The sequence below is a fragment of the Narcine bancroftii genome, chromosome 3 (assembly GCF_036971445.1).
Source record: "Narcine bancroftii isolate sNarBan1 chromosome 3, sNarBan1.hap1, whole genome shotgun sequence".
Lineage (NCBI taxonomy): Eukaryota > Metazoa > Chordata > Chondrichthyes > Torpediniformes > Narcinidae > Narcine > Narcine bancroftii.
Genome location: NC_091471.1, coordinates 46,897,359 through 47,040,049, shown reverse-complemented (window position 1 = coordinate 47,040,049; position 142,691 = coordinate 46,897,359). Strand labels below are relative to the sequence as shown.

At 39.4% G+C, this 142,691-nt stretch overlaps 2 protein-coding genes and 1 long non-coding RNA gene across 31 annotated transcripts; 1 reads left to right on the top strand and 2 right to left on the bottom strand.

The window, feature by feature from the left end:
• Window positions 1-38,587: 38,587 nt before the first annotated feature.
• onecut2 (one cut homeobox 2) lies at window positions 38,588-56,354 on the bottom strand. The gene is made up of 2 exons (XM_069923951.1): window positions 54,752-56,354; window positions 38,588-40,554 (listed from the first exon to the last, which is right to left on the bottom strand). The coding sequence occupies exons 1-2, from the start codon at window positions 55,860-55,862 to the stop codon at window positions 40,262-40,264; spliced, it is 1,404 nt and encodes a 467-aa protein (XP_069780052.1). The 5' UTR covers window positions 55,863-56,354; the 3' UTR covers window positions 38,588-40,261.
• LOC138757135 (uncharacterized) lies at window positions 55,497-103,644 on the top strand. 6 transcript variants are annotated; one of them, XR_011353359.1, is made up of 5 exons: window positions 55,497-56,495; window positions 59,667-59,721; window positions 60,080-60,146; window positions 71,559-71,644; window positions 95,844-98,290. It is a non-coding gene; the product is annotated as an uncharacterized lncRNA (long non-coding RNA). The 6 variants fall into 6 exon arrangements; XR_011353362.1 differs by lacking the exon at window positions 60,080-60,146 and having other exon boundaries at window positions 55,499-56,495; window positions 95,844-98,289; XR_011353358.1 differs by lacking the exon at window positions 55,497-56,495 and having other exon boundaries at window positions 56,508-59,721; window positions 95,844-98,289.
• On the bottom strand, window positions 66,699-118,420 carry st8sia3 (ST8 alpha-N-acetyl-neuraminide alpha-2,8-sialyltransferase 3). Of its 24 annotated transcripts, XM_069923953.1 has the most exons (12): window positions 118,365-118,420; window positions 102,800-102,838; window positions 102,409-102,467; window positions 97,509-97,587; window positions 87,130-87,222; window positions 81,739-81,822; window positions 75,752-75,846; window positions 74,879-75,059; window positions 74,412-74,642; window positions 71,145-71,267; window positions 69,934-70,491; window positions 66,699-68,343 (listed from the first exon to the last, which is right to left on the bottom strand). In XM_069923953.1, exons 9-12 carry the CDS (start codon window positions 74,588-74,590, stop codon window positions 68,058-68,060), a joined length of 1,146 nt encoding a protein of 381 aa, XP_069780054.1. In that variant the 5' UTR covers window positions 74,591-74,642; window positions 74,879-75,059; window positions 75,752-75,846; window positions 81,739-81,822; window positions 87,130-87,222; window positions 97,509-97,587; window positions 102,409-102,467; window positions 102,800-102,838; window positions 118,365-118,420; the 3' UTR covers window positions 66,699-68,057. The 24 variants fall into 24 exon arrangements, with proteins under 24 accessions (XP_069780054.1, XP_069780059.1, XP_069780056.1 ...); XM_069923958.1 differs by lacking the exon at window positions 74,879-75,059; XM_069923955.1 differs by lacking the exons at window positions 74,879-75,059; window positions 75,752-75,846 and adding an exon at window positions 111,991-112,144 and having other exon boundaries at window positions 118,365-118,398.
• Between the last annotated feature and the right edge of the window lie 24,271 nt (window positions 118,421-142,691).

The following is a 142,691-nucleotide window of genomic DNA, read 5'->3' as shown; positions in this document are numbered from 1 at the left end:
AAATTTTAACAAACAAACTTGTAAATATTTCAAAGATTGTTCCATTTCTGTCAAATATACCAGCACATCATCTGCAAACAAATTAATCATATTCATCATCCACAATTTTCATTCCTTTAATCTTATCGTTCTGTCATATTGTCTGAGCTAATGGTTCAATAGCCAATGCAAATAAGGCTGGTGACAATGGACAACCTTGTCGAGTCGATTGCATTAATTTAAATGGTAAAGAAATTTGGCCATTTGTCACCACCCTAGCAATTGGGTTTGTATATAAAGCCTTAACCCAACCAATAAAATAAGGGCCAAAATTAAAGTTCTCTAACACCTTAAATAAAAAATTCCACTCAATCCTATCAAAGGCTTTTTCCGCATCCAGTGGTTGGGTTGCTGTCTAAATGCATTGACCAATGTTATCAATCTGAGGATATTATCAGACACATTTCTATTTTTATTAAAACCTGTTTGATCTAAATGTATCAACTGAGGTAAATATTTGACAAGTTTATTCGCTAACACCTTCGCTATAATTTTATAATCTACATTTAATAAAGAAATAGGCCTATACGAAAACATTTTCAATGGGTCCCTATCTTTCTTAGGAATCACAGTAATTATAGCACTCAAACAAGATTCTGGTAACAACTGCTCCTCAGTTACTTGCTGTAATAGATCTCCAAATACAGAAAATAAATCTTCATAAAATACTTTATAGAATTCAACTGAGAATCCATCACCTCTTGGCGACTTTCCATTTGACATCTCCTGTATATCTCAAAATCTGTGAATGGAGCTTCCAATTCCTTAACCTTCTCCTCCCCTAAAACAGGTAAATTTAATTTAGATAAATAAGATTCAATAGAACCAGCATTCTGCTTTCCCTCAGAATTATATAATTTCTGGTAAAATGAATAAAACTGGTCATTGATTTCCTGAGGTTTATAGGTAACTGTTGAGTTCTTTTTCACAGCTTTAATAGTTCAGGATGTCTGTTCTGTTTTTAACTGTCATGCTAGTACCTTATGAGCTCTCTCACCCAATTCATATTAACGATGTTTAGATTGATAAATCAAACGCTCATACTGATAAGTTTGTAATGTATTATAACATAATTTCAACTTCGTTAAAGCAGTTTTTTTATCTTCTATAACATCTTTCTGAAATTCCTTTTCCAACTCAGTCATTTGTTTCTCCAATGTTAAACTTTACGCCGCATATTGCTTTTTAACTTTCGTAGTATAGCTAATAATTTGCCCTCATAAATATGCTTTCAAAGCATCCCACAGTATAAAATTACTATGTATTGAATTGACATTCTCAGCCAAAAACTAAGTAATCTGCTCCTTAATAAAAGTAATAAACTCTGGTTTCTTCAGTAACATTGTATTGAACCTCCATCTGTAAGACGATTGCACCACTTCTGGACTTACACAAAAGAAAAATAACATGGAATGGTCTGATATAACCTGACTTTTATATTCAGCCTGTAGTGTTCTACCCTGTAAATGCGCCAAAACCAAGAAAAAGTATATCCTGGAAAATGAATCATGTCTAGATGAATGAAAAGTCTTTCTCTGCCGGGTTTACTCTCCTCCAAACATCAACCAAATTCAGATCTTTCATCAAAGCTCCTATTTGTATTGCCGTCTTTGATTTCCTTATACTTTTCGGAGATCTATCCAATAAAGGATCCAAAACACAGTTAAAATCTCCCCAAATCAAAATATTTTCATTGGCCTGATTTAACAGTAAAAAAGCCTCCGACATGAACCGTTCATCATCTATATTAGGTGCATAAATATTTAACAAAGTCCATGATTTGGCAAAAATTTTGCAGTTAATCATCAAAACCCTCCCAGCATTTCCCTCAAACGATTCCAATTCAAATGGTAATTTCTTATGAATTAAAATCGCAACACCCCTTGCCTTAGAACTAAAAGAAGAAGTGAACACATGACCAACCCAATCTCTCTTCAATTTCAAATGCTCTTTTTCGGTCAAGTGTGTTTCTTGCAAAAAAGCAATATCAACCTTCATTTTTCTTATATAAACCAAAACTCGTTTGCGCTTAATTGGGTTATTCAAACCCTGGACATTAAAAGTTGCAAAATTCAAATTAGACATTTTTTTAATCTAATAATATATTCCACTACTATAAAATAATGCTCCCCTTCTAATTCCCTTAATATTCTAATTCCCCCGATATAAAAACTCCAAAAAATACCAATCCCAAAACAAACTACTAAAAAGTGTAATCCCCTAAAAATCTGGGTGTGGTAAAACCCACTAGTTGCAGGTAACTAAAGGTCTGTGTCATCCACCACCCCCCCCCCCCCCCCCCAACCACCCAGTCAGACTTTCACAAAGTATTTAAACAAAAACAGTCAACCCAGTGATTCCAGTTCAAGTGATTGTTCAGGGTCGTCAATATCGAGAAGACTTTGAGTCAATTCAACTTCCCATTCTTTCTGTGTTTTCCATTCTTCCCATTTCCATTGCCATTTACCCTCCTCTAAGGTGACAATGGTGGCGATCGTCCATTTCCTCGTAAATCTGGCAATGAATTAGCAAAGATTAATGCATCATGGTCATTTTCAAAGAATTGAGATTGAAAGTTCCCATAAAAAACTTTCAATACTGCCGGATAACGAAAGGCAAATTTATATCCCTTTTGGCACAGTACTTCTTTAGCTGAGTTAAATTCTCGGTGCCTTCTAATAATTTCTTGACTCAAATCTGCATAAAAAAACACCATGTTATTTTGAACCATCATTGGAGCCTGGTTTTGCCGTGCCTTCTGCACCACCATTTGCAATATAATTTCTCTATCCTGATATTTCAAACAGTGAATCAGAACTACTCGTGGTGATTGGCCTGGAAACAGTTTCTTCCTTAATCTTCTGTGTGCCCAATCTCCAGACCATCCGGAAAGAATTTCTTGCCCAACACCTCAGGAATCCATTTCTTAAAAAACTTTACCAGATCAGAACCTTCTATATCTTATGGAAGACCTACTATTTTTTACATTATTTCTTCAACTTTGATTTTCTAATGAATCAATCTTCTTCAATAATTCCTTCTTCTGAATCCCCCAATCCATGAAAGAATCCTCCACTTTTTCCATTTTTTCTCTATTACACTCCACTTGATTCTTACATTCAGAAAAAGCTTCTTTCATCTTTTTAAAATTATCTTGTACAGTATCCACTGATTTTATACATCTACTAACATCACTTTTAACTACTGTAAATCTTGCTTCATAAAAGTCATTTCTTCACACATAGTATTCATTTTGGTTTTCACATCCATAAATCCTTGAGTCATCTGAGTAGACATCTGCATTGACATTTTTTTGAGCAATCCCTTCCAAGATTGTAAACACAGAATCCAAACCCCATTATATCATAATCAGCTTATTCCTTTTTCAATGTTCAATAACCATTTAAAGAGATGGAATTCTCAGGGTATTAAGATAGTTCAGGACTGTTTTGAAGAAGGCCAATTTCTTTCCTTTAACCGACTGAGGGAGAAATTTGATACATCTGTAAACTCCTTATTTGTGTATTATCAACTTAGAGCTTTAATAAAAGATAATTATGGTAAAGAGATGAATTTACCCATGTTGACGAAATTTGAGTCTTTGATTTCTTCTGTACCTAAGAAAGGTTATATTTCGGATATGTACCAATTGTTACAAGATGTGATGGAAAAACCGGATTGGGAGAAATCTAGACTTAAATGGGAAAGTGATTTAACCTATATTTTTCCTGAAGTTAACTGGGACACTATGTAAAGAGACAAATGTACGATATGGAATGGTTAATTATAATTTTTTGCATCAGTTATATTTGACTCCAGAGAAATTGAAAAAAAATATGGGTTTAGTAATTCGGTTCTTGTTTAAGATGTGGATTATGTATTGGAACTCAGCTAAAAAAGTATTGTGGTGAAAGGGATATAAATGTGCCTTTCATTATCCAGCTGTCTGGTCTTGTGTTAAAGTACAACCATTTTGGGAAGGAATTAGATTGGTTTTGGAAAAATTATTTAAGATTAAATTGCCATTAGACCCATCGATTTTTTTTTTTTTTTGTTGGGATATATGATTTCTTTGAAAGGACTAGGGTTGGATAAATTTCAGATTGCATTTGTACATCTAGTGCGGTCTGTAGCACGAAAATGTGTAGCTAGTACTTTGAAAGATAATGTGGAGATTAACATAACACGTTGACATAATGAATTGAGAACGTATTATTATGGAAAAAATTACATGTAATTTGCATGATAATTTGTTTTTTGTTAAAATGTGGTCTTATTTGGAGTATATGAATTTGGAAATACTTTGAAATATTCTTTATATTAACTGTATTGTTTTTATATTTGGCTCCCCTTAAGGCAGCTGGCTGAAGGGGAGGGAGGGTGGGTGGGGTTTTTTAAATAAAAATTTGTTCTTCACTTTTCTTTATGTTTAACTGTATTTTGATTACAGTCTTTAAATAAAGTTTTCAAAAAAAAAGGATTCAACTTGACAAAACAGCATTATCCAGACTTAAGTGCAAAACATACAACCAGACCTACTTGATCCATCTCTTGCAAAACTCCCCCTTTTGTTTATCTCCATCTCGGGACACAAACTCTCAATTGACATCTTCTACAAACCCACCAACTCCCACAGCTACACCTCTAAGGATTCCATTCCATTCTGTCAATCCCTCTATCAGTATCACATCTGCACCCAGGATGAATGCTTCCATGCCATATCATCTCAGATGTCCTCCTTTTTCAAACAATGTGGCTTTCCCTCTACCACCATCAACTTGACCATCACACACACATCCTCCATTACCCTTACATCTACCCTGGTCCTCTCCGCCCTTATGTATAACAGGGACAGGACTCCTCTTGTACCATCCCACCAGCCTCCACATTCAACACTTCCTCCACCATTTCCGTCACCACTATGTGATCCCACCACCAGACACCCTTTCCACCTTCTGTGGGAACCATTCCCTCTGTGACTCCTTTGTCCATGCCTCTCTCCTCACCAATCATCCCCTTGGTACCTACATCAGTGACCGCAGGAGGTGCTCCACTATGTCCACACCTCTTCCCTCACCACCATTTGGGGCCTGAAATAGTCCTTTCAAGTGAAGCACCATTTTGCTTGTGAATCTGCAGGGCCTGATTCCGGTGCTTCCAGTGCTCCTGTTGTGGTCTCCTCAACATCAGAGAGACTGAGCACAGACTGGGAGATCACTTTGATGAGCACCTCAGCTCTGTTGGCAGGAATAGCCTGTGGCCTCCCATTTCAATTCCCCATCCCATTCCCCGCTGACATGTCTATCCATGGTCTCGTGCACTGCCAGACTGAGGCCATCTGCAAATTGAAGGTATCACACCTCATCTTCTGACTGGACCCCCTCCAACCAGGTGACATTAATATCAATTTCTCTGGCTTTCATTTAACCACCCCCCCCCACCCACCTCACTTCTTTCCCTGTCACCTTCCTTCAGCTCAGTCTCCCTTTTCCCTGTGTTCTTTTGCACAGACATAAGTAATTCTCACCTCCTCTAATATCATGTTCAATTAGTTAGTCTGGACTCCTCCCCCAGCCAGCACTCTGTATTCTGAGATTTCCTGTCTTTGCTCATTCTGCTTATTCCTTGAAGAAAGCTCAGGCCCTAAACTTCGGCAATACTGAATATCTTTGTCTCCTATGGACGCTGAAAGACCAGCTGAATTCCTCCCGCATTTCAGTGGAGGAACTCAGAGTCTACAGACTTTCGTGTTTCACTTAGACCTAGTGCACATACAGATAAACAAGACATATGGAGGACAAGTATTCCTATATACAAATAAATACTGTAAGTAAATATTGTTTTGTGTATATAAATGTCAGATAGTTAGTATGAGCAGTTCCTTTGGTCGTTCGGCATTCTCACTGCCCATGGAAAGAAACTGTTTGTCAGCCTGGTGGTTCTGGCTCTAATACTCCTGTATCTCTTTTCTGATGGAGCAGCTGAAAAATGCTGTGTGCAGAGTAGCAGCGGTCCTCAAATGATTTTGCACGCCCTCTTCAGGCAACAATCCCAGTGGATCACGTCAATGGGGGGATGGAGACTCCAGTGATCCTCTCTGCCACTCTTACGGCCTTGTGGAGTAACCTCCAATCCATTTCTCTGCAGCAATTGTACCACACTGTGATCTAGCTGGTATTGACACTCTCGATAGAACTACTGTAGAAGGTTTTTTTTAAAAAACTTTATTTATTTGTTCAAAAAACAAATAATATATGACATATACAACAATTAACCATAAATATGAATGTTATTTTTTATATATATAAAAAAAGAGAAAAGAAAAGAACCCCCCCCTTCAGCCAACTCTCCTAAGCAGAGCCATAAAGAAAGAAAAAAAATATTAAAGAAAAATTAAATATACATTTAAGATCTAATCAATGTAAATTGAAATGTAAAGGAACTCTATTTTTTTTGGAATTACTGTAATTAAAGCACTAGAACAAGACTCGGGTAAATCATAATATTCTCCAACTTGACGTAATACATCGCCAAACAGATGAGGTGTGATACCTTCAATTTGCAGATGGTCTCAGTCTGGCAGTGCACGAGACCATGGATAGACATGTCAGCGGGGAATGGGATGGGGAATTGAAATGGGATAAATCATCATAAAAAATTTTATAAAATTCAACCAAAAATCCATCATCACCAGGCGATTTACCATTCTGCATTTCCAGCATAGCCTTTTTAATTTCCGAATCAGTAAATGGTTCTTCTAACTCCTGTATATCTGCATCCTCTAATATCGGTAAATTCAACTGTGATTAAAAAAAAAGATCAATCGATCCAGTTTCTTGTTTTCCTTTAGATGTATATAACTTTTTATAAAATGAGTAAAATTCATCATTAATCTCACGAGGTTTATAAGTAATAAGGGAATTCAATCTAACAGCATTAATAGTCCTCGAAATCTGTTCTTTCTTTAATTGCCACACTAGTACCTTATGTGCTTTCTCTCCCCATTCATAATACCTTTGCTTAGTCCTATTAATCACACATTCAAATTGATAAGATTGAAAAGTATTATATTCCAATTTCAACCTAGATAATTCTATTTTCTGATCTTCTGTAGCATCTTTCTGAAATTCCTTTTCTAACTCATCAATCTGTTTCTCTAATTCAAAACTCTGATTTAATCGATTTTTCTTTATTTTAGGTACAACTAATTATTTGTCCTCTCAAATAGGCTTTCATAGCATCCCATGATACAAACTTACTTTGAACAGAATTAGAATTTTCTTTCAAAAAAAATTAATTTGTTTTTTCAAAAAATCAATAAATTCCATATTTTTTAACAACATTGTATTAAACCTCCAACGATAGGCCACTTGGATTTTCTCAGAAGTTGCATATGTAAAATGTAACAAAGAATGATCTGAAATCACCCTGCTTTTATATTCTGCTTGTTGTATTTTCCCTTGCAAATGTGCCGATACTAAAAAGAAGTCAATCCTTGAAAATGATTAATGTCTAGATGAATAAAAAGAGAAATCTTTCTCTGTCAGCTTAAGACGTCTCCAAATATCTACTAAATTAAGATCTTTCATCAACGCTTGAACCTGAACTGCCATCTTGGATTTCTTAACTTTCTTCGGAGATTTATCTAATAAAGGTTCCAAAACACAATTGAAATCACCACCAACTAAAATATTATCATTTGCCTGACCCAAACATAAAAATGCATCTGAAATAAATATTTCATCATCTGTATTTGGGGCATAAATATTAAGTAAAGTCCAAAATTCACTAAAAATCTTACAATTCAATTTAAGAATACATCCTGCCTTTTCCTCCATTGATTGTAATTCAAAGATAATTTTTTATGTATCAAATTTGCTACACCTTTAGCTCTAGAATTAAATGAGGAAGAATATACATGCCCAACCCAGTCCCTCTTTAATTTCATACTTTCCTTCACATTAAAATGTGTTTCTTGTAAAAAAAGCAACATCAATTTTCATTTTCTTAATATATGCCAAAACTCACTTACGTTTAATTTAACTATTTAATCCTCGAACATTAAAAGTAGCAAACCTCAACTTTGACATATCTACTATTGTTACTAAACACCAATAATATCTTTATATGAAAACTCAAATCAATGTATATAGGCCCTCCAATAGGAGAAAAAAAATAACAAATTTAAAATTAACGAAAATGAAAATAAAAAAATAATAAAGAAAAAAAAAAGAAAATTCCCCCTGCCCCAAAAAAAACTACCAAAAGGTAGTAATCCCCTAAGCAAAAATTGGGTGTGGGTCACCCACCAGTGGCTGATGACTAGTAAAGAACTTTGAGCAAATCTCTCATTCCCCAGCCAAACAATCAATAACATCAAAATATCATAATAACAAAAAAATAGAGTAAAAAAAAAAATTCTTCTTTTCATCCAAGAGATTCCAATCTCGAAAATCCCATTTCAGAAGAAGTTGGACTCTTTCCATTCCCGTTTTTCCCATTTCTGCCATTTCTTCAGTTTCCAGAACAACCAGATTTTTCTTTAGGAGATAATGGTGGACTACATCTTTATCCTCTTATATCTGGCAATGAATCAGCAAAAATCATTGCTTCACGATCATTTTCAAAAAACTGAAATTGATAGTCTCCCTAAAACACCTTCAACTCTGCAGGGTAGTGAAAAGTAGACTTATAACGCCACAAAGCTTCTTTAACTGGATTAAATCGATGTCGACGTTGAATGACCTCTTGACTCAAATCAGGGTAAAAGAAAACTCTGCTATTCTGAATCAATAATGGAGATAGTCGTTGTCTCGCATTCTGCACTGCTAGTTGAGGTATTGCTTCTCTGTCCAAATAATTCAAACATCGAATTATTACCGGTCTCGGTGGTTGACCAGTGAGGGTGTTCTTCTTAGAGCTCTATGGGCTCCTTCTAGTACCAATCCCCCAGAAAAAAAATCTTGCCCTAATACTTGCAGGATCCAGTCTTTAAAGAAATGAAGAGGATCTTGTCCTTCTATACCTTATGACAAACCAACAATTTTCACATTATTCCTTCTGCTTTGAATCTCCAAGTAGTCTATTTTCCTCTCTAGCTCCTTCTCGCGTTCTCCTAATACTATGACTGATTTTTCATCCTTAAGCACTTTTTCCTGTGTTAGAAGTCACTTGTTGTTTACAGTCCAAAAAAGCAGTCTGAATTTTTTTAAATTCTTCATAAGATGCACCCACATGTATCTTAACCATATTTAATTCTGAACTTATACCAGCATTCATTTGAGCCATTTCATTCATTTGAGATGTCAAAGGTTTAATAACAGCTTGAACAATATCATTTAATTGCATACACTGTTAGGTCAGAAAAGCTCAGCCCTGCTCTCTCTGATGTAGTGACAGAACAAGGTAACTGCAGCTCCTGCTGCAACTCAACAGAAGGCATTTTAAAATTTTTACTGCAGGTCTGGACTCCCAGTGATGGCATTCCGACTTCCTCAGGGAGTCGCCGCTGGTCTCTCCCCACATCTCGTTGTTTTTTTCATAAAATCACGAAGAAAAGCAATTTTTTCAGATTGAAGTGCTTCCTGATGCATTTCCAACAATGGAGTCGTCTTCCTGTGTGCTCCCTCTGTTAAAATTGAAAGGTACTGTAGAAGGTTGACATGGTGGCCAGTAGCCTTGCCCATTTTAGTCTTCTCATGACACAGTATGTGAACCAATCAACTAGTGGAGAGAGCATACTGGATCTTGTACTGAGTAATGAACCTGGTCAGGTAACAGTTGTGATTGTGACCACAACTCCCTAAGCTTTAACATAAGTATGGGCAAGGATAAAAGCAGACCCTTCAATACAACATGGATGAAAGAAAAATAGAGAGATATGAAGTAGGAACATTTTAGTTTTTTTTTGCAAAGTATATATTGGTTAGCACAAATATCAGATTTATTGTCAGAGTACATACATGGTATCACATACATCCCTGAGATTCTTTTTCCTGCAGGCCAGACCGTGTAACCACTAATTGGGCATGCAAAAAAAAAAAACTGGGCTGAAGGCTTGCACTGTGCTGTAATGGTCTATATCTATATTAGAGTTCTCTAGGTTGAACAGTCTTCTACTGGTTTTGAAGACTAGCCCTACTCATGGGAGGATTGATGGAAATGAAAAAGATTGTAATAAGAAAGATTGATAAGGGGTCCGAGTAATAACACAAACTTATGGTATTGGTCTTCACTGAGATTGACTTGTACACGTCTATTTTTTTATGACCTTGGCTTGTACAGGAATTAGGGGATATGGGGAGAAGGCAGGTAGGTGGAGTTAGGTAATAAATTAGATCAGCCATGATTGTATTGAACGGCGAAGCAGGCTCGATGGGCCATTTTTGGCCTACTCCTGTTCCTACTTCCTATGTTCCTATGTTCCAACCTGCCATGAAGCAAATTGAAAATGGGTTAATTTCCAAGGGCAAATTTGAATTGTTCTACAGTTTCTCCCAATTGAAGTCAAACCCTTCGCGTGGTTGAAAAAGTCAATTGAAATAGTTGGTTCCATTAACATAACATAAAAAAAACATAACAATTACAGCACGGAAACAGGCCATTAGGCCCTTCTAGTCCGCACCGAACCAAACACCCCTTTCTAATCCCACCTCCCTGCACAATGCCCATAACCCTCCATCTTCCTCTCATCCATATACCTGTCCAACCTTTTCTTAAATAATACAATTGACTCCGCCGCCACTATTTCTCCCGGAAGATCATTCCACACAGCTACCACTCTCTGAGTAAAGAAGTTCTCCCTCATGTTACCTCTAAACCTCTGCCCCTTAATTCTTAACTCATGTCCTCTTGTTTTAATCTTTCCTCCTCTTAACGGAAATAGTCTATCCACATCCACTCTGTCTATCCCTTTCATAATCTTAAATACTTCTATCAAATCCCCTCTCAACCTTCTACGCTCCAAAGAATAAAGACCCAATCTGTCCAATCTCTCCCCATACTCCAGATGCTTAAACCCAGGCAACATTCTGGTAAACCTTCTCTGCACTCTCTCCACTCTGTTTATATCCTTCCTATAATTAGGCGACCAGAACTGCACACAGAACTCCAAATTAGGCCGCACCAACGTCTTATACAATCTCAACATCACCTCCCAACTCCTATATTCCATGCAATGATTGATAAAGGCCAGCATACTAAAAGCCTTCTTCACCACCCTATTCACGTGAGTTTCTACCTTCAGGGAACGATGTACCGTCACTCCTAAATCTTTCTGCTCTTCTGTATTCCTCAATGCTCTTCCATTTACCACATATGTCCTATTCTGATTCTTCTTACCAAAATGAAGCACCTCACACTTATCAGCATTAAATTCCATCTGCCATTGTTCAGCCCACTTTTCTAAGCAGCCCAAATCCCTCTGCAATCCTAGAAAACCTTCTTCATTATCCACTATTCCACCTATCTTAGTATCGTCTGCATATTTACTAATCCAATTCACCACCCCATCATCTAGATCATTAATGTATATAACGAACAACAATGGGCCCAATACAGATCCTTGAGGCACACCACTGGTCACCGGCCTCCAACCTGACAGACAATTATCCACTACTACTCTCTGGCCTCTCCCTTTCAGCCAATGTTCAATCCATTTGACTATCTCAAAATTTATACCTAAAGACTGCACCTTCCTAACTAACCTTCCATGTGGTACCTTATCGAAGGCCTTACTGAAGTCCATATAGACAACATCCACTGCGCTACCCTCATCCACATTCCTAGTCACCTCTTCAAAAAATTCAATCAGATTGGTCAAACATGACCTTCCTCCCACAAATCCATGTTGAGTGCTCCTGATCAGACCCTGTCTATCCAGATGTTTATAAGTACTATCTCTAAGAATTTTCTCCATTAATTTACCTACCACAGACGTCAAACTTACAGGCCGATAGTTGCCAGGCTTCCTCCTTGAACCCTTTTTAAATAACGGAACCACATGCGCAATGCGCCAATCCTCCGGCACTATCCCCATATCTAATGACATTCGAAAAATTACCGCCAGAGCCTCTGCTATTTCCTCCTTCACTTCTCTCAATGTCCTGGGGAAGATCCCGTCTGGTCCTGGAGACTTATCCACCTTTATATTCTTCAAAAGCCTTAAAACTACACCTTTTGTAATCTCTATATTCCCCATATTTACCCAATTTGCTTTTTTTATCCCACATCTCCCAATATCCTTTTCCTTAGTGAATACCGAAGAAAAGAAACTGTTCAATATCTCCCCCATTTCTCTAGGTTCCACACACAGTTTTCCACTCTGATTTTCTAAGGGACCAATTTTGTCTCTAGCTTTCCTCTTACCATTAACATATTTGTAGAACTCTTTTGGATTAGTTTTCACCCTGCTTGCCATAGTTTTCTTGTACCTTCTTTTAGCTTTCCTAATTCCTCTCTTAAGATTCCTCTTACATTCAATGTATCTATCAAACATCTCCTTAACTCCATGCTTCTTATATCTAATGTACGCCTCCCTTTTTCTTCGAACCAAGTTTCCAATATTCCTTGAAAACCACGGCTCTCTCAAACCTTTTGCCCCTCCTTTTAACCTAACAGGAACATAAAGCTTTTGCACTCTCAAAATCTGATCTTTAAAAGACTTCCATCTCTCTACTATATCCTGCCCATAAAACAAATTGTCCCAATGCACACCCTGCAAGTCCTTTCGCATCTCCTCAAATCTAGCTTTTCCCCAATCAAAAACCTCAATCCTTGGCCCTGATTTCTCTCTTTCCATAATGACATTGAAGCTGATGGCATTATGATCACTGGACCCGAAGTGCTCGCCAACACTAACCTCCGTCACTTGACCCATCTGTTAGGTCTGCTTTGTTCATGAATGAGTGAGACAAACACCAGGCTGAGTCGAAATCAGGGTTCTTTGTTCTTTATTACCGGATTGTAACACTTGCGACCAACCATGTTAGTCGGAGAATGCATTCTGCCGTTATCAGCAAAATGGTGATTTTTTATACCCTTGGATATGTGCTTAGAACATCATCATATCATTACTTGTCCAATGACTAAAACTGTTGCTATCCTTTCCCTGCTAGCTTCCTGCCTCTCAATCCATCAATGTCTCTCTTATCTTGTAAGTACAAGGATGCATTTACATCTTGTTACAGCCCTGTACAGGGCAGGGTAACTCCTTACACATTCCCATCTCATGATGTTTTACCTTACACATCCCATTTGCCAACAGTAGATCTAACACTGCTCCTTCTCTGGTCGGCACCTCTACATATTGTTGTAAAAAACTATCTTGCACACATTTCACAAACTCTAACCCATCCATTCCTTTCACAGAATGTGTTTCCCAATCTATATGTGGAAAATTAAAATCTCCCATAATTACAACCCTGTGCTTATCACAAATATCTACTATCTCCCTACAGATTTGCTCCTCTAGGTCTCGGTCCCCTCCGGGTGGTCTATAATACACCCCTACAAGTGTAACCTCTCCTTTCCTACTCCTCAGTTCCACCCAAATAGCCTCCGTGGATGTGCCCTCTAATCTATCCTTCCTAGGCACCGCTGTAATATTTTCCCTGACAAGCAATGCAACCCCACCTCCTCTTGCCCCTCCGACTCTATCACACCTAAAACAACGAAACCCAGGGATATTCAGTTGCCAATCACATCCCTCCTGCAACCATGTCTCACTAATCGCTACCACATCATACTTCCAAGTATCAATCCACACCTTCAGCTCATCCACCTTTTTTACAATACTCCTGGCATTAAAATATATGAATTTCAGGGATTTCCGATTTTTTAATCCCTGTTTTCCCTCATCTTTAAGAACAACATTATTTACTTTTCCTGACAATTGCCCTTCATCTTCTTCCAGAGCATTTCCCTTCTCTATCACCTGCCCATCCATATTCAAATACTTACTACAAACTTTCATTGTTTTCATTCTAACCTTCTCCTTACTGCTCTGTACTATTTTTTTCCCTCCCCCCAACCATTCTAGTTTAAAGGATCCTGAGTAGCCCTAGCAAATACCTCTGCCAGGATTCTGGTCCCCCTGGGATTTAAGTGTAACCCGTCCTTACTGTACAGGTCACATCTCCCCCAAAAAAGGTCCCAGTTATCCAGAAACTTAAAACCCTGCCCCTTACTCCACCCCTTCAGCCACGTGTTAATCCTCCACCTCATCCTATTTCTATTCACACTGTCACGTGCCACAGGGAGTAATCCAGAGATTACCCCCTTTGCGGTCCTTCTTTTTAACTCCCTACCTAACTGCCTGTACTCACTTTTTAGGACCTCTTCTCTAATTCTCCCTATGTCATTGGTAAATTTAAATTAATCAAAAAAGATTCAATCTGATCAGTATCTTGAGTCCCCCCCAGATGTATATAAATCCTGATAAAATGTACGAAGTTCATCGTTAATTTCCTGGGGTTTATATTGTTATTGTTGAGTTTCTCCTAACTGCATTAATCATCCTAGATACTTGTTCAGTCTTCAGCTACCAGGCTAGAACCTTATGGGCCCTCTTACCTAACTCATAATAATGTTGTTTTGATCATTGAATCATTTTCTCATAATTATAAGTTTGCAAAGTATTATAACGTATTTTCAATTTAGATCATTGTACCTTGTTATCCTCTGAACTCTTCTGAAATTTCTTCTCTAACACTGTTATCTCTTTCTCTAAATTTTGACTTTCTGCCAAATACTGTTTCTTCACTCTCGCTATACAATTAATAATCTGACCCCTTACATACACCTTTAAAGCATTCCATAAAATTAATTTACTCTGTACTGAACCTTCATTTGTTTGCAAGAAAAAGTTGATCTGATCTCTAACATATTCAATAAATTCAGGTTTCTTTAACAATGTTTCATTAAATCTCCAATGGTAAGCAGTTTCTGCCACCTCAGAGCCAGTACATGAAATTAATAATAACGAATGATCAGACAGAATCCTACTCTTATATTTAGCATGAGTAATTCTATCTTGCAATTATGCCAATACCAAAAATAAGTCAATTCTAGAAAACAAATCATGATGGACAGAATAGAATGAAAAATCTTTTTCAGTCAGATTTAACCATCTCCATATGTCCACTAAATTTAAATCTTTCATCAACTTGGCTATTCTTTTAGCCATTTTAATTTTTTTTCACAGTTTTTGGAGATTTATCCAGTAATGGATCCAAACAACAGTTTAAATCCCCTCCTACCAAAATATTCTCATTCGATTGATTCAAATTCAAAAATGTATCTGTAACAAATTCTACATCATTTTCATTTAGTGCATACACATTCATCAGGGTACAAGCTTCTGATATAAATACAATGTACAGATACACCAAAATCCTTCCTTCCTACAGCCAAACAGGTTTGTCAGACAATCTGGTCCAAGTGACGTATGGAGAAACACTGCTCCCAACAATATTGGAAATTATCATTCACAATTTCACATGTCTTGGCAGCAGAAGTCACTGAATTGAGATTCAAAACAGGAAATCTGGATTTTAAACCCTCTCATTGAAGCCAATTGATATCTGAAGGGCTGACATTATTAACTCGTTACTAACCACTGAACCAATGCTGTGGTCATCTCCTCATCCTCACTGAAGATACTGAAAACAACTCAGATACTCTGAAGAAATATTCTGAGTCGCAATACAAGGCATCAATTTTACTTTGTTTTCTTTATGCACATTTCTTTTTATTATTTTATGGCCCCATTTTTATATCCTACACTTGTAATTGCTGTCCTTTTGATGCCTTATTTTAGATGCTTACGATTAAAAAAAAAGGGAAACAGCAATAATCCAGGAAATCAGACAGGCTCATCTCACACCAGTGAAAGGGAAGCAATAGGAGAGGATAGTTAGGGATACAATTTATGCATATTTGGGAAGGCATAGTTCAATTAAGGACCATCAACATGGCTTTGGGTTGTGTAGGTCATGTCTCACAAACTTAGTTGAGTTTGGAGGAAGTGATGAAAATGTTTGAGCAACGAGAAGTGGATGTTAATAACACTTTATCGTACGGATGATTTTGATTGTCGTTCACATTTTAAAATTTAAAAAAAGTATAGTGCCAGCCACTGGGACTGGGATTCAAAACCAGTGCTGTCTGTAAGAAGTTTGTATGTTCACCCTGTCTGGATTCCTCCCATTGTTCAAAACATACTGGGGATTGTAGGTCAGTTGGGCAGCATGGGCTTGTGTGCCAAAAGGGCCTGTTTGCATTCTGTATGTCTAAATCTAAAATCCATTTTAACAGCTTTAGATGTTTCTGAATGAGATGAATCACATTCCATCTGGTGGTCTTGTTGTTGTTCAGATCTTGTCCCAGAGTTCTGGACATTACTGTCGAGAATGATCGTCTCGCTACATTTAGATTAGACCAGTTCATGTGCGCGGCAGTGATTGGACAGTAGGCCCATTCCAACAGGATCCAGCTATTGATGTGAGCATGAAATGGAATTCCTCCACTGGTTAGGTTAAAAGCCTACAACTGCGCCATTATGGCCACAATCTCAAAGACGTAAAACTCATGCCTTAAGTAAACTCACACTAATGTGTCCACATCTTAAGGAATTAAAGTGAATTCTGAACAAAAGTGCTTCATTATTGTCTTTTGTATTTCCACCTCTCTCTGTAATGTCAAAAATCTCCATGATGATGATAAATTGTCGCTTGCCCACCTTTACTCTTGAATAACTACTAGTACTATCCAGAGGACTGCAACAAAACCCACAATCTCTTAAAATGTCATAATCAGTTAAATATTTTGATATGACAGTTTGTGTTCAGGAATACATTAGACAGTTATTTTCTGCATCTGTAATTTCATTAAGAAGAAAAAAGTCTGATTATGTATTTGCATAGTGCCTTTCAAATCCTCAGGCAGTTCCAATAGGCTTTAGAGCAAATAAAGTACTTTTGAACTATAGTCAGCGTGGTACTGCAAGAAATACTGCAGCTCCTTCAAGTGACAAAGTAGCAATGTTCAGAGGTTCTACTTTGAGTTTCAGATAAATGATATGCATTGGCTGGGACCGCAAAAACCTCTCGCTAATGTTTCTGCAAAGTAAAGCCATAGGTTAATTTACTTCCACTAACTCAGGCAGGAAGTCTTCAGTTTAATGTTTCATCTGAAAGACAGCAGACTTGTATCTACTTGTATTTCTAGTAATCAAAGACTTGTCAATAAGTTGATTGAAACATTTCATTAAATCAACAACTACTGACCTGAGTTGCATGAAAGTCACCAGGTGATGTGGAAGCCTTTGCTACATTTGTGAATGAACCACCACACAGATATTTTCTGTTTACCAAGGCACTAGAGAAAACTCGTAGTATTTCAACCCAGAAGCAGTTATAAAAGTCTGAAAGATTAATTTCTTTGTGGCATGAAGTTGATGATAACAAAACCAAATACCTTCCATGAATGTATGAAGTCTAGATGGTCACTGTCTCAATAATATACTAATCTCCACAGAGAACATTACTGGAAAGTGAATCACAGAAATGTACAGCACCAAAGATGGCTATACATTCCAGCACATTGAATTTGGACACAAAAGAACAATTCAGCATAATCCTATTGAACTGCAAAATTTGACATTTGCCAAAAATCTGAAATAAAATTCTGATAAAAAGGGTCATCAACCCAAAATGTCAACTTTGTTTGCCTATTCACAGATACTGCCTGGCTTGCTGAGCATCTTGGACTAACCCCTTATTGGTCATTAGCTCTGTACGTAAAAACGTACCGTACGCATAATTAAATACTTTTAAATATGCTGGAGATCTATCCCTCCACCATCATCTTACACTCTCTGGGTAAATCAAAACTCAATTAAAACCTTCCAATAATTCTACTACATTTGGGTCCTCTGGCTCTTGGCCTCTATTTTTAAGGAAACATCCTTCCTATGCACTCTTTGTGGAACCCTCATAATCGTCTGCCTTCCAATCAAATCTCTCCTCAGAAAACAATTCCTATCCACTCTAATTTTGCAGCTAAAATTCTTCTCTCCAGGCAACATCCTTGTCAATCTTTAAACTATTCATGTCTTTCTTGAAATGTGAATCTTATTGTACACAAGGGGGAAAACACAAAAAACTACAGATGCTGGAATCTAAGCAAAGAAGAAGCTGCTCAAGGGACTCAGTGGGTTAGGCGGCATCCCTGGGTGGAAATGCTCAGTCAATGTTTTGTACCCTTTATTGAGACTAAAGCAGTTGTTCAGTGCTGAGAGTCAAAGGTTATGGAGAGTGGGCAAGAGAGTGGAAGTGAGGTCAAGTTCAGATAAGCCATGTTCTTAATGGAAAACAGGCTTGAGGATCTAGAAGATCTTGCTCCTGAATCATATGTGTTGTTTGCAATACTTTTATACCAGAGTTACCAACCCAATCTTGTATTCAGCATGTCAGCTAATCAAAATGAAAGTGTCCCATATGGCTTCTTAACCATCTTATTTTCCTTCATTTCCACTTGCGCAAACTGTGGTAATGCATAGAACCATAGAAAATGATAGCACAGAAACAGGCCTTCATCTCATCCAGTCTATGCCAAACTATTCTTCTGCTTAGTTCCAATGCAATCCAAGGGTTTTTTTTTTAAACACAGTAAAATAAGATATAGAAGCAGAAACAGGCTATTCAGCTCATTGGGTCTGCCCTGCCATTTAATCATGAGCTGATCCATTTTCCCACTTGGCCCACTTCTCCCCAAAACCTTTGATGCCCTGCCTAATCATGAACCTATCAATCTCTGCCTTAAATACATTCAATGATCTGGCCTCCACAAACACCTGTGACTATAAATTCCACAGATTTACCTCCCTCTGGCTAAAGTAATGCCTCCACATCTCTGGACTAAGTGGGTGCCTTTCATTCCTGAAGTTATGCTCTCCAGTCCGAGAGTCTCCCACTATGGGAAACAACTTTTTTTATATCTTTTCCTCTGGCTCCAACCACTTATTGAAATCCACAACCTTGCACTTTTAATGCTGGATGGTTAAAAAAATTCCTTACCTGGAGAATTTCTTTCTTTCTTGCATCTTCTGTAGACTTCCTACTGGAACATTTCCAGAAAGAATTTCTACTTCCAATATGATCTGGATTATTCAAGTCAAGTCTTGCCAATTGTGAAGATGAGCAGGCATCTCTGATACCAGGTAATTAATCCCGAGACTAACTCTAACCCCAACGTTATTGAACATGGACGGGTATCTTCAACAAAGGATATTGGAATAGATCAGATATGAGTACACTCTGATTGTTTGCTTATCAGTCCAGAATTACAATTTCTTCATTTTTTTCCATCCTATGAGATTGTAATATATTCCAGATTTCTTCCATAATTTCTCACCCCACTCCTCCCCACCATCAATATTTGCACTTAGCTTATCTAGATGCAGAAGTCTATCCCACTGGACCTTACATCCTGGAGTCTAGCAGTGTTGACTTGGCTGGTCCTCCAGAAGTAGAATGAGGAGCTCACATTCATAGAATGCCTTCAAATGCTATCAAAGCTAGATAGGGATCTTCTCAAATGTAAAATTGATCTAAATCTTTTTGGAATGCCCCTGATCATGCAGATGTATTAACTATTATATAAATAAAGGTAACAACACATAAAGGGTCATTTTAACCATATAACCATATAACCACTTACAGCACAGAACAGGCCAGTTCGGCCCTACTAGTCCATGCCGTAGCAAATCCCCACCCTCCTAGTCCCACTGACCAGCACCCGGTCCATACCCCTCTAGTCCCCTCCTATCCATGTAACGATCCAATCTTTCCTTAAATGTAACCAATGATCCCGCCTCGACCACGTCTGCCGGAAGCTCATTCCACATCCCCACCACCCTCTGCGTAAAGAAATTTCCCCTCATGTTCCCCTTATAATTTTCCCCCTTCATTCTTAAACCATGTCCTCTAGTTTGAATTTCCCCCTTTCTTAATTAGGTATATTTTAGTGGATAAGACGACTTTCAGATAAGACATGACCCCAATTTCAGCTTGAATTTCATGTAAGGCGACCCGCTAATTTTCTGGTTGATAATCAGAGCGGCTGCAAGGAAACTGGAGTCCAGGCCTACCAACAACAACCCAAACTTTGTTACAACACCCCAATCACCAAGTAACAAATTTGTAAATTAAGCAAGTGATTACAATAACAGTTAAAAAAAAACAAACAAAATCTTTGCTTCTGGCCGGGAAGATGCCAAACAGCTGGATCCAAGTCTTCAGCATTGGCTTCAGGTGGAGTGGTGATGGTGACTCCATTCTCAAAATCTGCATCGAAGAAGTTGCCTTGGGCTCCCAGGCAGGACCGGGGACCTTAGGCTCCACGATTATTTTTTTGTTCACAATTATGAAATGTCTGGATGGGTTACGGTGGGGAGGTGGTCACAGACCGGAGGTGGCGAGACCGGTCTGCTTTTTCAGCGAGAATTTTGAGGTCACCTTTTTTGTATCTGGCTTATAAGATGAAACCCCTTTTTTGAGGGTGTTTCTTAGATGTTTCAAGAGTCAGTTTACTTCTGAAATATACGGTAATTGAAAATAACAAAGTTAAATTATTTAAAAAAGCAATTTACCCACCCCTTTCTGTCTTAATCTTATGCCCTGAAATCGCTGTTGAAACTAACAGGGTTTCTGATTGTTATGAATGACGCTAGTGGCAGATTAACCATTAGGCTGAGTTGGCTTAAGCCTAGGGGGCCGGAAGGCAGGTTGCCCAGCAGGAATGGGGATGTCAGGCTCCCAGCAGGAGCATTTGGAGATCCTTAATATAAGCTATTTAACGTAACAACATCACTTTATTCTATTCACTGAAAGGTGGGGCAGAGTGGGGGGCAAAGTCAGGGGGAGCCTTACTAAAGCTCAACCTAGAGGTGGTTAATTAACCACTGCATGACTCAGGATTCAAGTAATGATTCCAGCATAATGTGGGGTTATCACATCATCTGTGCTTTGACTCTTGATTCCATGTGAAGTCAAGCTGACCAGCTCTGTGCTCTGAAATTGGATCAGATGATGAATGCATGAAAATTTGGGTCATGCTGAGTTTTTGATACTTGAAATAGGCACTTTATCTGAATGCCCGCAGTATTATAAATAAGGTTAGTGAACTTGAGGCGCAAATCAGTGCCCATGCCTATGATTTGGTATCCATCACGGAAACATGGCTACAAGGTGACCCTAAATGGGAATTAAACTTTCAAGGGTATCAGGTGGTGCGAAGAGATAGACAGGATGGTAAGGGAGGTGGAGTTGCACTCTTAATCAAAGATGAGCTCCAGGCAGTAGTGAGGGATGATATAAGATCTAAAGAGCATAATGTTGAGTCCATTTGGGTAGAGATAAAGAATAACAAAGGGAAAAAATTATTGGTGGATGTTATCTATCACCCACCAAATAACAATAGTTTAGTGGCACAGGAAATAAATAGAGAGATAAGTGAGGCATGTAATAATGATACAGCAGTAGTCATGGAGGACTTTAACTTCCACATAGATTGGGAAAATCAAGTTGGTCGTGGGAGTCTGGAAGAGGACTTCATAGAATGCATCCGCGATAGCTTTCTTGAGCAGCATGTTAAGGAACCCACAAGAGAAAATGCTCTCCTGGATCTCGTGTTGTGCAATGAGATAGGTAGAGTAAATGATGTAATAGTCAGAGACTATCTGGGAAATAGCGATCATAGTATGATTGAATTTCTCATTCAGATGGAAGGGGAAATAGTTAGATCTAAAACTAATATATTATGCTTAAACAGGGGTGACTACCATAGGATGAGGGAGGAATTGGGCAGAGTGGACTGGGAGCACAGGCTAATTGATGAAACAGTTGAGGACAGTGGAAGATTTTCAAAGAAATATTTTGTAATGCTCAACAAAAATATATTCCGGTCAGGAAAAAGGGCAGCAAGAGAGGGAAAAATCAACCGTGGTTAACAAAGGAAATAAAGGAGAGTATAAAATTGAAGGCGCATGTGTACAAAGCTGCAAAGAGCAGTGGGAAACTGGAAGATTGGGAAAACTTTAAGAGACAACAAGGGGTTACAAAATGGGTAATAAGAAATGGGAAAAAGGATTATGAAAGTAAATTGGCACAAAATATAAAAACAGAAAGTAAAAAATTTTATAAATATATAAAACGGAAGAGGGTGGCCAGAGTTAACATAGGACCCTTGGAGGATGAGAAAGGAAAACTGGTAGCAAAAATGAGGAAATGGCCGAGGCATTAAACAAATATTTTGTGTCAGTCTTCACGGTGGAAGACACGTCCAGCATGCCCAAGTGCAGAGTTAAGGATGCGAATGTTGGGGAGGGCCTTGATAAAATAGTTGTTACAAAGGAAGTAGTGATGGAGAAACTAATGGGACTAAAGCCAGACAAATCACCTGGTCCTGATGATATGCATCCAAAGGTTCTGAAGGAAATGGCAGAAGTTATAGTTGATGCATTGGTGGTCATATTCCAAAATTCCTTGGATTCTGGGCAGATCCCGGCAGACTGGAAGACAGCAAATGTCACGCCACTTTTTAAGAAGGGATGTAGACAGAAGACTGGAAATTATCGGCCAATTAGCTTGACGTCTGTAGTTGGAAAAATGCTTGAAGCCGTCATTAAAGATGAAATAGTGAAACATTTGGAACATAAGTGTTCAATCAGGCAGATGCAGCATGGTTTTAGAAAGGGAAGATCTTGTTTGACCAACTTGTTAGGATTCTTTGAGGATATAATGGGTGCGGTGGATAGAGGAGAACAGGTTGATGTTGTATATTTGGATTTCCAAAAAGCGTTTGATAAGGTGCCGCACAAGAGACTTATCAGTAAGTTACAGGAAAGTGGAGTCCGGGGAAGTATATTGGCTTGGATTGAAAATTGTTGTCTGACAGGAGGCAGAGAGTCGGGATAAGTGGGAGTTTTTCAGGTTGGCAGAAAGTGGTAAGTGGGGTGCCGCAGGGGTCAGTGTTAGGCCCACAACTGTTTATCATTTACATTGATGACTTGGAGGAGGGGAAAAAATGTGGTGTAGCCAAGTTTGCGAATGACACCAAATTGAGTGGAAGAGCAAATTGTAATGAGGATGTGGAGAGTCTGCAGAGGGATATAGTTAAGCTGGATGAGTGGGCAAAGGTCTGGCAGATGGAGTACAATGTTAGTAAGTGTGAGGTTATCCACTTTGGCAAGAAAAATAAAAGAGCTGAATATTATTTAAAGTGTGAAAAACTACAGCATGCTTGGGACTTGGGAGTGCTTGTACATGAATCGCAAAAAGTTAGGTTGCAGGTGCAGCAGGTTATTAAGAAGGCAAATGGAATGTTGGCCTTCATCGCTAGAGGAATTGAATTCAGGAGTAGGGAGGTAATGCTGCAACTGTATAAGGTACTGGTGAGTCCGCACCTGGAGTACTGTGTTCAGTTCTTGTCTCCATATTTGAGGAAGGATATACTGGCTTTGGAGACGGTCCAGAGGAGGTTTACTAGGTTGATCCCTGGGATGAAGGGGTTGACTTATGATGAAAGATTAAATCGTCTAGGATTGAATTCGCTCGAGTTCAGAAGAATGAGAGGAGATCTTATAGAAACATATAGGATTATGAAGGGTATGGATAGGATAGATGTAGGAAGGTTTTTTGAGCTGGCCAGGGAAACTAAAATGAGAGGACACAGTCTCAAGATTCGGGGGAGTAGATTTAGGACAGAGATGAGGAAAAATAGTTTTTCCCAGAGAGTAGTGAATGTTTGGAATTCTCTAACCAGGGAAGTGGTTGAGGCTGCCTCATTAAACATATTTAAAATTTGGTTAGATAAATTTCTACATGATAGAGGAATTAGGGGATATGGGGAGAAGGCAGGTAGGTGGAGTTAGGTCATAAATGAGATCAGCCATGATCGTATTGAATGGTGGAGCAGGGTCGATGGGCCATTTTTAGCTTAGTCCTGTTCCTACTTCCTATGTCCCTATGAAATCTTATGTTTTTAAATGCAAATACAGACAATAGCCAGCAAGGTATAGCCCAGAGTTTCAACCTGGGAATAGTTCAATAGCATAAAAGTGCAATAAAAGTCTTTTTTGACCAAGATGTTTAGTACATCAGATGCATTTTTCTTTTGCCCTTATATTTATATTCAGTCCTTCCTTACAAAGCAAATGTAACTTAAACTTCTCAACAAGCAATATTATTGCTGCTAGAACCATTAAAAGCCAGGAAACGAACTGCAGGAACAAAGTACTCCAAATTCAATCTGGAATGAATAAAAGCAGTTTATTGGACAATAATTGCAGAATTTACAGTCCTATCATTTGATGATAGTGAAAATTTTAAAACTAATTAAAAAAACATATTCCAGCATGATGCAGACAACACTTATGCGCCTGATGGAGGGCATATGTTCAAACAGCAAGAAAACAGTATACAAACAAGCAACCGAAACTAAAGATTTGGGAACCTATTAAAGGTTTTTAAAGTGCCCAGATACATCAACAACAATAAAAGCTTAAACTATGCAATAGTTGAAACACGTAACACTGATAGAGCAGGTTGTAACTCGCGTTTTACATAGCTACGGATATTGCACAGCGTCAGGCGCAAACATTAAGCTTAATAAATAATAAAAACAGGAGAAGAACCCAACCAACAATGAGCATTGTGTATTTTAACAATTAAAAGAGAATGTGAGTTTACGCAAAAAATTGTATTCCTAATCAAACTACGAATCTATATTTTTGATCTATTCATCCATTATTTGCGAACTCTAGCAGGCAGAGTTCTGCACAATTTTACAATTGACTTTTATTTTTAAAACCCTTTGCATAGTCTTTAAAAGCACAGTTTAAAATGCTGTGTGTGATCCCTTGTGCTAGAACACCCACATATAAAGTATGAAATTTAGTTTCAACTTATTTAAATATTGAAAGGTGAACAAAGTTAATAAGAACTGAGGAGGTCCATTAAGGGGTTTGCCCTTGTGATAATTATATATTGATGGTCATGTTATGCAGCAGAAAGCAGTTTAACACTTTTTTTTATAATTATTAAACTGAAGTAGAGTCTAGTTTCTGCATGGAAACATTCCAAATAAATTTATTTTAAATAAATTAAACTGATTTATCTTCTGTACCATTGGTGCTAACTCACTGGGATTAATGGACTGATTACGGAGATTCTGCTAAACCAGCCAATTGTTGTTTCTGATTCATGCTCATGGTAGACAATTTTAGTGGGAAATAATACACTGGACACTCCTGGTATGCGAGAGGACAAATGGGCATGGTAACCTGGAACCCAGGTTGCAAGAGACTAAAATTTAGAGCAGGTTGATTATATTAATACAGGTTCCCAATCTAATTTGAGAGTATGGAAATAGGTCAGCCATGTAATGAAACTCAAGATTCCAGCCCTTTTGAGCCATAGCACACATTTTGTGTGGAAGCTTCCCTTGCATTTATCACCTATCTTAGGGCAATCTGGGTTTCCATGGCTTCAGATACTCCTATCCAACATTTCAGGGAATAAACATTCATCATTTCCAATTAATAAATGCCTGCCACTATAAGACCATAAGACATAGGAGCAGAAATAGCCTATTCAACACATCGAATCTTCCCCACCATTTTCTTTCTCAGCCCTATTTGCCTGGTTCTCCCCATCACCTTTGATGCCCTGGCTAATCAAGAATCTATCAATCTCAATCTTAAATACACCCAATGACCTGGCTCTCAACAACCCCTGTGGCAACAAATTCCAGATTTACCACCCTCTGGCTGAAGAAATTCTTCCACATCTCTGTTCTAATTAGATGCCCTTCAATCCTGATATTCACAGTCAAGCAACAGCCAGAGCAATATTACTCAACATCCCACTCAATACTATGTCCCGCTCTGCAGTGCATGGAAACTTTGCTGAAAAACTCCATTACCAGTGTCATTATAAACTCTGGGAATGGATTGATAGTTTCTTGTCCACTTCATTAGCATTTAACAAAGGTAATAGTTTAAAGGTTTATTATAATTCAATTACATTGAAATAAAACAACAGATTTTTAATGTACTTCATCTGATGGCAACCTAAAATCATGCAGATGACCTCATATGGTCCCCTCAATGTGAATTATTCTATTATCACTGCAGTAAAGGAATGGATGCATTCATTCAGCCAGTGATAACATGGAATCCCTCCAAAGTAGTAGTATTGAGTAAAACAAAATGTAAATGAACGTTGATAACAAAATAAAACAGTGGAATAGCAATGAAAATAAACTAAAGGTATCAATAGAATATTCCAGGCTCTGCAGTTTTATCCTAGATGTTTCAATGCTGAATTCTTGTTTTTTTTTTAAATTAATTTCAAGGATAAATATTTATGTTACAAAAGTATTTCAAAGTTTCTATGAGCTTGCAAGATTTTCCACATTTTCCTTTTATTCTCAGTTTAATTGTATGTTGGGAACCCAAATATTACCTTAAAGGTACAGGATGACATTTAAAATCCTTCATCCTATTCCCTACTTCCCAGTTACAGGCAGATATATACACATCCAGTGGCAAGTCTCCAATAGTGTCAATTAACTAATTGCTGTGTGCTTTGGAATTAAAACCTTTCTTCCTTGCAGATCTACTATCTTATTCTAGAAGACTTCGTGGTTGAATCAGAAGGCATATTTCTTGTTAACGCATACTCACACCCTATCCTCAGCACAGTTAATAGCACATAAACAAGGAAGATCCCACCATAATTATACCATAAAAACTGATCGCATAGGAATGTACCTTAAAATATGGGGCAGTTTTCTGAGATAACAATAGCTACTGTCATTGACATGGTTTGAAAAACAAAATTATTATCCATCTCCAAGCAAAATAATTAGAAATAACATTTATTTGGGTAGCAGGGTGACATCAAATACTATTTAAGACTTTAAATCCAATTTAAATTTTCTTGCAAACAGGTACACCAAGCAGTAGAGAGTAGTTACAATTGAAAAAGCTGTTTATTTTTATTTTTGGAGTGGTCAGACTTCAGTAATTGAATTAAAATAGTCCAGCTTTGGATTACAAAGTGTTCAAAGTATTCACACTAATTAATTACATAACTGTATTTCTTAAATATTAATGTTAATACTATTTAACATAATATGAGCAATGGGGGCTTGAAGCAAATGGGATTCAGTCCTGAAGATAAAACCAAGATGTTGTTGCAGGTTATAATCGGAACTTACAGTTCTTCACCCGAAGCAAAAATGTCCATGACCAGAAATGTGACAAACTCTGACTTAATTGGATGTCCCCTAAAAAGCAGCCAAACTTTTTATTGTTAACTTTTAACATAACCTCCTATTTCTTCAGATTTACTTGTTTGGAGGATTCATTTCTAGCTCCAGATCTTATGGACAATGAAAATAAGAATATCAATGAGTCTCTGAATGCTGAGGTCCACACTGATCTGTGGCAGCCTAGTTTCATATTTGTAAAACCTGTCCAGCTTATTTGCACATTTATAATGACAGTATTATAAGAATATAAATATGTTATTGCTTGTAAGCTATATTGACGTTAAATATATTCATAAAAGAGAAGTCTTTGCAATGTTAAGAATAAAAACCTTTGCTACCGTTTCAGAGATGGTAAACTAGAAGTGAGTAAGCTTCAGTTTTGGGGTGAACTAAAAAAGAGGTGAGAAAATAGAGAGTTGTTGTTCTGGTGTCCTGAGACTTCCAAGGGTATTGCAGGGTTGTCAGGAGGGGCACTGTTTCCCTATAATCATTAAACATCTAAAAATGAGTTCATGGGTGTAGTTTTGTGATACACATGTGCCTCCAAATTCCTTCAAACCACCATGCTACAATGCTACTATAACTAGGGAGCCCACAAACATTCCATATTTATCAGCTTTAACATCTTTAAAAATATACTTCACAACTTGTGAAGTATATTGGTTGAACCTGTCCAATGACCATGGGTGATTTTGGTAGAAACTGACAGCCAACTTGAGTCTGCTGTAAAATGGAGACAAGACACTAAAGATGTTGTAATCTTGAGCAAAATAAAGTAGAATTGCCGGAGGAACTCAGCAGGTCAGGCAACATATGTGGAATCAAAGGGATGGATGACTCATTGGGTCTTTCGTCAGGACTGAGGGGTCTCAATCCAAAGTTGAGGTCAACAGATGCCACCTGACTTGCTGAGTTCCTCTAGTTCTTGCTGGACTTCTCCTTCATTGTATTTGGTCACACAGAAAAAAGGTCTTGCATTTTCCTTCTTCCTTCCTATTTCCATACTGATGAATAGGTTTCACTTCTAATTCTAACCTTACAAATAATTAAGCTGCTGTATATTTCCAGCATGTTTATTCAAAGTTCCAGAATAGTGCCTCAATCTTTACACAAATGTCTTTAAACATCAATTAAGTAATTTTGAATAATCTGATAGATGCAAAAATGCATTCACATACAAATATAAAATGCACACATTTTTATCATAATAATATGCAAAAACGTTCCTTGATTTTACTCATCTTATTTTAGAAATGGACAATTAAATTGCCCTGCAAATTCATCTCAGTTTGTTGGCCAAAATGGGTAGTTTTGAATCTGGTAACCTTTATACATGATGCCTCATCTTTGATTTCACTGATTGCAATGAAATTGAACATTAAGTGACTTATCCTTCCCTTTTTGAGCCACTGATCCAGACAAACATGTATTGCAAACATTTTATGAGGAGAAAAATATTCCTCAAACGAGTCACTGTTTGGTACATAAATTACTGTTCTGGGAGACTTGTTAAAATGAGGGCATGAGCATTTAATAGAATTAAGTCATGAGCATTTCTTATAATTTGAAAGTTTTGAGCAAATTTTCCTTGCATTTTGATCCAGACAACCCTGGTGAAAACCTGACTGCTGCTAGCCAATTGCAAAAATTGTCCACCTGACAGGTTTCAACTAAAAATTTTCTGGAGGCAGAATAAGAATACATTATATAAAGCAATCCCATTATAAACAGACCTGAGATCATTGAAGTTACCAGTTTCAATATCCAATGTATTTCTCTTCCATTGGCTGTAATCTTGGGTCATAATTATGAGTTTGCCATTCTTTTCCCATTGAGTTAAAGATGGTATTATTTTTAAGGTTTCCTGTTATACATGCTTTCATTGTGGTCAGTGCTCCATCAAAATGGCCTGCTATTTAGAATGTCTTAAATTACTTAAATAAGTTCTGAACATACATTATACAATTTGTCCATCGTGTGGAAAATGAAGGAGGCACATCAGCTGTGACACTTGATCATGTTCTGCACTCACTTCAAGCTTTAAGTTTTTCCTTAAATCAGTTTTGCTATACTAAATCTTGAGACTTAAAACTATTGAGTTTAGTGGGTCTACATCGTGTATCTCTGCAGTTTCCAGCAGAGATATTTACTGGCATAATGTGCAGGGCTGCTAATTTTACACAGAATATCTAAAAGAACATTTTTAACACGTTGAGTAGAAACAAAGATTCTCTCTTTTAACCTTCAATCACTTTCTTTTCCAATTCAAACCATGTATTCGCTCAATTTGCAATACCATCTTGCACTATTATCCTGATGCCCACTGCTCCTCATTTTCAACACTATATTGTTGAAGTAATTCAGACTAAATTATATTTTTACATTGAGTGTGACTTCTATCTCAATGGCTCTCCTTATTATACTTGGGCCAAACATATCAGCTTAACCAATTGCTTTTACTAAAATTTTAGTTATTCTAAGGATATGGATGTCTCCATCAAGGCTGACATTTCATGCTCCTTCCTAATTTCTCCAAGAAATGGGGTGGAGACCCACCTTCTGAATGACTACAATCCATCTGGTAATAATCCTTGTAATTGTCACTCGGCATGAGGTTTCAAGTTTTTGGATCAGTGACATAGAATAACAATACATTTGCAAGTCAGAATGATGTGTGACTTGGAGAGGTTTTGAGCTGATACTGTTACCATGTAACTGCTGTTTTGCCTTAGTGACAAAGGTTGCAAGTTTGGGAGGTGCAATATATAATATTGAGTTAACTAAAATTGGTGAGAAGAAGATGGAGCAATTTATTTTTAAATGGAATTCTAAATTGCTACTTACTTATAATTCACCTATTTTGATACATTTATTTGAATTATGGAGTATGATAAATGAGGGAATAGGTACACGGGGGAAAATTTCAGGTAAGATACACCCTTGTATCAGATTAAACTTTTTCATTTTACTTTTAATAATCAACTTTTGAAAATATGGGATTGGAAAAGAATTAAGACTCTACAAGATTGCTATGAAGCTGGTCATTTTATTTCTTTTCAAAGAATGAAAGAGAAATACAAAATTCCACAAAGTACCCTATTTTGTCATTATAAAGTTAGAGATTTATTATTGGATAATTTTGGACATGCTTTAAAGTTGAAAAGGCAGTCAGAATTTGAAATTCTACTTATGGAAGGCAGAAGGAAACATTTGTATCAAAAATGTATTCATTATTACAGAATAAAATGCCTAAGATAGATTTGCATAAGTCTCGAATAAAGTGGGAAAAAGATTTGGGAATAGTAATTGATCAGGAAGATTGGAGAAATTTATGTAAAGATAGTATGACTAAGATTATTCATGTAAGATATAGATTAGTTCATTATAATTTTATACATCAGTTATAATTAACTCCTGAAAAATTAAAGAGATATAATTTAATTTCTTCAGATTTATGTTTTAGGTGTCATAAAGAAGTAGGTTCTTTTTTACATTCTACTTGGTCATGTGATGCTATTAAACCTTTTTGGACATGACTTAAGGTGGGTTCAACCAACATTATTATTAGGTAATGTTAAAAGGTTGGGTTTGAAATTGAGATCAAATTGTATCAAATAGCATTTTTGAGATTAGCCTTGGCTGTACAGAGAAAATGTATAGCAATTACATGGAAAAATTAGATTGATTTAAGTTTGGGATGATGGCAAATGGAATTGAGATCATGTATTCCATTGGAAAGGTATCTTTGGGGTTGAGGTAGTAGGAAAGGGAAGGGATTGGAGGGAGGGGTATTGGGGTGGATGGGAGGGAGTGGGGATTTGGTACATACCACTATTTTTTTTTGTATATGAATATATTTGAATGTAATGTAGCTTAAAATTTTAAATAAAGTATTCAAAAAAAAGTTGCATGTTGTGTGATTTGCTCTAACTGTATCATTAATTGATAAAAAGACTTTTTATTAGAAATTGGTGCTTGTGTTTTTATTTGTGTAAAATTTCAGACAAATCAATCCCTCTGCCCCCTTAACCAAAGAGTCCCCGTTTGCCCATGGCTGCAGCTTCAAACATCTGCATTCTCTTGTGTCCATAACAAAATCTTGTTCACTTTCCTTACTCTTACTACACTGGCATTCCTGGTTTTTGTTAGTTCACCACAAGTAGTTCTGGTCCCCTCTACTGGACCACCCAGATTAATGCAGGATATAATGAGTTTCATTTCATCTTTCACTTTATTCCTCCTCTAGCATCTTATTAATACCTACAAGGTCTGCTGTGTGCCAGGTCAAACTTCAGATGCCCAAAGCCCTTTGCAATTTTTAAATTTAATCTTCCATTACTCAGTCTAGTTTCACAAAACTTACTAACTTTGCTTCATAGAGTTCACTTTCTGGGTAGATTTTCTGGATGATGTGTCCATTCAAAACCAAGTATTTTATGCATGATTCAGTACAGGGGAACATAGCTATTTGCAATTAACTGCTCATAACTAAGGATGCCATGTTTGAGAAGAGTGGGGAAAGTAAGCAGGATTTTAGGATATATAACCAGAATGAAAGAACAGTAATAACAATTGTGCAGAAAATTACTGACAAAATTAAACTGGGAACAATTCTATTCTACATTGAAAAGGATACATTGAGGCAATGCTACCTCTTAATGTAAGTGACAATAGTCACTTTTATTCATTTTTGTAATTAATGTTTTATTCATGTTTTTAATTTTTTTTTTCTACAAGCAATAAACAATGGAGATCATCACTTGTAAGTTAACAAGGATTTAGAGGGAAATTTTGGATGAGGCACAAGCCAATATTTGTCTTCAAGTTTTATCACCACCTTTTATTTTCCTCTTCCTTCCACTCTTGGAGCAGGAGTTCTAAAACACACACCTGCCCTTGAGCTTCACACATACTGGTTCTACATGTGCAAACCCAAGGATGCAATGATACATGGTTGTTTCAACGCTCTGGGGAAGAACTAGAGAAAAAAAAAACGGATTTTTCCTTCACTTGACATCTATACAAATGTGGTTTCCAATATGGACAACCAGCCTACCATTCAGAGTATGAATCTGCCTAAAATTATGCTCAATTTGTAACCCCAATTGCCACCTCATTAAAATTCAGCACTGATATCTTTTTCAGTGGTATCAATACCATGCCCAGCTTATCCACTGAGACACCAGGAGGACCCTAGGATATTTGATAATGCTCTTTTACAGAGATTGAAGACAGTTTAATATAGTACATTAATGCTAAATTACAACCGCAATTCAAAAGTAATTCATTCACATCATAAATTGGGCAACATACTTTATATAAAATTGTATATCCAGTGTAGAAACAATCATGCTCTCTATCCACATCATTGAAATAAATAGAACTCACTGAGAGTTCAGCTAACTATTATCTTATCCTCATTAATTTTCTCTCCTTAACCTTAAATGATCGGTGGCAATACTCTTACTAAAACTCAAAGGTAAAATTAGATTGTCATCATGTCCTTCAACGTTTTCTGGCGAGATAATCAAATCAATGGGAAGGATGTCAGAAAGTGAAGTAAAAAGTACAATAGAAGAATAGAAAGGGAGTAACACGGAAAAATGCAGCGTGGCGAAGAAAAGGAGCAAACTATCTTTAGTGCATCTGTACATACCAAAATAATTAATCTCAGCAAATTCATTTTTAAGTTCAAAAAAATGGCTTCCTCCCAGCCAGGTTAGATGGTTGGAGATACAGTCTGCCTCTCAACCTAGGCTCATTCATAATTAATGGCACCTGGCATCCTAATAGTGAATGGTACAACAGTGGAGGCCAATAGAGGAAATAAATAAATTAGGGAAATATTGCAGAAAATTATTTAAAGTGACATGCATAGAAAAATAAGCACACTTGTAATCAAGACACAGGAAACCACAAGAAGTAGGGACCCACTATGAATATCAGGTTGACAATCTTCTGCATTTAATGGAATACCTGCTTTCTATTCAATCGAAGATTACTCTCCATTGACCCACTGGAATGTAAAAATCAGGCTGCCTGTAAAACTAGTGTTGCAATTGATCCTGCTAACTTCTCAATGGCCAGGTAGGATTAAAAGTTGCCCCAAAAATATTTCCTGAAACGTTGAAGAATAAAGCAGCTCTGCAGCCATTGAATGTTCTGCAAACAGTGTGTTATGAGTAAGAAGGACAATGGTATTCTCAATAATGGTCACATCATGTTTGCTGAAGCTCTGTTGAATTGGATTTAAGCAAAGAGCAGAAAACAATTCTGGGCATACATTAGTCAATAGTAATTAAGTCCCATTTACTCTCATTGATTATTACACAAACAACTTTTGCATCAACTCACATCTCCTATTATGTTCGTCAAATCTTTAAAATTACAAGGAAAACATCCAAATCCTTTTGTCAAAGGATTTATTGAGATTTGAAACAGTAATTATACCCTAATTAAATTAGAAAAAAAAGGATCAAAAATGTTGTTTACACATGAAATCACTCTTTTGTCTTATGGAAGAACACTAGTAATTTTCTGGAAGAGTCAAAAAACACACACATATACAGTATATGAACAAACAACTGCTGACTGCCTCTTCACTGGTCTAAACGTATGTACTCCATCCTTGTCTTTGGCAAATAAATAATAAAACAAAATCACTTTTCTTGATCAAATTACCAAGAGTTCTAGTTATAAACATCCACACATCAGAAGTTTTACCTAATAACTGAATTAATTCTGTTTAGGTGTTACCTTAATCTGGAATTGCTTTCTCTCACCATAGTAACGTCATTCTTTGAAAGCCATTGTAAGTGACAAATTGCGTGATTTGGAGAACCCTATTAGTTGTGTGCAGGACTTGACTTTAGGTCAAGTGTTATTTTTGTTTATTTTTCAAATTGACACATTAAATCATCCCAATCACTGTGCACCAACTTTTCCAGTGTATTTAATTCAACTGTGTTTGCTTTCACAGTCCAATATATACACAACTGTTCCACAATGTCTAAACAAATAACAGGCTCTCATGCATAAATAAAGTCTATTTTTTAAAAATGAAAAAAGAAACTATTTCCTCAAAACAAAAAATATTACTCTCAATAATTACAATGCATCACCTTTGCTAATTTTTTTTACAGCCTCATGCATAAAATTATAGCACTGTTTGGCAGTTGCTATTTTTAACACTACACTTTCAACACATAACAATTATTCAATAAGTCTATGTAGGACAATGTGGAAATAAACGCATCTTAAATGCACATACACGCACACAAAGAAAACATAAACAGTGGATTGTTTCTTCAGAATATGAAAACTGTAAACTTTGGGCTAGTTCTGCAACTTCCCCAAATTCCGTGAAACATTACAATCCTTCCATAAGCGCACCTGTCAACTATTACAAAAATCACAACTTAAAACGTATAAAGCTTTTTTTTATATTATAGTCACAGTTACCAAAAACGAGTGAATAATTTATTACATATGCTATAATAACATCACTCTAGACACTATTATCTATGAGGTATATCTGAGAAAACTCGGCAAGGAATGCACGGTCTGCACTGCCAACCCACTCATATCAGTTTTTTTTTAATGCTTTGGTATCTTAAAGAGAAAGAGAGAGAGACTGAGATAGAGAGAAAACTTTGGTATCTTTGTTTAGTTCTTTGCATGGTTGCATTGCAAAGCACCACAGTATTGGGCTCACCAGCAGTAAAAAAAATGGTGGCCTTTTGAAGCTGAGGTATTCACAGGAATAAAAAATGCACAGAGGTTTTGAAGCTGGAAAGAAACACCGCTTTGGTTCAAGCAAGGCACTCGTCCCGTGGTTCATCACACTTTGCAACTAAAGCGTGCATCTAGATTTTAGAAAACAGGTATTTTGGTATTGGTGGGCACTCATTCAGTATGTGTTTTTGTTTATTTTTTTCTGTGCATTCATAAATGGGATTAATTTGGGCAAATTACTAATGCTACTGATAGCCAAAAACATTGAACAATCTAGGCACTGGATTGGTTGACATTATCTATATTCAAATTCATCTTCCCAGAAAAGATGGGTGCCATATACTTAAAATTCCAGTAAATAAAATCAAGACTTTTGAAGATTTCATATTTTTCTCCCTTAGGGCACAAAAATAAGTGAGAGTTTGTCAGGGTATATTTTAAACAAATAGATGAAAGGAATTTTTAATCTTTGCATAGTATAATAGGAAATCAACAAATTAGTTATTTCTAACCTTTTAGCTTTTGATGGCTTAATTTAGTACATGTACAAAATTGGTCAGCACATTTAGCGTAGCGGTTAGTACACGCTATTACAGAGTGAGCAATCGGAACCGGGGTTCAAATTCTGCACTGTCTGTAAGGAGTTTGTACGTTTTCCTCATGTCCGTGTGGATTTCCTCCAGTTTCCTCCCACCCTTCAAAACCTACTGGGGGTTGTAAGTGAATTGGGTGTAATTGGGCGGCACAGGCTTGTGGGCCTGTTACCATGCTGCATGTCTAAATTAAAATTAAAATTAAAAACCATAAGAATTAAATAGCAAGCGAAACACAATTGGTTTAAATAACAATTTACCAAAAGATTATAAGGAAATGATCAGGAGATTCATGCTATTGTCAGCAGGTTCAGTGAACAAGATTGGTTCAAATAGGAGTTCCATTCAGATAGATATTTCCTGTAGCAATTTAAATTTTATTCCCTGTCACCATTTTCTTGCGTTGTTTTTTTTTTAAAAGATGAGTTCTTCAAGCTGAAACCAGTTAAAAAGGATCTAAATAACAACCAATTAAATATTCACAGTTTGCTTTATTTTGGGAATTAAATTGACATTCCACTGATGAAAAGAAAATTAGACCTCGAATTAAAATGACATAGCTAACTCAAGATGGCATGTATTCTTCAGATCAGAATAGAGAAAAATATAAATGTATATGTGTTAGTGCTGAATCAAAGAGGATCCGAGGGACACACTGTCGCTGTGTCACCTTTTTTACTCACCTTGCTACTATACGAGAATAACAACCACCCTTAGATTAAATTAACTATTTATGTATTTTCTATATTCTTCCAAAAGATTTTGCTCATTTTAATTTAGAATGTACAGAATTCAATAAAAAGCATAATCACATGTTGTAAATAAATTATTTAAAATGAACTCCAATCAAAACTGTTGCATAATCTGCTTAATATTTCACATAATAAACACAATACAGCAAAATGCTGGTGACATTAGCTCTCTTGGACCATAAGTACAACAATGAAGGTTCTCTAACACATTTAGTATGTTTAATCTCTGTTGATGGATTCTATTAAGGACATTTTTAACAGCACAGAAAAAAACACACACATGTAGAATCAGTGCAGATGACCATTTAGTTCTTTGGGGTATCTGAGCTGCAGCTGTATTTAGGAGACAGTCTATTCACAAGTAGGAGCAAAAGGCAGACCGTGCAGAGAAAGAAATCTTTGGTATCTTTGGTATCGTCGACGCGATTAAAATTACAAATGGAAAAATTCAGTGAGGTAGCCTCTTTGGTTCTCACTAGAAGTAGAAAGAGCTTTTACATATAGTTCATACCTGGAAGCAGCGAGTTCAGGGTTTTTTTTTCTGTCTCTTTTCACTAATGCTAAAGACTTCTTCACAATTGAAAGAACTTATCTAAAGCCACTTGGACACAGGGCTAAACAATGGTGGAAACATCATTAAAGTATTTTATGTTGTGTATTCACTTTTCCATCAGTACATGCTATTGTTCCATACAAAATCATTGCTCATCCATGTAGTTACTAAGACTGAAGGGTTATCTTTCAGCGCTCATAGTGGAATAATTCTTTGGCATTGAAAATTGAGAATAAAAGATGCAGTGCTTAAAGGCCCCAAAATCCAAAAGCAGACAGCAATAATAAAAATATTGGCTCAGGTAGTTTCTACATAGAAAGCACCATGTTCAACTATTATTGGAAGCCTACCGATATAATTTGGAAAAAACCTACTGCATGTACAGGAAGCAGAACTGAAATTGTGTTAGTTGTAAATTTATGTGCTTCATTATTACTTCCAGTGATCATTTATATTCTTCTCATTAAAAAGCAAGAGCCATAGTTAAAAAAAACTTTCTTTGCTTCCTAAAATAAGCAAACAGTGTAAAAACTTGAGGCCATCTGAAACACTATATCTTCTATTTAAATGCATTTATATTTGATAAATAAGAAAAAAAAATCAGTTTAAATATATAGTTCACAATAAATACCCCAAATAATAATAAATAAAATAAAGCTAATATAGCTTTTTTAAAAAATTTCTAACCTACAGACAAAAGCACTTTAAAAATTACTATCTTGTTTAGAAATCAGTTTTTGTTAATTAAATCACTTACATGGCAGGTGGGCATTGTGACTTGCAATGCAAATATCACTATCACTGTATTTGTTGCCACAATATGGTATTTTTTTCACAGACAAGTTGGTAAAAAATGATAAGCCACACAGGGAAAAAAAAACTTGATTCTCTCTGCTGGTCCAATCAGTTTGGTTTCTTTGGATATAGCTTTGTTTAAGGATAAATGCTTCCACATTCCTGGATAAAGCCTTTGGAATACAGTATATACCAATACTGCAGTCTTCTTTTTGTAAAATTCTTGGAAATTTCCTGATATTCTTGAAAGTTGAACTCATCTTAGACGTGTGCATGGACTCCATGCAAAAGATGCTGAGCTAAAGGTCAATTGACACACAATGAAAAACACACTTTCTTAAGAGCACAAAAGATACATTAACCTTTATAGTCATTTACTAAATTCACCAATGAACACTAGCATTGGGATTGTGCTTAGAATGAAGAATGAACATTATTTTAAAAATCTATCATTCAATAGATCCTGAGCCTTCAAAATTAAATAATTATCATCTTAACATTGCAAAATAGAAAATTATAAAATTTAAACTAGATAATCAACAGTACAAGTAAATTAATTTAAAATATATTAATATTGAATGCACTGAATTAAATTACAATAGATTGAATCATCTACATCATATTTTACTTAAATTATCCAACTGGAAACTTGAGTAACAAATATTGGATCTATTGAATACTTTCTATATGACTAAAATCAAATACCACAGTAATTAACATAAAACAACATATGGTTGGCAAATCTCCCATACTTAGTTACCTTTACCGGGTTATGGGAAAACGTTGCTGTCTTTGGTAGAGACGTTAAATCTGCACCTTAACATCTTGTGTTTGGAGCCATTTGGAGCCATTTGTCGGAATCCTGTTCCACTGGAATTGCTAATTTAAGAGGAAATTGTAAAAATTGAGTAGGAATTCCCCTCTCTTAATAAGAGGGGGATTGAAGGACAGGTCAGAAATGCAAACAGCACTCAAATGTGATGCATAAAAAATACGAACAGATCCACGTCTCTGTGAAGCTGACTTTGGTCAAAGCGGAAGAGGTTTTCTATTGTACTGTACAATGTCTCTCAAAAACTGCATAGGCACACGTTAAAGACAATATTCAACTTTAAGAGGCGGGGAGTGTCGTCAAATGAAGCAGCGATGACCCTGGCATTGCTTCCTTCTTGTTGCTGTTTTGCTTTTCAACCCTTTCAAAACTCTGCTTCCCTAAACGACTAAGACATCCATTGAAACACAGTCCCTACGTTGTTTCCTGACGTGATTTTTTTTTACAAGTTCGTTGCAGAACAATTAGGTGCAGAAAAAGTTTCTTTGGTTTCGATTTAATAATAAATAGAAAAAAAAAGTATCAAGTGTCTTCAAGAGAGTTTTTAAAGCCTTTGGCTTGCCTTTGAACACATCAATCGTGTTCTAAAAGGGCCCGTTCAGTGGTGAATGTGCACATGTGGGAATAAAAAGACGCGTCGAAAGATCTCGTTTTAGGGAGGGGGGGGGGGAATAGAGCTACTTTATGCTTGTGCTTCTGCACTCACCATGGGAAGCCCCCTTCCCATGGTCTATTCAATGTGTTTGCAGTACTAAACTAACCTTGGTCATGAATCAAAAGTAAGTATAGAAATGCAGGACAAACAATAACCACTCTTCCAGTAGCTGCTGCTAGGGTTCAATGACCCTAATATTCTGGAGAGAGCAAACAGAGCCCCCCCCCCAAAAAAAAATCCATATGATTGGATATTATAGAATGTCACAGATGACTTGATTGAAAGGAATGTGCTTGAATGTGGTGTTTGCATCCTCGCCGTAATCAGCTCTACCCAAGGAGTGGATATGGTGCGAGCTCACGTTCAACAACAGTTACAAAAAATCAAATGATGTCACGCGAAGGTAGGCTTGAACATCTCCAGAATGCTTTTGATAATTTGTGCTTGCATACTCATCTCGAACGGCCCGTCAGTAAACAGTCCGATGAATGATGAGGTAGCATGACTCTACAAATGTCCTCAAGTAAGTCTCCTGCTTAAAAATTCAAAATGGGAATCACTTGTTCTCGGTATCCGTGCAAGCTTTCCCATATCCAAACTTCTAATGTTACCTGACAGCTGAACCAAATCACACATTAACATGATGTCTCCGTTGACACGTTCCACCCCCCCCCCACCCCCACACCCCCAACCTTCAGGCAAAGCACTGGACAGGTTATTGCTTGGCAACATCACTCATTGTGCCCTGCCTGGTTATATCCGAAAATCCACCAAACTGAGTCATAGGTTTGACAGAGCAGTCAAGTGATTTTAGGGTAATCCTATATGCCAGATGTGCCATCTCTCTTTTTTGTAAAATAAGGTGTGTTAATGAAGATTGTGCTTATGCACTCACCACTGAACAGCCTCTTCAAAAAGCAAAAGGGAAAAAAAAGTGTTGAGTTGTGCCCAGTTCAGGTGCACTGTCCTCAATCATGCTTTGGTACAAGTGCTTGAGGTGGATGATGAAGCGCCTGGGCTTGACATGGCTTCGTCCTGCCATTTGTCCAGGCTCCGTCTCCGGGCGTTCATAAAGAAATTACTGACCGTGCTTAACTCCAGGCCGAGCTGTTGCGAGATTGTGATCTGCATCTCCTTGGAAGGACGCTTATTTTCTTTGAAAATGGCGAAAAGAGTTCGGCGTTGAAGGTCAGTGAAAACTAGCCGTGGCTTCTTTGGTGTATTGCTCTTCTCTTTGTTCTGTTCTTGTTCTTTGCGTTTGCACGCTGCGAAAAGAAGAGATTATTTAAAAAAAAGTAAGGAACGTTTACAGAAACGGTCTGATTTTTAATCTGGTCAAAGTCATTATTTTTTTCCCTTTGAATATGCCCTTGAGTTGCTAACTGGGAAATCAGCAAAGTGTCCGATCCATTTCTGGTTCGTAAATAAAATTGAAGCAAAAGGACCGTACGATCATTTGTCATTGTGTAAACATTTTAAGTTATCTCATGATTTTGAAAAACCTATTTGAGTGCGCCGAGAACCCCCTGCGGTGCCGAACGATCATTGATGCTCATGAAAATGGTCTCCTCCAAATGGAGGTATGTAAAATTTACAAGGAGTACATGCGGCTACCCTTATTCCCCAGACCCCATTGCCTACCAATGGTGTTAAAAGGAGTTAGACTGTGGTCAACCATCGGTTTATGTTTTGAATCTCAGGGGTTTATGGATCGAATTCCCTCATTTCCCGAAACGTTGGAGCTGCAGATTTCTTTTAGCATTATTTGGATTAGAGCCTCACAGCTACAGACAAGTGGTTAATGTCGCAAGGACTCATAATGTTTCGCATCTGCTTTTCATCGTATTTCCTTCCCTTCCGTTGGATAGAAGGTACATGTTCTTGAGAACACAAGGACAGGTTCTTTCCGAATGTTATCAGGCCCTTGAATAGATCTCAGTCTTTTATAACTACTATGTTTTCTCTTCACTGCATTACAACTTTCTCCATACCCTCTACTCTTGACTGTTATTACAGTATTCCCCGCACCTATTTATTTTTATAGGCGTCGGATTGCTTGGATAGCATGCAAAACAAACCTTCTTGCTATAATTCCGAAGGGATAACAAATTCAAACACCAACCCTGTGAAGTGTCAAGTAAAAGTAGCTTAGCTGCTTGGAGAACCTGGCTCTACGCTCATGACTGGATCAAACACTTGCAGCCAAACACCGGTGCTAGACTGGATCAAGAGCTCGATCTGGACCAAAGAAGGGCTATCGCAGCTGGCTGGCATTGGACTTGAAATGGATGAAATTATTCGGCGCTCCTGTTCCAATGTCCTGTCTGGTGAGTTTGCGGCGAGCGAGCCTTTCCCTAGGACGTTATCCGCCGTGCGCACGGTGTTGGGTTTTTATCAAAGAGGGGAGCAAATTAGTCAACACTCAAGGAAGCATTTTGCGACATTATTTGCTGTCTTCAGTAAAGTTGGGGACTGTCAATTGTTTCACGGGACATAGAAGCAGCGCTAATCAAACACAAAGGAGACTTAATCCACAACAGGCTATCGCTACACAACTACTAAAAAACAGTTCTGCAAATAACACCTTGCTGTAAACAATGATTTTCCTGCTGACATGTCAAGCGCACCCAACAGATCCTCCTCCGCTATTTCTCACCACCAGACACATTTCCCTTCTCTTCCCGTCTCTGCCTTTTCAGGATTACTCCCTCAGTGACTCCCTGGTCCACTCCTCCCTTCCCACTATTTTCCCTCTTGGCATCTCCCCCTGTGACCACAGGAGGCGCTATACTTTCCCCCACACCACCTGCCCATCACCATCAGGGCCCCAAATAGTCCTTCCAAGTGAAGCAACATTTCATGAATCTGCAGGGGGCATCGCATCTACTGCTCTAGTTGAGGTCTTCTTTACATCACCCATTTAATTTAATTTCCCTATCCCATTCCCTTGCCAAACTTTCTGTCCACGATGTCATGCATTGCCAGCCTGACACCACCCGCAATTAGAGAAACAGCATCATTTGAGCACCCTCCAACTAGATGGACCTCCAGATTCTGTTAGCCCCTACCCCATCTATTCCTATGACTCCTCTCTGTCTCTCTTGACAGGCTCTGGCTCTGTATTGACAGAGCTAAACTCCCCCTCCCCCCAATCAATTCTCACGTTTCCTCTCTATTCTCCTCCTCTCCGTGCCTAATTAACACCTTTCGTCTGTTGGCCTGTGTTCTTTCCTCGTGTTTTTTTTTCTTTCCTTCTCCCCAGTCTTTTAATTCAGGTGTCTATCTGCTTTTTACTCATACCTTGAAGAAGGGCTCAGGCGCGAAAAGTCGGTTATATATCTATACCCCTATGGACGCTGCGAGACCTGCTGAGTTCCTCCAGCATTTCTGATTTTACTACAATCGCTGAAGTGTTCCGCTTTTTTCCTGGGAGAGGAGACTCTGTCCGAGGTGCTGAAGTTTCAGCTACGAATGGGTGTGATTTTTCGATTTCTTTAAAATGTTTTAACAGGATGTTAAAATATTAAATATAGTTCTATATTTACGAAATTTCCAGGAAACCTAATTATTATTGATTTTAATGTTGGAAAAGTAATATTTTATTAGTCCTGGGCCGGATCAGGTTCTCGGGCCAGACGGTGGCAGTATTGTACTCACATTATCTGTTGAGGTCCCGTGATGCCGCCTGACTTTAAAAAAAATTGGGCGTTATAGAATAACAAGGAAGCATTATTCTGCACTAATAATTGACATCCCAGTGAATAATCAACTCAAGTTCAAAGGGTCGCATCAGATTTTCCGATGTTTATTAATAAAGAACATAAATCAAACTGTGGACAAATTCAAGCTCCAATTTAGTTTCTCGCCAAAATTAGACTTGCAAAGCATGAAATCAAGATTATACTTGGTCATTGCCATTAATAATATTGGCAAATCGTAAATATGGTTGGCAATGAGTCGCATTTCATATTATTACCTGGCTCTAATTTCGACTGAACGGATCTTCAATAAAGAATACAAATTTATTTTATTGTATTAAATTGGGCAACCCTGTTATTAAGAATATAATTATCCTATTGAAACCTTGAATCAGGACCACGCATTCGGAACGTCTATAGCAGTTGTCTAATCCAGATAATTATCGGTTCTTAGTTATTGATCAACTCTACGAGTAAAGTTCGTTGATGGTGTAACTGGCTTGAGTCAATAAGTTATTCATAATGTGCCTCAATGGCATTCTGCAAATATTCTGCAGTGAGTAAGGGGCTCAAAAATCAGCTTCTGTCATGCTGATAAACTAAACTGGCCTGACAGGAATTAAACACGAGAGTTTGGGGTTATGTAAACTAATTGTCAGCTTTCATCAATGAAGCCACGTTATCAAATATACATCGCACTGTCCGTCTATCTTTAAGAATATACACGAACTAATAAAATGCTTCTTAATTTTATAATTGGAAGTTATGAATTTTTCCGCCATATCGGCATTTTTCTCTGCTCTCTTCCACAATTTTCTGAAGGTAATGTTTCCTAGCTTGTGTAAATTGATACCAGGCATTAATATCGCTTTCCCCCACCCCGCCCAACCCTGGATTTCAGCTTGCAGAGCCACTGCAGAACACCCCTGCCTTGATCCAACCTTCCTCTCTCAAGCACAGACCAGTGGAAGAAATGATGCAGAAACCAAGGCAGCTGAAGTCAGCAGAAGCATCCATGTTTCGGCCTGAGCTCGCTGAGTGGAGAAGGAATGAACATTGAGATAGCCCAGCCTCGATGTCTAAGGTACTTCCTCCCTCCACGACATTAAGTTCTGCCAATTATGTTTAACTTATTGTTAAGGCGATTTGGATATTTAACAAATTAAATTGAGAGTTCCAAAAAATACTCTCCAATGGAGAGATTGGAGATTGGAGAGAATTTTGAGAAAAGTTGGCAGCGATTTATGCACGTCCTAACTACGCAATTAATCCAAACTAACATCTTACAGAAACTCAAGCATTCGAGTAATTAACAGACCTACTCCGCTAATGAACGAAGAGTGAAAATCCACCCATTCAAGTTCAACATCTGTGTGGAATTGCAATATCCGACTATTCTTCACGTGTGCAGCAGGATGTTAGTTAATTCTGTCCAAATCTCATTAATTCTGTCCAAATTTCCTTGCGGCCATTATTGAGCAGCCTTAGAACCCATGTTTCATATAAATATTCTATGGTAAAGTTGGGGGCATTTTCTTTTTACATTTGAGGTCAGTAATTTAGTAGTTTGCCCAGGAAAGACCAGAGCTCAAACCAGATGTGTTGAGAGGCATCCCATCATTCCCTTCTCCATGATCTCAATACAAAACAATGGCCTAATGTACGTTGGTTTCCAGAACCTAAACCAATGACCGTAACACCAAATAACCTTAACAAGAGTGATAATAAAAGATAGCTCATGTTACCACACCATATTCATCAACCAGTCGATTAATTTCGGCCACTAGATATCAACACTTCACGTATCACGAGGAGAGTTATCAAGACATGTTTTGATTTTACTTGGACTTCGAGTGAACATTATTGAATGTTGCGGTGAAGTAGTTGTTGGTGCTTTATTTTTCAATTGAAACATCAGTCATATCAAGGACAGTCAGAAACTCAGGGCGGGCACTTTCCTCGCATGCATAAGCATTCAAAGTCAAATACTGACATCACGTAAGAGCGTCACTCATATTCGAAACAAAAACAGTAATTTTGCAATGTTTATAATCGAAGGCTATTTCCCCATCTCCACACCTAAAAGGTACAAGAGCTGTGACACATCCAATTACTGGAATATCATTTATTTAAATGACAATGGGAAAATAGATTTGAATATACTTTCTAATCACCTTGAACGAAAAACATAAATGTTTACTATTGCTGCTTCGATAAAGATGATGCTCCAATTACTGTTAAAATTATTTTGTTTATTAATAACTTTCTATTGCTATAGTTCGATGTATTATTTGTTTGCCATTTTTGAATGCTGTTACCCGCAAATCTAATTTTCCAGCATTTGTATTATTTTAATAATTGATTTTTTTTAAATTGCTTTCGCTATTATATACAGTAAGCAAATTCGAAATCTTTGAAATGAACTGCAGCACCTAAATATTCTTCACTTTAATTCGTCTATTCTAGATCATATATTGTTATAGTGTGACGCTGTTGGGCCCATAGTTCAAACAAGGCAATAATAACTCCGGTAAAACATAAAACACACATCAGGGGTGATACACTCGTGTACGATGCCACAGATAACGAGCACGTATTTCCCAATCAGTTTCAGCGAGCAATCAGTCTCAACAGTCAAAAAGTCAATCTGATGACGTTTAAATGTTAATTTCATCCTCTGATGTGACGATTAATTAATCTTGCTCCTTAACAAAGCCTGTTTGCATAAACCATGTGCAGCACAAGTAAAAAGACAAAGGGTTAAATACACGAACGTGAGACGTCACGCTAATTTCTAAGCGTTTGTATGTACACATGCAATATATAGAATCAATTTGCGTAACCTCGAGTGAAAGCGGCGATCCAGGCCATTTCTCCAACAATGTGCAGCCATAGAAACATATTGCAAATAAATCAATTAGCCTGCACCAACGCTGAACCCTGCCCTTTGAACTCCGCAGAAGATTAATAAACCCCATTAACTCACACAATGCTCTTTAAATTGTTTCACGTTCTTTTTTAAAAAAGCATAACAGTTGATTCAGGAAGCGGGTCGGAATTGGTGGAATCATTTCACCCAATGAAACATTTTGAATTCTACTCTTTTTAAATAAAAAAAAAATAAACCCAGGGCCTTTTTCACTTAAGGCCAAACCTTCCAACATGCACGAAGTTCAACTGCATTCTACGTCAGTCATTTCAATTCCAGGCAGTTTAAAGTTCTCGCTATTTATCTGAACTCAGCGAACCAGCTTTATCTATTCTTGACTTGCATTTATTCTCCTGTTCTGTACTTTGCTGTGAACGTGATTTGAAAATGAGTAGAAAGTACATTCTGTAGCACCCACAGGTTTTCCAGGTTAACATCAAAATATTCTATTATTACACATCGAGACCAGTAAACTACATTTCTTTCAGTTTTGCGAGGTAAATGCGTAAACGGCAATAATTATGTTGAATGAATAAAATAGATTTTGTATAAAAATTATTTAACTGCTAAATGCAACGAATAAACTGCATCCGTTATTTTATTCAAAGAAAACTTGACATTTCTTCCAATATAAATTGGAAATTCGTAAACTTTGTTTCAATCAGTCTCACCATGTTGAATAGAACATTGAACGTTACAGTAGAGTATAGGCCCTTCGGCCCTCGATGTTATGCCGACCCATATATCCCTTCCTTAAAGGAAAGTATTAAACATTCCCTACCCCATAACCCTCTATTTATTTCTTTCATCTATGTGCCTGAGTCTCTTAAATCCATTCAATATTTCATCTTCCCCCACCATCCCTGGCATGGCATTCCAGGCACCCACAACTCTCTATGTAAAAAAACCCTACCACTGTTGTCTCCCCTAAACTTCCCTCCCTTAACTTTGTACATATGTTTCCTGCTCTTGCCCCAGGAAACAGTCACAGGCTGTCCACCCTATTTATGCCTCTCATAATCTTGTAGGCCTCTATAAAGTCTACGCTCCAAAGTGAAAAGTCCCAGCTCTGCTAACCTTGCCTCATAAGACTTGTTTCCCAATCCAAGCAATCTGACATCTTGTGACATCTTTGTCCTAGGGTCTACAATAGTGGTCCCTTCTGTCAGGGACCAATTTACACTCCCATCTCCTGTTCCAAGTTTATCCGAAGCTTATCCTTTCTTCTTATCCTCTCTTTCTTTCTCTTTGATTCTGTCAATGCATTATTCTTTAGGACTCGCCTCCTTCTGCTCTACTGTGAATTCATATATTTGCCGGATATTCCTGCTTTCCTTTGTTATTTTTGCACAATTGTTATATTATGGGAAAGTTCGGAGACGTACTGTTGTATTTCCATTGCATAACTCTAACCATAGATAGAGTTCAGTAGACATGGATTACAAAACCACGCATCCCATTAGGATTACAAATGAAAAAATCAATAATGGGTTCTAATTACCTGTAAAGTTAAACAGCGCAGGCTGGAGAGCCAGCATCACATCCCTGCTCCCCCAGCGGCCGAGGTCTTTTAAATATTCAAGAATTGCATCTATTTGATAGGTGAAAGTACCGACATAGTTATGGAACTTTATGAGTCTTGGGTCCTTATTTAAACGCATGCCAGCATAGAAAATCCAACAGGTACATCACCAATTTTTTGGATATTTGTTCTTGCATTAAAGTAAGTATTCAGTTTCTTTACATGAAATCAGCCAAGGTCACGCGCTCTATGGCTAGCAGGGCAAATATGTTTTTTTAGTAAGATATTTGCGATGTATTGGAAATGTCAAATTTAATGTTCTATCGCGTACTTGATGCACTTATATTGTATTTTTTTGTTATCAACGGTCTTAAAATTATACTCAAATAATTGTTTTTTACTTTTACACATGCCATCCTTGGAAAGGTCACATTTCTCATGATAAACACGACTTGAGCATGACGACATGAAATTTAATGTCAAGGTTAAACCTAATCACACCTACATTTGATTCAGTTCTGATCAAAAATAATCGACACGACAGTTTTACTCGCTTTCAGTCTTCAGAGAAGCTCTTCACACTGCAGAGCTAATTCAGGAATGTCTGTTTCATTTTAATTTTCTAGCATCCGTGGCGTGTTGATTTTGCGTTTTGCTTGGGTTAGGCTAATACTTATGGCCCACCTATCGTTGCTTAAAGTTATTTCCTTTGACAGATTTCCTTCAGGAAAAAGGACGATGTTTAAAATCGACTAAAATATTTGCTGCGGGGATTTCGTCCGGTTGTACTTGTACAATCAGATGATAATAAACTTGATTTGACTATAATTAGTGAAGTCTTCAGCAAATAACATATATGCACATGAAATTATGTAATGTGTGTAACTTTGTGTCACACTTTGAATAGTAAATTATAAAATTAATCTCAATCTACGAATGTTAACAAAAGTGGTTCTACAAGGGCGAACACAGAGCAGTATGCTTTGTTGAATTTGTCCTTTCCATAGAGCTATTGTGTACAATTTGTTCTATTTATTTATGTCATGTACGTTGATTGCAATGATATAAAAAAAAGCCCTATACAACTTTAAATGGACATTTACAATCTCCAACGTGCGAAAAATTGATAAGATAATCTTAGCCAAAAGGCTAAAGCTAAAAAAAAGGGAATGACCCCCATCTCCTCAGCAAAGCACCTAACAAGTGAATAAACTATTCTAAAATATCTGCCCCAACGACGCCCTTCTGTCATTGTTCGCTCTGTGTTCACGCTTGTAGATCTATTTGTTTTAGGTGTTCTTGTATTTCCCATCAGTAACACATCGAATGACCATGGAATATTAAAAAGAACAACATCCGGGTAAACAGTAAATCTATGCAAGAGGTTCTTTGAACATGCGGTTTCCTTAAAGGGAAAGGCTGGATCAATGCGATCGATCGCAAAGGTTTCCCCTCTTCCTACATCAAATGAATGTCGTTGCTGATAAAGCCTCAGACCGGGAGCTTCACGGGGCGAATTAATTCTCCATTGTTTTTTACTCGGGTTGTGACAAAATGAAAATCGATGTCAGAGAGTCACTAACACCACAAATAAAACAAAGGCTTGTTTGTACTGACCCGCGATCTGAATGAGCAAAGTTCTTTGTGATTGTGTGTGTGTGTGTGTGTGTGTGTGTGTGTGTGTGTGTGTGTGTGTGGAAACACGATTTACCAGCAATTTCTAAATTAAAGAAATATCCACAAAACAATGTGCAAAATACAACAACGTTCAGAACTAAGAGTAGCGTGAGGAGCTGTAAGTGGGATGAGGGAGCAGGAGATATTTTTTTTACTTTTACACATGCCCTCCTTGAAAAGGTCACATTTCTCATGATAAACACGACTTGAGCATGACGACATGAAATTTAATGTCAAGGTTAAACCTAAATCTTGCGAGAGGAGACGCATCATCTCAAATTGTTTAAAGTGCGACGGCTGTTTAGTATTGAGGGTTCATATAATAACTATATTATTTTTGTAGAATTTTAGAATTATATTGTAATCACAATTACAATTCAAGGGACGCTGGACGGGATATGAAAGGGGATTCAATTTACGGAAGTCAAATTCTCCAGATCAATATTTCCAGAATTAAGAAACTGGTCTTAGACATCAGCGGAATACCGTGCCACGTAAATTGCGCTCGTTTGTTTTCACATTGTTACATGTCCTACTGATAAGAGGAAATCCCCAGAGAACAATAAATATCGATATGCAATTATGCTATTAAAATCTGTATATTATGTATGGCCTACATGCATGAAGTTTGACAACGGCTCATTCCTCTTAAAGCTGCCAAACATTTCGACAAAAAAAACACCAAGTTTTACAGCGATATTTGTAAAAAACAATAGGCTTTGCAGCTTAAAGTGACTGTGTTTCCAAGTTGACCTTCAGTGTTATGATTTGAAAATTAAATACGGGCTCCGCACATATTTTACATTTAAACATGCAAAAAGTATTTTGTGTCGATAATGGACACCGGGAAAGACATACGATGCATGTTTAGTGGTAGATACATGGAAACAATTTTAATTGTCTGCAAGCTTTTCAAATAATTGCTTTGCTTTGAAATAATTGAGGGAGCGTTAATCCTGCTGCGTAAAGTCAAATTTTAATGCCCCCAGGGCACTCTAAAGTGGCCAATTATATAAGAACGATAATCATACCACAACTGGAGCAACATATAAAGGCCTTAAAACAGCTTCAAATAAATAAATAAGAAACAATGAGTTAGTGTGGGTGCTACTGAAGGAGTTAATGTAACAGATGCAGAAACGGCAATGTTTAACCCCGATCAGATTCCTGATCATTCAATCCGGTTTGGGAAGACAAATGCGATTCAAAAAATAATTATGAAATGTGCCGAACGAAAGTAGCTCAATGTCCTGAAGAAAAAGAAAATGTGTATTTTATAAAATAATTAGATTTATGTATTCAGGTCTTCGGTGAGATTTTTAAATGGTTAATAAAATTTGTGATGGTAACTGGATTTAGTATTGTATCATGGCGAGAGGATACCTTTCTCTCTCCCCCCCCCCCCCCCTCATTCCACGTTCTCCCACTCTAACAAGGCACACCACTTGAAATGCCGCTGATTCTTTACCATGTACATTCCAGTATCCCAGAAGAGCGCCTAATTCATACTCGAATGCAATAATTGTCCGCCCGCAGTCCTTCACATCAAAAACATTTGAATGCGCCATGCTCCCATCTAGGCAGTTGGGAAAATAGGCGATCATGCCGGCACAACAATGTGGATCGAGAGGTCTGTCCTGTTTTGCAGCTTTCTCTGTTCTATGCTGGAATGCAATTTCCCTGTGCTGAACCGTTTGACAAGAGCCGCGCGGGTGATCTTAAAAAAATACTGGACATCCAATCGCTTTGACATGCGATTTGCTGCGCTAATTGGATCTCTGTCACTGAAAGCGCAGTCGCTCCAGACATGAAGTTTGCTGCCGAGATAGGTTTATACTGTATCTCAGACAAAAAAGAACATAGTCACTAACACCACAAATAAAACATACCAGTTTTTGTTGGTGACAAATATTAAATGAAATAATCTCGGTTAAAATGCAAAATTGTATCACATATAATTTTCATTGTTGATTTGACCGTCTTAACCCTTTAAAGAGAGTCGGGAAGATAAAGCATCCAGGATTATTTTGGTAATGTAGTCTACCTCCAGTGGCGTGTTTTTATTAATGTTTTAGTGAACTTTAAATCTACCCATTTGCAAGTTTTGACAATCATGTCATTCTACATTTGGCATGAACATAGAAAGAAAACCGCGTCGATACTCATAAATAGTAAAATTGCTTGAGAAAAACATGCGAACTAATTATTATCATTAAATTAAATGTTGTGAAAACGGTTGCGAGGAGGTTATTCAAACTATCAGGAGACAAAGGGATGATAATGGGGAAGGCAGTGCCGGGAAGACTAGCAGTCTTACTGGAACAAGTCGGATCAGATTCCAGATCAATGTCTAACCAGGTCCTTAGGTTTATGTTATTGTTGCCAGCATTAATGCCCTTTTAATCTTCTAAAGATTATCCTCATCGATCCATGTCCATATACACTGATTTTTTTATAAAGTGACATAACCACATTTATTGAAATGCTGTGATAAAAATAAATGCCACTGTTTCATTTTTCCTCCCGAATCCCCCCTCCCCCCCACCCCTTCCTTCGCCTTGCAGTTCCGGAATCTACACTGGTGAACATTAATAAGGTGAAGCCCTTTCACACAAGGGGGTTGCCCGAGGAGTGAGAGAATTTCAATTATTAATTTCCCAATTGCAACAATAACAACAACAGATCCGGGTGATTGGAAAGGCGGCGGAGATTATGGTGTCAATATTGCGGGTAAAGTACAGTATTGGATTTATAAAACAGTATGGCATTAAGCCTCTCCTGCATATCCATACTTCAGAATAATTTAAATTTTATTTGATCATTCTCTCTTAGCGGGTGTTCTAAACATAAATCATTCAGGGAACCATCGCGAGATAGAAAGGTACTGGTTGACAAAAGCTATCAGCTCCAGCGGCGAATGAATCCCCAGATTTTCCCTGCTTTAAAACCAAAGCAAGGGTGACGTTGCAGTAAGCAACCGGTCATGCAGAGATTTTCATTAATAATTCATATCTGCGGCTTCTTTTCAAAGCACTGCAAGTACGGGGAAAATATAAAAGAGCGCCCAGCACATAATATGCCTCAGAATTTACCAACATCGCTCTCACGAGGACTCCGACAAATGCCATACTTTGGATGAAATGTTGTTTCTCGGGTCATTCTCTCCCTCTCTAGATCTCCGTTCAGCTGATGAATAAGAATTTATATCTCCTGAATCCTTACCGACCGAACTTATTGCAGCATCTCGCGCAATGGGTTGATAAGTGTGCAACATACTTTAGGAAATATTTATTTTACTGTCGGGGTTGTTCTTTTTTTTATTGCGCTGTGCTTACACACACTAAATCAGCGGGACGATCAACAGTCCAATTATTCAAATGAGAATTGATCGGGAACCTGAGCGATGCAGGGTGAAATTCATTTGCACAGCAGCAAATAAAAAATGCGCTAAATGCAAACTCAAAAGATACCTTTAATTTGGTGGGTTTTTTTTTGGCTGAGCTCTGAGACTTTGATTGTGTCTTGATATTGTTTGTCAGTCATATAAGTCTCGAAGATAGTTATGAAAATATTTCATATTTCAAGGCAGTTTCCAAAAACATCTCGTTCAGATGAGAAGCTGGGCGAATCCAAAACTAATAGCGGACAGAACGTTTCCGAAGGGCCCTTGCTCTTCGTCTATGTCGAGCGAATGCATTTTAATTCTCGTAATTAATTATCGCTAATTTGGCAACTTGTCATCTTAAATACTTGGCGATGTTGGGGCACTTTTCAAAAATGATAACTTGTTTTCGTGTTTTTGCATAGTTTAAAATGAAAATATATCAGATTGCTTGTCGTTTAAAAAAAAATGTGATTTCCAATTAATTTTGAAGTGGCGTGTAAAGTGAGAACATGAGATCAGATGAAATGAAAAGAATGTTAGCAAAATGGAACAATTACGGCGTCCACGTTCATCGGGCTCGCCGCGCAGGGAGTTACTTTTTCCACGAAATGGAGGGAAAAGCCAAGTTTAATACAAAATGTAATTGCAACAATTATGCCACGTGGCCCTAGTTTACGCCATGGGCTCCGCTTTTTTAAGGGGATATTGACGGCAAGAATGAAAACAAACATTGTATGTAATAAATGATGGTAATATATCACCTTCAATGGGCGGAAATATAAAGTTTATCTTTCCCTGTGAAAAATATAAAATGACCATCAGCCCATGATGCATTTTTCTCCAATCTCCACTGATAATAATTAACATTCACAATGCCCTGCCCAATGTAAAAGTGTCTCTCGTAAATCACTCACTCTTTTCTAAGCAGTGAAACAAATACATGAATTAAGCTACCCATTGTGATAGATGTTGTTTCCATTGTCCTTGGGAATTATCAGAATTATATATATATGTGTGTGTGTGTGTATAATACACACACCAAAAACTATGAAGTACCTCACATACAACCACACACACATCTATATATTTACAAATAAAATTTATTCAAGAAAAGCCTTCAACAATTACTTAAATTGCTTTGAAAGATAGCATCTTAAATATCATACAGTGGGTATCAAAGAAGATTGAAGAACAATGGAATAGAAAAATCCTCAAAATGCACAATTTAATTATATTTTATTAATTAGTTCCTAACTGCAGCCAAATCACCCAACACAATAGGAATGAGCGGCCAATGGAGCCGCCAGGGGGCGGAAAAGCAATTCCACCGATTTCCCCAAAGGATTGAAGCTCGTTCATCCAGTGCCGAATCGCTGTGATTCCCCACAATAAAATGACCGTTTTGCTTATCGCCTTATCTCTTGGTTTCAACGCATGCAGAAGCGACCACTGCGCACTCTGCAGCCGTGACCGAAACGCGAAACCATGCTTTTGTCCCCTCCTGTCCACGTTTTCAAGACTAATCTGCCTGTAAGTAGCGACAGTTATGCCAAAACAATGACTCTTTCGAGGAAGAAACCGTCGCGTTGAGAACCAGCTCAGTAATGCAGACTGAACAGAAATCGGTCGGATTTCTTCCACCCGCTCAAACCTGGCAATGAGCAAGGACAGACCACAATACTCTGATTTTCATCCTGACGGACTTTAATCTCTAGAATGGGTTCATGTTAATAAAAGGGCGGAAAGGCTGCTGTATTACAAAGGAGACTGGTCTTGATATAGTCATACAGGCCGCCAGTACTCAGGGATTTGGACGGTGAAAGTGCAAATTTGTTTAGTGCCCATTAAGTAGGGGGAATAAATGCCATTTGGACCGAGCATTAATTGAATGATAATTAGATGTTGATGTCCGACCACGTTACTATTGTGGGTGTGTCATTTCGTTCAGGGGACTATTGAAATGTTTCATCACAGAGCTATTGTGCGAGCTTCAGACTAAGGAGGAACCTCAACGAGTTCTGCGGTGGTTGCAGAGGGGAAACAAAAAGAGAAAAAAAGATAATGTATGGGTCTTCTTGCCGTAGTGGTACGGTTCCCTATAAGCACAAAGACGGCAGTCCCTTGTTGTTAAAACACAGCATGGCTCAAATAAGAACGGCATTTTGTTTTGGACCATTTGCACAGTTTCTCTCTATTTCCCACCAATTCTCACTGTCTAATTAGAATGGGCATGCAGCATTTCCCGCTTTACCTGCGAGCCTTAAGGCTGACATTCTCTGGAACTCAGGCTCCTGCAGCCATTTCCACATCCGCCTGAACGTTTCTCGTCCGGATTTAAGTTTACTCCAAGGCTTGGGGTTTCTTAAAAGGTCAGAGAGGGTTCCCTGCGAACGGCACAGCACCCTCTGAGCGAAGATGGCCTGCGGTATGCTGTAGCGTTTGAGTTCCGCTGTGATCCTTTGTGCTACTTCTTTGGTATTAATTTCTTCCAGCTGGCCCGAGCTGGTGGTCTGCGAGCCGGAGGAGGACGGAGGCCGATCGCGGCTTGAAGCCAACACGGGCCCGTGAGACTGATGGTGGCTTGAGTGACCGTGGTGATGGTGATGCATGCCGTTCAAATGTGGCATCATGCCCGCCGACGGGGCTCCAAGACTCCGAGAGAGGTGCTGGTCCCCTCTGGCCAGCATGGCTGGATGAGCTTCGAAGTTGGGGCTCAGCATCTTGTCGTGGCTGTTGGAGCCGTAGCCCTGGATGCCCTGATGACTGTTGTGGATGGAAGCCAGGCCATTTCCCAGAGGGTTGCTGGACAGAGGAGAGAGATTCTGAGTCATCCCGGGCATGTCCTTGTGGTACGGACTGTAGAGATTGTTCATGGCAGCGGGCAACCCCCTTTCATCCCGCATCAGGGTGAAGCTCCCGCTCACGTTGCCCGCGAGTCGCTGGTGGTGGTGGTGGTGGTGGTGGTGGTGGTGGTGGTGAGGGTGGTGGAACTTATCCGAGACGGTGGATATAGGAGGCAGGGGCTGGAGTGGTGTCAGGGTGGTATAGGTGCTGCTCATACCCATGCCCATGCCCGGGGGAGACTCGCAGGACATGCTCATTGCCGGGTGCAGCGGGATAGAGAGCTCCGGGCGGTAGTCCCCAGTCCCATCCAGGATGGAAGCCATACTGGACACCATTGCAGATCTTGTCGTCAGTTCCCGATGAGCCGCTGAAACTGCCTGCCGCTGCTGGCTGTTCATCAGATCGCCCGTGGATTGCTCATGGCTTATTCCACCATGCAAATTCCCAATGCTGTCCATTGTAATCTCCGGGTTCATGGCATATACCTCTTTGGCTAGACATCTATACGCGTTGTTCATTCAGTCCATTAACGATTAGTATTTTCTTTCTTTTGGGTTGATAAATGAATGGATTTTCTTGCTACATATATATGCATGTATATATTATAATATATGCTCAGACATATATATAAACACGCATATATGTTCAAAGGAAAAAGAAATATAAAATTGTTAAGGCCTCACGGGTTGCAAAGATCACCGATAACTCTCAGGCGGGTCAGTGCTGCTTCTCGCCATGTCCGAGTCTGTCCTCCTCCTACGTCGACTGTTTAGACAGCTGAAGCCAGCCCTAGACGCATTCGGTCCTGGTTCAACCTAAATCGCTAACGTAAAGGGGAGCGGGTGTTTCTGACGGACACCAATGCAGAGCGTATGAGAAGCGCTCCTTCCCTCTCCAATCGGCCTGGGTGGAAAGACCTGGAGGTGGATTATCCAATGGTGGCGGTCAGGGGCGGGATGTCCGTTGATCAGGTTCGATTGACGGGTTGGGCACAATCTGCCTCTCGCGCCCATTAGAACGCCCCACGCACCACCTAAATCCAACCCCCCCCCCCCCCCTCTTCTCCCTCCCCACCCCAACACCAGCGCCGCAACCCACCACAGGCCACCTTCATCTCCGCGCCAACCCCCCCCCCCACTTCCGGGTTCTAAGTAAGTCAGTGTTTTCTTACCCTCTTACTGCTTGTACTGATCAGAGAGGTCATTAACTTCGAATTTATTTTGGAGATTCCAGTTCCGGTATTGATTTAAAAGACACATTTATTTTGTTCAAATTTACAATCGTTACAATTTAAGTTGTATTAAGTTAGCTCACTCAAATCCAAAGTGAAGGACAGAAATCAATCTTTTTAACAGGAGTTCATTTCAATTGTGTTTTTGCAAATTTATGTACAGATACATTTTTATAAGTATCTACGGTTTAAGATTGCGGTGTCATCACGGGTTCAATATAGGTTCCTCCTTTTGGAAATATCCGAGCTACGTTCCACCAAAGCCATGAAAATCACGTAAATTTAATTTAAGGTTATGCTCTCCTGTTTATAGATAATGTAAAACTTAGATTGGTTACTTTTAGTTGTGTGCAGACCATAAGATGTTGCCTTATGTGTACAGTACAGTGCATTTCCAAAACTCTCTCCGGATTTTGTGTTAATTAATGGATAAAATTCCCCACTCTATTGTAAATATATAATCAACTCTATCTAACAATGTCTGGAGACAACACGGCGCACCACAAACCCAAGAATCAATTCGGTCTCATCGCGGATTTCCAGTGTTCGGTCTGACAGTTACTGACAACTACTCACCTCGAAATATTAAGAAAAATAGTAAATAGATATTTTGAATATTTTAAAAAAAATGTAAATGTCTATATATTGCAAAGGACGTAGGTCTAAATTTGATTTTTAAAAAAATCATTTAATCCAAAGTTGACATGTGGAAAAATACTTTGACAGAATGTAAATCATTTAAGGTCTGGTGGGATAACAGAAAAATCCTAAATTACGAAGTAACATCTTACAGATGATTTGCAAATTCTCGATTGGACTTGAAAGTAGTGAATGTTGCACAAAGACAGCCTGTTTAAAAACAGAGAGACAACGTTGCAACTGATAATTTGGAGACTATAATAATTGTAAAGAAGATGTTATTAGAAATGAATTGATTTTGAATACATTATCTGAATTGGTTTATAGTTTTAGCACCAAACGTGGTAAAGGATGATCGTATCTGCCCTTCCTCCTCTAGGTTTTGACTTTACAAGGAAGGTGGGGAGGTTGCGCAGATGCGCCCATTGTTTAGGGGGCAGTAATTAAGGACAGGGGCTGCAAAAGAGCCTGAAATGCGTGACCTAGTTTCTTTTGATCGTCTGTCAAAGAGCAGCGGGGTCTGACGGATAAATATCCCTCCCCTGACTTTCAGCTGTTAGCAAACTTGTAAGAAACTGGAGAACTTGTAAGGAGTACCTGTTCTGTTTGGAGAATTGATTTGCAGCATCCAGCATTTTCTCTGTTGAGAGAGAGAAAAAAAAGATTTAATGTGGCTCGTTGTGCGGCTGACGTCAGTCATCGGGTTAGACTTCCTTAAAAACCATGCGCCATTGATAAATGCAGCAGACGAACTTTTTATAATGAACCCGATTGCAGCAGATAATTAGCTTGGCCCATGTAACATGCGCACAAGTCCGCGGAAAGATAGACGGAGCGTTTCATCAGATAAACCTGCATATTTTAGAATTAATTTCTGTAATTAAATTTATCGCTGAAACATTGCGTTTGTCGATTGTCATTTTGATTTCCGACGTAAAGAACGAGATTATCTTCCCTCTTCAAAGCAAAAGGCTTCCCCTTTCACCGAACAACCTATTTCCACTCCCAGGTCAATTTCTCTATATTTTTCCTTCATTTTAAAACTATTTTCTCCTCCCTTTCCCCACACCCACACTCTTCATTTCCACTGACTCACTCTACTGTTTTCTCTTTTCATCTCTAATTCTAAGCCACTGCCACTTCTCTCATAAATTCGATACATTTTTCTAGACCCCCTCCACTTTCTTGCTTAATTTTCTGTATTCTTTCCCCCTCTCCATTTTAACATGTCCTGCTTTATCTCCCTTATCTCTCCATATATTCCAATCTTCCCTCACGCTCCTCATTCTTCTGATGCATTCGATTTTAAGCTCTCACTATCCATTCCCATTCCTTTCTTTATATTTTCCCCTTTCATTTGTTTTTCTAATTATCCATTCATCTCATATCCATTCGCACTCCCGCGTCCTCTTTCTGCGTATTTATGCAAAAAGGTTCCAAACACAGCGTGATCTTATAGAGTGGGTGGGGTGGGGGGTGGAATTCTGTGCGTGGTTAACATAGTTTACCAATTAGTTTAACATTAGCACTCAACTCGCTGTGTTTATTAATTGTAACCTAGTACGGTTGTTAGCGTGCTTTGATATGAAGTTAAAATAAAATTAGTATGCCGCCAATAAAGTTCGATTTGTTTAAATGACCCATCCATAAAATGAGAATGCCCCTTCGTGTTGGTTATAGACTTTACGATGAATTACAAACACTGCTGAGTGATTTCCATAGACTGTCTTGATTAATTTAACTGTTTCAAATACAAAGCCATGCTTCATTTAAAAGGGAACGATCACGCAGTGGCAAATATAGAAAAGGGAAAACCGTAAAATGGAAATCTGAAGGAGGGAAAGAGGAACTGCTAGGGATAAGCAGCAGGTCAGTCAACATCTGAAAGGGACACGGTTAATATCGCAGGTGGCTGACTTCAATCGAAAGAGTGCAGCAAGGTTTTTTTTAGAGGAATAAACTTACTATTTAGTCTACATGTAAATGTAAACAAGCAATTAACCACAATCAAAACACATTTTAACACATTGATATGTTTCTTCATCAACTCAAGAACTCAATATTCTTTTATTGTCATGGATACAAAATACAAAAACAAATCCTTTGTTTGCCCTGCAAAGACATTGAACTGATTAATCGCGTTGTACCTTACGTCAAATTTAATCTGACTGCAGCACATTTAAAACTGCTTGAAATGGCTTTACTTACAATTTGTTTCAATTACAGTTTTATCTCATTTGAGCGTTAACAACACTGAATCTAGCGTTAGTGAAGAATACCTTAAAGTTAAAAAAAAATGAATGCTTGTGGGTCGATCTGAAATGTTTTATTTGGTTCTCTACAAACCATCTGGCATGTGAGTGCAATGGGTATTGATTGAGCTCAGTTTGCTGCAGACCCCATGCCAGCGTTACTTACAAACAGTCAACCCATATATGCATCTGTGTTCTAGCACCGCCATGAAGAACTAAATATAGGGCAGCACAAACCTTAGGAACAGGTCTGCGGTAAGTACATGGTTTCATTTACAATCATAGTTTAAAGTTTCTCCGTTTAATTGGCCCACATTTCTCGAAGAAAACTGTTTATTAATTGATCAACATTTCTGCTCAATGGTGATCACAATGTAGGCCCTGTGTACAAGAATGATCCCTTTAAAAGTGAAACTATCGGTGTTGGGAATGGGGGATGTAACATAAAATAAGCAAATGTAAATTTTGAAAGTTGTATTAGCTCATGTATGAGTCAATAAGCAAACCATCTTTTTCCAATCTAAAGACGAGCGCGCGTTTTAATAAATTAAAAAAAAACTTCTTATGTGTTTAAAATCTTATTTGTATTTTGAAATCTGTCTGTGTTGCGTAGCTGCTTAGGTAACTTCGAATGTGTGTTTCACTCCGCAAACATTGGAAGCACAGGACGACTTTTCACGGTCAGGACCCTCAACCTTTCTACTTTTCCTTTTAATCAGTAACGCGTAAACGATAGCACAGAGAACAAAAATATTTCGAATCGATTGCACTTGCCAGCTCTTTCTGTCATCTGTAGTGTTCAATTCCTTAACTTGTCCAACAAATTTCTGGTCATAATAACGTAGTATATTATCTTTAATAAAATCACACATCTTAAATTGGCGATGCATATTCTTATGTCATTAAAGCAGATACAAAATAAGCAAGGTCATAGATTATTTAATTAGTAATAAAATATTTACAAATGCCTTATTAGGTCAAGATAATGCTGAGTTTCTGCCAATTGTTCTTTAAAATAAATGATGTTGTTTTATGTGTTTCATTGCTTATTAGTTGCAAAGGCAACTTGGATTTGTACGGATGCAGTTCTAAACTTTTCATTGAGCTGGAAAATGTCATTGTTAAGAGGCCAAGCAATGGAGACAATATTTGGCGTGAGGCACCTTTGTTGCAAGGCAGCTACGCATAAAATCTATTTATTGTTCCTTATAAAAGGAGGCACAAGTTGCAGTTGATTTGGTCTGAATGCAAAGCTGCATTACATCTGGAGCTGCAGTATCAAAGAGTAATTGCCTTGTGTGCATTTAAAATGTAATCTCGGTCAACATTTTGTGTTTATTAGTGAGATTCACAGCTCAAAATTAAAAAAAGGGGGTTCTGTTATTCAGCTTCTATAATACAGGTATTAAACGAATCTATATTTAACTCAACAAAATGTATTCAAAAGTTCGCTGCTCACTTTTCTCTCTTGAAATGATCTAAATGTTGATATTGTTATGTTTTGCTGTATTTTATACTTCAGTGAGTAATGTATTAAAACATATATTTGAAATATTACAGCCAAGATGAAAAAGCTCACATTCACGTTTCAAAATAATGGGGAATTATAAACAAACTATATAGGTATATTTCAAATATTGACCAACTTCAAGGAAGTTATTGAAGGAAAATGTTATCTGTGGTAGAAACGTTAGGTCAATAACACACTTAAAATTCTTGATAGTAGATTAAATAGCGCTTTCTTTTAATGTGTGTACAATGGCAGAATCAGTTATATTTCATAATGATTTGCTTTATAATTTTATATATGAGAGAGAGAGAGAGAGAGAATCTTTTATCATGTTTGAATCTTCGCGTTTTATCTTGAAACAAGGTTTGGATGATCCACACCTCCAATCATTATGAGTTGCCACATCTTCTAGCACATGATTTAGTTTTGGCATCACACAACTGAAGTTCATAATTCTCACACTTTTTGAGCTCGAGAGCCATTTACTTGAATTATGACAGTATAACTTTACCCCGGAACAGCAAAAGAACGCAATAAGCCATCTTAATTTAATGCCTATTGTTGAGCATATGGTAACATTATTAGTAACAGCTCTTTTCCACTCCTAAAGAAACCATGCACATAACCCGCAAAATTCACCCTACGGTTGTCATATTTTTATTAAATGAATGAAAAGCAAATGAAACATATACATGATGGGTTGGTCTGGTGTGGTATCGCGAACCACCACAGATTTTGGTAAACTGCCACGCTGTCTACATTGTTTGGACTTTATTGGCCCTCGTAGACCTCTCCTTGCAGCTCTTTTGACATTAACCCTGCACATCGCTGCTCATATTCGAAGCTCAATGAAATGATAGCGGATCCAATGCATTACAAACTTCTTACTCGTGAATTGTCTGACTACCAGTCCATCATACACAGTTACTTTTGGAGGGAAGAATGTCAGACCAAGTATAATGTCGAATGTTCATCTGATGGATTTCTTTAATGTGTTAATGAGATTATCTAATCATTAACATTGTAATACAATGCACCAAGAGATTATTTAAAATAATTTAGAGAAGACGGAGTAACAAGAACTCCGCAAAACATTTGTAAAATCTCCTAAATTAAGATATCATGAATTTATTTAAAATTTAAAAATCGTGATTAGAAAAGAACAAGAGAAAGTCAAATCTTAGATTTGCGTGAACTGTGGTTCATTCGCTTTCGTTGGATTATTATATTACTTCATAGAATCAGCCTTAATAGATTTTCGTTAGATTTGTTAACGCCTGAAGCAATACTTGGTTTAGTCATAAGTTTTGATTTCACCTTATCGATTAACATGTAGAATAGATGGAATTTTCAAAATATGGAGCAGTCTTCCTTTTTCAACAACAACCAGCTTGTTGTTTTAACACCACAAGTTCAGTAATGTCGGGGGTGATGCAAGATGAAAACGTTTGTAATATGGAAAACAGAACTCAATTTACAGTGAACAACATTTCAACAACTTTTGTGGAGGAGCCTGATGTTAACACTTGACACTGCAAATTGTTTAAGAGCTCTATTTAAAGAAATACACCATAAAGTATTTCTTTTCATGGATCCGGACTGGGCCCATTTCTTTTGCAAGCTCTGGATAAGAAGATTTGAGAATTAATCCCGAACTGCTGCCCTCACACTGTTCTTCCGCGGTTCTACTTAATTATTCGCGTTATCTGTTGTAATAATGAACGTTTACTCATCCAGGAGAAAATAACCGATAACTCTTTTTACATGTTTTTTTTTGTGAAACTATTTTAAAATCGCGTTTGACCGTTTTGTTTTTAAACCGTGTTCTTGATTTGCAGTACTGCCGGCTTTCGAAGTGATCTACAGAAATACAACTCAAAGAAATAAGCCACGATCCCTTTCGTTTTATGAGATTTATCACAGTACATTAGCCTTCAGATCATAATGGTACATCGTCAACTTGGGACGTTTCTTTGAGGAAAACCCCCATCCGTTGATCACCGCGTTTATCACTATCTAGGACACTGCCTTGTGCAGCAGTGTTTCCATGGAGTTTGTTCTGAAAATGATTAATAACAATTTACGCATGGGCCATTTATGGATTGCATTTACTAGACGGGTCAACAGAGTTACATAATACTTAATGTTAACGTGCTATTCCTACAAGTATATCTTAATATTTATTCACATATCACTCACGAATTTAACTCACAAATAATTAATTATGAAGCCCACATTTAAGTAACAAAATATTGTCAAAGTGTTTAGTTGCTGTATCTTTCCAGTCATGGATAATTGAAATGTATATTTACAATAATATTTATAATGCGAATATAATACTAATACATAGTTGGTATTAAATTCATTTGACGTACAAGACATTGCTATAAGAAATTGATGACATAAAAATATCACCCAGGTTTCTCCATTATTTTTGATCCAACATCTACAAGTGTTTCTGCTCGCGATCATTTTCAAAAGATAACAACTAACTTCAGTCGATTTTACAATTAATTATTATTTTCTCGTGAGTGTCGCAAAGGTACAAATCCACCTTTATCTGTGGGTTGGGGTATCATTTAACACACGGTGTAGATAATTGTCTCAATCCCGAGTCTTCAGTCCTCAAACGGAAAACGTTCAGAATAAATAACGAATGTGTGGCTTCACCTATCAGTAACCTGATCACCGTATCCGAGTTGAACGTTTTCGACGTGTGCATTTATATTTCAACATCACGCTGAAATTGAGAAGGTCGCATTGTTTTAAACAGAACACTCAAGTTCATCTTACCCATTCACTGGCTAGAATATAAATTCATGTTGATTGTAAATATGTAATCACTGCCCATTTATTTTCTATGAACTGTACTCACGTATTAAGTGTAATCCCAGCTTTTCAAATAAAAAATAATAGTTTTAGTAACTGGAAAGATTTCTTGGTGGAGTTATACTTGTAATTTGTTCGAGAAGCGGGAAGTTATAATTTAGATTTAATGGAGACACTTAGGAACTGTTTCCATGTACATTTAATGACCGCTGAGAATTTAATCAACTATTTACACTGTAACAACCATTCAAGCAATGCAGAATAAGTTGTTTACTCCCTTCTCGGTGCCGAACTTGAGTGATAATATCTCTCGCCTGAGTTTATTTAATCAGCGTGCTTTATTTCTCCTCATTTAACAAGTGATGGCGATAGGCAATGAAAGATACGCTACTTACCAACTTATCGATACATGGCAAAATAACTTTTTGTTCCAACTGTTCCACGGCTGGTTTTTTTTTAATGTGCTCACACAGGAGTGTTAATGAATCGTAGTGAAAATGATTGGATATTAAACCACACTGACCCAAATGCTCTACCAAATCGTCCCACGTGTGTTTTGCAAACACAAGCACTGTTCACAAAAATCGTGCAAATTATTTATCACCGATAAATCACCCCGCGGAATAGGTTGTTACACATTCTTTTCACTTTTATTTTCCTTTCGTATTTCGAAAGTAATGGGAAAACTGTACCCGTATCGCCTGATTTCTTGCTATTGGCATATAGCATTCAATCAAACTGTACACACATTTATTGACATGTTTCATTGCTAAAGGTTGACTGACATCTTGCTTATAACATATTCCAGTTTAAGTACTCAATGTTTTCTTTGTATTTTTCGGTTTAAAATAAAATAATCACCGGCTTACTAATGATTACTTAAATGATAACTTGGTCTTACAAAGGTGACAATTGTAGGAAGTTTTGCAGATGTAAAAAGATACAAACTTTCAGGCACCAACTTTAATCGCTATACGTGTGAGTTGTTAGTACTTTGATAAAAGCAAATTGTTCCCTTTGTTCTTGATCTTTGATGTTGTTGGGGCTGTTATGCTGCATTGGTATTGATTATGTAATGAGCACATTCATAGTTTCTGGAAAAATAATCAATTTTAAGTTGTTCGAAAAATATTTTAATAAATTGGAAAGAAAATGTGTCCAAATCACAAGTTGACGATTTTGCTTTTGTGTAGTTATGTTGGGAAGATCGGCAAAGCAGTTGTTGGCAAAGGCTTTTTAATGATATTTACAGAAATATTTTAAGAAATGCAGTGGAGTCAATTTAATAAAACTTTATCTGGGTGAAAACAACAGGCAGCCATCTCATATTTCATTCGCACCTTAAATTTAAATTTACTGCAGAATAAATAACCACATTAAAGATTCCCACTTTATGGGACAGATAAAACTTTTGAGAAAGACGAAACCGGATGGTGTTTTATTTAATATTGATATGCGATGGCCATATTAGAACTGCAAATCTCAAATTTAGACGTTTATGGTGTGAAAAAAAAATAGGAGCGACAGGGCATTCGGCCCCTTTATGAAAGTTCCACCATTCACCGCTTAAATAGATGAATTCAACTTCTCCGCTCCATGTTCAAATCTCTAGATTTCCTAAATTCTGTATACAAATATCTATCGATATCTACCTCGACCACACTGCAAAACTAATCACCGCAACCATTCAAATTAAGAAGCTTCACTTTATCTTTCAAAAATAACCGTGTCCTTATTCCGAGACAGTGTCCATTGGTTGTTAACCAGTTCAGTCCCACCCCCATCCTCCACGTCTCTTTGAATTTTGTTTCACCTTCAAATCGCCAGGAAATGTGGATGCAGACTGGTCAATCTCCTCAGTCCAGGAAAGAGTTTGGCTCAAGGCAAGTTTATCCTTCGTTCAGAAAAGAATCGGTGCAGTGGTTCCGATGTTGTGTGCATTATAATGGCAGCGACTTTTTTTGACTAGGGTTTAATCCCATTCTAATAAACACTGATGTATATTCCTTTATTTTCCGTTCCTTTGTTGCAGCTGGATGTAACGTTCACAGAAGTTACAACAAATGACACATATTTTGTGACAAAAAACTTTGAATATAAGTTTCTCTGAAAGTCACGATTCCAGAACCTTGAACTCTAAAAAGTATGCTGCGTCTCCAGACGCCTGTTATATTCTTGCTTATAACCATATAACTACAGCGCAGAAACAGGCCAGTTCGGCCCTTCTAGTCCATGCCGAACATCTTCTCCCACCTAGTCCGATTGATCCGCACCCGGCCCATAACCTTCCACGCCTCTCTCGGGCCATATACCTATCCAACTTTTCCTTAAATATTAAAATCGAACCCGCATCTACCACTGCTTAACCGCTTCATTTCCCTCTACCTGTCTAAATATATTCGGTCCTCATTTTGTAATGGTGTAATTAAATTAAGGCTAAAGGTGAAACCATTTCTGAAGACCAATGGACTGATAAAATGCATATTTTCAAAATATATAATCACACCGCTCTATCTGAATCTTGTCGAATTACATGGCGAGGTAAATTTGAATTAAAATTGTGTCTCTATTTTCAACGAGACGCCATGTTTCCAAATGACCGTAAACATGCAGATAGATGGTCTTTAAGCCTAAAAGATGTTCTTTATTTCGAAGAAACCTCAGTAAACTTAACGCAAAAAATTGTACTTCTACCCTCATTGTAGTCATCCCACCCCCCCCCCCCCACCCACATTTCAAACAGACCGACAGAGCCAATCCCATCGTACAACAGGGACATTAAGTCTAACATGTTCTTGACCTTTGAAGAGAATTTGGATTCTCCATGACACAACTCTTTGTAATATCTTTAACGGAGATTTCTTAATATATTACGAACAATGAGAATACGAAGCAGTTTTAAAATATTTATACATTCAACATCAATCCCTCAAGCCAGTAAAACAACGTTCTCATATAATTTAACAAGTAATTTTATATAGATGAACATTCACAAGCGTAAGAAAAATATGGAGGTTGATTCAACAAAAAAAAATGTTCAATTTCCTAATACAACAGAGCATATAATCCTTCTTGAAAAGTCTGCATTAACAGAACAGCAGAGGCATACAATCTTGAAGTTGGTAACCCAATGAAAGTATTCAATGTAACTTTAATAATTATTTGATCTTCTTTCAAACCGTTAACGAAATAACTTTTTTTCTTTAATACCGGTTCAAAAGTTTGATGATTTAAAAAATTGCGAAACAGTATGTACAAAAGACTGCATGTCCACCTTGACAACGATATAAGTAGATCAGAGATATTACATTTTATTTGAAGAAATGTTTAAATAAACTATTATTTTGCAATCTTCTAGCATTCAACCGTGTCCTTCAAATCCTACGCGAGGCATCACTTCTCACGTATTTGTTGAGACGAGTAATAAAACGATTGTTTGACGGGGTTGTCTCTTTGTCTAACTGTTCTCTCTCGTAACCTTATTTACCAGGAGTTGCATTTCATTTTACAGGCTTGCTTGGCCTTTTAAATCAGCCAGAGCAGATGGAGTCGATGTCAAAACCTAAATTGGTCAAAAACTTTACGAACTAATGAAGGCTGCAATTAATTTAATTGTAGGAACTCCCTGCAGACAATATCAAAGGTGAAGGCTATGACTTTTTATAATTGACCATTGACAGGTGATTGGTCGGGCTGAGGGAAATCAGTCGGATTTATTTCTCTCGTTTTAATATTTTTTCTGTCACTCTTTAAGACAATCAGAACAATTTCAGCTTTCCAGTGTTCATGAACGGGATGGACAAAGTTGGCAAGGCTGACATTTATTTCTTTTCTTATTTTGTTTGGGTTCTCCAGCTAACATATCAGTCGAGTTCTCTAGCCTGCACTGCTGACACGGCTGGCCAGATGTGATATCGCCAGCCCATTTTCTGCCGCCTCTCTTCGCAGTAATAGGGCTCCTCCCATCAGTAAATAATCACGTACAAACAAATTCTTATAATGCAATACATTCACTTGTGTATGAAAAAAGAAAGCATCAAAATTCACGGCTAAGCACTTCTATTGAAATATAAAATACATGTTTGCTACCACGGTGCACGAGGATTCAGGAACACGTCAGGCCCACAGTGTTAAAATTATTTTGAGATGTGTCGAAGTCGCGTCGCCAAGAGAGTGCTTACCCACTGTGTACATAATGCATTTGAAATACAAAATGAACAAGGAAGATGAAACATATTTCAAAATCTTCACATTAAGAGGCACAATGTGAAAGGGTCAGTTTTGTCAAGCCCTCCGTGTGTAGCTTGAACAACAGCTTGAATTCTGCTGGAAGTTGATGGGACTCCTGCCATTTCGTAGTGAACTTTGTTCCCTTTTTGTCGTAGTAGTGATATGGCAGTTCTTTCCCTGTGTTGGGATCCCAGGCGAAAGGCCAGAATCCGTACAAATGAATCTCTTCGCAAATGGCAGATGCCAATGTATACATCAGGATTCCCGTGCTTAAGCGCTTTGGAGACAGCTGTTTGGTTTTCCAGTATCTGTTCAACAACAAAACAGGTTCACAAACTTTTTTTTTCCAAATTAAAATAACCGATATACTTTTTCCTCCGTGAAGTATACAGCCCCCTTCTTGGAAGTGCTCACTTCTCTATTTCCCAAAGTCTTTCAATTTGTCCACCACATATTTCTGTATTTCTTAAGTCATTTCTCTCAACGTTTCTCGGTTTCTCAACCTTACCCTCGGCGGGAAATGCTGTTTTTTTTTTAAAAGGGGCAATTATAGAGTATCTTGCCTAAATCTAAGAGACCAACTGTGGCTACTCTTACATGTGTCCATTGTTTGCCGATTACTCAGACTATTCCTGTATGCTTACATGTGACTTTTTTGGTTAGTCTATTCCAAATAAATGTCATCTTTACATATTCCCAGCGCCAATCATGCAGGGGTTCGAAATACGTTGGAACCTCATTCCACTGGTAATTGAATGTGTAACCTTTTCTTGGATAGTACATGCCTTGCTGCAGTGAGGGTACATGTGAATATAGTTTGAAAAAGAGTGGTAACCCGCAACTAGAACTCAGGTTAAAAGAAATAAGGGGCAGACTCTGGTAGTCGGTTTGCGTTTGGGATTTCAATGCGGAGTGTTTGGACTTGTTCTATCGACTTGCAGACTAAAATGTTAGTTCCATGTTCTGGAAAAGGTCGACTAAAACTTCTTTAAAAAAATTCATTAATTCATAAACGCTGAGCGTCTTTTGATTTTTAAAAAAAAATTCAGAACTTCAACATTTGCAGTTTTTTTCTCTCGATTAGCTCTAGTAAGTTGGCTTGGATAAGCTTGGGGACGATTGAACAGCGTGAGTTGGGACGGTGGGGAATGGTTCCAGCTCAGTAAGCGAGGGGTGGGTACAAATAACCACGTCTCGTGAGAAAATTCGCTCACCACTATATGTCTGTCAGCAATAAAATCAATGAATTTTAAACAGGGAACATAACTTTATCCAATATTTCAAATTGCACCTATCACATTGTGGTTTCAAATGTCATGAATCCAATTATTATTAAAAATTATGCTGATTTCCAGCTGGACTGTTCATAGATACTAAAACATTGAAAGAGTTCAAAATACCGAATGAGAATGGGGGACTTTGGTTTGCTTGAGTTAATCTTCCAAACGTCGTGGGTGCCAGCAACAAATACAAGTTGAAATGTCGGAAAACCACTAATTCCAGAAGGATGAAGATAAATTGCTTCAGATTGCGTTGGTTGTGAAGAATGTGGCCCGAAATGATGAAACATCCCCGCGGCTTAAATGCACTCACAGGCAGACAATATAAATAAATAAGGTGGTGAGGTGTGTTGAGATCACAAGGGTGCAATTGGAAGACTGCCATTTACAGGTGGACTTGCGTGATTTTTATTTGGAATTCATTTATTTCTCATTGTGGTATCGATGATCATTTTGAGGGTTATAAGTGAAGAATGGTAACATTTTGCTCGATCCACGTGATTGAATTGGGACAGAGTTAATGGAATTCAAACCATTACCTAATGAAGGAAGCGAATTAATGAAAACAAAAGCGTTTCAATCACAAATATTGGCTTGGAAAAGTTCTTTCCAACTTACTTGTTGATATGTTGCATTATGTTCCCAGGCCAGGCCAACTGGACCTTCAGTTGCGCTCTGTGCTCAATAAAGAAATCGACCAACGTTCTCGTGACGGGAGCAGAAGTGTGAAAGAAAAAAGCAGGGATCCAAAGAATGGCTCCATCCAGCTTCTTCAGATTTAGAAAGAACTTATTTCGATCTTGAATCGTGAAGAGATTGTTGTAGTACTTTTCAAGGATGCTTGGGTTGAAGGTGGTGAGGTTCGTTTTTTTCCCGACATCGTTTTCGAAAGTTTCGGTCGGTGCGAAGTTGCAGCGAAACACAAAATCGGACTTATCAATCTCAGCCCCACAAGTGCTTCCTGTCAGGATCCCGCTGTTCCCAACCACTGCGCAAGTGTTGTAGTGCATCTTTAATATGGGGGCCACCTCGGGAAGTAATGATCGGAAGCTATTGCTCACAGAAAAAACGTATTTGTGATTGGAATAGTCGTAGTGCAGCAACTGTCCAACCCGCACGTTCTTCTTAATCAGTGTGAAATTTTTAAAAACGTCCACGTAGCGACTGATGTCTTTCCTAAATGAACAACAGGCGACCAATTAATGATTTCAGTTCAGTCACGACTCTGGGCATGAATTCCAAAAATAAACGTCTCCAAATAATTTTCAGTAAACTCTTAGGGGATAAAAACGCACACAATGCTGGATAAACTTTGTGGATGTAGCAAAGATAGAGACCTCCCTTGACGAAGGGCTCAAGCCCGAGAAACGCTGGTTTCTGCTGTTTTTCCAGTATTGTGTTTTTACTTCAACCACAGATTTTCGAGTTTCACTTCTCTTATGATGAGAAAATGGAGATAGGATTTAAAAAACAAAAGTATATTGAAAAGGAAATAAAATCTTAATTAAGATGTTGTAACTGAATTGGGCTCCTTATTGATATTCGGCCGATTTTGCCAACCATTTCACCCACATAGATCAGGCCCTGCAGCCCTCCATGTTGTGCCGACCCATCTTTATAGGTTATTGTAACAGCCCATGAAATATCAAATTTGTTTCTATCTGAAAGCCGGTTTTCATGGAAGCAATAAATAGGGGATGGCCAGGATTTATCTTCCAAGCTTGTCATAAAGTAAAATGGAAAAGTCTAAAAATATGAATAAGGAGGAATGAAACCTGACTTGTAATTTGGCAGCACTTAGAAAGTTTACTTTTGTGGACAAGATATACCTTTGCTGTAAAAAGGAAGTAATGTTGAAAGCCCATTTTGTAAACTTGCTGTGGATATTGTTGCCACTGTCACTGCCAACTGGCAAAAAGGCAGGATCCAGAAACTTCAAAGCGAACTGCGACCTACAAGAAAAATCACCAGTTTAATTTGCATTGATGACCACTGCTTCACCTCCATTGGACACCATGAGAATTCACACTCATTTTTTACATCTCAGTATATCACGACATAAAAATGACTCCATCCAATGGGGATAGTTGTATCTTAGCTGAGAGTTGTTTCTGATAGAAAATCTCAACTCTTTTCCCTCTGGCACATGATTATATGCATTCCTGTCTCTTGTCATGCCTTTTCTCAGATTCCATTTTCTATTTTACTACTGTGTAATCATAGGGACTTCTGTCTTTTCACAGCTAAGTGCTTCTTCCAAGGGCATACAGAGTCAAGGATGACCCAAGTCCATCTCTCTGGGACACCAGCCCACTTCCACTTGCAACAGGTACAGTCTGGAAGCTCCTAATTGTTTACAAAATCCTTTACCTGTGACATGTCCAATCTGCTTTCTCTGTAACCTTGAAATATTCCAGTGACACTGTTTTGACATGCATTTAAAAAAACAATGATGGTGTCTTTCATTTCTATTGGAGTATGAATGTTTCTTTTAAAGATCTTTATTGAGTTGAATAAAAAAGATACACACATATAGATCCAATACATAAGATGGAATATAAGAAAAGATGAATAATTTGTACATTTGAAATAAAACCTTGATCATACATAGTACAAATGGTGTCCACCCTTCCAAAATAAACCAGGTAGATCAAAATATTAAAAAGAGGAAAAAAAAAACAAAAAAAGGGAAAAGAAAAAAACCCTAATAATCAACACCCTCTCTCTAAACAAGTATGAATTTTTCAATCTTCCCCAAAGGTATTTTTCTTTGTGGAAGATCAATCCCTTCCCTTCCTCTTCATCCAACACCCCCCCCTCCCCAGTTTTTTTATATCCACATGCTGACCTAAGAGTATTTTAAATGGCTCTCTATTACATCTGTTTCTTACTTACCTTTGTTGTACAACACTTCACCCATAATTTGACGGTTTTTTTTTTGACATGGAGATAATGGTCCTGAAGTTAATCCATAGAGAAACATTTTTGACATTTTAACTTAGCTGGTTGGCATCCAGAGGTAGACCTGCTTGTAAATGTTAATGTGTTATGTTTCGAGCTCAGAGTTCAAGTCTACGTAACAAGCGTGACCGTAGAGGGAAAGTGCTGGGAAAGCTTTGGAATGAGCCAAGGTTGTGAAAGATGCAACGTAAAAGCAAGGCTATACTTATGGATTAATGAGATAGGAGCGAACATAACCAACATGATATGATAGGTTTGTCAGCTCAATAAAAGAGATTTAATATTATATTTTGTATTTCTATTCTTGCTCAATGACCAATATAATATCATCTAATCTGCTAATGGAATTGCCAGTTGTAGAACTTTTTTTTCATTTTAGAAAAATAACCAGAATAAATTGGATTATCAGGCAAGTCTGCCAGAATCTGTGGAGGATTAAACCTGCTCATCTTTCATCAAAATAGCAGTTTATATGAAGGGTATTAACTTGGAAGTGAACATTTTTTTCCCTCTCCAAAAATGCCACATTTTTTCACTTCGAAGACACAAAGGTTGAGGCTTTGCCACAATTCTAACCATTTGACCAACCCTGATGCCTTTTATTCACTATTGGTACCCATGCTTTCTGCTGTTTTGGTCCAAGCTCTGGAACTCTTCACACATGAACATTAGAGAACAAATGCTGGAGCCTGGCCCCAATATCTCCTCTGCCAGTTTTGCATAAACCCCATCATTAGAATTCTGTTTTCTCTGTAATAGATAGCCTTTTATATTTAAATGTTTCAACTTACCCTAAAAATATAAATAATTTTGTTGAAAGTTTACTGATGATGCAATAAATGGATGCCGTGTGTGCAAAGACCACATTGCAACAGGCAATCATTGAAAGGGGTTTGAAAAGCGGCATTAAAGTGTTCTCGTTCCAACATTTTTCCACAAATTACAGTATTACCCAGAAAATGTACATTTTCTTTAGCAGGCATCAGCAAAACGAAACGCTAATGCAAAATTATGGCACGTTAAAAAAATCTGGAATGCAACAACAGGTCTTAATGAATATATGAAATAGTTAATTCTACTTATTGCATATATGAAATAGTTAATTCTACTTAATGCATATATGAAATAGTTAATTCTACTTAATGCATATATGAAATAGTTAATTCTACTTAATGCATATATGAAATAGTTAATTCTACTTAATGCATATATGAAATAGTTAATTCTACTTAATGAATATATGAAATAGTTAATTCTACTTAATGAATATATGAAATAGTTAACTCTAGAATGGCTCCTGGAAAATTAATTGGAGTTTTAGCTCAGCCTTGTCAAAGGAACATTTTTTGATTCCCATTCTACATTTTCTTCATTGCAATTCGTCAGTTTCGCACAAATCCTTTCAAGCACGATTATGGTTATTCTACAATTTGCAATGTTGATGCCTTAAAACAAAACACCCCCACCCCACCCTGATACAGCCACTAGCCTTAGCTGATGTCATAGCCCTGGACATGCACTCACGCATCCACGTCAATTAAAGCAACACTTCTGATTCAATGGAGCAGATGCCGCCTCTTTCCACCCCACTTAAGTCACGGACCATCACCAGCAAGATGCTGTCGGAAATGGTCCAATTCGAGGGACCCCCGCGGGGCGCGATGCGGCTTCAGCCACGCCTCTGGGAAGCTGTGCGGAGAGCGGCTGCCAGCTACACGTCTGGAGATGAGAACGAGTTTATCCAACCCCCCACCCCCCAACATCTGGCATTACCCCCTCCCCCATCTCTCCAACAGGGAGATTTTTTTTAACATGATTCGACCCGGGGGCGGAGAACGGATGTAAAATATGCCGGCTCGGTCCGTACTGTCTGATTGGGTGGGGAGGGAGATGGAACATGTCAGGATCCGATGCAGCGTCTCTGCGCACAAGCACGGGGCCTGAAAGTGCTCTTCATAGCATAGGATCATAGCTTTCTAAACAAGAGATGAGGCCGCTTTTGTTGCTATGCCTGGGGGGGGGGTTTGAAGGTTAATCCAATGACCGATCGATCGAGAAATAAAGCGGGCGTCGGGGCTGCATTTGATACATTCACAGCCGACACTTACAAAGGGCGTTGCTTTTTGTTTACTCACCGAAATCCACTGTGTAACATGTACATTCTGGGGCCCGCCGAGCCAAGGTACCTCGGGGTGGCGAAGAGATTATCCTTTTTGAGTGAGACATAGCTGATCAAGGACAGAATCAGGAGAGCGACGCTTAACATCACCAAACCCAGCACACTGGCCATACGAACCATTCTGCAAATCCTCATAGTGCAGCAGTTCAACAGTAAAACGACATCAGAGCCATATCTATTCGCCTCTCTTAACAAGAGAGGGGGGGGGGGGGGGGAGAAAGAAGAGTGAGTGGATGTTATAAACAGTTTAAATGTGTGCAATAAAATGGACGGAGTCGAAATTCTGCAATGCAGAAGTGGTAGGTGGTTGCGTGGGTGATACGTCGCGTTGCTCTATGATACCCCCACACTCCACAGACACACTGCACCATCTATATCCCGGCTGCAAGCTATATGGGACCGGAATAGTGTTCCTTTACCTACCCGGCAAGTCTGAGGAACTCTTTAACAAGTGTCCGAATGCACACTGCAATAACAAGACAAGGCTCTGCATATTGTTATTTGAACGTCATCCGCTCTGCTGATAAAAATACCATCAAGTAATTAGTCCTGCCTCGCCCTTCAGCGATGGGTCAACGAGGGGTTGAGGGAACAGCAAAGATGCCTGTGAAATTTTTCAGAAAGACTAGAGTTAGGCATGGAGGAGATGACGGATATATCATCCCGTATGGTGTATTAAGAATGATAGAGGGCACAAAGAAAATATTCTGAGTATGTGGGGCAAAAGGAAGACTGTCAATTCATCTGTCTTTACCCTGCCTTAGTGAATCTGAATCTGTCAGCCTTTCCCTTCCATTTTAGCATGCTCTTGAAACCCAAGATCAGTCTTAGCTCTGCCAGTTATTTTCCAACAGACCTTGGCCATCCATGAGCCCGTTTGCCAGTAGAGCAATATCTCAACGTTAACATGGTCATCCTTGCATTCACATGCCCCGTGGTCTCAACTTTTTTCCCCTCCCACTTTATAACTTTCTCCCACTCAAGAACCCTTTCAAAGTTTCTCTGGCCTTCAGCTCAGCATTTGGCTGACCATCACCAGCTGTACCTACTGCAATTAGGAATTGGATGGGTTCAACAGTTTAACATTAGAAAATGTCTCCAATTCAGATGACCATAACTTCATCAACATTCCCATTCATTGGGTAACTGATACATAAAACCAAATGTTACAGTCGTAGAATGCAGAAACTAGCCCTCCCAGTCTCCAAGTTACATTGATCATCAAGCATCATGGCACCAATCCCATATTTATTCTCCCCAAATTATCATCAATTCCTCTGAGATACTACAACTTACCTACAGACTAGGGGAAATTACCAGTCTCCACATCTTCTGGATATGGGAGTAAACTGAACCGTCCCAGGGGAACCCACGCAGGCACATGGAGAACTCTATGCAGAGAGTAGCAGAAGTGAGGCTTAAACCTGATCTGTTGTCGCTGTGAGGTGGCAGCTCTGCTCATTGTGCCGCATCGCATTTGTAGAAAACCAAATCTATATGGCATTTGAAGGCAGTTAAAGCCATCGAAATGATCAGCAGAGAGCTTTAAAATTGGAATAATAAATACCAGGCACTTCTCCTTGGCTGCATGGACATCACCTTGAAAATATTCTGGACTGGCCTTTCAAATCTCAATTATCACAAGATATACATATTCTCAGATTAATTATCGGCCCTTAATAATTCTACTACTTCAGATTATTTTCACAAAATTGTACAGGATAGAGCCATACTATGCAGCTGATCAGGTTTATATCATCACTGTATAAGAACAATGCAACGTGTACTTTTGCCTACCTTGTCTGGGAAAATCAGATAATTATTCAGATTCCTTTTGAATACCATTCATCTGCTTTGATTACTATCCCAGGCAATGCACTTAGGCCCTATGAACATGCTGCATAAAAATGTTTTAACTCAAGTTACTTTTAGTTCTTTTGCCATCAGCTGCGGTTAGTGCAATGCCTTTACAGCACCAGCCATCGGGACCAGGGTTTGAATCCTGTGCTGTCTGTATGAAGTTTGTACATTATCCCTGTGTCTGAGTGGTTTTTCCCCAGGGATTCCCCAGAGCTCGCCATATAACACGATCTTGGGAAGGTGATGGTCCTCCATTCTGGAGACGTGACCTACCCAACGCAGTTTGATGTTCAGCAGCGTGGATTCGATGCTTATATATAATGCTTTTTTATGTAACGGTTTTATAAAGGCATTCAAGTGGCACAGCATGAATTTTAATGTCCACCACTATCTCTGACTGATTCAGCCAAGCCCTGAAGGCTATGGCTACCAACTATTCTCTTGAAGTTATTGTCACATTATACTTCAAACAGTGAGAATGTTTCTTCCACAAATACTCCAGCAAGTCAACTTTTAAAGGTCAACTCTACTGAGTTATGGAGGGATAAAAGTGGACCCTCATTCTGACCAATCTACTTGTATTGGATGAACCTGAACATAATAACACATGTGAAAGTGATTATTGCACAATCCTTGTGGAGAGAAAGACCAATTTTCACACATTGAACAGGATGGACCGAGAACAGATCTGTCAGCTCAAATACAGGCATCCACCACGCACTGTAGACCACCAGAAGAGCAGAAAAGTAAACCACCGCATCATGGGCTGGTGTAGTTTCTTCTCTATCATTATCTTCAAGCCAGCAGCTCCACCAAATGGAACTAAAAATATGGTGCCGAGTAGTGTCAGCACAAAGCAACAAAGACAGCACATCATGGATTGCAATTTAGGAACTAATTGATTAGGTCAGAGCTCTGCAGTGCCTCTACAAATGGATACTTCCAACAGCTAACGGGAGGATCCAAGAATGCTCCCATCCTCAACAATGGCAGGGCCCGGTAGTGAGTACTAAAGGAAGGATGATCATTCAGAAGTACCGTGCGTATAATCTATTTTAGCATCCTCCTGAGATCCCGACCATTACGCGAGTTTGACTTCAGCCTATTCAATCATTCCTAACAAAAAATAGCAGGGAGCACCAGAAACAGCAAAGGCAATGGGGACAACAACGTCTGGACTGGAGTACTGAAGACTTGAATCACGGAATGAATTCAACCAGTTCCAGTACACTTACCACTTTGGCATCCACCTACCGATAATAATGTGGAAAATTTACAAGGTAAATTCAAATTAGAGAAAGGGTGAAGCTAATCAGTCTCCTCTCAGACATCAAAAAACTGAAGGAATAAACTGGGGGCAAAGGTAGCAAGCAGCACATTATTCAATGATGCACGTTTGGGTTTTATCAACACTACTCAGCTTCAGCTCTCATCACAGCCTTGACCTCAACACAGAGCCATATGCTGAATTCTAGAGACAAGTTGAGATTGATTACACTTCACATCAGGGCAGTAATGTTCAAATCTGACATCAAGGCAGTGTATGAGGGTCTAGTCATCTTCAGCTGTTTCATCATTGAGTTTCCTACGATAATAAGGTCTGTTCTGGGAACATTCAATAATGATTGCACAAAGATTAATTCCAATTATAACTGTTCAGCAAATAAATCTATCCCTGGATGCCCATTGTCAGACAACCTTCATGCATAAGATGATAAATAGAAAGAAACATTTTGAGACAATAGTCATTTCCAACAAGAGTCTAACCATTTTTACCTATCTCGGCTGCACCATTTCATCAGATGCAAGGATCGACATCGAGATAGACAACAGACTCGCCAAGGCAAATAGCGCCTTTGGAAGACTACACAAAAGAGTCTGGAAAAACAACCAACTGAAAAACCTCACAAAGATAAGCGTATACAGAGCCGTTGTCATACCCACACTCCTGTTCGGCTCCGAATCATGGGTCCTCTACCGGCATCACCTACGGCTCCTAGAACGCTTCCACCAGCGTTGTCTCCGCTCCATCCTCAACATTCATTGGAGCGACTTCATCCCTAACATCGAAGTACTCGAGATGGCAGAGGCCGACAGCATCGAATCCACGCTGCTGAAGATCCAACTGCGCTGGGTAGGTCATGTCTCCAGAATGGAGGACCATCGCCTTCCCAAGATCGTGTTATATGGCGAGCTCTCCACTGGCCACTGTGACAGAGGTGCACCAAAGAAGAGGTACAAGGACTGCCTAAAGAAATCTCTTGGTGCCTGCCACATTGACCACTGCCAGTGGGCTGATATTGCCTCAAACCGTGCATCTTGGCGCCTCACAGTTCAGCGGGCAGCAACCTCCTTTGAAGAAGACCGCAGAGCCCACCTCACTGACAAAAGACAAAGGAGGAAAACCCAACACCCAACCCCAACCAACCAATTTTCCCCTGCAACCGCTGCAACCGTGTCTGCCTGTCCCGCATCGGACTTGTCAGCCACAAACGAGCCTGCAGCTGACGTGGACATTTTACCCCCTCCATAAATCTTCGTCCGCGAAGCCAAGCCAAAGAAGGTGCCCTATCATCAATATAGCTGGGATAATTCAAAAAATAATTTTAGAGAATTTGAAGTGACACAATGAAGAAAAAAAACCCAATGAAAAACTTTAAATTTTGTTTATTTGTCACACAATACTTAGTACAGTACAAAAGGTTCTTCCACCAACAGACTAACAGGTTATTTCACAGAGCTGTGTCAAGAGCACAGCTTACAGGAAGTAGGATTATAATGAAAATGAAGATCAATTAGCACCAAGCAAGGGCAGCTTGATACTGTTTTTGGGGTTCATTCAGGAGCCTGGTGGCTGCAGGGAATAGACTGTCTTTAAGCCTGTGTTGCATGTTTTCCCATTCTTAAGCCTTCTTCCCAATAGCAGAAGGGGAAAGAGGTTTGATGGATCCTTTAATATGCTGGCTGCCAGGGCAGTGGGCAGTGGGAGATGTAGATGTATGGGAAGGAAATTTTAGTTATGCTTTGAGCTACATTCATTACCCTCTGTAGTTTCATCCGATCTTGAGCAGATCAATTTTACAGGATTTTTAACTTTAAAAACAATATTTAGGAATACAGCATGGTAACAGGCTATTTTGGCCCACGAGCCCATGCTGCCCAATACATCCGATTAACCTACAACCCCTGGTACATTTTGAATGGTGGGAGGAAACCGGAGCCCCTGGGAAAGCCCATGAGGACAAGAAGAGTACATACAAACTCCTTACTGACAGTGTGGGATTCAAACCCGGTTCCGATTGCTGGCGCTGTAACAGCATTGCGCTAACTGCCTCACTAACCATGCACTAACTGCTACGCAAACCATTTGTAAAATTTTCATAATTTACATGGATAACTCTTTTGAAATATTGAAAAAAATACTTTCAAGTGAAGCAACACTTCACTTGTGTATCTGTGGGAGTGATCTACTGCATCCTGTGCTCCCTTTGTGGCCTTCTCTACATTGGAGAGACAGGGCGCAGACTGGGAGATCGCTTCGCTGAACACCTTTGCTTTGTCTGCGTGAGTGAAAGGAATCTACCAGTAGCCAACCACTCCCATATCACATGTCTGTCCATGGCTTTGTACTATCCCACCAAGACTACCCACAAATTAGAGGAACAACACTTGATTTTCTATCTGAGCACTCTCCAGCTGGATGGCATTAACATTGACTTCTCCAGTTTCTGCTAACCTACTCACCATTCTCCCTTCCTTCCTGTCCTTGTGTCTTCTTTTCCTCAGCTCTCCACTCCTTCACTCTTTATTCACAGAGACATCCCTCCTACCCCTCCTCCCCCTCCCCCCTCCCCCCTCCCCCTCCCCCCCCCACCGCTTACTGCTGTGTCCTCCCTTCTTTCTCCACCTATTACCTCCTGCCTTTGGGACTGTGCACCTCCATCCACTCCTCCCCCCTATCTCTTTCTTTGGATGCCTGTGGGCATTATTCCATACCTTAATGAAGGGCTCAAGCCCAAACACTGGTTATGTATCTTTATATTTGCTAAATAAAGTACACTGTTAGACCTGCTAAGTTTCTCCGACATGGATTTTTTACTGTCAAAAGTATGCTTCCATGGTATTTTTAACTAGCTGCTTCAATTTAATTAACTATTACTTAAATTTAGAATAATGCAGCCCATTTTATGGTTAATTGCTGGCGCAGAAAGAATATTATGCCAGAATATCTCAGCTTCCATTGAAGTCAATGAAACTGAATATTGGGAGAAGAGGATGGGCATTCTAATTATGAGCTATAAATGAATGCAAAGGCATCTCTCCTCCTCAAGTACATAATCTTTTCCCCTCAAAATTATGCATTCTAGTTCAGCACATATTCCAGATTTTAATTAGCTGTTACAATTTATATTATTTATTTTACTGCAATTTTTGTTTTTGCAGTTAAGGGGGTTTAGAACACTCTGCATGAGATCAAAATCCTTGTAATGTTTAAAAGGTAGTTGGATAGCACTTGAAAAACTGTAATCTGCACAACTATGCATTAAAAGTTGTGTGGTGAGATAAAAGGGTCGGTTCACTTTTGACAGGCATGATGCGATGGACCATATGGCTTCCTAAGAAATATGCTTTTATGATTCTAATATTCTCTGCCTCAGGTCTAAGCCAGCAGTGGGGGTTGATTTGCCAGTTGTTCAGCAGCCTTAAGAGGCCAATGATCTCATACAGTACTAGCAGTTGCTGGCCATCAATGAGTTAAGATGTTGTGACTGACATTTCAATTACAAACTTAAGGGCTAAAGAGATAATCAAACATTATGTAGTACTTGAATCCATAAATGGACATTGTGCGTGGGCTAATGCCATATATTAATAGAAGAGTAGTAGTTTCATTATCCATTCAAGGATAGTTCTAAGGATCTAAATAGAGAACATAATTAATATCAGAGAAGAGGTAAGGGCTCTATAAGGGCTTATCCATTTCAGGTTGGTGTATCTGGTGAACAGGATTTATGTCTGCTTGGCATTGTAGCTTGTCTATCTAAATTTGACAGATTTCTCCATCACAATCAGGTCCTACTCAAAGACCAGGCTCATTAAATGTTGCAATGTAATGGCATACTGATGGGAATTCATTCCGCACTTTCAGAAATTTAATAACATTAGGACAACATTGGTCAAGGAAATCTACAACTGATTTTCATCTCCCGTCACCCCTAGCTTGGGTAGCTCCATGCTGTAAAAGGCATAGACAACAGCAGGGGTCAGAATATATGCTGGGTGGGGACCAGTATTCTTTGTAACACCATCGCTGACCAAGGTGATTGAATTACTAGGTCAGATTGGGTCTGTGCAGGAAGCATACAAACCTAAAGTATGTACCTATTGCAGATGCATCAATATTGAAAGAAATGTTTCCTCACCCCTCCTGTAGAAGCAAGGTCCTGTAATTGCACAGAAGACATCCTTCACTCTGTTGTATGAATTGGGATCAACTCAAATCAGATCTAACAGTACAAAATTGTCATCCATGAGACATCATGAACCATCAGGAGAAATGTACTTTACCACATTTTGTAACATCATTCTACCATTAAAATTAAGCCAGGAGGTCAATCCTGTTTCAAATAAATCTGCAAAAAGGCTAGAAACAGTACTGATAGATATGATACTAACATAGTGAATGTTCATCACAGAATTGCAAGCATGTTATATGGACAGGGCTAAATGATCTCAGAACCAAGAGATCAGAGAAAAGCTCTGCAGTCCTGCATATTTATGATGAATGAATGATGGTGGGCCATCAAATTGGTGACATGGGAAAAAGGATCCAAGAACATCCCCATTCTCAATGCTATGAATAAGCATGTGTCAAGATAAGACTAATGGATTTCCAAAAATACTCAGCTCAAAATGTCGAATCACAGCTTTTTTTTTTCGAGATCTTCAACATTACAGAAGCTAATTTTCTGCCAATTATATTTATTCAGGAACTAAATAATAACATTGGAGCAGGGCACAAAAGTGATGGAAAAACTCAGCAAGTCAAGTGACCTCAAGAGGAATTATGACAATCAAGATTTTGGGCCAGAGCCCTTCATCAAAATTTGACTTACTTTTATAATCCTTGCATTTCCAATCTTACCTAGACGATGTATGCTTGTATTTTAGGTATCACAATGGCAATTGTCTTTAAATCATTTAATAATAATGAAGATTGTAAAGGATTTCTGTTAAAATTTGGTTATAAAAGATATATTTCTTAGTTTGTGGGCTGGATACAGGGTCATACACAGATCACATCACGTTTATAATACACTCAGAAGTGAGGTCAATTTTTGAGTTGATGTGTCTTTGAAAGGCAGTGCTATAGAAGAATTGAAGTGGTCTTATTGAAAACTCAAGTACTATGTGTAGTTGTTAAAAGTATTTTTTTGCATTATGCTGGCAGCTGTTTCAAAACTCAAGTACCATTTGAGTGACCTGCACAGACAATTCAGAAACATCCACCTATAGTTTTGGACTGAGATGAGGTCAGATGTTTTTGAAGAAATGAAAAGGAACCAGTGATGGTGTCATGTCACATGATTTTGACAAAGGATATTAGTGAAGAAATCAGACATTTTGAGTCAGTTGGAAGAAACCATACCTCTTATGAATACAGGATTTCTTTCTAAGGAAAGAGAAGTAAAGTTTCAAAATCCTTTTAAAAGGATCTGTGTTGCTTCTTATTAAAAGAAGGAACACACAGTGGTATTTTAAAAGAAAATAGCCACTCTGACTGCTCTTCTGTGTCCAGAGGAATGTTCACTTTTGATTAAGAAGTTTGAAATCATTGTGAAAGATACAGACTCCATAACTCCTAAGGAAATTAGGAGGAAGTTTGTGGAAAATCACTTTTATGGGGGGGGGGGGGGGGTGTTTGAAAAATTATGTTAGTTTGAGGGAATATTGTTTTGAAAAAGACTCTACAAAATAAATTTATGATGTTTCAAAAAACTTCATTATTGCTTTTGAACAACAATTTAAAGATGGTTTACTTTTGCTGCATAATTACTTCTGAACCACAATTTAAAAAGATGCTCAAATTCAACAAGATGTTTGAAACCTGACTTTAAAATGGACTTTTTCAGAATCAGCTTAAAATGTAATAGTTTGGGATATAAACTATTACACACACACACACACACACACACACACACAGACACACACACACACACACACACAGACACACACACACACACACACACACACACACACACGTTTAAGATAAAGTTAAGTTTATAATTAAATAAGAAATGTTAGGTTATTAATAGTTTAATAAAAACTATTATTTTGAATTTACCATTGTCTGGTGAATTTTCCATTGCTGTTCCTTTGTTAGTTCATAACAAAATTTGTTAGTTTGTAACAAGATCAAAACTCCTGCTGTAATCCAACCAAGGTGCTATGGGTACTTTACTTTTCAGCCATATATCTCAAGATTTGAATTGTATACCTTTGTTTTATTATTTTATGGGCTTATATTATTTTATGGCCTACATTGTTACATTTTGTGATTTGCATTACCACAGCCTCTCTGTCCCCCAGTCTCATTAAGACTCAGTTTTAAAGGTTTGTGATTTCCTCATTATATTCCTATCAAAATGTGTTCATCTTAAATTATGTTGAAGGTAACTTAACAATTACCATTGCTTGTGCAAGCACCATGATAGTGTAAACTTCTGTTTTATTGACTGGAACCCACCAGTTTGGTTTCATCTGAACATTTTCAAATTGTATTTTGAATTCCCAAGTCCAGTTCATTAGAGGACCAAGAGCCATTTTGGTCTTACAGTATTACCAATTCTTCAGGAGAATTGTTTCTCATCTTTTGCTGGTGTAGGTGACATCCCATAATTGCTATATGTGCATATATTTTGAAGCCAGTTTGTAATCCAATTTGCTGCTTGTACGCAGACATGACAATTGATAACCTTGATTATTAATTTGCCATGTGGTGTTTAGAAATATAGAACATTACAGCCCAGAAACAGACCCTTCAGCCCTTCTAGTTTATTTAAATTTTAAAATTTAGACATACAGGCCATTTCGATCCACGAGCCCGTGTCGCCCAATTTACACCAAAGTAACCTACACCCCTGGTATGTTTTTGAATGGTAGGAGGAATCCGGAGTCCCAGAGAAAACCCACTCAGACATGGGGAGAATGCACAAACTCCTTACAAACAGGACTGGGTTCGAAATCCAGTCCTGATCGCTGGTGCTGTAAAGGCGTGGCATCAACTGCTATGCCAACCTTGCCAAAATATTATTCTGCTGAGTTCCATGGACCTGCACATAGTCCATAGTCCTTCATACTCCTAACATCCATGTACCTGTCCAATTTCTTCTTGCATGTTAAAACTGAACCTGCATTAACCACTTCAGCTGGCAGCTTGTTCCACATTCCCACCACTCTGTGTGAAGAAGTTCCCCCTAATGTTCCGCTGAAACTTTTCCCCTTTCACCCTTAACCTATGTCCTCTGGTTTGTATCCCACCTACTTTCAATGGAAAAAGCCAATCTACGTTTACTCTGTCTATACCCCTCATTATTTTAAATACTTCCATCAAATCTCCCCTCATTCTTCTTCACTCCAGGGAATAAAGTCCTACCCTGTTTAACCTTCAGTAACTCAGTTTCTGAAGTCTGGGCATCATCCCAGTAAATCTTCTCTGCTCTCTTAATCTCAGTTATCTATTTCCTGTAGTTAGGTGACCAAAACTGCATACAATATTCCAAAATTTGACCTCACCAATGTCTTGTACAACTTTACTATTACATCCCAACTCCTATGCTTATCTCTCCCCACCAATCACCCACCCCCACTCCCCACTCCTCCCCCCCACAGCCCCCCCAGAACCTTCCCCTCACCACGGTCTGGGCTTCAAACAGGCCTTTCAAGTGAAGCAACATCGGCCATTTTTCAGCCCATTTTTCCAGCTGGTTCAGATCCCTCTATCTGCTTTGAAAGCCTTCCTCAGTGTCCACAATGCCTCTAATCTTTGTGTCATCTGCAAACTTGCTAGTCCAATTGACCACATTATCATCCAAATCATTGATATAGATGACAAACAACACTGGTCCCAGCACCGATCCCTGAGGCACAGCACTAGTCACAGGCCTCCAATCTGAGAAGTAATCATCCACCACTACTCTCTGACTTCTCTCATACATGTTGAATCCAGTTCACTACTTCACCATGAATACCGAGCATCTGAACCATCCTGACTTACCTCCCATATATGACCTTATCCATGTAGACAACATCATCAAATTTCCTGGTAACCTATTTGAAAATCTCGATAAGAATTGGTTAAACTTGACTGGCCATGCACCAAGCCACGTTGACTATCCCTAATCAGTCCCTGGCTTTCCAAATACTTGTATATCTGATCTCTTAAAACATCTCCAATAATTTACCTACTGCTGACGTCAGGTTGACCAGCCTTTAATTTCCAGGGTTGTTTTTGCAGCCTTTTATAAACAATGGAGCAACATAAGATACCCTCCAATCCTCCGGCTCCTCACCCATGGTTAAGGACATTTCAAATATTTCTGCCAGGACCCCTACAATTTCTGCACTAGCCCCCTCAAGATTTGAGAGAATATCTTGTCAGGGCCTGGGGATTTATTCACCCTTATTTGCTTAAAGGCAGCAAGCATTTCCTCCTCTTTAATGTGTATATGACCTCACTATTTGCTTTTCTTATTTCCCTAGATTCTGTACCTGTTTCTTGAGTAAATACTGATGCAAAAAAAAACATTTAAGATCTCCCCATCTCTTCTGGCTCCATTCATAGCTGACCACTTTAATCTTAAAGGGGACTAAGTTTGTCCTTTATTATCCTTTTGCTCTTAATATAGTAACCCTTTGGATTTTCCTTCACATTATCTGCTAAAGGAACCCCATGACTTCTTTTAGCCCTCCTAATTCCCTTCTTAAGTTTTTTTTTCTTGCATTTTTTATACTCTTCAAGTATCTAATTTGCTTCTTGTTGCCTATAAATGTTATAAACCTCTCTCTTTTTCTTAACCAGATCCCCAAAATCCACGGTTCACCATGCCTGTTGACTTTGCCTTTAATCTTGGCAGGAAATTCAAACTCTTTACTCTAAAAACTTTTGCCTTTGAAGGCCTTCCACTTATCGAACACATTCTTGCCAGGAAAAGAAACATCAATAATGCTTTCTAGATCCTTTCTCATTTCCTCAAAATTGGCCTTTCTTCAGATCTATCATTCCATAATAAACTTGAAAATTATGGCATTATGATCACTGGACCCAAAATGTTCCCCTCCACATACTTCTGCCACCTGCCTTGTTCCCTAATAAGAGATCCAGTATTGCACTCTCTCTCATTGGTATATTTATTTAGAAAACTTTCCTGAACACATTTGGGGCAGCATGGTGGTTGTTGCAGTTAGCACAATGCTTTTACAATGCCAGTGATCGGTACTGGGTTTCGAATCCCACGCTGACTGTAAGAGTTTGTACATTCTCCCTGTGTCTGCGTGGGTTTTCCGTAGGGGCTCTGAAACATACCGAAGGTGTAGGCCAAAATGGCCTGTTACTGTGCTGTATGTCTAAATTTAAATGTAAACTCCATGCTTTATTGTATGGGAGTTCCAGTCAATATGAGGAAAGTTAAAATCTCCTACTATCATAACTTTATGTTGCCTGCAGCTGCCTGCTATCTTTTTGCAGATTTGCTCCTCCAATTCTCGCTGATTATTGGGCGGACTGCAATACAACCCTATGAGTGTGGTCATACCTTTCCCGTTCTTCAGTAGATGAGCCTTCTTGTCTGTCCTGTCTGATGAACAATGCCACTCCTTCCCCTTTTCTCTCTTCCACTCTATCGCATCTGAAACAATGGAACCCCAGAACAATGAGCTGCCAGTTCTGCCCCTTCTTTAACCAAGTTTCACTAATGGGCACAATGCCATAATTCCAAATGCCAATCAATGTTCTAAGCTCATCTGCCTTTCCTACAATACTCCTTGCATTGAAATAGATGCATCTGAGAACATTTCCACCATGAGCAACCCTTTGATTTCTGACTTTATATGCAATCTTCATATCATCTTTTTCCTCCTCCACTCCACTGTCTGCTCTGGCACTCTGGTTCCCATAACCCTGCAAATCTAGTTTAAATCTAGCAAACCCTCACAAGGATATTAGTCCCTCTCCAGTTCAGATGCAAACCATTCCGTCGGAACATGTCCCACCTTCCCTGGAAGCCCTCCCTCCTGAACTATCTCTTTAGCCTCTTCTAACCTCCTAGCACATGGCATGGGTAACAATCCTGAGATCACAACCCTGGAGCTGTGTGGATGAGTGTTTGCCCATGTGGACATACTGGGTGTTCCCCACCCAAAAGCCCTGGATGAATCAGAGGATTCGCAACCTGCTTTGGGGGGTGGTGGGTGGTGGGGGGCAGGGGAAGAAAGGCATTTAAGGCAGGGGAATCAAAATTTCTACAAGAAGATCAGGTACGACCTGCGGAAGGCCATCTCTGAGGCAAAGTGGCAATGCTGGAGGAAGCTAGAGACAGATACATACCAGCTATGGCAAGGAGTGCAGGACATTACAGCCTAAAAAGTGATGGCGAACACCATAGATGGCTGTGACGCTTCAGTACCCAATGAGCTGAACATCTTCTATACCCACTTTGAGAAGAACCAAACAGTGCCTACTAGAATCCCTGAAAATGCTGAGGACCCTGTGATATCTGTCTCTGAGGACTCATTAGAACATCATTCAAGAGGGTGAACCCTTGCAAGGCATCAGGTCCTGATGGCATACCTGGCAGGGTACTGAAAATATGCTCCAACCAACTAGCCGGAGTGTTCACGGACATTTTCAATCTCTCATTGCTGTAGTCAGAGGTTCCAACCTGCTTCAAAAGGGCAGCAATCATCCTGGTGCCCAAGAAGAATAGTGTGAGCTACCTCAATGACTCTCGCCTAATTAACTCCTAATGCAATGAAATGCTTTGAGAGGCTGGTCATGGCCAGAATTAACACATACCTAAGCAAAGATCTGGATGCAGTGCAATTTGCCAATCGACACAATCGCTCCACAGCAATATCGCTGGCTCTCCACTCAGCTCTGGAACTCCTCGAAAACAGCAACTCGTACATAAAGCTGTTCTTCAACGACCACAGCTCAGCCTTCAATACCATTATTTCCTTAGTGCTGGTCAAGAAGCTATAAAATCTGGGCCTCTGAAACTGGATCCCTGACTTTCTCATCGGAAGACCACAGTCAGTACAAATTTGAAGCAACGTCTCCTCTTCGCTGATTATCAGCTCCAAGGATGCGTGCTTAGCCCACAGCTCTACTCATTATAGACCCACGACTATGTGGCCAGGATCAATTTCAATGCTATCTACAAATTTGCCGGTGACACCATAGTTGTTGGCAGAATGGCAAACAGCATTGAGGAAGTGTACAGGAGGGAGATAGATCAGCTCTTTGAATGGTGTCACAACAACAACCTTGTGCTTAATGTTAGCAAAACCAAGGATATGATTGTGGATTTAGGGGAACACGACTAAGTCCTCATTGCAGGCTCAGTGGTGGAGAGGGTCAAGAGCTTCAAATTTCTGGGTGTCCGCATCTCCAAGAATCTGCCATGTCCATGTTGATGCAATCATGAGGAATGGCTGCCGGTGGCTATACTTTGTGAGGTTCTTGTGGAAATTTAGTATGTCTACAGGTGTACCATAGAGAGCATTCTGCCTGGTTGCATCACTGTCTGGTATGGAGGTGTTATGGAATCTGAATAATTTTTGGACCATGGACAGGACTTAATCTACGGTGGTAGAGAGAGGATCGTGCACTGCTGTGAAGCACTGGAGTGGCGGTGGGAAAACTGACAGCTGCGCGGGAAGTGCTGAAACAGTACTGGGAGAAATGACAGCTGTCAGAAGCGTGAGAGCCACACACTGGAAGCTGGTGGGCACGCAGACAGCGCGCCTGCTGTAGTCAACCTCTCTCCACCAATCGGGAGAGCTGAAGGCACGCGCTGGGGCAGTTCAAGAGCCCAGCATGCTGAGATTTGAACAGGTTGATCGGTTAGTCGGAGGGCAGTCAGTCAGATGGACGGTCAATGTATGCGTGGTCACCCGGCAGCTTCAGCAAACAAGAGGCTGAGTTTCATTGTTCACAGATGTTAGCACTGCCGCCCGTAACTGTCTGTCAGTGTGCTCACCTAGTCGTTTCAGTGGGAGAAAGGAGACTGAGCTTCTTTGACTGCGGGTGCCAGCACTGTTGACATGACAGCAGTTTGCACCACTCTGATACCCAGAGTGTGTTTGTGTTCAGTCTGGGCTTCCCCAGTCCCCTTTCAAGAGGAGGACCGTGCCACAGGAGTAACTTGATGACCCAAGTCAGGATGTTTAGAGGGGAAGACTTGTGTGACAGAAGGTCACTTGTTAACCCTAAAGTGGGCTTTGGAGGCGTGAACCTCATGTAGTGATTAGGAGGTCACAGGGTGAAAATTCCCATGGGAAGAAATCAAAGGTGATCATTGCCACATTTGAAACTCAGGAAAGTCGTAAGTCTACAGTGATCGAAAGTCTACAGTGATCATGACCATCTGTCTCCACATCCAACTAAAAGACCAGCGTGCAACCAAACTGAGAATCCCAAGCCTGGAGACCAGATTCTACGAGCTGTTTCTTTTAGACTGATGGACTTGACGTGACTGACTTGAGGTTTTGTTTTGGGAATTTTCTTTTGGGGCATTTTGAGATGGGACAGTAATAGCCTGGGTTTTTTTTCCCATATACACTTCAAAATATCTGTTGTTAATGTAGAGTTGCCATAAAGGCATTGAGGTAATTCTATTAATGTTAATTTGTTAATAAATTTTGAGTTAAATTTAACCCATCTGTTTATGCATCTCTCAATTGCTGCTGGTGAGGTAAAACATAAATTGGGGGCTCATGTCTGGGGGATAGTTAACCAAATTTGGGAAGCTTATTTGTGTATGTGCTATAGGAAAAGCACAGAATTTGGAGCTTAATAATCGATTAAATTTCAATTGATTGGTTAAATTCCTCTAGCAAGCTAATTAAGAAGCTTGTATGTGTGTAAAAAACTAGCAGTAATGGATGTGAAGAAATTTATAGAGTGTTATCCTCTCTGGAAGAGTTGCAATTGCCCAAAAATTAGAAATTGCTTCAGTAAAACCATCAATGAAAAAGGTGGAGGATGGGAGAAAGATTGCAAAGTATTACATAGCAGATACCACAAGACTCACCTCCAGTCTTGATGGAAGGTTTATAACCAGCAGAGAACTAGTTCCACTATTTGATGAAGCTGGAATAGATAAGTATATCCAGCATTTTGAAAAGGTAGCTGTGAATTTGAACTGGCTAAAAAGTTAGTGGTCCCTTATGCTGCAGAGTGTGATTAGGGAAAAGCTCAACAGGCTTATTCTGGCCTTACCATTGCACAAGATGACCATCCTTAAGGCCTATGAAGTAATCCCAGAGGCTTAATGACAAAAGTTCAGGAACTTAAGGAAATCCCCAACCCAATCGTACTCGGATTTTTGTGTACAAGAAGCTTGTGTGCTTTGACTGGTGCAGTGTTTCCAGGAACATAAATAATGATCACAATCGGTTGAGGGAATTAATAATAATGGAAGAAATTAAATTAAGTCCCTGATGACTTCAAAGCTTATTTGAATGAGAAAGAGAAAACAACTTGGCAGGGAATACTTTAAAGTGGCATGTGAGTGGAAAGAAAAAGTTGAAAACCACCGCCCTATGGCATAAGTGCTCTGTGATTAGTAAGGGATTGCTTAAGGTGGTATGTGGGTGGAAAGAAAAAGATTTGACAACCACTGTTATAATCGTACTTAATTGACTCGTTATGTGCATGGTTTTATATCCAAAGGAAATGGGCCAAAGATAATTTTTCTCAAGCAAAATATTTCAGTAACAATTGGGTCTAGAACAATGATTCTCAACCTTCCTTCCCACTCAAATACCACCTTAAGCAATTCCTTACTGATCACAGAGCACTGATGGCATAGGGATTACTTAAACTGGTATCTGAATGGAAAGAAGAAGGCTGAGAACCACTGGCCTACAACAAAGGCCAGAAATCAGTATTTACTGACAATTATGTATGCAGCTACAAGGTTTCCGGAGGCCATTTCTATGAGGAATATTAAAATCAAGATGATAGTGAAGGCCTTGTTAAAGTTTTTCACCTTAGTTAGTCCACCCAGGGAAATACAATCAGATCAGGGGAGCAATTTCATGTCAGGCCTATTCCAACAAGTGAATTATGATTTGAGGATTAACAGGTTGTGTCTTCTGCTTATCACCCATAGAGACAGGGAGCATTGGAAAGATTTAATTCAACCCTGAAAAATATGATGAGAACTTATTGTTCTGAACATGATAAAAATTGGTTTGAAGGAGTTCATCTTACTTTTATCTGCCATAAGAGAATCAATTCAAGAATCACTTGAGCTTGTTTTTGGGCATGAGGTGAGAGATCCTCCAATGTTGTTGAAGGAACAATGGATTAATAAGGATATATATTTAAACTTATTGGATTATGTCTCTAAATAAAAAAAAACAATTATACAAAGCCTGTGAAATGGCAAAGGAAAATCTAAAAGCCAATCAGCAGAGAATGAATGTCTGGAATGATCGTAAGGCAAAAGTGAAGAGTTTCAAACCTGGTGACAGGGTGTTAGTATTGTTCCATACCCAATGGAATCTACTTATGACTAGGTTTTCTGGACCATATAAGGGTTCAGTCTAAAATTAGTGACGTTACATAAGTAATTAAAACAGCTGAATGCAGATGGGAGAGTCAAGTCTGCTATGTAAATATGATCAAACCATATTTTGAGCAAATACCTCCTAATGAGATGAAACCCTTATCAGAGGTGATGGTGATTAACTAGGAAGGAACAGAAAGACCTACTTTCAAAGAAGTAATTTTGCTTGAGAAAAATTGTTGTTGGCCCATTTACTTTGGAGCCATGAAACTGTGCACATAATGAGTCAATTAGGTATGATTATAACAGTGGTTTTCAAACTAGTCACAGAGTACCTATGGCATAGGGAATACTTAAAGTCATATGTGAGTGGAAAGAGGAAGGTTGAGAAAGGTTGTGTTAGGCCTATTAAGCAGCATTCTTATTGGATGAACTTGATAATATGTTAAAGAATGGAATCATCCAAAAGTCAACTTCAGATTGGAGTTCACGGTGTCTTGATACCTAAGGCAGATGGGACAGTTGGATTTTGTACAGACTGTAGAAAGGTTAACACTCTGAAGAAAACAGATGCCTATCTTATTCCTAGAATAGATGACTCTATTGACAAAGTGGGAGGAGCTAAATTTGTTACTAAGTTATTAAAATGGTATTGGTGTGTGCTGTTAACAGAAAGAGGAAGAGAGGTTTTGGAATTTGCAATTCCATCCAAGCTGTACGAGTATAATGTGATGCCCTTTGGGATAGAAAAATGGTTCAAGGACTTTTCAGAGAATAATGAATTTGGTGATTTTGGATGATTTGGTTATAGGAACTCACACCTGGAAAGAGCATATTGCGAAAATGAAATAATTACTTACTCGTCTGTCAGAAGCAAATCTCATAATTAGAGCAAAAATGAGTTTGGGCAGGCAACTGTCATGTATCTAGGTTATGTTGCAGGACAGGTACAATTAGCGTCGGTGGAGGCAAAAGTTGCAATTATTTCTAAGTTTTCTGCTCCAACTAACAGGAAGAGCCTATGAAGATTTTCGGGAATGATTGGCTATTACTGAAAATTTTGTATTCGCAGATATCGCACTCCCTCTCACAAAATTATTTAGGAAAGAATTTGTTTGGCCAGGGGGTTGTCAAGAGCCATTTATAAAATTGGGAGCCATTTTATGCCACCATCCTGTGCTTAATTCCCCAGACTTAGGGAAACCCTTTTTCGCTTCCTCCATCAGCCAGTTTCCCACCATGACTACCAGGACCCCCACATCTCCATCGGGCACACAAAACTCAAAACGGTCAACCAGTTTACCTATCTCGGCTGCACCATTTCATCGGATGCAAGGATCGACAATGAGATAGACAACAGACTCACCAAGGCAAATAGTGCCTTTGGAAGACTACACAAAAGAGTCTGGAAAAACAACCAACTGAAAAACCTCACAAAGATTAGTGTATACAGAGCCGTTGTCATACCCACACTCCTGTTCGGCTCTGAATCATGGGTCCTTTACCGGCATCACCTACGGCTCCTAGAACGCTTCCACCAGCGTTGTTTCCGCTCCATCTTCAACATTCATCTCCAACATCGAAGTACTCAAGATGGCAGAGGCCGACAGCAGCGAATCCACGCTGCTGAAGATCAAACTGCGCTGGGTAGGTCACGTCTCCAGAATGGAGGACCATCGCCTTCCCAAGATCGTGTTCTATGGTGAGCTCTCCACTGGCCACCGAGACAGAGGTGCACCAAAGAAGAGGTACAAGGACTGCCTAAAGAAATCTCTTGGTGCCTGCCCCATTGACCACCACCAGTGGGCTAATCTCGCCTCCAACTGTGCATCTTGGCGCCTCACAGTTCGGCAGGCAGCAACCTCCTTTGAAGAAGACCGCAGAGCCCACCTCACTGACAAAAGACAAAGGAGGAAAAACCCAACACCCAACCCCAACCCACCCATTTTCCCTTGCAACCGTGTCTGCCTGTCCCGCATCGGACTTGTCAGCCACCAACGAGCCTGCAGCTGACGTGGACTTTACCCCTCCATAAATCTTTGTCTGTGAAGCCAAGCCAAAGAAAGAAAGATGGCAGTGATGAAACCGTGTGAGCCGTGCTGCTGCAGAAGAAGGAGGAGGTGGACCATCCTGTGGCATGCTTCTCAGGGAGGTTCAGTGAACACCAGAGGAGCTGCTCTGCAGTTGAGAAGTTTCTGCTGGCTCTTGTGTTGGCTTTACAAGATTTCAATGTCGACATTTGTACCCCACAACGATTGTATATACGGATCATAATCTATTAGTTTTTCAATGTAAAATGAGGAATAAGAATAAATGATTATTGAATTGGAGTTTGATTTTGCAAGAATATGACTTAATGAGAAAAATATTAATGAGAAAAACAATGTAATTGCTGATTATCTTTCTCATTAAATTTTGTAATTGAAGAAATTATTTATATGTTCATAATGGAAATTATATTTGTCTTGTATTATAGTTTTGCACTCTAGCTAAATGTTAAAATTTTGTTCTTGTAGGCCAAAATTTTCTTTGTTGGTTGGAGGTATTATGGACCCTGGACAATTTTATTTTTGGACCGTGGCCAGGACTGAACCTACAGCAGGAGAGAGAGGATCATGTGCTGCTGTGAAGCGTTGAATAAGCGCTGGGAAAACTGACAGCTGTCAAAAGCGCAATAACCACATGCTGGAAGCTGGTGGGCTCACGGAGAGCACGCCTGATGTAATGAACCTCTCTCCACCAATTGGGAGAGCTGAAGAAATGCGCTGAGGCCGTTCAAGAGCCCAGCACGCTGAATTTTGAACACGTTGGTTGGTTAGTCAGTTGGTCAGAGAGGTAGGTCTGTGCATGTGTGCCTCAGCAAATAAGAGGCTGAGTTTCTTCATTCATGGGGGTTAGCTCTACCTTCCGTAACTGTCTGTCAGTGTGCTCACCCAGTAGTTTCAGTGAGAGAAAGGAGACTGAGCTACTTTGTCTGCAAGTGCCAGCACTGTTGACATGACAGAAGTCTGTGCCACTCTGATACACAGAGTGTGTGTGTGTGTGTGTGTGTGAGTGTGTATGACCTGGGCTTCCCGAGTTCCCCAGGACATCATGTGACAGAAGTCACTTGATGACCCAACTCAGGGTGTCTAGAGGGGTAGACTTGTGGGAAAGAAGGTCACTCTTTAACCCTAAAGTGGGCTTTGGAGGTGTGAACCTTGTGTAGTGGCTCGGAGATCACTGGGTGAAAATTAACATGGGAAGAAATCAAAGGTGGTTGTTGCCACATTTGAAACTCAGGAAAGTCGTAAGTCTACAGTAATCGTAAGTCTACAGTGATCATGGCCATCTGTCTCCACATCCAACTAAAAGACCAGCATGCAACCAAACTCAGAACCCAAGCCTGAAGACCAGACTCTCCAAGCTGTTCCTTTTAGACTAGCGGACTTGACGTGACTGACTTGAAGTTTTGTTTCAGGAATTTTCTTTTTGGGCATTTTGAGCCGGGTCTGTAGTAGTCTGGATGTTTTTCCCCACATGCACCTCATAAATATCTGTTGTTAATGTCTTCTTCTTCTTTGGTTTGGCTTCGCGGACGAAGATTTATGGAGGGGGTAAAAGTCCACGTCAGCTGCAGGCTCGTTTGTGGCTGACAATGTTTGGTTGTTAAGTTTATTGAGGTAATTCTATTACTGTTAATTTGTATATAAATTTTGAGTTAAATTTAACCCATCTGCTTATGCGATTTTCAGTTGCTGCTGGTGAGATGTAACAGAGGTGCCAAATCTCATGACAAGAAATAACTCCAGAGGATTGTTGGCCTGCGATATTCACAGGACATCTATATGAGCCGGTATCTTAAAAAAGCAGCCTCTATCCTCAAAGACCCTCACTTCCTAGGCCATTCCCTCTTCACTCATTGGGAAGGAGATACAGAAGCCAAAAGACGAGCACTCCGCGGGACAGGGACAATTTCTACCCTGCTGCCATCAAAATCCCAAGTGATCAATCAATGCTTTACTTTTCATGCACTGCAATTTAAATTTTTTTAAATATATTTTTGTGGTAAGGTGGCTCACAATCTGAATGTTTGCACTGTGACGCTACCACAAAACACTGAATTTCGTGACTTGTTCCAGACAACAAGTTCTGATTCTAAACTCCCTGAACTCTCTTTGAAGGACCTCATCACCCATTCATGTCATTAGTCCCTTCATGAACCACAACTTCCGGTTGCTTACCCTCCCTCCTGAGAATGCTGTGAACTCGATCTGAGGTATCTCAGACCCAGCACCAGGGAGGCAATATACCATATGTGAATCTCGATCTCTTTCACAGAACCTCTTATCTGTTCCTCTAACTATGGAATCCCCTATCACTACAGCTCGCCCCTTCTCCTCCCTACCCTTCTTTGGCATTAGATCACACTCCGTGCCAGAGACCTGATCGCTTTGATTGTCCCTGGTAGGTCCTCCCTCTTCCCTAACTGTATCCAAAATGGTATACATTTTGAGGGTAACGGTCACAGCAGTGCCCTACACTGACTGTCTGTTCCCTTTCTCTCCAGACTGTCACCCAGATACCTTCCTCTTGCCTCATAGATGTGATAGTGTCCCTGTGAATCCTGTCTATCACCCCCTCTGCCTCTCGAGTGATCCGGAGTTCATCCAACCAGCTCAAATTCCTTGTCAGCTTATCAAGAGCTGCAGCTGGATGCATTTCTCACAGATGAAGTCATCAGGGATACTGCTGGCTTCCCTGACATCCCACGTTCTCCAAGAGGAGCACGCCCCTGCCTTGGCTGCCATTCTCTTTAAAACTTGTTTTGCATATTGTAAAGGTAAAGCCTCCATTCTTGTCACATAATACTACATTTAGAAGGTAACATACATGAAGTTCTTTAACTTTGTCTCCCATAATGAAGATAGAGAGTTTCCACTTTGTCCAGCGCACCTCACAGAAATGAGGGCCCAGCGAGGAATAAACATGCCACCCTGGTTTACAAGAATAATGCTCTAACCCCTGAGCTATCGGAACCTCGTAATATCTTTGTTCAAAATGGTGTCATGGGGTTGGAAAGAGTGGAAATACTCAACTATTAAATTGCATCCATTCACTTTCACCTACGTACTATAATTATTTTGAATGGCAAGGCAGCGAGCGAGGCCAGGTAGTGTACTCCTGCTTCTACATTTTTTTGGTCTTGTGCCTGCTTAGCATGGACCCTGGAAACAAAAGGTTTGTAGGAGGGTTGAGTGAGTTGCAGGAATCTACTTACATTGAAAATTTCCAAAGAGTCCATGATCTATATTCAATTCTAGAACCCCTCTTTTATTGTTTGATATATCAAAGCACAATATTAGTTTCTAATTACTTTGTAAGATTGGAATGAATATGAAAATGATTTGCTTACTCACTCCCTCATGACTTTTAAATTCTTCTGAGGAGAATTCAATTCCATTCATCCTATATGGGTATAGTCCAAAATATCCATTGCTAAAAGTAACAAAGCACTCATCATCTGCTGACAGTAATATCTAGTCTATATTCAACTGAACTGACAAATGTCTGCTGTAATCATTTCCACCTTTGACACAGTGATCAGAAACACTTTAAGAATGTCATTCGTTAATGTTTCTTTATTTTAAACAATATTATATTTCTTTACCTCTGTAATTTTTCTCCATTCATTGTTAATTATATCTTTTGTAGCTGCAAAACATCATGGTTTTAGAGTTTATTTTAAGTAAATTACAAGGGACTAATTTGCTAACCATTTGCTGTATTAAAATTTGAGAATACGTTTATGTTTCATGAGATTCATTCTGAGAATTTAAATATTGTCGCATGAACTGTGTGCACTCAGAACAAGAGCATGTAGCTTCGCTAATTTTGTCATTATGTTTTCCCTCAAACATACTTCACTATAAGACCAAATCATTTTTTTTTTGTTGAGCCTTCCCAGAGTTGAATGAAATTATGAAAATAAAAGATTTTGAAAATCTGAATAAAATGACAAACTTAAAAATGTGCAAATTAATAGGAAAAATAACTTTTCTATTTTCCCTCATCTCTTTTAGGCTGGGGAATGAAATGAGTTTCTTCTTGTAATTCTACTGAGTTTATTGCATTCTAGATGTCCTGTTACTGTAAACAAATGTCTATCTCACATTTATTTCATGGAACAATCTGTCATTCAATCTTCTACCTTATTCATATAGGAATTGCACTTGAAGCAAAAACAGAAATGAGTTTGATTAAAGAATGAATATATAATTCTTATTAATCACTAATTACAATGATTTTGTGTTTCAATTACAACGCCCAACCCCAACCCACCAATTTTCCCCTGCAACCGCTGCAACCGTGTCTGCCTGTCCCGCATCGGACTTGTCAGCCAAACGAGCCTGCAGCTGACGTGGACATTTACCCCTCCATAAATCTTCCTCCGTGAAGCCAAGCCAAGAAACATTGCATTATTTAGTATAAAACATAACCAGATGTACTGTCTATGTAAAGGCATACATAAAAAATTTTTGCAATATTACAAAACTGGGGATTCCAAAAAAAAATCAGATCTCCAGTTCCATGGGTCAAATTGTTATTGCTTTCAGGGTCTCTGACCACTCTCTCAATCAATTGCAGCATTTGCCTTGACCCACTTAATCCTAAACCCTTGAAGCATGTCCTCAGGACCAAACCAATGCTGTCCCTGAATTATAGTGTATCATGAAAAAATCTAAAGGAAAAGCACCCAAAGAAATGGTTTAATGTTAAAAATAGAAAAATGGGATTTAGTATAAAATAGCTTGTTTCTATACATCTCTACAAAAGTATTACTCACACTGCTTTTCACTCTAAGATAAATGTGTTGACTGAATTTTGCAAATACCACAATTAATACATATTAACATTATCATTCTGCAATTTTAAAGGCAGCTTCTTTGAAGTTCACTCTGCGAGTTAGATGGGACTGCACATGCAATATACATTACATAATATAAAAGTAGCATGTAAACCAGAGGCTGAATTTGAATCCCATTCTGGCTGTTGGGTCATTGAAATTTTAATTAAATTAATAATTGAAAAGGTAAAACCATTATTAGTAATGGTGACTATGGAACAGTCCAACTGTTATAAAAACATGAGCAAATAATGAGCTGCTGGAGAAACTTATTGGGTCAGGCTGCAACAATGTGCAAAAATTGTCAGCTAACATTTCATTTTGAGGTCCTTTTTCTTGACTGAAGTGTGAAATTGAGAAATAAACTATATCAAGGAGTGGAAGATGATGGGGAGAGAATTGAATAGAAAGCAGGGGAGGGGGAAGATTAAAGAGAAAACTAAGAATGGGAGTAGTTAAAGAAGAGAAAGAAACAATGCAATGAGGTGGGGTCACCTAATATTAGAAAAATTAATGTTCTTGACATTGGGTTAAAGGCTGTCAGGGAAGAATATGATGTGTTCTTCGAGTTCATATTTGACCTCACTCTGGCAATCAATGAGCCAAGGAAAGATATATCAGTGTAGACATGGTTAAGGGAATTAAAATGGTTGGCTTCAGGGAGTTCAAGCATGGTTCCACATACATCGTGTCAGTGAAGTAGTCACACAATCAATGTTTGGTCTCACTTATGTAGAAGAGGCCACTTCAAGTATGCTGAATGCAGTAGATTACATTGAGAGATGTGAAGGTAAAGCTCTGCCTCATGTTGAAGGTCTGTTTATAGCTCTGAATGGAGTTGAGGGAGAAGATGTGGGCACACTTTCTGCAATCAGAATGGAAGGTGCCTAAGGGAGTGGAAGGTTAAGTGGAGAGGGAACAATGGGCTAGAGAGTCTGAGAGACTGATTCCTGCAAAAAATGACTAAGGGTGGCGTGGGCAAGATGTTGCTGATGTTGGGATCAGGCTGAAGTTGGTGGAACTGTGGGCATATAATATGTCTGGTGCCAAGGCTGGTGGGGTGGAAAATGAGGACCAAAGGGATTTTGTCCTTGATTTTATGGGGGTGGGGGGAAGGTGGGATGAGGGGGCAGAAGTACGAGAGATGGAGGAGATGGGTGACAGTAGAGGAGAATCTGTGCTTATTACAGAAAAAGGACATTTCAAATGTCCTGGAGTGGAAGGCCTCATCATAAAAACATACCTGATTTATTAATGTCAATCACTAGTCCTAATGATTCTATTTGTTATATGGCAATCTTATCTTCAATAGTCATGTTAAACAGCATTGAACATGAGTTACACAACCAGTAACACACACCAAGTCATGTCCTTGAGTAGTAAGTATAAAGTATATTCTTACAATGTTAATACCTGAGATAGTGTATAGAAATGCGATGGAGGGACTAGGGCAAGTGGTAGTGTGGAGATTTTTTAAAAAAGAATTATCAAAATGATCTGTGACTCTTTATCAGCTTCTGATCAACTTATTATGTATTTCTAGAATGTCCTGTTCATAGCAGTCTTATATAATGATCATAAGGACCTCTTTCCACCAGCAGCTAATAATGTCTATATTTGGAAAGAATAATGAGTTCAAGGCCAGATCTGATGAAATTATAGATTGCTAATATTTCCCTTTGTGCTTTATGAATCCCCTTGTTCAGCTAGGATCCTATTTTTGTTTTCAACAATGATTAGTCATTTCAATCAGTTCTTCAGCAAGAAGAATTTTTTTTATAACTTATCAAAGCCTTTGGAAATACTTTTTCCTTTTATTATAGTTGTAAGTGCTTTCATTAGTTTGAAAGGCTAAATCTATTTTATCTTCTGAAAAGAACTGAAAATTCTCTATTTAAAAGGTTAAACTGTTCTTTTGGAAAATTGGTGAGAAAATTGATATTGTAAACATTCAAGTTCATCCATTTGATATAGGTATGCAGGCTCGCACATACACACATGCACGCGCACACACACACACACACACACACACACACACACACACACACACACACAGGTGCGTATACATATGCACGTGTACTTATACAAGTGCACAAAAATACATACCATTTTGTGTGTAGAATTCACACATATATAGATTAGAGGTCAGTGCCTGACACGCCACACTGGGACAAAGGCTTTTACTGACCACGACTGACCAAAGGCTACAGTTGCTTAGCAACCAAACGTCTAGAGAGCCTTTTCTAAATTGTAGTCAGCTCTGATCAATTAATATCACATGATCAACTGACCAGTATCAATCACCAACTCCCAATAGTGGGCAGGAAACCAGTTCATTAACTGGGTTCTGAAATAACCCCAAATCAAACTAAAATGAGGATTTAATATTGGTAATGGATTAAACATGAATAAATATAGTTTGGTTATGGAAGGACATTTCTTGCCCATTCAAAAAATATTTAAAGTAGACAATATTGTTTCCTTTTATAATGGACTATTCTATAATATATTTAATGAGATGCATGCAAATAAAATTGCATCTGTGGATTTTCTTTTGCTCTATGCATTTTTGTTTACTTAAATTGCTTTACTATTTTGAAGCTTTTTAAAAAATCTGTTCTTTGATTAAACTTGCAAGGGCTATAAGGATGATGGACGACTGTAATCTAACCTTTCTGGAAGCGAGGTATGAAAGCTTCTAGTGCCATTTTCCAAAGTTAATTCCAAAATTGTTTACAGTTTATTGGAGCCTACAGGACTTTTGTGTCATATTCTAATTAAATTTGATACAGACCTTTTCTTTGAAGGCTTTCCTTGCTAGGTTTTGTCTTATTAGGGAGATCCTGAATGTCTTGGCTGCAGTGTTCTTCCTGTTTAGAATCAGTCTTCATATTTGAATCTCCAGTCAGCTGACAGAAGATGTGCTGGTGTGGTATAGCTACTTTCTTCTTTCCATTCACCCCCTCCCCCCACACTTGTGCTCGAACTAGTGAAATTCGCCCACAGAGAGATAAATGCAAATAGTACAAAGGCTAGACTGCAAAATAAAATTAAGAAATGTTGCAAACACAAAACAGGTCAGTTTGTACCTGAAAGGTAAGAATTTTCGCTGCATTTCTGTAAAGAAATGGTGGCTCACAGAAATCTCTTTATTCTGCTGACCAAAACAAAGGAATACAAAAATGACAACCCAACAAGAGGAGGCTGATTTTGGAAATTAATACTGCTTCACCTATTAAACTAATAAGCTTGGTACTCGACCAGGATTTGGATACATGTTTTTTTTTTGTCAATTACGTCACAATAAAATTTCATTCAATCATGTCTTCATTCAATAAGATTATACTTCTTGTGTAGAGCCCCATGTTCTGAGTGTGTAGGTCCCAGAAATGACCAAGTACTAAGTGATGTACCTTATGTGATCCTCCAGAATGATGATTCTCATTAGAATAGTCATTGCATTCACTTGCTTCTTAAATCAAATAACAAATCGTTAGAAGAGCAAATTTCATAATTTAAGAACAAAACGTACTTCAATTGTTTTGCAATTATATTTGATAGATTAATCTTTAGAAGATCTTGCATTTTCTCAAATATTTTATTGCTGCTTAACAAATTTTAAACTCTCAGAACATTTACAACACTCTCAGCTGTCATATTCTCTAATGAGACAAATGCTGTTTACTATCCATCTTATAATGGACTATGAGTTTGAATGGAAAGAGCGTATGTTATTTTAAAGATCTTTGTATTGTTGTCAAGAATGAATTGTGAAAAACATCCAGGCTTGTTTCAAGTACTCACTTGGTTAGATTAACAGAAGAGGCTTCAAAAAGAATAAACCTGAAGAGAAAAAAAGAATGAATGTTAGCTCTTGGTAAATTTAACAACATTTGTTGAAGTGATTATAAGGAAATCAAATATTTGATTAACTGTTGGACTAAATTTGTCATCAACAAACACTTTCATGAATAAGAGTTAATTTGTTTTCTCAAGGCTCACCAGCGGCTGTACTTTGTGAGGTGCTTGAGGAGATTCCGTACGCCACCAAAAACCTCTACGGGTGTACTGGGGAGAGCATTCTGGCTGGTTGCATCACTGCCTGGTATGGAGATGCCAATTCTCAAGACAAGAATAAACTCCAGAGGGTTGCTAACCTGGCCTATGACATCACTGGCATCAGACTTCACTCCATCGAGGACATCTGCATGAGCTGGTGTCTTAAAAAAAACAACCTCTATCCTCAAGGACCCCCACCACCCAGGCCATGCCCCCTTCACTCTGCTACCATTGGGGAAAAGGTACAGGAGCCTAAAGACGAGCACTCAGTGGCACAAGGAGAGCTTCTTCCCTGCTGCCATCAGATTCCTGAAAAATCAATGAACCAAAGACACTGCCTTACTTTTCATGCACATTTTTTTCTCATTTATAATCATGTAAGATGGTTATAATATGAATGTTTGCACAATGATGCTTCCACAAAAACACCGAATTTCATGACGATAAATTCTGATTCTGATTCTGGTTTGTATGGCCACCTGCCTAAAAATTTGTTACTGCTCCAATGACCTATCCTCTGAGTTATAGTAATTTTGCGGCACTGTCTGACTCATCAGAAATAAAGTACATGCAATATCTAGAAAAATTCATTCACTGTTTAATAAAACTTCATTGATTTGAGTAACATTCCCCTTTCTATTCTGAAATTGAATGTATAAGGTGTAATATTGTTGCAATATCAACAAATCTCCATTCTCTTATCCAAGTCATCATTACACATTTAAGTATGATACCAGCTATTGGTGGTTCAGCTATCCAGCAGGGGCAGGGTTAATTTCTGTCTGTAAAACATTATGTCTTTTTGAGACCTAGATTTTTGCAGGTGACCACTGCTGGGATTATCTATGTAAAACTATCAGTAGTTCTCCAAGTATCCAACAGATAATCCTTATCCAATTCAAAAAAAGGTGCAGTTTCCATTACTTTTCTCATCGTCTCAGGAATTCAGGGAGAAAGAAAAAGAGTGGTAGAGACATATGGAAAGAAGGTCACACAGATATCTTTCCTGTATTCTGGATGCCCAAGTGTACCTCCATAGTAGGTTGCCCATGAGGCTTAAGTAGTCTTCCAAAATTTACTACACCTAGGGGTGATGAACTTCACTGCCATTACTTTAAGCATGGGCCTGAGATCAAACGCCAATAATTTCACAAACAAAGGTCGTCAATTTTGCATTCCCTTCCAGGGAGGCCTGTCTCATTCTTATCATTTTCTCTTTATTCCTCCCATTTTCCAACATAAATTTGGTCCCACATTGCCAGTGATCCTAACTGGATGTATCTGCATCTAATTGGAAGCCTGTCACAATCATTGAACCACTGGTTTTTATTTCTTTCAGAATTAAGGTTTGATAGACTGTTGTTTGGTATTGCATTTAGCTGATACAGATTTTCTACTGCCTTTTAAAATTGTATGAAAAGATAATTTTAGAAAGATTTTTTTGTCCATGTTGTGTGCTGTCCATGTTGTGTCAAAGGTTTGGAACATTACAGAGGGGAAGCAAATTGGAAAGCTGATTGGTTGTGGGACAATGGGGTTGTCAAACTGATTGGAAGCTTCGATGGTGATGAGTGGATTTGGCTCAGATGATCAAGGAGTCAGGCGCAAGAGTGGTAGGAATGGAGAAGAGGGGCTCTTCTAAGGTTGATTAGGAGTAATTTACCTACTTGTCAGGTTAATTAGTCTGGTGCTATGCTGGGAAGTCCATGCTTTCCCAGGAGGCGCAATGACAGGCGTTCCAAGGTCTTCATGGTCTAGGTTTCCCTGTTGCACTTAGAATGAAATGTTGAAGGAGGATGCCATCATCTCAGGTATTGCAGCAGGGAAAGTGCTTCAGGGCACAAGAGTGATCGACTCCCAAAAGTAATTGGTTGAATTTTCAGAGAGTTGTGAAATAACTTAAAAATGGTCCTTAGAGAAACACAAAAACTGCAAATGCTGGAATCTTGAACAAATAATAAGCTGCCAAAGGAATTTAATAGGTCAGGCAGCATCCATGGATAGAAATAGTCAGTCAACATTTTGGGTCAGGATGTTGACTGATCATTTGTACATGGATACTGTCTCACATGCTGAGTCCCTCTAGTCTCTCATTGTTTGCTAAAAATGGTATTTCTTGTGTTTCACTCCAGAAAAAAAAATTTCAGTGATGTAACACTTATAAAAAATTACACAAATTTATTTCTTTCAATGGAATTAGAATTTTCTACTCTGATCTATTAATTAATATTCAGGTCCTGGCATTAATGGAGTTTTATATTATTTCTCATATGAAGCCCTTATTGCAACCAAGCTATTTCAACCCATTGGATAATGGGTCTAACTGGAACTTTTGTTTAGTTCACAAGCTGTTACAATGTCATAATGTGATAAAACCATGAGATATAAGAGCAGAAATCGGCCATTCAGCCCATTGAGTTCACTCTGCCATTCCATCATGAGCTTCTTCATTCCCTCACTTCTCTGCTTTCTCCCCATAATCTTTGATACCCTGACCATTCAGACACCTATCAAGCTCTGCCTTAAATACACCCAATGACCCAGTCTCCACAGCTGCCAGTGGCAGAAAATTCACCACTCTCTGGCTGAATAAATTCCACTGCACCTCTGTTTTCAATGAGCATCCTTCAAACCTGAAGTTGTGGCCTCTTGTCCTTGACTCCCCTACCATGGGAAACAACTTCTCCACATCTCCTCTGTCCAAGCCTTTCAACATTCTATGAGGCCCTTTTGCATTCTTCTGAACTCAAGAAGTACAGTCAAATGTTCCTGATATGCTAATCCTTTCATTCTGGAAATCATTCTTGCAAACCTTCTCTGAACCCTTCTCCTAATGCCAGCACATCCTTCCTTAAATAAGGAGCCCTAAACTGCTCTCCATACTCCAAGTGAGGCCTCACCAGTGCATTGTAAAGCCTCGTCATCACATCCCTAATCTCATATCCTATTTCTCTAGATACGAATGCATTCGCTTTCTTCACTACTAATTCCACCTGAAGGTTAACCTTTGGCGTATCCTGCATGAGGCCTTCTAAGTAACCTAGCAACTCCAAATTCTGAATGATCTCCCCATCCAAATAATAGTCTGCCCTTTCCAACATTGTTTTTCACTTCTTTGTCCATTCTTCTAATCTATGTCTCTCTGCAGCCTCGCTGTTTCCTGCTCACAACCTGGCCTCCCATCTATCTCAGCAATATCTGCAAACTTAACCACAACTCTATTTATTCCTCAATCCAAATCACTAATACACAATGCCATCTGACCCTTCTTCTGGCACTAATTAGAACCATAGAACGTTACAGCAGAGAAAACACAGGCCATTCGATCCTTCCTGTCTGTGCTGACCAATAGGCCTTTTCACCCCGTATTTTAAAATGGAGATTCCCGGGAACCCTCCCATGAACCTGTGGCATGAAAAGGTTGGCCTGGGAATTTTAAGTGGACTCGCGACCCTAACTTGTAGGTAGGGCCGCGGCTCCGGGAAATTTTCCTGGACCATCCTCTGTCTGTGGTGTGAAGAGCTAAATGGCCAAGCAGGGAAGCCTCATGATGTCAGCGCTTGTGTGCTGCATCATGTAAGTGATTAAAATTCAAATTAAAAGATACTTACTGCCTGACAACAGCTGGCCGCTTAAGCACGTTGCGACGGCAGCACAATGCAGGAAGAATGACCATCCTCTTTTACTATAATCCCTCACACAGCTGTATTTCCCAGAGAGATTCCAGCTGCATGAGGGATTATGGGAAATGAAGTCGGCCATTCATCCTGTACTGTGCTGCTGCTGCGACATGCAGAAGCATTGGGGGGGTGTCAGTGAACAGTGGGGGGGGGGGGTAGATGGACAACAGGCAGCCAGGTGGGAGGGAGGGAGTGACGGGAGCAGGTGAGTGATCAATAGACGGGGGTGAACTTGCATCATCGGTTGGGGGCAGGACCCCCCAAATTGCCGAGGTGGGCAAATTCCCGTGAATTTCACTGGGACAAAGTAGGGTCACCACTTGCCTGTGTAGCTAGTTCCACTGACCTGCTCTCTTTCCATAATCCTCCAGACCACTCCTATCCATGCATTTATTCAATTTATTTTTAAAACTCAATATTGCTGTATTCACCACATAAGATGGCAGCTCATTCCACATACTCCCACTCTGAGTGAAAAACTTTCCCCTAATGTACCCCTTACACCTTTCCCCTTTCAGCCTAAAGCTATGAACTCTCATATTTATCTCCCCCAAATCTAAGTGGAAACATCCTACTCTCATCTACTCTGTCTATACCCCTCATAATCTTATAAACTATCAAGTCTTCCCTCATTTTTCTTTGTTCCAAGGTGTATAGCTCTACCTGTTTAATCTTTTCCGGTAACTCAACTCCTGAAGACCCACCAACATCTTAGTAAATCTTCTTTGCACTCTTTCAATCTTATTGATATTTTTCCTGCTGCTGGGCTCCAGAACAGTATATAACATTTTAAGTGTGGCCTCTCCAATGACCTATATTTCAAATAACTGTATTCTTGCTTCTGAGTTTTATTTATTAGCATCCATATCTTGCATTTGAACAACTGTTAGTTAAGTCCAAAAAAAGTTACATCTAAAAATTTTAATAAAAAAAGAATTAGATACCATACCAGCTCCTTTTGGCAGATGTTTGTTACATGGTAACAGGTCCTTTTGGCCCGTAAGTCCATGCCATCCAAATACATCTATTAGCCTACATTCGCCGTATGTTTTTGGAGGGTTGGAGGAAGCCAGATCATCTGGTTGAAATCCATGCAGACTCAAGGAGAATGCATAAAATCCTTATAAACAGTCCTGAATTTGAACTGGATTCCAGCTGCCACTGGAATAGCGTTGTGCTTAGCCGCTACGCTAACTGTGCCATCCCGTTGTTTCATCTCCCAATATTTGGGCGGCATGGTTGGCATAGCGGTTAGCGCAATGTCTTTACAGTACCAGTGATCAGGACTGGGGTTCGAATCTTATGCTGTCTGTAAGGAGTTTGCATGCTCTCCCTGTCTCAATGTGGGTTTTCCCTGGGGGCTCTGATTTCCTCCCACTGTTTGAAATGTACCGGGCATGTAGATTAATTGTGTGTAAATTGTGGGCCGAAATAGCCTGTTACTGTGTCATATGTATGTCTAAATTATTCCAATGAGCAAAACACAATCTGGTGGAAGAACTCACCACGTCGAGCAGCATTAGTAGGTGAAAAAGAATTGTCAATATTATGCCTTAGAACCCTTCATCAAGGCTGAGAATGCAGAGGGCTGATAGACAGTATAACAAGGACAAGTTGGAGGTTGGACAGGGGATTGGTAAAAAACACAAAAGTGCTGGAGAAACTCAACAGTTCAAGCAGGACCTCTTTGAACCGTTACGGGCCTGAGCCCTTCATCAAGGGAAAATTAGTGAAACACGGTAGTTGATTGGCAGGCGCCAGCCAGAGAGAGGCCAGAGAAAAAAGAGGTAAAAACTATAAGACCATTACTGATAGGAGTAGAAATAGGCTATTCAGCACATGAAGTCTGTCCTGCCATTTAATCATGAACTGATTCATTTCCCCACTCAGCCCCACTGCCCAGCCTTCTCCCCATAACCCTTGATACCCTGCCTAATCAAGAATCTATCAATCTCTGTTTTAGTACACCCAATGACCTGGCCTCCAGAACTGCCTGTGGCAACAAATTCCACAGACCTGGCTGAAGAAATTCCTACGTATTGCTGTTCTAGGCAGACGTCCTTCAATCTTGAAGTTGTGTCCTTTTGTCCTAGACTCTCCCATAATGGGAAAGAACCTTCCCACATCTACTCTGTCCAGGCTTTTCAACATTCAAAATGCTTCAATGAGATCCCCCTCATTCTCCTAAATTCCAAAACAGAATAAGAGCTATCAAACGTTCTTCATATAATAACCCTTTAATTTCTGGATCATCCTAGTGAACCTCATTTGAACTCTCTCCAATGTTAACGCATCCTTTCTTAAATAAGGAGTCCAAAACTGCTCATAATGCTCCAAGCGAGGTCTCACCAGTGCCTTATAAAATCTCAGCATTACATCCATGCTCTTGTATTCTACTGCTATTGAAATGATTGCCAGCATTACATTTGCCTTTTTCACCACCATCTCGACATTCAAGTTTACATTGAGGCTCTCCTGCACAAGGAATCCCAGATCCCTTAGCATTTGGGTGTTTTTAAGTTTCTCCCCATTCAAAAAATAGTCTGTCCTTTTTTTTTTAACAACGTACATGACCTTACACTTTCCAACATTATATTTCATTTGCCATTCTAGCCCATTCTCCTAATCTGTCTAAGTCCTTCTGCAGCCTCCATGTTTCCTCTACACAACTTCAAACTTGACCACAAAGACATTTTTTCCATAATTCAAATCATGAATATATGAATAAAAAGTAGCTGCCCCAATGCTGGACCCTGGCAGCCAATCAGAATATGAACCTTGTATTCCCACTCTTTGCTTCCTGCCAATCAGCCAATGCTCTAACCATGCTAGTATGCTTCCTGTTAAACCATGGGCTCTTAACGTGTTAAATAGACAGCATCCAGTGCACCTTCTTATCCAGCCTGCTTGTCACTTCCTCAAAAAATTCCAAGAGGTTTGTCAAGCAAGATTTTCCTTAAAGAAACCATGCTGGCTTTGCCCTATCCCAGTCATTCTCAACATTTTTCTTTCCACTCAAATACCACTTTAAGGATTCTCTATGCCATGAGTGCTCTGTGATTAGTAAGGGATTGCTTAAGGAGGTATGTTGGTGGAAAGAAAACATTTGAAAACCACTGTTTTAATCATACCTAATCGACCCATTATGTGCATGGTTTCATAACTCCAAAGGAAATGGGCCAATGACAATTTTTCTCAAGCAAAATATTTCAGTAATAATTGGGTCTAGAGGAGTGATTCTCAACCTTCCCTTCCCACTCAAATACCACCTTAAGCAATCCCTTATTAATCACAGAGCACTGATGGAATAGGTATTACTTAAAGTGGTATGTGAGTGGAAAGAAAAAAGGTTAAGAACCACTGCCCTATCCTGTCATGCGCCTTCAAATACTCTGTAATCTCATCCTTTACAATTGTCTCCAGCATCTTCCCAATGACTGAAGTCAGGATAACTGGCCTATAATTTTGTTCCTGCTGCCACATTCCCTTCTGAATAGTGGGGAGACATGTGCGATTTTCCAGTAATCTAGGACCATAACAGAATCGATTGATTCCTGAAAGATCATTACCAATTCCTCTACATATCTACTGCTACTTCTTCCAGGTCCTGAGGGCGCAATCCATCTGGTCTAGGTGTCTTATCCACCCTTAGACCTTTCAGTTTTCTGAGCACCTTCTCCCCTGAAATAGTAACTGCACTCATTTCCCTTTCCTGATACCCTTCGACATCTGGTACACTGCTAGTGTCTTCCACAATGAAGACTGATGCAAAATACTCATTTTGTTCCTATGCCATCTTATTGTCTCCCATTATTATCTCTCTAGCATAATTTTTCTACTCTCACCTCTTTTTCACTTTATATACTTGAATAAGTTTTTTGTATCCTTGTTGATATTAATTGTTTGCCTACATTCATACTTCATCTTTTCCCTCCTTTTGAATTTTTAGTTACCGTGCGGTGTGCATGTTTTAGAAAAACTTCCCAATCCTCTATCTTTCCACAAATTTTTGCACCTTGTACACCCTTGGGTGAGATGGAGACTGCTGGAGGCTGGGTGATGTGGAGACAAAGGCTACTGATAAATAGAGGAGATGCTAATATTGATGTAATGGAAGCTATGGGTTTCTCTCTATACTACCATTTTCACCTTCTTTTCAGATTTCAGATCTGGCAGTCTTTGTCTTCTAATCCCACTCCATTCTATGACATCTTCTACCCCTCCCTCCACCCCTTGGTTTGTCTTGCCTCTCTCTCCTTTGTTTGGCACTATCTCTCTCTGCTATGTTTCACTGCTACCCAGTTCATCAACCTTATAAGGAGCTGCTCTCCCACCCCTCCCTCCCTGTCCTCTTTACACTGGTTTCTCTACTACATTCAACCAGTCTCAACAAAAGGGTTTTGACTCAAAACGTTGCCATTTTCTCCCATTGTGTTAAGGATCAGATTGGTCTCTATGAGTTACTCCAATAATGTTTACAACCACAATCTGCTGGAGGAACTCAGTGGGAGAAAAAGAATAGTTGACATTTCGAGCTAAAACTCTTCATTAGGGGTTAAGGAAAGTTAGTTCCGTATAGAAGCAGAATAAAGAGGACAGGGTGGGAGAGATGAGGCAAGGGTCCAATGGGGTACTGACGAACTAGATGTGAAATATGACGGAGATAAACAGGAAAGTCAGCAGATGCTGTGAATTTAGTGTAATAAACAAAAGTGCCGGAAAATCTCAGTAGGTCATGTGACATCCATAAGAGGCAAATGGAAACCAACATTTTGGGCCTGAGCCCTTTGTCTTTGGGCCTGAAACAGCCCATCTATTCTCATCCCTTCTTCTCTTTGGTTCCATACTCCTGCCTCCCATCTCCCCACTGGATTCCCTTCTCTCCTCCCCCCTCCCCCCCAATCCACCCCCACTCCCCCATGCAGTAGAATATGAGAAATTGTTTTCTGATGGAATTTTATCATAAGAACAGTTTGGGAATTTATTGATGATGCACTGTGTTGCTAGAATATAAATACAATCAGGTCATGTTAAAAAAAATGATGCAAAATGTATGCAAACTACACACTACATAATATGGCCCCTACAAATAATATCAATAGATTTAAGTCAGTCTTCCTCTTCTTCCCAGTGTTCCTGGTCAAGTTTGACATTTTTCTGATCTCAGCTTTCTAGTTCTGGCTCCCACAGAATGCCCAGGGAATCGTCATGGCAAAGAGGTATTAATTCTTTTTTAAAAAAAACCATTCACCTCACCCAAGTTTGGAGAGACAGATTTTGTTGACCTCTTGACTCCCTGGGCAGTCTCCAAAGTTGGCTGCAGCAAACTTTAGAAGGAAGTGTAAACTAGCTGAGTATTCTTTTAAGTTGGGCAGCAGCGATGAATGGAGCTCTGTGAAATGGAGTGTTTCTGTAATTGGCAAACAACAAATACTTGTTGGACAATGTGGCCCAGTCTCAGGGGCAATAATTCAAATGAAATTTCACAGTGAATAACAACAATCCAAGTACATCTCGTGTTCCATGTTCACTATCACATGCAATTCCCAGAAATGCTAGGTTAAATTTTGTGACCTGGCATTTTGCACAGAATGACCCTGATTTCCAAATTTATATGCAGCTAAAATAATAAGTACCAAAGTATGTAAACTTGTTTCCAGGCAACTGTCCTCTCTCCTTTATATGCTCACTGTGTTGTTTTATTTCTTTGGACTGTTTCTCATTTATATTTCTTTTCATTTTTTGTGTTAGTATAATAAGCCCTTTGTCAGGAATTAGGAAAAACAGATAGACCCAAATGAGCGACAACGATGAGTTGAAATACAGAGAAATGGTGGAAAATCTCGTCAAATGGTGTGAGAATAACACCCGAGTCTCAGAATGGACAAGAGATGATTGTGGACTTCAGGAGGACCAGGGACAACCACCTTCCACTACACATTAATAGCTTGGTAGTGGAGGGAGTAGAGAGAACCATGTTCCTTGTAGTCCACTTAAGATGTGACCTATCCGGGACACACATCTTCTCACTTGTCAGGAAGGCACAACAGTGACTGCACTTCCTAAGAAAACTGAAGTGGGCAAGGCTACCAGCCACCATTCTGGCAACCTTCTACAGGATCTCAATAGAGAGCGTCCTAGCCGGCTGAATCACAGTGTGGTACAGTTTTTAAAAAAAATTTAGACATTTCTTTGGCTTGGCTTCGCGGACGAAGATTTATGGAGGGGGTAAATGTCCACGTCAGCTGCAGGCTCATTTGTGGCAGACATGGTTGCAACGGTTGCAGGGCAAAATGGGTTGGTTGGGGTTGGGAGTTGGGTTTTTCTTCCTTTGTCTTTTGTCAGTGAGGTGGGCTCTGCGGTCTTCTTCAAAGGAGGTTGCTGCCCGCCGAACTGTGAGGCGCCAAGATGCACGGTTTGAGGCGATATCAGCCCACTGGGCGGTGGTCAATGTGGCAGGCACCAAGAGATTTCTTTAGACATTCCTTGTACCTCTTCTTTGGTGCACCTCTGTCTCGGTGGCCAGTGGAGAGCTCGCCATATATTTAGACATACAACATGGTTAAAGGCCATTTCAGCCCCATGAGTCAATGCTGTCCAATTTTCATCCAATTAGCCAACACACCCGGTACGTTTTGAGCGGTGGGAGGAAACTGGAGCCCCCTGGGGAAAACCCATGCAGACACGGGAAGAACGTACAAAACTCCTTACAAACAGCGCGGGATTTGAAGTCCGGTCCCGATAGCTGGCGCTGCAAAACACGCTGCCCTGCTGTAGAGTATCGGATTAGAGATCAATCCATAGGATCATAAAAGAGGCAGAGAGGATAACTGGAATCACCCTTCAACTCATTGATGGAATTTATGAGCATTGGTGTTAAAAGAGGGTTTGGAAAATCAGGGAACACCCGTAATCACCCCGCACAGCATCTTCTAGTTACTCCAGTTGAAAAAAAGAAACAAAAGAATTCGAGCCAGAAACATTAGGCTGAGGAACAGCTTCTTCCCACGGGCAGGACTGTTTAAAATAACTTTCTGTGCTCTCCTATTTATTATGAATATATATGTGCTTGTACATGTATCATTTGTCTCTGTTTTTAACTGTCTGCACCGTTCTGCCCCGTGGACTAGAAAACACTGTTTCATCAGATTGTACTGGTACAATGGGATGACAAATAAATTTGAACTTGATCTTAAAAGGTGGGGGGAGGAGGAGGGGGAGAGGAGACAAAGGAGGAAGGGGGAGGAGCACAGGCTAACTGTTTGCTCCTTAAGTTTCCTGGAGCCATTCCTGACTCCATATATGCTGCTCTTTTACCCCTCAATGCAACTGCTGATTTTACTCCATGACTCCTGCTGCTGACCCTCTCACCAATAAGTTGATACATAAAGTTGATACAATATTTTAGTAACATTTTATCTTGTTCCAAGTTCTGGTACAGATTGTTCTCCCTATACACACACTCCATTATTAGATTGTGTTGCAAAACTTACTCAGTTTAGTAATAATTGAGCTGCCTTATATTAACTTGCATTTAAAAAAAAAATTCTTTGTACAGTATTGACAAAATATACAGCTGTTTTCCAGAAAAAAATGTGCAAATGTTTAAAGAAGTTAGCAGTGCCAAAATAGGCTCAGATTGAAGTGAAAATGTAAATAAACTGGAATGCAGCCTTGGGGCATCATAGAGAAAAGATTGTGCAGGGCAATGTGGAAGACAAGCTGGAAAGAACAAGTTGAATTAACATGCAGAATAGGATTCCTGAAGAATAAACAGTTAAAAACTAGAAGACCAGAACGCTTAAAACATTTCTGAATGTGCAGAAATCAAAAATTGAAACCATCAAAAAATGAAGAAAAATCAAGATTGGAATGATAAGAAGGCAAACAAAAGCTATTTTTACTTCAATTCTGAGGAAGATGAAAGGAATTCCTGAGTTTAGAATCGTGGAGTCATAGAACCACACAGCACAGAGACGGGCCTTTGGATCGTCACATTCTTGCTGACCTTTTTGCATTGACACTAATCCCATTTGCTTGCATTAGGACTGTATCCAAGCATGCTGACCTATTTAAGTGTTTATTTAAATACCTCTTAAATGGAGTGATTGCATTTGATTCCACCACCTCATCTGCCAATACATTCCCGATATCAATCATTCTCTGTGCAAAAAAAAAGAACCCCAGATTCCCTTTAAAATTCCTTCCTTTCACCTTGAACCTTTCTCCTTTTGATATCCCCATCAAGGGATAAAACATTTTGACTATCCTAGCAATGCCTCTCATAACCTTATATACTTCTGTCAGGTCATTCCAGGGAAAGCAAGTCCATTTTATCCAATCTCCCTCGATACCAAAATCCTCCAATCAGGCAATATCTTGTTGAATTTACTATGCACTCTCTCGCGACTTTTATATTCTAATTTATTATATGTTAATAAAAACAATAAGGAGTTTATTGTCATACACATAAGTACAATGAATGTATGCCCCAAAATTCATGCTGCAGCAAAGATTTTCCATCTACAATAGTATTCATTAAATTACCCCAGTACAGAAAGGGATAACAAATATAAAAGATAGATAATGTTCATAGTTACAGTTAATGTATGAAAAATTCAGTCAATGAAATAGTGAAATCACGTAGATAATCTTTGTGGCCACAGAGTCAGGAGTGAGGGCTCAGGACTGAAATCTTTACTGCCTTTTATTTCCTATGGATGCTGTGTGACCTGCTGAGTTTTTTCAGTACTTTTGCATGCTTTCCATATTGTACCTGTAGAAGTTCAGGGGTTCCCAACCTGGGGTCCATGTACCCCCAGTGGTGCACTTGCACTTTTCAGGGGGTACATTGGGTCTGAGAGAATAACCACTACTGTCAGATTGCACAATGTTGTGTTTTTTATCCTTAATTTTTAGGGGTAAACGGGAACCTATAAAAATGCCCAAGGGGTACAGAAGAACTAAAAGGTTAGGTACCCCTGGTGTATGTGATGACACGCCAGATCATTTAAGACTTAGAAAGTAAAGGCATTGGTGTGCTGGCTCCAGGAGAGGTCCTCTGATATGTGGACTCCCAGAAACTTAAAAGTACTAACCCTGTCATCATCAATATGAGAAAAAAAACAGCTGCGCACAGGAATAGATCATTTAACAAGTCTGGATGTATCAGTCCCTACTTCACTTGGCCATCCTTCCATTAATATTCATCTAAAATAATCCTTCATTTCTTCATATACTCTTTGAACATCCCTTGATTGCATCAATGATAATCACTTCAACTAGTCCTAGAGACAATAAATTCTTCAGGACATGTTGATATCGTTCAATTTTGAAAAATTACTCTTAACATCCATCCCAGTGAGAAGCTATGCATGGAAATGATGCCAAGGCACTGACAGAGTGGAAGGAATGGGACAGAAAATGGTGTCCTCAGAGTTGCAGCAGGCTGAAGCTCGACAGGTTCACTCTTTGACCTGTGGTAGGCCTTCCATCAATTCTTGATGAACAGTTAGCTCACTGTTAATTAAACCTCTTTGTCCATTGTAAACTATGGGCATGGAGGCAATGGCAACAATCTGAGTGAGCTCCACTGGGAAAATCGGATGTCGGCTAGCTGCTGCTTGCCCTGCAGCGGGCCATTATTGGCTATCAGATGTTGTGTAATGCTGAGGTTAATAATATGGTTGTGTACTGAGAAGATGGCATTTATCCTCCACAAACCTTCACCTTTCATTGCACCTAGTATTTAATTCTTCTGTTCCTGTACCATATGGCATCAGAAATATATGTACTAATGAAGATTAGTGATGCCAAACTTACTTTCCACAGATGTCTCTTATGTGTTAAATCTTTACTTGTTTGGTATATTATTGAGGTCAGAAGAAAAAGGAAGAGCACACACCCCCCTATCCCACCAGATGTTTCCTTCATTGCCTTTCATGCATGACAGGGTTGGAATAGAAAAGTAATGTAAGTACTTTGCCTGAGAATTTGCCTTTGGATGTGCATACTCTATACAATTGTTTCCACACAGATTACATATTTGATGATTTCTGACATTTTGCAAACATTTGAGTGAACAGATCTGGATTCACCAAGCATTTGGAAAAAAAAATGTTGGATCATTAGACACGACTGCTTAAAAAAAAATGCTGTGGTGCTGAATAACCGGGTTTGATTGATATCCTTGTAGCCTCTAGAAAGACATTGATACAATGGTTGGCCCAATTAGAGCCATGCCTGTCTTGGAGAAAGAGTGAAACTGTCTCTGAAAAAAGACTCAGTCTCCGAAAGTACCTCCATAGGGAATTGAGGGTGAGAAAATGGATGCTTCTCTCTGAAGTTCAGCAAACATTAACAAGTAGATCCATCCTCCTTAAATGAACGCTACACCTCACTGATATTCAAAGTTAGTTTTTACTTACCAAGAGTCTTCATAATCCTAATGGATCTGGTGCCCTCCCAGACAATCCAGGGGTAGATTAGTTCCCTAACACATTTTACACTGAACAAAACAGATCTGGAAATTCTCCCGAATCTCCTCCCCAGTATTTAGCCTTCAACCATTCTTACTGAAACATTTATTTTGGGTCATATTCATACGACTGATTTTGAAACAGCTGCTGTTAGCTGCTGAGAAAAAAATGAATCTCAAAATACAAATGTGAACTAAAAATATGCAGGTAAAGTTAAAAGAGTGAAGAAAAGTTTAAAAGTAATAACAGCCTATATGTAGTTTAAAAAGCCAAATTTATTTAAGCCAAAGCAGAAACTCCTAGTCTCATAGGAACAAAGAAACATAGGAGCAAGATAAGGCCATTCAGCCTTTCCAGACTGCTCCACCATTCAAGACCGATCAAATAATTTTTTGCTTTCCCTTGATCTCTTTAACCAATAGCGTTGCATACAACTCCCTTTTGAATATACAGTATCAATTGAACTTGGCTCACTAACTTACTGTGGAAGCAAGTTCTGCACATTTACAATCCTCCAAGTGAAAATGTTTCCCCTCATTGCAGTTCTTTCCTTAGACTGTGACCCCTTCTGGATTTCCCCAACATCAGGAACATTCTTCCTGCATCTAACCTGTCTACCCATTTAAATCCATGAAACTACAGTGAAGAAAATTTAAAAAAGGTAAAATTAAAGAAATTAAACAATGCTATTTTATCTAAAAGAAACTGTAATGCGAATCACATAAAGCACTCAAGCTTAACAAGTCTCTTATGTTCAGGTCAACTAACCTGCACCTGTGCTAAAAGGGAACAGTTCTGCTTGAGCTGTCACAGAGCTAGCTTGCTTCATGACAGAGCAAGAATAACTTATACATCCATTATAACAAAATCCTGACAAATTAGCACCTAAAAGTTGTCTCTTGTTATATCTCCATCTTGCTGCCTCTTGTACACTGGGTGTAATTTTTAATACTCAGATATTTACCCTCCTGTCAAGAAAATGCAACATAAAATTTAAAAAGGAAACTACTATGCAGAATAATGTAAGTGACTTCAACTTGTATAATGCAGTCAGGCAGGTGCTCATGAATTCTGTTCCAGAATTTTTACCTCTCATTTTTCCCTCAGCAGAATTTCACAGGGGAAGTGAGATGTTACTCACGCATTACGTACCAGGATCAGTTATCACAATCTGGGATGGAGAGAGTTTGAGTGGATCTGAATCAAGGCCCCCCCCCCCCCCCCCCCCCACCCCCCCGTGACCCAGTTGCTGTCAGCAAGTTGTCTATTCTAATGTCTGCCTTGTTCTCTGGCAGCACAAGGACCCTTCTCTCCTCAGAGCAGAGGTGATTAAAAAAGATGCCTGCAATATTTACAAATTACTACTGTAGTAACATTATTGTACAATCTGAAGCAATAATTCTGAACAATTTGAAATAAGCTTGTGATGAAAAATATTAAACTGTATTTATTGTTGAAAATGTTTGTAATATATTCCTTTTTCATTTTATTAAAATGCCTGTAAAAGGTACTGCTGAAACCTTACATGTCAATCTTGAAACAGTTTGAATTTTTCTACAAATGTATACTGTATATATACATGTATATGTAAAAGTGAAGAATGAATTAACTAAAAAAAGCCATGAACTAATGCAATGCCATAGTCCATGTGAAAAATGGGAACTATTTATTTTTGGGTATTAAGTATGACAAAATATTTTCTTCATTCACAACTGATAAAATATAAGGAAAATATAGTTATTTCAATAAAAAAACATGTTTTATACAGTCCATTGACATTTGGTTGGTATAAGTTAAACAGGCATCTTTTTGAAATACCTCAACTCCTGGATAGGTTTACCAGATTTGCCAAATAAAAATACGGGACACCTTGTTCAAGTCTGAATTCAACTAATTTCTAATTTCCATCTGTGATAGTACAGATTCTATCACCAATGTGTTTATGTACATATGTACAGATGGTAATGTAAGATGACTGTGATTGGCTGAGAGTGTAGCCACACCTAATGGCAGGTCTTAAAGGATTGCTCCTAGCCAGATCAGGTCATTCTGGACTGGTCGACCTACTTGTGATATGCTCCAGTCTTTTAGTTTAATAAAAGCCTCGGTTTGGATCAACAAGTAAAAAGGGTATGGATAGGATAGATGTAGGAAGGTTTTTTGAGCTGGCCGGGGAAACTAAAACGAGAGGACATAGTCTCAAGATTTGGGGGAGTAGATTTAGGACAGAGATGAGGAAAAATAGTTTTTCCCAGAGAGTAATGAATGTTTGGAATTCTCTAACCAGGGAAGTGGTTGAGGCTGCTTCATTAAACATATTTAAAATTCGGTTAGATAAATTTTTACATGATAGAGGAATTAGGGGATATGGGGAGAAGGCAGGTAGATGGAGTTAGGTCATAAATTAGATCAGCCATGATCGTGTTGAATGTCGGAGCAGGCTCGATGGGCCATTTTTGGCCTACTCCTGTTCCTACTTCCTATGTCCCTAAGTCTTTGGTTCTTTCGACATGCACTACACCATCTACGTACATACATTGAGAAAAAAATAATATTTCTACATGGGAAAAAGTTATATGCTAAAACATATTGGAAACATGGTCGTATAGATTAAAATAAAAAATTAATTTGGTTAATTTTACGCAGGCAAGACTCTCCTACCAAAATATTCATTTCATATCCAATTAAAATATAAGTATTTTAATTAATGTATTTAATTATTTAATCTTCTTCTTCTGTATTTCCCTTCATTAAGAAATTTGTTATTTTATCATTTCTTTTGTAGTCCAGGAAAGCATACATCTCTTTTGCTTCATTGTTTGTATATGCTGCTTTAAATCCAACTTACTGCCCTTTTCGATATTGAATGAACAATTGCAAACTCCACAAAGAGTTTCAAAACAACTTTTCTCTTGTTTAATAAATGTCCATTCTTCAGAGAATTCCTCAAGAATTCATTTTGGCATGTTGGAGTTAAATTGCAAAATACAAATGAAAAATATTTTGCTCGCTTACCAATGCAAGAATTGAAAAAAATCAAGCCTGTTTTTTTTTTCACTGATCTGTCACTAATAACTGCAAACATATAACTAATGGGCTGGCTGGTTGGTGGAGGCAAGTGACTGCAGTCAACGAATGCACACGTGGCACATTTCAATGAAACGTGTCTCATGTGCGTTCGTTGGCTGCAGTTTCAAATAAGTTCATTACTTGTCGCAAATACTTGCTGTCTTTGGATAACTTCCTTCAACATAATAGTGGAGTTATTTAACATTTTAGTTTGAATGAAGTAAAATAAAATAGAAAATTCCAAATTGTACAGCTCTAAACTGCTGAATTTTGCAATATATTTAAAAAAAATCTTAATACACGACATTTAAGGCATCCTGAAAATGTCAATGCAGGACACAGGACAAAATCATTAAATTCAGGACACCATACATACACGGGATACCAGGCAACCCTACTCCTGGAGGTCAGTAACTAGAGGAGTTCTGCAGGGATCAGTTCTGGGATTCCAGCTCTTTGTGATTTTTACAAATGACCTGGATGAAGAAGTAGAGGGATGGGTCAGTAAGTTTACAGATGATATAAAATTTGGAGGTGTTGTGGATAGCATTTAAGGCTGTCATAGGTTACAACAGGATATAAATAAGATGCAGGGTTGGACAGGAAAGTGGCAGATGCAGTTCAATCTGGATAAGAGTGTGGTGCTGCACTTTGGACAGTCAAACTTGAAGGCAGAGGACATGGTTTATGGTAGGATACTTAATAGTGTGAATGAACAGAGGAATCTTGGGGTCCAAAACCATAGATCTCTTAATGTCACTACCCAGGCTGTTAGGATAGTTAAGAAAGCCTTATGGTATGCTGGGCTTCATTAGTCAGGGGATTGAGTTCAGGTATTGTGAAGTAATGTTGCAGTTCCATAAATCTCTCATGAGACCACAATTAGAATATTACATTCAGTCTCATAACCTCATTGCAAGAAAGATGTGGAAGCTGTGGAGAGGGTGCAGAGGAGATTTATCACGATTTTTCCTGGATTAGAAAAGATGTCTTGTGAGTCAAGGTGAGAAGAGTCGGGACTTTTCGCTTTGGATTGAGGAAAGATGAAAGGTAACTTAATAGAGATTATGAGAGGGAGAGGCAAGGTAGAGAGTCAGCTCTTTTATTCCAGGATGAGAGTAGCAAAATACCAAAAGACATCTGTACAAAGTGAAGGGAGGTAAGTTTAGGGTAAACATCAGGGGTAAGGTTTTTTTACACAGAGTTATGGATTGCCAGTGGTGGTTATGGAGGTTGAAACAATAGGAACATTTAAACAGGTATGTGGATGAAAGAAAAAGAGAGGGTTATGAGGAAGAGAAGGTTTGGACTTTTAGGTTTTTTTGGTAGTTGTATATGGGTTGGCACAACATCGTGGGCTGAAGGGCTTGTACTGTGGTGTAATGTTCTATGTTCCACGGGGCAGTACAGCAAACAAAAAGGGTGAAGACCACAAATAGGTGTCCTTAACCCAAGTTTATTTGTGTACTCTTTATTTATGACTATGGTGATTAAAGGTTTGATTTATTCTTCCAGTCATGGTTAATCCTTATTTCCCCCTCTAAATATTACTGGTGGAAACAAGGAGTGTAAAAATGGCTGACCTTCCCCTAGGGATTTGCACCAACTAGAAGTAATTCCTCCTTTCAGTTGGATAGGGTGCCCAGATTATGAACAGTTTTAATGGAAATTTAGGAACTAGCTTCTCATCTGGAAATGTGTATGGGGACAGTTCAAGCCTTTTATAGAACCCTTCAATCCCCACCATCTTGAGAGGAATAAACAAAATTAATAAGACCAGATTTTCTTTAAAAATTGAAGAAATCTTAAAGGGAACTACTAGCAACCTCTCATTCCACTCACTTAAGAAAATTCATGATGATTGTGTAATTGTCACATAGTTCCTGACTGGTGTTCTCTGGGATTTTGCCAATTACACCTTGCTAATCCTACATCAGGTTACACCTGAATTAGGAACAATTCAATTTCAATAGCAAGGAATTATTTGCAAGTTTGAAGTGCAAGGTAATTTACATTAAAGAAATGCTTCAATGTTTTCATTTGATTTGGTATATTAACTTTTCTTTTTTTTGTAAAACCTTAAATAATTAATTTTGAATAGATTTGATTGAGATGAATTTTTTTGTATGTGGGCTTTGATTCCAATTGGAATCATTGATGTTCAACAGTTTCCACATAAATTAGTCTTGGATTAATATGGGCTTTTTGTTGAACATTATCAAACAACGGATATTACCACATTTGACTGCATGTAGAGCTCTGCGGATGGATGCAGTTTTTTTGAAAATTTTATTTAATTATTTGTATCATTACATTAAAAAAGCTCAATGAATAAAACATTAATCAAATATCCATATCCAATGATACAAAAAAATTATAATTTTTCTCCTCAACCTCCATCCCACCCAAAAGTAAGAAAAGAAAGGAAAGAAAATAAACACCTACCATTTGATATATAATAATACTAGCATATACAATCATTAATTATTATTAAAATTATTAAAAGGGGAGTGGATAAGGTGGAAGAGGTGGACAGAAAATTATTCATAAAATCCATATAATGTTTACAAATGCTATAAAAATTTTCAACTCTATTCCTTAACCTATACGTAATTTTTTTCCATAGGTATACAATTTGGCATCTCACTATACCATCTAGTTAATAACACTTCCTTATCATCTTTCCATTATCTTGCTAAACACTTCTTTGCAGTTGCTATTGCAACACTCAAAAACTTTTCTTGATATTTATCCAATTTCAATTTTATATCCTTTTCATATATATCCCAAATAAAAATATTCTTGGATCCTTTGGTATCTTTATCTTCATAATTTGTCCTAATAATAAACTCAGTTCAATCCAAAACCTTTCCACTTTTTCACAAGACCACACTGAATACAAAAAAGTCCCTATTTCCTTCACACATCGAAAACATTTATTTGAATAATAAGAATGAAGTCCATTTAACTTATATGGAGTACAATATAACTGATGAATAAAATTGTATTGAACCATTTGATATCTAACATTTACTGTATTCATAACACTTTCATGACATAATTTTGACCAAATCTCCTCCTGAATTTGTATACTTTGGATTTATATACTTTTATTTGTAGTTTCTTGTAATTTTATATACATATTAGTAATAAATTTCTTAACAACAAATATATCTGTTATTATATCTTCAAATTGACTTTGTTTAGTGAGTCTCAAATCTGCTCCCAGTCCCTTTTTCAAATACATTTTTAATTGATAATATGCAAAAATTGTATTATTTTGTATATTATATTTATCTTTTAATTGATCTTAAAAAACAATCTTTCATTCTCTGTAACCTTTACTTTACCAATTGTCAAATAATTGTTCAAAGTAAAAGGAAGTTGATTTGATTTAACAACATTTTTGATAATTGATAATTTTTAATTCCTCTTTCAATATGAATTCTAATCCATATTTTTAATATATGCTTTAATACTGATAAATCATTAGTTCCTTTAAACAACTCACTATTCCATTTATACAAAATTTGCTCGGGAATAATTTCACATACTATTTTATTCAAACTTAGAAAAAAAGGATTCTGTTACATGAATGGGCAATGATTGAAACAAATATTGTATTCTTGTAAAATATTCATTTTAATACAATTCACTCATCCTATTAATGTCATTGGTAAATCTTTCCATCCTTTCAAATACTCTTCCAATTTTTTTTAACAATTGTAACTAATTTAACTTAAACAAATCATTTCCATTAATTTTAATTCCTAAATATTTAATTGCTTCATTTTACCATTTAAATGTTGTCAATCTTTTACATGGAGAGTGATCCATATCCACCATGGGCATCACTTCACTTTTATTAACATCAGTGTTATAACCCGATACTTACCCATATTCTTTTAATCTCTCATTCAACTTATTTAAAGATATTTCTGGTCTCTTTAAATAAACTATAACATCATCAGCAAATAACTAATTTTATGTTCCTTATTACTTACTTCAAATCCTTTAATTTCACTGTCAGTTCTAATTACTTCTACCAATGGATCAATCACTAATGCAAATAAAAAGGGTGATAATTGACAACCTTGTCCAGAAGACCTTTTGAGCAAAAAGGATCATGAGATTTGTTTATTTGTAATCATTTTTGCTTTTGGTTGATCATACAATGCCTTTATCCAATTTGTATAAGTATTTGGAATCCCAAAAGCATTAAGTGTCTCAAATAAAAAAAATATCCCATTCCAGTTGATCAAATGATTTCTCTGCATCTAATGTTACAGGTACCTCGGAATCTTCCTATTTTGTGCTATATTTATCAAACTTAAATATTTAACTATATTATCTGCTGCTTTTCTATTTTTAATACAACCAGTTTGTGGAGAAATTAAAAACATACCTATCCGTGAATATGTTTTAAATTGAAAATAATAAAAAGAATAATTTCTTTCATTTTTAATGTTCAATCAGTTTTGTGTTGAATCTCAGCTTCTTTAAATTGTTGCTCCAAAGTAATTATGGAGTAGGTGTGAGGTATCAAACCTCAAAACTCACAAAATTCCTGTTGAATTGTTTTTCAGAGAATTGTTTCTTCATACAAATGTTTTCCTCCTCTTGCATGGAGGTTTCAGAACTTGTGTTTTCTTGCACAAATTATTTCACAAACTCATGTATGAGTCTGATGAAGTAACCATCCCCATGGTTATCATCCAGAAACAAGAATGATCTTGCTTTCTTTTTACCCAGAATTGGGTCAGTCACAAATGGCTATTTAAAATGACACTACAGCACTGGTCTCTCTCTTGACCAAAAGAAGCAGCAAAGTTACCATCCATTCTGAAGCCACTGCAATTCTGTGATCCTCCCTTGATAAGGAGAACACAAGCAGTTCTTTTCTCATAGAATGATAATGGATTTCTGTCCTCAGATGAAAACTAATATAATATTAAAGATGTCTCCTTCAAGTGTCTTTAATCACATGACATGACCTCACTGCTGATTAATTTTTTTCTCTCTTCCAAATGCATTTACAAGCAAATTCTTACAAGTTGTCTGCCCACCTGTACACAGATAATTGAAGCAAAAGCCTGCTTTGTGTACACAAGTGTTTCTCTGAATAAATGGCATTGTCTTCAACATTTCAATGGGCTATCACTTCAGGTTTTATGGCTGTTTACATAGCTTCAGCCAACAAAAGTTTAGCAGACATTTCAATTTACAAAATGGCTTCTGTGTATAAGGATCTGTGGTGTCTGTGTGTATCCCTATCAACCCACAAAGCCTTTTCTAAGAAATATATATAATTTTCCTAAAGATTAATAATAACATAATTCCATCACAGATGTAACTGGAAAGGTTTGGTTGTTATGTAATATATACTTCCAAATGCTGGCTGCAGAGATTGTACATACTGTACTAGATGCCTGGAGCTGCAAGAACTTGCAATAGATCAGTAGAGAATGCTGCACTGAAACCAATAATGTCAGTTTCAACACCATGTTACACAAGGAAACTAGACAATGCTGTTCTGATAAACTTGCATTTGAAGTCTTCAATCTGTGTCACTTCCAACACAAAATATTAGAATGTAATACACTGCAGTAAAGCAATGGCTAGCGCTTAAACCTTAATAAAGCCCAGAAGAAAACATTAAATAAAAGCAGGACAAGGTGATATAACCCTACTTTCCTTTTCAATAATATCATGGGAGTTCATGTACCTTAAACTCCACTTTGTTATTTAATCCTCATATAATCTTCACAAAGAAACATATGTGGAATTCAGACCTATAAACCTGTCCCTTTATCCTGAGACTTTGCCCATATTTCTGAGGTGAGGGGTGGGATTGGAATCAGACTCTCATCATCCAATCTGCAAATCGCATTCGGTATCTGCAGAAAGAGAAGCAGGGCTAATGTTTCAGGTCTATCTATGGTAACGTGCTTTAAACTTTCTGGGTCACACAATCCCATAGAACTACATTTCACTGAATATTCTGATGCAATGGTAATATATTTAGGCAATTCTATTCTTTCAAATCAGAATGTTAGGATTATTGGATGATTAAAAAAAAGAGCAGGAGAATGCCACATGGCCTTCAATCACCACAATGCGAATTTCTCAGCAGTCTCCTTGCCAACATTCAGTCCACATCTTTCCAAACCCTTCTGATCCCTATATCTGTCCAACTTCCTTTTGAGCATTGTGATTGTACCCACTTCTACAGCTTCCTCTGTCAGCTCATTCTAGATCAGGACCAACCTCTGAGTGAAAAGGTTGCCCCTCAGATCCCTTCTCTCCTCTCTCACCATAAACCTATGGCCGCTAATTTTAGAATCAACAACTTTAGAAAATAGTGCATGCGCCTTCACTTTTTCCACATCTCTCATGATTTCATAAAGCTCTCTAAGGTCACCCTCAACAAACCTAATTGGCACTATCCATTATATTTTCCAATAGGGGTTCACAATACACAAGTTTACAGAAAGTGCACTTAGTTATTTATTTCTTCCTTAATTTAGTTCATGTGAAGCCAACTAAAGTGCCCTGCAGTAAGTAATTTAATATGATATTTTGCTTAAAATAAGGACCTTCGTTTAATCAATTAAAACAATGAACTGTGGTGGTACGCCATTAGGCAGGGGAACCAGCCCCACTTGTCACGCACGCGGCAGGGCAGCCAGCCAAAATGGCGCCATTGGGGGTTTCCTCCCGACCTCGGCACCGGGCTCAGAAGCTCGCGCTTGGTGACCCACGTAACGCCCCAGTGACATCAGGGCTCCCCAGCGCAGTTCTCAGCCAGGTCCGGGCTAGGAGTATAAGACTAGCCAGGCAGCCTGGAATAATTCAGTTTTGCTCACTGAGCTCAACCTGTCTGGTTGTGTGATCCTTCAGTTAGCAGTGTAGCCGCCGCTACAATTAGTTACCCTGACAGGTTCAAACGTCTTTGAACCCGACATCAATGACCCTTCGATCAACGCTATAGCCATCAAGGTTACTGACTTCTGGGTTCAGGAGCCGGAGACCTGGTTCAGCCATGCAGAGGCTCAGTTTCACCTCCCAGATTTCATCGGATTCGACCAAGTTCTACCATGTGGTCGACAAGTACAGGTCCATCAAGCGGGTGCTCACTGGCTCCCTTGGCCTCTCCAGGAGCCAGCATGCCGTTTGGATGCTGCACCTCGACACCTTGGGGGAGAGAACTCCAAACGAGTTGATGGACAAGACGCTCGCGCTCACGAGCAATCACACCAACTGCCCACTCTTTGAGCGCATCTTCCTTGACCATCTGCCAGAAGACATCCGGCCGTTGCTGTTCCAGGAGAGCTTCATTGACCCTAGGAAGGTCACTCAAAAGGCTCAGAAGCTATGGCTCGAATGATTCCCAGAGGGCTCAAGAGTCCAGCAGGTTACAAGTCACAGGCAGACAATGCTAAGCCCTCCTCTAGCGCTGCGGTGGAACACCCAGCCCCTGCTGGGGCCCCAACGAGCATAGTCAGAAGCAAGCCATCCACTTCAGGCCTCTGCTTCTTCCACCAGCGCTGGGGAGCCAAGGCTCGGAAGTGTTGTCAGCCCTGCTCGTTCCAGGGAAATGAGCAGGCCAGCTGCTGTTAATGGCTGCAGCAGCTGGGCAAGAATACAGCCTTCTCTACCTGCGGGATTCAGTCAGCAGCCAAAGCTTCCTCATCGACACCGGGCCCCGGTCATTCCAGCTACAGCTATCAAGTCCTGGAAACGGCCTCGAGGATCTCCCCTCTGTGCAGCCAATTCAATGGAGATCTGAACATATGGAGACGAGACTGTCCACTTCCAGATCGGCCAGCGGAAGTTCTCGTGGAGGTTCACCATTTCATCTCTCCCAACTGCCATCCTGGGTGTCAAATTCCTCTTCGCCCATGGACTCTTGGTTGACATTTGAGGTAGGTGACTGGTAGATGCCCGTACCTTCCAATCTGTTTGCCTCAATGCCTCCCGCACAGAGCAGCTGCAGATGGCCACAGTCAGCACACCCAAGGATGAGTTTCAGCGTATCCTCGATGAGTTCCCATCCCTCCTCAAGCCTCAGTTCTCCACCACCTCACCACACCATATAACCATATAACCATATAACCACTTATAGCACAGAACAGGCCAGTTCGGCCCTACTAGTCCATGCCGTAACAAATCCCCACCCTCCTAGTCCCACTGACCTGCACCCGGTGCATACCCCTCCAGTCCTCTCCTATCCATGTAACTATCCAGTCTTTCCTTAAATGTAACCAATGATCCCGCCTCGACCACGTCTGTCGGAAGCTCATTCCACATCCCTACAACCCTTTGCGTAAAGAAATTTCCCCTCATGTTCCCCTTATAATTTTCCCCCTTCAATCTTAAACCATGCCCTCTAGTTTGAATCTCCCCAACTCTTAATTGAAAAAGCCTATCCACGTTTACTCTGTCTGTCCCTTTTAAAATCTTAAACACCTCTATCAAGTCCCCTCTCAATCTTCTACGCTCCAAAGAAAAAAGCCCCAGTCTGCACAACCTTTCCCTGTAACTCAAACCTTGAAATCCTGTCAACATTCTCGTGAACCTTCTCTGCACTCTCTCTATTTTGTTTATATCTTTCCTATAATTTGGTGACCAAAACTGTACACAGTACTCCAAATTTGGCCTCACCAATGCCTTGTACAATTTCATCATAACCTCCCTACTCTTGAATTCAATACTCCGATTTATGAAGGCCAACATTCCAAATGCCTTCTTCACCACACCATCTACCTGAGTATCAGCCTTGAGGGTACTATTTACCACAACTCCTAAATCCCTTTGTTGGTCTGCACATCTCAATAGCCTACCATTTAATGCATATGACCTATTTAGATTTGCCTTTCCAAAAAGTAACACCTCACATTTATCTGTATTAAATTCCATCAGCCATTTCTCAGCCCACCACTCCAGCCTTCCTAAATCACCTTTTAATCTACGATAATCTTCCTCACTGTCCACAACACCACCAATCTTTGTATCATCCGCAAACTTGTTTATCCAATTCTCCACCCCTACATCCAGATCGTTAATATATATGTAACAAACAATAGTGGACCCAGGACCGATCCCTGAGGAACTCCACTAGTCACCGGCCTCCAATTGGACAAACAATTTTCCACCACTACTCTCTGACACCTCCCATCCAACCATTGCTGAATCTATTTCACTACCTCCTCATTTATACTTAATGCCTCCACCTTTTTTCCTAACCTCCTGTGGGGAACTTTGTCAAAAGCTTGACTAAAGTCTAAATAGACAACATCCACAGCTTTCCCTTCATCAACCTTTTTTGTAACCCCCTCGAAAAACTCAATCAGGTTTGTCAAGCATGATCTACCCCTGACAAAACCATGCTGATTACTCCCTAGCAGTCCCTGTACCACCAAATATTTGTAAATACCATCCCTCAGAACACTTTCCATCAACTTGCCCACCACAGACGTCAGACTAACGGGCCTATAATTCCCAGGTTTACATTTAGATCCTTTCTTAAACAGCAGTGTCATGATAATGAATATGTATGAGATGTACCGGAAGTCACGTGGTATGAGAGAGAGATAAGAACACAAGCAGGAGAACAAAGGAAACCGGAGAATAAAAAGACACTAAGAAGTTTACCTGATAAACTTGTGTTTAATGTTTTATTAACTTCACATTTCGGGCCACAAATGTGACATTGGCGACGAGGATGAAAGAAGCTTGAAGAAAATTAAAGACTAAACAAGATTACAGAGGATTACAGAAAACTTCAAGGTGATAAGAATTTTCTCTGTGACTCAGTACTTTTGGGGCTGGAATATTTCCTCATGGCTGGGACAGACAGTGACTTTCTAACACATAGTGGAATTGCTCATTTTGACCCAACGGGTGATGCAAGCACTGTAAGTGTGAAGTGGAAGGCATGGCTGGAAGAATTTGAATCCTATGCTGACAGTCGTGGCCTATTTCTAGATACCGGTACAGTTGAACAAAAAGCGCAGAGAAGGGTGTTACTTCTTTTCACTGCTGGACCTGCAGTTCGGGAAACATTTAAGACACTTTTGAATACTGGAAGAAAGGATGAGTACCGGAAAGCGGTAGATGCATTAAATGCACACTATGTAGTAACACCGAATGCTACATTTCAACGCCATTTGTTTTGGAGAACGAGACAAGAAGATGGCCAGACAATTGCTCAGTACGTGACGAGACTACGCCAGCTAGCTGTTGGATGCAATTACATGCCAGCTGATTTGGACAACCAATTATTGGATCAAGTCGTACAGCACTGTAGATCAGATAAACTCAGAAGACGTCTACTGGAAAGAGGGAGTGAGTTGGAACTCATCGATGCTTTAATCATTGCTGCTGCATTAGAGGCTATTGAAGGGCAATTTCATACCATGACCCTGAAAGACAACTCAAGCCAGCAAATTAAAAGGCTCTCACATCGCCATAACCAGCCAAGATATACGTTGACACAGGACGTGGAGTGTTATCGATGTGGAAACCGAGGTCACTTTGGAAAAGACCCATATTGCCCAGCCAAAGGCAAAGTTTGCAGAAAGTGTGGAGGTAAGGACCACTTTGCAAAGAAGTGCAAAAGCAAGTCCAATGCAGACCAGAAGAGGAAGAGTACAACTTCCAAAGGCAAAGTCTGGGGGAAGGAAAGTATCCTGGAAAGAAAGATACCATTCGCCAGATAGACGGTGACGATGATGATACCCAGGAGGAACAGAGTTGTTACCAATTTACGTTGAATGAAGTACGTCATGAGAAGGTCCCAGTGATCGTTGGTGGAGTGATAGTGCAGGTCATTGTAGACTCAGGCAGTGACAGTAATGTGTTTGATCGACATTTATGGGAGAAGTTGAAAAGGAAAAAGATCATCTGTACCTCAAAGAAGTGTTCCAAGAAACTGTATCCATACACAGCAACCAAGCCATTGCAGACCATTGGATGTTTTACTGCAACTGTTGAAGCTGCAGATAAGTACACCGAAGCAGAGTTTATGGTCATAGAAGAGAGGGGAGAACCATTGCTGAGTAGAAGCACAGCGCAAGACCTGGCAATACTTCATATTGGAGCTTGTGTCAATTCAATTCAGTCATATGAGGATATGAAGCATGAATTCCCCGCAGTCTTCCAAGGAGTAGGAAAGCTGAAAGGTCGACAATTGAAGCTAGCGGTAGATGAAACGGTCAAACCCAAGGCACAACCAATGCGCCGAACTCCGTTTGGACTTCGTGGGAAAGTCGAAGCCAAAATTAAAGAATTGATCGAACAAGACATTATTGAACCGGTGGAACATTCGACACAATGGGTCAGTCTCGTAGTGATTGTGCCCAAACCAAAGGGTGACATAAGACTATGTGTTGACATGAGAATGGCCAATGAAGCTATAATTAGAGAACGACACCCTATAGCAACAGTGGAGGAAATACTTCAAGAACTAACTACCAGCAAGGTATTCTCAAAAATTGATCTGAAATGGGGCTATCATCAATTAGAGCTGGATCCGGGTTCCCGAGATGTAACTACATTTGTGTCTCACTGTGGATTGTATCGTTACAAGAGACTATCATTTGGAATTAATGCAGCTTTGGAGATCTACCAGTATGAAATCCATCGAGTGATTCAAGGCATTCCTGGAGTTGCCAACATTTCTGACGACATCATAGTCCATGGACCAACGAAGGAAGAGCATGACAAACGGTTGAGGCGTGTACTATCTAGATTACAGGAGGCAAGCCTTACCGTGAATGGAAACAAGTGCCAGTTCGGTGTGTCAGAAATGGACTTCATGGGACACAGACTTACACAGAAAGGACTAAACCCTGCAGAGGCCAAGGTGAAAGCAATTGCAGATGCACGTGCACCTCAGAACGCAACAGAGGTGAGGAGTTTCCTGGGATTGGTCAATTTTTGTGCAAAGTTCATTCCTAATTTCGCTACAGTGGCAGAACCACTAAGGAAACTAACCAGGAAAGGTGTATCTGAGCAGAAGAAAGCGTTCACAGCGCTGAAGCAAAGCCTGACAGATGCAAAAACTCTTGGATATTACGATCCGGCGGCATCAACCAAAGTCATAGCGGATGCCAGCCCGGTTGGTTTAGGAGCCGTGTTGGTCCAGATGCATGATGGAGGACCAAGTATCATTGCCTATGCCAGCAGATCGTTATCAGATGTGGAAAGAAGATACTCTCAGACAGAGAAAGAAGCACTCGGACTTGTATGGGCCTGTGAGAGGTTTCATGCATATTTATACGGCATTGAATTTGAACTCATCACAGATCATAAGCCATTAGAGGTGATCTATGCACCTAGATCCAAAACATGTGCCAGAATAGAGAGATGGGTACTCAGACTACAACCTTACAAATATAAAGTAATCCACATTGCAGGGAAAGCAAACATTGCTGATCCGCTGTCCAGATTGGTGAAGGATGGATGTCCACAATCCAAGTCAAAATTGGGAACAGAAACAGAGAGCTTTGTACGCTTCGTAGCTATTCAGGCGACACCGAAAGCTGTGACTACGAAGGAAGTCGAGAGAGAATCCGAACGTGATCCAGAACTCATGGAAGTAAGAGAATGCATACAGAGTGGACAATGGGACAAGTGTACTCACAAGGCTTACATTCCAATTAGAGACGAACTTTGTTGCATCGGACAGAGTGTATTGAGAGGTTGCAGATTGGTGATACCGCAAAGATTGAGACCGAAGATCGTATCCTTAGCGCATGAAGGACACCTAGGTATTGTTGGTACCAAGCAAAACCAGGTTGTGATAAAGACGCAGAGAAATTTGTTAAAACTTGTCATGGATGTCAAATCACAAGTAGGAGTAATCCGCCAGAACCGATCCGGAGTACGCAACTTCCGACAGGACCATGGATCGACGTAGCTGTTGATTTTCTTGGACCTTTACCGACGGGTGAATCAATTATGGTAGTGATAGATTACTACAGCAGATACTATGAGTATGTGGTGATGAAGTCCACAACCACTGAAAAAACAATACAAGCGTTAGCAGAGATATTCGCAAGATATGGATTACCTGTTACATTATACTCTGACAATGGTCCACAATTCATTTCAGAGACATTTGCGGAATACATGAGGACCGCAGGTATCCACCATCATAAAGTAACTCCGAAATGGCCGCAAGCCAACGGAGAAGTAGAGAGACAAAATCAGTCCATTGAAAAACGATTGAGGATTGCACACGCAGAAGGACAAAATTGGCGAGAAGCATTGCTATCTTATGTGGCTGTCTATCGAGCAACGCCTCATGCAACCACTGGAAAAAGTCCTGCAGAAGCATTTTTTGGGAGAAAAATCTGCACAAAAATGCCAGAAATAAAGGAAATCCGAGACGACCAGGAGATGAGGGACCACGATGCTGAAAAGAAAGGTGCAGCAAAGCTGTACACAGATTCGAAACGTGGAGCCAAGTACTCAGACATCATGCCAGGAGATAATGTTCTAGTGAGGCATGAAACTGGTGGTAAGCTAGACACACCTTATTACCATCAACCCTATACTGTCGTATCCAGAAGTGGCAGTATGGTGACAGTCAAGTCTCCGACTGGAGTCCTGTATAAGAGAAATGTATCAGGTGTAAAAAGGTACCAGTCCAGAGATACATCGAGCGAAGAGGTTGAAAGGCCAATACGAGATGCTGAAACTGAGAGACCTGATGATGTTCCAGAGGCAGTTACCAGCACTCTTGATGAAGTGACTAGAGCGCCAGAAACACCCGAAGCCGTGGAGAGCAGTATTTCCGACGCTGAGAGTGAACAACCGAGAAGCGACGACAATATCGCAGGCAGGCCGAAACGAAACCGGAAAGTGCCCAAACGATACGAAGACTTTGTGCCATAGTTTTAATAAGAACTTTGGGACAGTATTTTAATCTTATATCATAAAGTGCATGTATGAATGCTGTAGGAAGTAAATTTTATGTAGTTGTTATAGTATTATCATTAGTTACAATGTTTGTATGTTTCCGAGGGATATTGGTAAGTGAAGGTAAAGTTTATTTCTGATTAAAGGAGGGATGTCATGATAATGAATATGTATGAGATGTACCGGAAGTCACGTGGTATGAGAGAGAGATAAGAACACAAGCAGGAGAACAAAGGAAACTGGAGAATAAAAAGACTCTAAGAAGTTTACCTGATAAACTTGTGTTTAATGTTTTATTAACTTCACATTTCGGGCCACAAATGTGACAAGCGGAACCACATGCGCCACCCTCCAATCCTTTGGCACTACCCCCGTGGCCAGTGACATCCTAAATATCTCTGTTAATGGCCCCACTATCTGTCCACTAGCCTCCCTGAGTGTCCTTGGGAATATTTTGTCCGGTCCCGGAGATTTATCCACCTTTATCTTTTTCAACACAGCCTTCACTACCTCCTCGGTTATCCTTATATGCTTCATTACCTCCCCACTATTTTTCTTTACCTCAACTGGTTCAATATTTTTTTCCCTAGTGAATACCGAGGCAAAGAAATCATTCAAAATTTCCCCCATTTCCTCTGACTTCTCACTCAGCCTACCCTCACTATCTACAAGGGGTCCAATTTTATCCCTCACTAATCTTTTACTTTTAATGTACTTATAGAAACCCTTTGGATTTATTTTTACTCTGTCTGCCAAAGCCTCTTCGTGCCTTTTTTTGGCCTTTCTAATTTCTTTCTTAAGATTCCTTCCACACTCCTTGTAGTCCTCCTTCAAATTGTCAGCTCCCTGTTCTTTATACCTCTTGTACACCTCCCTTTTTCTCCTAACCAAATTTCCAATATTCCTCGAAATCCAAGCCTCCCTATGACTTCCAGCCTTTCCTTTGATCCTCATGGGGACATAACTACGCTGTACCCTCAAAATTTCTTTTTTGAATATACTCCATTTTTCATTTACACCCTCACCTGAAAATATCCTGTCCCACTCAATACTCCCCAAATCCCTTCTTATTGCTTCGAAATTTGCTCTTCTCCAATCCAGAACCTCAACTTTAGGCCCCTCCTTGCTCTTCCCTAAAACTACCTTAAAACTAACAGAATTATGATCACTAGACCCAATTGGATCTCCAACATTAATGTCTGATACCTGACCTAGCTCGTTCCCTAACAGGAGATCCAGTATTACACTGTCCCGAGTCGGTTCTTCTACTAATTGATTCAGAAAACAATCTTGAACACATTTAACAAACTCTAGCCCATCCAGCCCTCTAACTGTATGGGCATCCCAATCAATGTGAGGGAAGTTAAAATCTCCCATGATCACTACCTTATGATTCTCACACATTTGTTCCTCTAGTTTTCTTGACCCATTTGGTGGTCTGTAATACACCCGCATTAGCACCCTCATGCCTCCTTCACCCCTCAATTCCACCCAAACAGCCTCACTGGATGATCCCTCCAGACCATCTTGTCACCTTACGGCAGTAATGTCCTCCTTAACAAGCAGAGCAACACCTCCCCCTTTTTACCCCCTGATCTATCACATCTAAAACAAATGTATCCTGGAACATTAAGTTGCCAGTCCTGCCCGTCTTGTAGCCAGGTATCACTAATTGCCACAATATCATGACCCCAAGTATCTGTCCATGCTCTAAGCTCATCTACGTTGTTCACTATGCTTCTTGCATTAAAATATATGCATTTCAGAGAATGACCCTCACATACATTCTCTTTTCTACCTTCTACCCTAATCTCCATCCTACTTTTGTTATCGTTTTTATTCTTATCTAGATGGCCATACTCCCTTGACACTGCTCTCACACTCTGTTCCCCACCCCCCTGCCAAACTAGTTTAAACCTTCCCCCACAGCTCTGGCAAATCTGCTTGCCAGCACATTGGTCCCCCTCCAGTTCAAGTGGAGTTTGTCCCTTTTGTACAGGTCCGACCTTCCCCAGAAGAGATCCCAATGATCCAGAAATCTTATCCCTTGCCCCTGCACCATCTCTTTAGCCACGCATTCATCCTCCACATCCTCCTATTTCTACCCTCACTAGCGTGTGGCACCGGCAGCAATCCAGAGATTACTACCTTGGAGGTCCTGTTTTATAACTTCCTACCTAATTCCACATAATCCTGTTTCAGGACCTCATCCCCACTTCTAGCTAAGTCATTGGTCCCCACATGGTCCACGACTTCTGGCTGTTCTCCTTCCCCTTGCAGAATGCTATGTACTCGATCAGAGATATCCCTGACCCTGGCACCAGGGAGGGAACATACCAACCTGGATCCCCGATCTCACGGGGTGTTTCATTACATCCCCACCCAAGGCCCACCAGTCCATGCTAAGGCACCCTGGCTCCTGCCGGAAAAGCTCCAGATAGCGAAGGAAGAGTTCTCGCATCTTCAGGAGCTGGGGTCATTCGATGGTCCGACAGTCCTTGGGCTTCACCACTCTACCTGATCCCTAAAGCCTCTGGTGGCTAGCACCCCTGCAGAGATTATCGATGGCTTAATGATGCGACAGTACCTGACCATTTCCCGATCCCTCACATCTAGGACTTTACGGCCAACCTGCATGGCACGAGGGTATTCTCCAAGGTCGACCTGGTGCGCGGGTATCACCAAATCCTGGTGCACCCTGAGAACATACCCAAAATGGCCATCATCACACCCTTTGGCTTGTTCGAGTTCCTATGCATGCTGTTCGGGCTCAAGAACGCCGCCCAGACCTTCCAGCGCCTCATGGACACAGTGGGCAGGGATTTGAATTTCATATGTCACCAGCAGAGTCCGGGCACAACACAAGTCTCACCTGTGCACCCTCTTCTCCCGACTGACCGATTTCAGCCTAACAATCAATCTGGCCAAATGCCAGTTCAGGAAAGAGTCCATGCAGTTCCTGGGCCATGCCATCACGGCCGAAGGAGCTACACCTGCCAATACGAAGGTCACTGCAGTCAGGGAGTTCCCACGCCCGGACAACCTCAAGGGGCTACAGGAGTTCGCAAGTATGGTCAATTTCTATAACCACTTCATTCCAGGCGCTGCGAGGCCAAACACAAGACACTCGCCTGGACTCCAGAGGCCAGCAAGGCATGCAAGTCCACGAAAGATGCCCTTGCATAGGCCCGTGCACCGACCTGCATATGGCGCTCTCCGTCGATGCATCTGCCACAGCCGTTGGCGCCGTCCTGGAACAGCAGGTGAATGGACATTGGAAACCACTGGCATTCTTTAGCTGACTTCTTTGCCCACCAGAGCGCAAGTATAGTGCTTTCGATCTTGAGTTGCTGGGCATGTACCTGGCGGTGCGTCATTTCTGCTATTTCTTGGAGGAGAGGCCTTTCACCATTTTACCAACCACAAACCCCTCACTCAGACGCTCACTATGGCAAGACATCCCTGGACGGCCCGCCAACTGTGTCACCTCTCCTTCGTCTCAGAGTTCACCACCGACATTCGGCACAAGGTGGGGAAAGACAATGTGGTTGCTGACGCACTCTCTCGACCGACTGTTTGTGCGCTGACACCCGGCCTCGACTTCAACCAGCTTGCCCGGGCCAGAAGTCCAATGAGGAGAAGCGGGCCTTCAGGACTGCCATCATGGCCCTAAAGTTCCAGGACCTCCAGACTCCTCACGGGGAGGGCACCTTCCTGTGTGATGTCTTCATGGGCATCCCGCGTCCAGTGGTTCCCCAGCAGTGGCGCAGGCAAGTCTTCCACCATATCCATAACCTTTCCCACCCTTCCATCAGGTCCATGGTCCGTATGGTAGCAGAACCTTCCATCTGGCACGGGCTTCGGAAGCAGATTGCGGACTGGGCCAGAACCTGCACCCATTGCCAGCTTTCCAAGGTACACAGGCACACCAGAGCGCCCGCACAAAATTTCGAACACGTGCGGGAATGGTTTAGCCACATACATGTGGACATCGTCGGATCCTTACTCATTTCCCGAGGTAACCATTACCTTTTCACAGTAGTAGACTGCACCTCTCATTGGCCCAAGGCAATCCCAATGCCAGACGCCTCCACGGACTTCTGCTTCTGAGCGCATTTGAACGGTTGGGTTGCCCAATTCGCTGTCCTGAACCACATCACCAGTGATCGGTGCACCCAGTTCACCTCTGTGCTCTGGGCACAGCTCGTCAACAGGCAGGGGATCAAGCTACTTCACACCATGGCCTATCACCCACAGACCAATGGGCTAGTCGAGTGACTGCACCGCCACCTTAAGTCGGCACTGATGGCCTGCCTCACCGGCCCTGCTTGGCTGGACGAGCTGCCTTGGGTGCTCCTGGGCATCTGCTCGACACCCAAAGAAGACCTACAGACGTCATCAGCCAAGATGGTCTATGGTGCACCGCTAGCCCTACCCGGTGAGTTCATCAGCGCACCTCACAACTCCCAGCAGTCACCACATGGTCTACTTCCCTGCCTCTGGGCCCAGTTGGACTCCTTCACACCCCCACCGCCGCCCAGAGACGGCACACGGACCTCTTACATCCCCATCGAGCTGTATTCGGCAGAGAATGTTTTTATCAGGTGGGGCCCGTCCAAAGCACCTCTACAAAGTCCATATGAAGGGCCGTACAAAGTAGTCCAGCATTCAGGATCCACTTTCACACTGGACATCGGTGGTAAGTGGGAACTGTTTACGGTGGACAGATTAAAGCCAGCCCACCTTGACCCCACCAAGCCAGTAGTTGTGGCCCAACCCAAGAAGTGGGGCCGCCCAGCAAAAAAGGACATTGGCGCCATTAGGCAGGCAAACCGGCCCCGCTTGTCATGCACGCGGTGGGGCAGCCGGCCAAAATGGCACCGTTGGGGGGTTTCCTCTTGACCTCAGCACCGGTCTCAGAAGCCCGTGCTTGGTGACCCACGTGATGCCCCGGTGATGTCAGGGCCCTCCAGCACGGTTCTCAGCTAGGTCCAGGCTGGGAGTGTAAGACCAGCCAGGCAGCCTGCAATAGATCAGTTTTGCTCACTGAACTGAACCCGTCTGGTTGTGTGATCCTTCAGTTAGCGGTGTAGCCGCCGCTACAGAACCATATTTATTATGCTCTCATCCATTGCATTAATACTGAGATAATGCTTGTGTCCAACAAGTCACCCCAGGTTACAGATTATGTCACAACTTAAAATATTAAATTTTAAATTACAGCACGTAACAGGCACTTTTCACTCATGAGCCCTTGCTACTTAATTACACCAAATTGACCTACAACCATGGAGGCCCCAGAAGAAACCCACACAGACATAGGGAGAATGTACAAACACATTACCAACAGCGCGGGATTCGAAACCCCGTCCCGATCGCAGGTGCGGTAACAGCATTGCACTAACTGCTACGCTAATCGTGCTGCGCTCAGAGGAACTGAATTTTGGAGGCAAAGAAAAACACACCCTAACCACCATATTACTCACTTGGAATCACTGATTTGGAAGTTTAAAAAAAAAGATTTCTGTATTGTTGCCCCCGAACAATTCTTCAGTTTAATGTAGAATTGATATTTCCCTTTACTGTTTAATTACATTTATCAAATCCCTGAAGGGTTCTTAATTTCTATTTTATCTACTTCATTTTATAATTTATTCTATATGTTTTGGGTTGAAATCTTTAAACATCTTTTGCATGTTTTTCTTTTCCCAAAGACATAATTCTGCTGATTTAGAGCAGAATAGTTGACATGAAGGTAGCACAATGCCTTTACAGCACCAGCGATTGGTACTGGACTGGGATTCAAATCCCACATTGTCTTTAAGGAGTTTGTTTGTTCAACCTGTGTCTGCATGGGTTTTCTCTGGGGGCTCCGGTTTTCTCCCACCTTTCAAAATATACCAGGGGTGTAGGTTAATGGGGTGTAAATTGGGCGGCACGGACTCATGGGCTGAAATAGCCCACAACCAGACTGTATGTCTAAACTTTAAAAAAAATTAATGTTTGCATGATAGGATAATCCCTACCTCTTCTTTCTATCAAATCTCTCTCACATAAACACAGCTTTATAACATAGCTCTAACTTAGTATTTCCATTTTTCAATCTCAATACCACAAATATTCAATTCTTTTTCCTACATTGTTGAGTCTAACATGTAACTTTAGGACACAAGGATCTGCATTCCATGACCAATCTGGAAAATTTTACTTTTTCTAGATCTTATGTAGACTGCAGCAGTTGTAATGCAGAAAAATTCACAAGGAGATCCTGGAGTTCATAAAATTCTCTTGATCAATGTCCCATTCATTAAGTTGTAATAAGAAACAGCTGAATTAGTTTTCTGTGGTTCTATTCACAGGATCATTGCAGTAAGTTTGGCCTTGATGATTGCATTGACAGAAACTGGTTCTTTTCCTGATGCAAGAAAGGATCCTCCATGTTGATCTATCATGGAGCAGGCCTGCTTGAAGAGACTTGGTATGTCACTGAAGACTCTCAAAAACTTCTACAGGTGTACTGTGGAGAGGATTCTGGCTGATTGCATCACTGTCTGGTATGGAGGCACCAACTCTCAGGGCAAGAATAAACTCCAGAGGGTTGTTAACTTGGCCTGCGACATCACAGGCACCAGGCTTTACTCCATCAAAGACATCTACAAGAAGTGGTGTCTTAAAAATGCAGCCTCTATCCTCAAAGACCTCCACTACTCAGGCCATGCCTTGTTCACTCTGCTACCATCGGGAAGGAGGTACAGGAGCCTAAAGACGAGTACTCAGTGGCACAGGGGCAGCTTCTTCCCTGCTGCCATCAGATTCCTGAATAATCAGTGAAGCAAAGACACTGCTTTACTTTTTGTGCGCTATTATTTAAACTTTTTAATATATTATTGATTGTTGTTAATAATATGAATGTTTACACTGTGACGCTAATGCAAAATACCAAATTTTGTGACTTGTTCATGACAATAACCTGATTCTATTTCTAATTCATGTGTCTTGATTTTACAGGGCTTTGAAACATGACACCTTATCAATTCTTGATAGATACAACACAAATATTTATTTCCTGGTTCTTGCTACAAATACAAATAGAATGAAAACCCAAATGTTGTTGACATTTCACTCTCGGATTGTAAATGAGATTGATTGAATACCAGCATTACATTTAATTTTATAAGGTGTGCAGCTGCTTAATAGGGGTAACTTAAAAAGTTGCACATTTTAGGAAGGATTTGTGAATTCTGACCCCAGGAGACTTTCCATGGAATCCTAATGGGATCTTTGTGGAAGTTTGGTTGCTGAATGTCTGAGGTTAAACATTGATTCCTGCTGCTTGGCCACGTTAAGTAAATTAATTTAAAGGTTATCTGTAGCTTCTGTGCTTCATGAGCTGCCTTGGTCCAAGCCATAAAGATGTTGCTGCTTTCTGCCTTGTACAAATCCAGCTTCAGATAAATGATGCAGCTCTTTTAATATATTGGGCTGGAATATGTGGGAAAGCTTTATTTACCGGGAAAGATCTGCCACTTATAAGAGTCTTTACTCATCCTCCAGGCCTGAAATCTGAAAAAGCTAAACATTAACACCTGGTAATATTACAGGTAATGCTCATGCTTTGGTAAAGGGGGTGAGAGAGGGGAGTAAAATGAAGATAAGGGTGGTTTCAATTGTTCTGTTTGTACAAAGGTCAGGGAACAGTTTGTGTATGTGCTTTGAGATTTCTGATTTTTGGTAGGCTGAAACCTACCTGTCCGTCTCAGTTTCGGGAGACTCACTTTTGGGTTCTCCACGTGATGCTGTAGTTCCCATTAAAATAATCTCTCTTTTTACATCTGGCATGGTGTGGCCTTAATTTCTGCTTCTTAAATGGATGTGAACATGAGTGATATGGTTTAACCATTCACTGCCAGATCAAGTTAGCTCTATCAGTTGACTGCTCTCTTTCACCAAAAATACTTAAACTTATGCAAAAATAGCCCACTTTCTTTTTGCTTCTCAACCTACCTTTTGAAGGCCCTCTTCTTTCATCTTCTGTATTATCACCTCTATCAATAAGAGTTCCTGAATTCTGACACTTCTCTCCTTTGCTTTGACCAATGGACCAAACATATAATGTGACACACAGTCCTTGTTCTGAACTTGTCTCTTCCTCTCCTATCTTCCTTCTTGCTCTCTTGATCTTTATCTAATCTATTGGACTGATCTCATCCTTGCTCTAGTGAACTTCCAATAGAATGCTGGCTGCCCAGCTTCCATCTAGCCCTCCATGATCATTGATTTCATTGAAAATTCTCTCTGCTGAGATCTAACTTATAACTCTTCAAGGGTATTGTCATTTCCCCTTATAAAAAAAATTGTCCTCGATTACAATTCATCTAAACTCCCTTTTCTTTTTAATGTCCCAAACTCATGGTTACCTTTCTCAGACTTCTTATTTTATTCCCAACAATCAGATTTACATTTGATCATGGTGTTGAATTGGCT

What these genes read in the sequence shown, in the direction of transcription:
- onecut2 (XM_069923951.1), bottom strand. Translation starts at nt 55,862, where the DNA reads ATGAACAACGCGTATAGATGTCTAGCCAAAGAGGTATATGCCATGAAC. An exon ending in GTCAGCCTTAAGGCTCGCAG is followed by an intron (nt 40,555 to 54,751) that starts GTAAAGCGGGAA and finishes TTCTTTTCGCAG; the next exon opens with CGTGCAAACGCAAAGAACAA.
- st8sia3 (XM_069923953.1), bottom strand. Translation starts at nt 74,590, where the DNA reads ATGAGGATTTGCAGAATGGTTCGTATGGCCAGTGTGCTGGGTTTGGTG. An exon ending in ACTTCCTTTTTACAGCAAAG is followed by an intron (nt 70,492 to 71,144) that starts GTATATCTTGTC and finishes TTGTTCATTTAG; the next exon opens with GAAAGACATCAGTCGCTACG. An exon ending in ATAATGCAACATATCAACAA is followed by an intron (nt 68,344 to 69,933) that starts GTAAGTTGGAAA and finishes GTTGTTGAACAG; the next exon opens with ATACTGGAAAACCAAACAGC.